Source organism: Schistocerca gregaria, chromosome X (assembly GCF_023897955.1).
Source record: "Schistocerca gregaria isolate iqSchGreg1 chromosome X, iqSchGreg1.2, whole genome shotgun sequence".
NCBI lineage: Eukaryota > Metazoa > Arthropoda > Insecta > Orthoptera > Acrididae > Schistocerca > Schistocerca gregaria.
This window is the reverse complement of record NC_064931.1, coordinates 809,101,154-809,230,822: the sequence shown is the minus strand read 5'-3', so window position 1 is coordinate 809,230,822 and position 129,669 is coordinate 809,101,154. Positions and strand designations below refer to the sequence as shown.

General features: G+C 41.0%; 1 protein-coding gene across 2 annotated transcripts; it reads left to right on the top strand.

The window, feature by feature from the left end:
- Window positions 1-58,863: 58,863 nt before the first annotated feature.
- On the top strand, window positions 58,864-126,540 carry LOC126297691 (dihydropyrimidinase-like). Of its 2 annotated transcripts, none has more exons than XM_049988808.1 (12): window positions 58,864-58,957; window positions 59,038-59,111; window positions 73,671-73,781; window positions 73,859-73,986; window positions 77,797-77,976; window positions 84,214-84,327; window positions 102,641-102,873; window positions 105,630-105,855; window positions 106,013-106,123; window positions 123,858-124,010; window positions 124,303-124,471; window positions 125,597-126,540. In XM_049988808.1, exons 3-12 carry the CDS (start codon window positions 73,709-73,711, stop codon window positions 125,677-125,679), a joined length of 1,470 nt encoding a protein of 489 aa, XP_049844765.1. In that variant the 5' UTR covers window positions 58,864-58,957; window positions 59,038-59,111; window positions 73,671-73,708; the 3' UTR covers window positions 125,680-126,540. The 2 variants fall into 2 exon arrangements, with proteins under 2 accessions (XP_049844765.1, XP_049844764.1); XM_049988807.1 differs by lacking the exon at window positions 102,641-102,873 and adding an exon at window positions 93,666-93,913.
- The last annotated feature ends 3,129 nt before the right edge of the window (window positions 126,541-129,669 follow it).

Sequence of the window (129,669 nt, the reverse complement as noted above, 5' to 3'; positions counted from 1 at the left end):
ACACTAGATCGCGTGTTCACGGATCCCACACCGGTGAGCAGTATTCAAGCAGTGGGCGAACAAGTGTTGTGTAACCTACTTCCTTTGTTTTCGGATTGCATTTCCTTAGGAGTCTTCCAATGAATCTGTCTGGCATCTGCTTCACCGACGATTAATTTTTTATGGTCATTCCATTTTAAATCGCTCCCAATGCGTACTCCTAGATAATTTATCGAATTAACTGCTTCCAGTTGCTGACTTGCTATACTTTAGCTAAATAATAAAGGATATTTCTTCCTGTGTATTCGCAGCACATTACACTTGTCTACACTGAGATTGTTGCCATTCCCTGCACCATGCGTCAACTCGTTGCAGATCCTCCTGCATTTCAGTACAATTTTCTATTGTTACAACCTCTCGATGTACTACAGCATCATCCGCAAAAAGCCTCAGTGAACATCCGATGTTATCCACGAGGTCATCTATATATATTGTGAACAGCAGCGGTCCCATGTCACTCCTCTACGGCACACCTGAAATTACTCTTACTTCTGAAGACTTCTCTCCATTGAGAATATGCTGCCGTTGTCTAGGAACTCTTCAATCCAATCACACAATTGGTCTGATAGTCCATATGGTCTTTGTTCATTAAACGACTGTGGGGTACCGTATCAAACGCCTTGCGCAGACTACCTGTGACTGTGATGTCTTCTATCCAACCGTAAACTGTCTTTCTCCTTACACCTAGAGACTATTATTGAGATATGCTCAGTTAGAAAAGTGGCGTTTGTGTTGGAGGAAAGAGAATAGCATATATATAATTTGCTGATGAGACATTACTAGCAGGATCTGAAAGTAGCCCAAACAAAATGTTAAACGATATGATTCAGCCTTGTGGAGAATATCGTATGAAGATCAATAAGAGAGAACCGAAGTGCATAGTGATTGGGAAAGGAGGTAAAATATTAATATAGGGCAAATTAAAACTAGCAAAGTGACAACTTTCGAGTACCTTGGAAGCATAATAGCGGAATAACTTAAGTACCACCATGAGATCAAAGCCCGAACTGCTCTGGCTTTCCCGTCTGAACTGCCGGGTTAGAGTTGGAATGGAGCCGTAGACATACGCTGTAACTTGTCGGCGCCGAAGGACGTCGCATGATTAGTTAGAGAGAATTAGCTAGTTTCTTTTTGAGTGCAGTTTGTCTTAACCGTGAAACTGTTGCCCGCACAGGTCGTAATGGAACTAAAGTGATGCTAGTGTGTGGCCCAAAAATAAACGGTGCAGCATTTACTAGGGCCATAGGATAAGAAATGGTGGAAATGAGTCACAGCTACACTAACACATCGTATATTTGTTAATTTTCGCATAATTATAATAAATTTACAACCTGTGCTCAATCCAACGAATTCTCTTAAAATTTACATGCAGTTCAAAAAACGAGCAAATTAATGAAGCTAGATAATCATAATTATTCTGTGCAGGAATCCAGAAGTAAGCAGACTCAATGTTGCTCAAATAACCAAACATGACACTTATTCAGGAACTAAACATATCTCCAGGAATTAAAATTTGCTTAAATTATTTAAGGGGCACAAGAATGCGAGATATACTCTCAGCAAAACCACTAAACTGGTAACAAGGAGTTGTACAGAGCTCTTTATACTTCACTTAACTCGCAAATAGCCATTCGAAATCGCTTGGTATGGCACCAACTAGTGAACATAGAATAGAAATAAAATTTGGACCGGTTCCTCCCCTTTTGCCTAATTTGCTTAGGTTCGAGGCTCTGTGTCGGTATGTGCAGTATATATATATCATCAACCTTAGAGTTCTTTCATATGACAATACAATATCTCATAGTGTACGTGTAACAGTCCAGTGGTAAAAACAAGCACTAGCAAGTTACACTACTGACGAACGCGCCCTGCACAAGCGTTTTATGAACTGTGTGCACGAAAGTGTTCCTCCAGCTCACGTAGAACATTAAATATACTAACAGTTTCGTGAGCTATAACAGTACTCCATAAGAATGGAAACCCAAGAAATGGCGACAAACCATCAGTAAACAGTACCTGAAGGAACTGGTGTCCGACATAGTGACGACACTCAATTTCCGTGCGTCCGGCTTATTCACATTCCATAAGTGCACACTGCGTTCGTGCCAAGCATACACACTATTACTCAGTGCGTTATACCAAGGTCCCTTCCGCTTAGGCACAGCCAAGTAAACACAAGAGTTTAACCGTGTCGGCTGTTCCTTCGCCGGCCGTGGTGGCAGAGCAGTTCTAGGCGCCACAGCCTGGAACCGCGCGACCGCTACGGTCGCAGGTTCGAATCCTGCCTGAGGCATGGATGTTTGTGATGTCCTTAGGTTAGTTACGTTTATGTAGTTCTAAGTTCTAGGGGACTGATAAACTTAGAAGTTAAGTCCCATAGTGCTCAGAGCCATTTGAACCGTTCCTTCAGTCGACGAAAACTTCCTGCTTACTCGCCCTACTCATTCTAATTTGGCGTCGTTGTCTCCCCATTTCCTCACTGCGGTCGCGTGAATAACCCTTCCCTCTGTCAGACAGTTCAAAGCTGCGTCGATGGGGAGCATGGCAAACCTAGAAAAACAGTTCGGGTGTTGCCAACCTAGGCCATAGTACCAAAAACGGCACTACGTTATAGTTAAAGAATTCATCTACATCTGTCATACGCCGCAAGCCACCTGATGGTGTGTGGCGGAGCGTACTTCCCGTACCACTAATTGGGACCTCCAACCCTGCTCCGCTCGCGAATAGCGTGTGGGAAGAAAGATTGTCTGTAAGCCGCTGTATTAGTATATTTCTCGAATTTTCTCCTCGTGCTCATTACGCGAGACATACGTAGGGGGAAGTGATATGTTGTACGACTCTTCCCGGAAAGTGCGCCCCGAAATTTCCATAGTAAATCTCTCCGTGATACACATCGCCTCTCTTGTAACGCCTGACAATGGAGTTCGTTGATCATCTCCGTGACGCTCTCGTGACGGCTGAACGAACCCGCGAAGAAACGCGCCGCTCTTCGTTGGATCTCTCTCTCTCTCTCTCTCTCTCTCTCTCTCTCTCTCTCTCTCACACACACACACACACACACACACACACACACACACACACACACACACACACACACACACACATTCCAACCTGGTAGGAATCCCAGATAGATGAATAGTACTAAAGAATCAGTCCTCCAAGAACCTTACAATCCACTTCCTTCGTGAATGAGTTAAATTTCCGTAAGATTCTTCCTATGAATCTGAGTCCGGCATCTGCTTTTCCCACGATTTGTTTAATGGGATCATACCACTTATGGTCGCTTTGGATACTACTAGATACTTTACGGTAGGTACTGTTTCAGCTGTTTGTCGGCAATAGTGTAGCTGTACAGTAGTGAATTTCTTTTCCTATGTATGCGTAATATGTTGCATTTATTTATGTTCAGTGTCAACTGCCTGAGCCTGCATCATTCATAAATTCTCTGGAGATCTCTCTGCAAATCGTTACTATCTTCTGCCGTTGCTACTTTGTTACAGACAACCACACCTTCTGCGAACGGCCTTGAAGAGCATCCGACGTTTTCTACCAGCTCATTTATATGTATTGTAAACATTAACGGTTCCGTAATTGGCCGTGAAGCGGCGTTTGCTTGGCATGACAACCAAGGGAAACCTCCAGTACCGTCTTAATATTTACTTTGGGGAAATATACTAACTCATGGAAATAAACAATCATAATCCTCGCCTAGAAGCAGGGAAAAGGTCGTTCACACATACGAATTTACCATATTATAGTCTACATGAATTGCTACGGAAAGGCTAGAGACAAGAATCTTCCTATCTCTGTCTTGGAATTCGAAGCTGTATCAGTGCCTTCAAGTATGAATTAAAGATGCAGCGGCCTTTTCTGGAGAATGTAGTTGTGTTGTAGGTGTTTCACAATTCATGTTACACACTACTAAAAGTTGTAGAGGGGACTTAGTAGAGCAAGTTTTATGTAATCCATCACCCGAAACGTCATCCAACAACGCTAGAGAGCGACAAAATTACAGGCGTCTGCGCCTGTAAATGTATGTATGTATGTATGTATGTATGTACAGGGTGATTCCGTGATATCAGCTTTCAAGGGGATAAATGTATCAATTTGAGATGAGGGGACCCTGGTCCGGAAACGAACGAGACGAAAGTTACAAGCGAAAACCATTCTGATACCTCTGACTGCGGAATACATGTACTGGTCCTGTTGATGCTAAGAATGTAGGGGTATGCATCTTTTAGAGGTTGTGGTGTGGCCTAAGACAAGAAAAGAGTCCGGCACACATGGGCTCTTAAGTCCGTACCTGAGAAACTGTGAGCATTTATTCATCTTTGCTGGTTTGAAATACATCGCCTCTGTTGAACAAGTGCTGATATCTATTAAGCTATGCATTTTAGAGTCCATGTTTGCTGTACTTTCTTTCTTAGTTTGGTCCATACTGTTGCCTCTGAAAGTTGCATGCCCTACATTCTTAGCTGTAAGAGTGCCGGTAGGTAAACATATTCAATTGTCAGAGGTATTCAAATGATTTTCGCTTGTAACTTGAGACTCCTTAGTTTCCGAACGACAGACCATTACCTCAAATTTATACATTTATCCGTCTTCATCATCCTTGAAAGTTTGTACTATCATCACAGAATCACCATGTGTATACCTACATTTACAGACGCCGGCCCCTGTAACTTTGACGCTCTCTAACGTTGTTGGATAACATTTCTGGAGATGGATTTTGTAAAACGTGATCTACTAAATCCCCTCTAAGACCTGTAGAAGTGCGTAACATGAATTATGAAATACACTGTACGTGACTCGTATGGTAGTTACTTTCACGACACCATTTCGATACACCATATTTGGTTCAGAAGCACGGATTGGTTTCACATGATTTCCTTATCAATTAATGGGGATACCTATTTGCAAAGCGCTAATTTGGATACAGAGTCAAGAGTGAGATCTTGGACAAATTCTGTAAAGAGAAGAACGTCCCCAGAGGAGTGTTTTAATAATAATACTTCCTGTTTGGAGTAGCCATAAACAGGATGTAGTCATAAGTTATGTGCAATACTCCATGTTAGAGACACCAATTTTCTGTTAATCCTGTAACCTCTTAAAATCTCGTAAACTGCACTGGCACTAAAAAGGCCAGAGAAACTGGCGAATATAACAGGTTTTATCTTTTTTTAACCATTAGCATCCTGTTCTTGAAATACCGAAGTTCCAGCAATTTTTTGTCAGTGAGTGTGTGAGGTCCTTGGGCTTCCTAGAGGTACTCGATGGTAAACTGATATAGCTGTTTCACTTGAAAACCCTGACAATAAGACGTCTCAGATATTTTAAATATCTGACCAGAAAGAACTACAGGCCAGATAAACCTTGCCTGTTGCAATTTTACGGGAGCTTCGGTCCCGCTTCGTTTCCGTATTAATTACATGCGTGTCAGTACCTTACTATCCTAGACTCGTTGAATCTTAAGGGAGTCAAGCTAGCTATTATAACTTACAGAACAAGCTCTGTAGAAGCTGGGAAATCTTCAGCCATGGTGCAAAGCACCGAAAAGCTCACAACTGAACCCTTAGTCACAGGCTTTAGCTACTAGCGCTTGTACCGGCATGGATCGCATGTAAAAAGTTTCCCCACGAGCTACGCTCCAGCTTGGAGTTAGAGTAAAATAGTGTCAGACACACTAACGCTGGCAGACACGAATGACTTGACTTCATATTGGGACAGATTTTCATCTTTCTTAGTGGTAAATTACAGGTTCAGCTTTTCATTTAATGGAGTATGAAAGTATAGTATTCCAGACCAGTTTTAATTTAATGATATATTTTAAGTGAAACCAACAATTTTGAGATAATGTACACTGCGGGATGCAAACAGAGGGACATGTGTTCAAGATTCGTGTATTTAATGGATACACACACTTAGATATACACAGGAAAAATATATTCAGTGTGCAAAAGAGATTGGTTACCAAACACTCGTACGATCCGTAGTAGAATATTCCTCGAGAGTGTGGAACATATCTCAGATAGGACTAACAGGGAGGATATTACAGGTATACGGAGGAGGACAGCACGAATTGGTCACACTTTTGAATGATTCGTGGAAGAGCGTCTCTGAAAACAAATGACAATGTTCACAAGCCTATTAAATGTAAATCAAACCAAACAGCCCGGATAAGCGAATCAGTGGTTGAGTAATAAAGAATGAATAAAACGAAAATTGTGAAGAAATCCCACCCTTACTTCGGACATTGGCAAATGAACACTTTGTTATGATGGTGACAAACTGTAAGGACAAGTGTAATGAGCTGCGAATACATAGAAAGATAGATCCCTTATCATTTAGCTACAAAATAGCAGGTCAGCAACTGGAAGCAGTTAATTCCATAAATTATCTGGGAGTACGCATTAGGAGTGATTTAAAATGGAATGATCATATAAAGTTGATCGTCGGTAAAGCAGATGCCAGACTGAGATTCATTGGAAGAATCCTAAGGAAATGCAATCCGACAACAAAGGAAGTAGGTTACAGTACGCTTGTTCGCCCAATGCTTGAATACTGCTCAGCATTGTGGGATCCACACCAGGTAGGGTTGATAGAAGAGATAGAGAAGATCCAACGGAGAGCAGCGCGCTTCGTTACAGGATCATTTAGTAATTGCGAAAGCGTTACGGAGATGATAGATAAACTCCAGTGGAAGACTCTGCAGGAGAGACGCTCAGTAGCTCGGTACGGGCTTTTGTTAAAGTTTCGAGAACATACCTTCACCGAAGAGTCAAGCAGTATATTGCTCCCTCCTACGTATGTCTCGCGAAGAGACCATGAGGATAAAATCAGAGAGATTAGAGCCCGCACAGAAGCATACCGACAATCCTTCTTTCCACGAACAATACGAGATTGGAATAGAAGGGAGAACCGATAGAGGTACTCAGGGTACCTTCCGCCACACACCGTCAGGTGGCTTGCGGAGTATGGATGTAGATGCAAGGGCCTCAATCATTCCGTTCCTAGGTATGACGAGGCAGACACTGAAAGCATTTCGCTTCACGAAGTGCGGTTCTAGTTTTCCAGTGACAAAGTCGATTTTTAACATAGTATTCTTCAGTGCATAGAAAATCCGTACTGTTCGTTTGGTTAAAAGTACGAGACGTAAGAGCTCTACTGCTATTGCATGCCTCAGTTGAGACTTCGTTTGGCAGCATTTTCGAATTAACAGCAGTAATACAAAGTAGGGAAGGTATCCATCATACCCAACGAAATGAAATGACTAACTTGCTACCTGAATGTCCTTACACTCATACAGCTTATGACTTAATTTATAGCCATATTATGAAGAAGGTTCTTCATTTGACTTTCTTCTCACCTCTCTCTTTCACATCAATAGGATAAATTGCGCAATAAAGCTGTGAAATATAATGCAGCGTTGACTCTAGCTCCGCCAAGAGTGAAAACTCCGAATGGCAATTGGTAAACGACTGTATGTCCTTTATAGACATACTTGAACCGTGCCTTTTAAACAGTAACACACAGTTCCCAAGTATTTGTAGATAAAGAGCGCAGTAAACAATAGGAAAGTCCCAATAACTGTGCGAACGTAACGGTCAGGAATGGCCACAAACGAAGTTCTGCTTTCTCTTGTCGTATGAGTCTTGACATAACTCTTCCAGAATATCCCGCGTTGTTTAGTAGGTTGTTGTCCACTGTGCCATGACAAAACGAACCAACGTTTTGGCGACTATTGCAGGCGACCTTAATCAGGATATATGATATTGGTGGACCGATATCACTTGAGCACTAATCTAACTTACACTGACGAGCCGAAACTTCATGGCCACATGCTTAGCGTGTTGGTACACCTTTAGAACGCATTACAGCAGCGATTCTTCGTGGCAAAGATTAGAGAAATGCTTCGTAGTTTTCCGGAGGCATGTGGCACTGGACGTATACGCACAGGTCCTGCAATACCTGTAAATTACGGGCCGGAGGTTTGTATGCTCGGACCTGGCGCCCGATACCGTCCTATCAGAGTCAAAGTAGCCGAATTTGGTGACCAGGCCATCAACACGAGGTGACTACCGTGCTCCTCGACCACTGTATCACCACTCTGTCCTTGTGACATGGTCAGTTATCTTGCTGGAAGATGCCTTCGCCATTGGGAAGGCATCTTGCATGAAGGGATGCTGGTTATCCGCAATAATGTACACGTAGTCCACAGCTGTCCTCTTGGCTTTGATTACTGCCGCAGGTCCCATGGAAGCCCAGTTGAATGTGCTCATAGCATAATGCCCACGCAGGCCTACGTCCGTGGCACGGTTCGTGTTTCGAGCAGCGGTTCACCTGTGGTGAGGCTTGTCCGGACACGACCAGCGACAAGGTTTAACAACGAACGTGATTCAGGCGATAGGTTTCCATTGATCCACGGTCCAGCCTAGCTGATTCCATGCCCGCTGCAGTCGTAATTGACCATGTCGTTGGGTGAACATGGCAACACGTAAGGGTCGTCTGCTGTGGGGCCCCATGTTCAACAATTGGCGCTGAATGCTGTGCTCTGAAACTCTCTTACTTGCTCCGGCAGTGTACCCAGTCGTCGGATCTGTCGCCGATCTTCGCCTATCCTGCTTTACACAAGGGGCAAGCTTCGCGCCTCAGAGTTCCGTGATGAAGCGTGGACGTCATACACGTTATGTGCGTACTCGTGGTTTCATAACCTTTCAACCGTTTTTCATAGTTCGTTCACGATAGTAACACGCAAACATCCGACCCTCTTCACTGTGCTCGTTCCCAGGTGTCGGGCCATAACAATCTACCGTTTGTGAAAGTCGCTTAGGGCAGTTAATTTCCTAGTTTGGTGCCCGTATCGCCGCAAGAATGATACCCAATTCGTCTCTGATCCACTTATGCAGGCTGTTCGGAAAATATCGTTACGAACTTGTAGGACGTGTACAGGGGAGTGAGTACATAATGGAAACGCATGTCCAGAAAAGTACCGTTGTGCTACAGTCTTTCGAAAACATGTTTACTGGGTAGGTTAGCAACAGGGTAGTGACGGTGGTGGGTGCTCATGACGGATCGACTGATAGAATGTGACGTCTGTCCTACCTTTCTGATCTGTTTCGAGCCTCAGTCAAGTGTCTGTGAGTGTTTGAGCAAAATGGAGTACACGTTTGCAGAATACACCGAGATAATCCTACCTCAGCAGGCGTGACTGGTTATGCAAGGAGACGCCGCACACCCGAACTGGAATTTTGTGTAAACTGATTGCTTCCTTTCTGTTTATTTGGTTATTAGTGAGTGGAATTCTAAAACAAGTGATGTACTGTGTCACGACTAATATGTTTGCAAAATCGGTCGCATTACTAACATGTTTTTCACTTTCCTGCTCGCTCCAACCACGCAATGGTTAGCACGCTGAACTCACATTCGAGAGAGAATGACATTTCAAACCCAAGTCCGGCCATTCTGAATCAGGTTTCAGTGACTTCCCTAAATCGCTTCAGGCAAATGCCAGGATGCTTCCTTCGAAAGGATAGGGCCGACTAATTTCCCCTACCTTACCTTATCCAATGAGACCGATGACCTCGCTGTTTGGTCCCCTCCTCCTAGGTGCTTCAGTCTGGAACAGCGCGACTGCTACGGTCGCAGGTTCGAATCCTGCCTCGGGCATGGATGTATGTGATGTCCATCGGTTAGTTAGGTTTAAGTAGTTCTAATTTCTATGGGACTGATGACCACAGATGTTAAGTCCCATAGTGCTCAGTCATTTGAACCATTTGGGTCCTTGAATCTTATGTTTTCAGCACTAAATGTTGTTGAAGCCTGGTGCGGTAGTAAGCTTCGTGTCATTTCGCCTTGTAGCACCGTTCACATCTTACAAGGGAACCTCCCCATCTTACCCCCCTCAGGTTTAGTTATAAGTTCGCACAGTGGATAGGCCTTGAAAAACTGAACACAGATCAATCGAGAAAACAGGAAGAAGTTGCGTGGAAGTATGAAAAAAATAAGCAAAATATACAAACTGAGTAGTCCATGCAGAAGATAAGCAACATCAACGATAATATGAGCTCAGGAGCGCCGTGGTCAGGTGGTTAGCGTGAGCTGCTGCGGAATGAGAGGTCCTTGGTTCAACTCTTCCCTCCAGTGAAAAGTTTAATTTTTTATTTTCAGATAATTGTCTGTCCGTCCGTCCAATGCGATCACTTTCTTTGGGTGTGATTATCACATCCACAAGAAAACCTAAATCGGGCAAGGTAGTAGAATCTTGTTACCCATTCGCCAAGTGTAAAAGTTAGGTGGGTCGCCAACATATTCCTGTCATGTGACGCACATGCCGTCACCAGTGTGGTATAGAATATATCAGACGCGTTTTCCTGTGAAGGAATCGGTTGGCCTATGACATTGCGATCAAATGTTTTCGGTTCTCATTGGAGAGGCATGTCCTTTCGTCTACTAATCGCACGGTTTTGCGGCGCTGTCGCAAAACACAGACAATAAACTAATTACAGTGAACAGGGACGTCAATGAACGAGCGGACAGATAACTGTCTGAAAATAAAAAAATTAAACTTTTCACCCGAGGGAACACTTGAACCAAGGACCTCCGGTTCCCCAGCTGCTCACGCTAACCACGGGACCACGGCGCACCTGTACTTATTTTAACCTTGATGTTCCTTCCGCATGGACTACTCAGTTCGTATTATATTTTGCTTATTTTTTCCTTACTTCCACACAACTTTATCCTGTTTTCTCGATTGATCTGTGTTCAGTTTTTCAAGGCCTATCCACTGTGCGAACTTACAACTAAATCTGAGGGGGGTGCGATGGGGAGGTTCCCTTTTGTGTGTTTTGTTTGTGTGTTTTGTGTGTGTGTTTTGTTTGTGTGTGTGTGTGTGTGTGTGAGAGAGAGAGAGAGAGAGAGAGAGAGAGAGAGAGAGAGAGAGAGAGAGAGAGAGAGCGCTAGCTGTGTATATCGATGATGGTAACGGTCTTTTACATTAAGTGGCTATTGATGACACATGCCATCAATCAAGCCATTAATCTTCGAATGTTAAACCGATTTCAAGGATGGCTTAAGAAAAAGGAGGAAGGAAAATTAATACCTTAAAATAGAGTTGCATGTTGCTCCATACAGTGACATCATGGAAGCCGAAATGACATAACTGATTAATCATCTCAGTTTGAACTTTGTCTTGTTGACAACAATGTTGCCGATCTGTCGCGATGCAAAAAGCCTTCCGGGAATTAGTGTCAGGAGACACCGGAAAGTTAGAAGAGCTACTTAAATCACGTTACCCGCACCTGCTTTTGAAACACTGTCTTGTTTATTTATTATTTATTTAATCATTTATTGTTCCGTGGGGCCGAACGTGTGATCAAATGTTTCCGCGTAGAATGTTGTTCTCCACAAAGGGTACAAAATTGACGCAAATTGAATGTTCATAGTGTACAAAATAAACAAGGCCTTAACTGTTGTGTGGTTAGTACAACTTACCAGTTTCAAGCGTGTTCCAGATTATTTTATATGCTCTACGTAGGCCATGCGATAATCAGAAACCGGTGGAATATTTGTGCTACCGTAACAACGTTTCTCCCAAGCTCATTCACTCTGTTTTTACAGTTTCAGTGAGTCATGCTTGACATATTTGCCGCATTCATTTCCCCATTCACTCAGACAACAAAGCAAATGGAAAATAATATCGCGCAGTAAATCAAATAGTAGCGGCAGCCCAAAATTGAAATAATGTAATGTTTTTGTATTTCTATCAAAAATGTCGTTTACTTCGTTAGTTAAGGATCAGGCGTTTAGTGAAGGTTCTTCACTGATTTATGCACAAATTGTGTTAACATGTCAGGAAGTTACTTCTCAAAGAAATCCAGTAATTCTTAGCCTTGAGTAAACTTATGTACTGCAAAAGTTACTTTATCGTAATAAGCTGATATCCGTACCGTTGTTCACAATCATCCTTACAAAATGCTGTACAAAATTTCACAACAATTAAATTATTAGAATTATCTGTAATAATTGATCGAAATGCATTCACGGCTTGAAGGGCAGCCTGACACACGCGTGAACATAAGTTACCATCAAGAGTGCGAAATGGTTCCCTGGGCTCCATGACTCACTGCGTGTAGCAAGAAAGCCTCTGTATGATTCCCTACGGACGATGTACACTGAAGAGCCAAAGAAACTGGTACACCTGCCTAATACCGTGTAGGGCCCTGCGCACATGCAGAAGTGCCGCAACACGACGTGGCATGGACTAGACTAATGTCTCAACTAGTGCTGGAGGGAACTGACACCATGAATCTTGCAGGGCTGTCCATAAATCCGTAAGAGTACGAGGGGTTGAGATCACTTCTGAACAGCTCGTTGCAAGACGTCCCAGATATGCACAGTAATGTTTTTTCTGGGTAGTTTGGTGGCCAGCGGAAGTTTTCAAACTCAGAATAATGTTTATGGAGCCACTCTGTAGCAATTCTGAACGTATGGGGTGTCGAATTTCCTGCTGAAATTGCCAAAGTCCGTCTGAATGCACAATGGACGTGAATGAATGCAGCTGATCAGACAGGATACTTATGTACGTGTCAACTGCCAGAGACGTATCTCGACGTTTCAGGTGTCCGATATCACTCCAACTGCACACGCCCCACACCATTACAGAGCCTCCACCAGCTTGAACAGTCTCCTGCTGACATGCAGGGTCCATGGATTCATGAAGTTGTCTCAGTAACCGTACAGGTCCATCCGTTAGATACAATTTGAAACGAGACTCGTCCGACCGTGCAACATGTTTCCAGTCATCAACAGTCCAGTGTCTGTGTTGACGGGCCCAACTGAGTCTTACAGCTTTGTGTCGTGCAGTCAAACGGTTCAAATGGCTCTAAGCACTATGGGACTAATCGGAGGTCATCAGTACCCTAGACTTACAACTACTTAAACGTGACTAATCTAAGGACATCACACACATCCATGCCCTAGGCAGGATTCGAACCTGCGAACGTAGCAGTAGCGCGGTTCCACTCAGAAGCTTGTAAAACCGCTGGGCCACAGCGGCCGGCCTCGTGCAGTCATCAAGGGTACGCGAGTGGGCCTTCGGCTCGGAAAGCCCATTTTTGAAGATGTTCCGTTGAATGGTTCGCACTCGGATACTTGATGGCCCAGCATTGAAATCTGCAAAAATTTGCGGAAGGGTTACAGTTCTGTCACGTTGAACGATTCTGTTCGGTCGTCGTTGGTCCTGTTCTTGCAGGATCTTTTTCCGGCCCCAGCTATGTCGGAGATTTGATTTACCAGATTCCAGATACGGTACACTCGTCAAATAGTCATACGGGAAAATCCCCACTTCATCGCTACCTCGGAGATGCCGTGTCCCATCGCTCGTTCGCGGACTGTAAGACCACGTTTAAGCTCATTTAAGTCTTGATAACCTGCCATTTGTAGCAACAGTAACCGATCTAACAACTGCGCCGGACACTTGGCTTATACAGGGTGTTACAAAAAGGTACGACCAAACTTTCAGGAAACATTCCTCACACACACACAAATAAAATTTATGTGGACATGTGTCCGGAAACTCTTACTTTCCATGTTAGAGCTCATTTTATTACTTCTCTTCAAATCACATTAATCATGGAATGGAAACACACAGCGACAGAACGTCCCAGCGTGACTTCAAACACTTCGTTACAGGAAATGTTCAAAATGTCCTCCGTTAGCGAGGATACATGCATCCACCCTCCGTCGCATGGAATCCCTGATGCGCTGATGCAGCCCTGGAGAATGGCGTATTGTATGACAGCCGTCCACAATACGAGCACGAATGGGATAGACAAGAGCTTTCAAATAAATATGAAAGTCAGGAGGGTTGAGGTCAGGAGAAAGTGGAGGCCACGGAATTGGTCCGCCTCTACCAATCCATCGGTCACCGAATCTGTTGTTGACAAATGTACGAACACTTCGACTGAAATGTGCGGGAGCTCCATCGTGCATGAACCACATGTTGTGTCGTACTTGTAAAGGCACATGTTCCAGCAGCACAGGTAGAGTATCCCGTATGAAATCATGAAAACATGCTCTATTGAGCGTAGGTGGAAGAACATGGGGCCCAATCAAGACATACCAACAATGCCTGCCCAAACGTTCACAAAAATCTGTGTTGATGACGTGATTGCACAATTGCGTGTGGATTCTCGTCAGCTCACACATGTTGATAGTGAAAATTTACAATTTGATCACGTTGGAATGAAGCCTCATCCGTAAAGAGAACATTTGCACTGAAATCAGGATTGACACATTGTTGGATGAACCATTCGCAGAAGTGTACCCATGGAGGCCAATCAGCTGCTGATAGTGCTTGCACACGCTGTACACGGTACGGAAACAACTGGTTATCCCGTAGCACTCGCCATACAGTGACGTGGTCAACGTTACCTTGTGCAGCAGCAACTTCTCTGACGCTGACATTAGGGTTATCGTGAACTGCACGAACAATTCCCTCGTCCATTGCAGGTGTCCTCGTCGTTCTAGGTCTTCCCCAGTCGCGAGTCATAGGCTGGAATGTTCCGTGCTCCCTAAGACGCCTATCAATCGCTTCGAACGTCTTCCTGTCGGGACACCTTCGTTCTGGAAATATGTCTCGATACAAACGTACCGCGCCACGGCTATTGCCCCGTGCTAATCCATACATCAAATGGGCATCTGCCAACTCTGCATTTGTAAAAATTGCACTGACTGCAAACACCACGTTCGTGATGAACACTAACCTGTTGATGCTACGTACTGATGTGATTGATGCTAGTACTGTAGAGCAATGAGTCGCATGTCAACACAAGCACCGAAGTCAACATTACCTTCCTTGAATTGGGCCAACTGGCGGGGAATCGAGGAAGTACAGTACATACTGACGAAACTAAAATGAGTTCTAACATGGAAATTAAGCGTTCCCGGACACATGTCCACATAACATATTTTATTTCTTTGTGTGTGAGGAATGTTTCCTGAAAGTTTGGCCGTAAATTTTTGTAACACCCTGTGTAGGCCTTGCCGAAAGCAGTAACGTATCGGCCTGTTTACACATCGCTATATTTGAAAACGCATGCCCATAGGAATTTCTTTGGCGCTTCGGTGTATATTGCTACGCGTTTACGCTCTTGAGACAGAGTTTTGCATCCAAACCGGAAGCAAGCCGGGTGACATCAAACAAGAGCTGGGCACCAGTGACGGCGAAGAGGCAAAGGGGGAAAGCACGCGTGTGGGAGAGTAGGGGAAGAGGAAGTTAGTGGGAGTGGCTGGTGTGTGTTGAGACGGGTCGTCGGCCGCGCGCATGCGCATTAGGTGGCCTGCCCTTTTGCACTCACCCCCGGAAGTCCACATCCGTCGACTTAAAAGGCGGACAGCACAGCACAGCGCACGCATCACCCACCGTGACAGACATCGGACGCCCACAGCGGAAGCATACATCCAACCTTGTTTTGCTCATCCTTGGCGCGATTGAGTACATACTTGGATTAACAAATGCCGCTCCAGTACGATTTGTGTTTTGGAGAAATAGAGGTTCAACGTCTCACGAGCCTGTTGAGAATCACGAGAACGCCAGCCGTAAAACAGCGGCGTCAAGCGCCCCTGGACGGTCATTAATATTGTGGCTATGTTGCTCAATAATATTGTGCAATGCTACTGTTGTCCGGAGTGTCAGACAATAAAGACGTTGCTGCTGTGATGATTGCTCTACTTCGGTTCAAACGGAAAAAAAGTGGATGAAAAATTGGTTAAGGGGTGTAAAATAACTCACGGAATATGTTGAGAGAATTGAGGCTGAATAAAAAAAGAATATCGTATCTTTGTATAAACAGATATTGAGTGGTTAATAATCAATTCTATGGGATATAGCAAGTTTTTTGTGTCACTTTTACAATTCGGTTCTTTTGGCATGACCTGTTTCGAAACTAATCAATTCATTGCGATATCGGCCTTTGCCGCAATTGGTAAACGGTCCATTTTAACACGGGTGATGTATCACTAAGCAAATACCGTCCGCACTGGTGAAATGAAATGTTAAGTGATTCCATGTGCTTATACGTTTGTGACTATTAGAGCGCCATCTGTCACAAAGCGAAAAAAGTGGTCCAACTAAAACATTCATATTTCTTTACATAATACACAAATATGTAATAAAAAATAGGGCTTCCTATTTAAAAAAAACGCAGTTAATATCCGTTTGACCTATGGCCGCGCCATGTAGCGGGCTGTTTAAATTTGATTCGCTGAATAATGTAACATTGGAGACAGTTGCAAAGTTTTGCCTAGACGCTTTAAGACAGCTGCAAATTCCATGAGACCGATTAATCGGTTTTTGTGGAAACAATACTAATATTAACTTCGGAAGGCGTCATCGACGCGGCCTGCGGAATGGGTTTCAGCAAATTGAAACAAAAACTAGGAGAAAATGTAGAAGGAATTGGATGCCCTGCTCATATTCTCCACAACACTAAACAAGCGCTGCTGAAGTCTTAACTGTTTACATTGAAATAACCGTAATGAAAATTATTTTTCGATAAACACGATAAAGACAGAGAAACTGAAAGTTCTGCTTGCACGTTGTCAATCATCACTCTTCTATGTCACTCAAAAAGAAGATAGCTGCTCGCTAATGCCCGCAGTTCAGTGAATTCTTAACCACCTACAATAATTTAAGATTTTCAGTAGCGCGATCAGGAAATTTATTTCTTGTTCCTGCAGTCTGACTTGACTCTGAATAAAATGTAAAAATCGAGGAGAAGAATAGTCTCGATAATTGAAATAAACCATTAAGATGTCTAGATGAAGAGAAGACTGCCAATTTTATTGACATTCAAACCAAGATGAATCTGAACAAATTACAGAATAACAAAAACCAAGAAATAATTTGATTTCGAAATTTGGGGAAGAGACAGTGGTTTTCTATACCGTAGCATTTGATTACTTACTGAAATTAGCTATTTCTTTTAATAAATCTCAGGTATTTGGTTTGATGACGCTACTTGAAACCCCAGATTGGGTGATGACTGAAAACACTATTATATACCTGGCAAAAAATGTTGTGAAGACTTCAGGCAATAATTGTTTTTAGGAATATATGTATCTGAAGAGGTTTTTAGAAACTATGCGTGACTCGGAAGAATGGAAGTCTGAAACACTCTGTGGAAGAAAGATTGATTTACTTTAAGGAAACCGAAAAATCCTGAACGCAAATGCCAACTGCTAAATTTATGCGACTATTTGTTTTCTATTGCTGTACACAACGCCACTGTGGAGAGAGTATTTTAACTGGTGTCGTTCCGGCGGGCTGGATTATGGTTTACCAACTACTTCTGCCGCAATAAGATTCATTTAATTGTGTTCTAAATAAAAATTATAGTAAATAATTTTTAATATAATTTCGGTATCCGCATCTAAGAGTGTACGGACGAAGTCCCAGCAAGATATGGCAACCGTAGGCATGTGGCCCGGTCATTGTGAGATTTGCTGCTGGCAGCAGCGGCTGTGTGACCTGCTGGCGCATTTGACTGCTATGTGGCCTCTGGAGGCAGCTCTGTGCGATCCCTCTGCACACCCAGGCTGGTAATTAGATTTGGGTCGCTTCCACAGTGTGGTAGCTGACGCAGCAACAGCAGTCGCTACAGAGTGTGGTGTCCCTTGCCGCTCTAAACCGCGGACTGAGCGGCACCGCCAGGCCGCATTATTTTAATACGCACATGAATGTATCGATTAATAAATGTTCACTTCTGGTCTGGCCAGGCATTTACGCTAACGCTGCTGCTAGATAGCTGAGGCTTACTTAAGAGCAAGATTTCGTATATAGATTACACTAATGTTTTTACTTAGTTTCTTTGCTAATATCTCTGTACAGTCCTTCAGTATAGTCTCCCTGCTTCTCTATAACTGAATACAAACGTCTCGGAAGCTTTATTATCCATCCAGGACACTATTATGAGTGAGTGGCCCAGCCTGGAAAAACGGAGATCGGGTTTTGTACGTTTTTCTGCGTAGGTTTTGGATGAAGTTACGATAATAAACTGTTGTGACATTTGCTCCATATGGTGCTCTTTCGTGATGATCCCTCGGTGATCGCAAGCAAAAATCATTGGCTTTAGCTTATTGGACTGTGATTTCAACTCCGATTCCAATCCACATTTCATCAGTAACGACAGTTAGACACATGATTCATTGACCTCTACCGTCGAATCGTTGTTTCAGAAAGGTTGCAATGTCCAGGCGTTTCTGCTTGCCATCAGCAGTCAGTGTGGGACCCATCTTGCAGAAATTTCTCTCTTCATTGAATCATTTGTCAGTATACGGAAAACTGATTTTAGGGAAATTCTCGTGGCTTCAGAGTTCCTTACAAGTCAGACTGCCTTCTTCTTCTTCTTCTTCTTCTTCTTCTTCTTCTTCGAGAACATCTGCCACAAGTTTCACACTTCGTTTATATATTGGGTTTGGCCTTCCTGGTTTGTATTATCGTCTATGCTACACTCTATATTGTCTTGTGCTTTTGATTCGGTGAATGTGTACTCCACTACTGGCCATTCAAAAGTCCCGCCCGCAGTTTGGCAGAAAAATGGCCGCCGTATCGTGCGGTTGGCCACTCTCTCCCTATACAGGCTCTCTAATGCCAGTGCGACTTCAGCGCCATTGCACATAAAATATTTCGTATGAGGCGTTGAACAGCTGTTGCCTAACCTTAAGTTTCATGCTTTTGTGCAGAGTCTGCAGACCAATTTTATTAGGCCACTCTGTGAATGTACTTTCCTAATGCTTGCAGGTTACGTATGTAATTGCCTCACATAGTTGCAAATTTCAGTGAATTAACTGCCTTAAAAATGACACTCGTCGTTCACGGCTGCCGCCATGCGAGTGCACCACATCGTAGGCGTAAAACACTAAAGTACAGAATCATATAGACCGCGTTTTGCACATGGTATTTAAACACAAGATTTTTAGGTCTACAAGAAATATGCTCATGTGTGAAGTACACTAAACATGTAATACAATCAGTACGAAAGCTATTAGCACAACTTGGGACCTTATGTAGGGATGAATTTGTGCAAAAAACCTTAGAACTACTTAAACCTAACGAACCTAAGGACATCACACACATCCATGCGCCCCCCCCCCCCCCTCCTCCCAGGGGGACCCACAACTCTTTTGTGGATACGTGCGTAGCGAGCACGGGACCCGGAGCTAATGTGGCCTTCCTTCCTTTCCGGGCTGCATACCTTTCCTTTCTGCATCCTTCCCCATACCCCATCTTCGCCCCCCCCCACTCATCTCCGCCTCTTCCTTCCCTTCCTCCCCCTCTCGGAGTATGTTTTGTGCCTATATCCGGAGACGGACGCTCGAAACTGTAACAAATTCTTTGCTTTCTCCGCTTGCAAGTCTTCGTCCTTCCTTCGTCCTTCTCTCTTCTCTTTGCCCTTTTCTCCACTGCGGCGTTTGAGACCTCTTCTTTACTTTTCCTTTCCCTTTCTAGTTTTTCCTCCCTGTGCGTGTTTGAAGGCCGACCTACACATTTCCATGCGTAGCAGGTGACGGGGTAACGCGTAATTCGCCGCCCCGGGTAGACAGGTAGGACACCCCTGGTAACGGCCAGGCCCAGGGAGGGGTGATTACACGAGCTGATACCTTCCGAAAGTGCCGATTGGTCCCTCCGTCCGTTTGTCGGGAGGTGTGAACAATCACCTAAGGCGGGAGTGCCCTCAGAGAGGCCCCCCACAAGGAAGGAGCGCGCCATCGGAGACGCCGGTAATCATGGGGGATACTTTCGCAATGGTTTCCTCATCTTCTACTCTGTCAGCTCACAAGTGTAAGTTCAATGAGTCTCGGCCACAGACAGTCCTTCCATCGTTGCCAAAGTTCCTTGTTGTTTCTCGGTCTGACGAAGGTCACGACTTCTCCACAGTCAACCCTTTCATTATTCAGAAAGGTGTCGACGCAATTGCAGGCTGGAAAGTCCTGTTCCAGATTACGAAATGGCACCTTGTTTTTAGAAACAGTCAGTGCCCTCCAGGCACAAAAATTGTTGCGTTCTTCACTGCTACACACCTTCCCTGTCCGGGTGGAACCGCACCGTACTTCAAATTCATCACGTGGGGTCGTTTATACACGCTCCCTCGACGGATTGTCCGACGAGGAAATTCAACACTACCTCTCTGACCAGGGCGTAACGGCTGTTCATAGTCATGAAAAGGGTTGACACGAACATTATTCCAACCCGTTCTGTCTTCTTGACATTTGACAAAGTTCAACTCCCATCGAAAATCAAAGCAGGCTATGAGAATTTCCGTTCGTCCTTACATCCCAAACCCTACGTGTTGCTATTGGTGTCAGCGATTCAATCACATCAGCCAGTCCTGTTCCAATCTGGCCAAATGTGTTACGTGTGGCAAGGATGCCCATGAGGGTGCTTGTCCACCTCCATCCCCTCGTGGCATCAACTGTATGGGTGGCCACGCTGCTTCCTCTCGAGACTGCCCCATTTTTAAAGACGAAAAGCTCATTCAGGAAATCAGAGTTAAGGAAAAGGTGTCGACCTTTGCTGCTCGAAAACTATTCGCCAGTCGACAGCCCACCGTGCCTCAGACTGGAAAATACAGCACTATCCTCGCCTCTCCTCGGCCAACAAAGGAGGCGGCCACGCAGACTTGTGAACTCACCGTTAGTGCCACGGTCGCCAGATCGGCCAGCGCAAAGATCGCCCGTTCAACCTCCCCACTTTTGCCTGCCCACTCTATGGCTCACCCTTCATCGGGTTCTGCTAAATCTCGAGCCCAAAAGTCAGACACCAAGACTTCGAAAAAAGAGCATACTCGTGAAGATTTTTTACGTATCCCAACTTCACAACCATCGGTTCCTCCTTCATCTAAACATTGTTTCCAAGAAGGCTAGTAAGAAACCCAGTTCACCTCCTTCTCCGCCAAGGCGTGTCTCATCTACAGCACCACCTGGCGGTAATCGCCCTCAGCCATCTTCTGTGTCGCCGAGGCGCACTGCTGGCGGCCCATCTCTGGTGGCAGGAGCTGCTCCTGAACAACCTATGGATCAGGATCTTCTGCCTTCGGCTGAATGCCATTCCATTCTGTCGGTAGCAAGCTCTGAGCAGTCGTTGAGTTGACGGCAACCTTGGTCACATTCCTCCATTTTCTGTTCACCTTACGTCCATTATCCACTGGAATATCCGCGGCCTTCGAGCCAATCGGGATGAATTGTCGATCCTCTTACGATCCTACTCGCCGGTCATCTTCTGTCTTTAGGAAACAAAGCTGTGTCACCATGACCGCTTTGTTCTCCCCCATTTTCAGTCTGTCCGATTTGATCTCCCCTCTGTTGAACACACTCCAGCACATGGACTCACGATTCTTCTCCCTGATTCTCTCCATTATCACCCAATCCCCTTAAACACTTCCTTCCAAGCTGTCTCTGTCCGTCTTTCCCTTTCTGGATATACCTTTTCTCTTTGTACTGTATACATTCCATCGTCCACACCAATGGCGCGAGCTGATTTCCATCTTCTTGGTCAGCTTACACCCCCTTATTTGCTGGTTGGGGACTTCAATGCCCACCACCTGCTTTGGGGATCTCCAAATCCTTGTCCACGTGGCTCACTATTGTTAGACGTCTTCCGCGAAGCGGATCTAGTTTGCCTCAACACTGGGGACCCTACATTTCTGTCTGCCTCCACGACAAATTTCTCTTTTAGACCTTTCGGTCGGTACTGTTCCGCTAGCTCAGCGCTTCGAATGGTTCGCCCTTGATGATACACACTCAAGTGACCACTTTCCATGTGTCCTTAGACTGCAGCCTCAACTGCCATATATGCGCCCGCGACGCTGGAAGTTTGCCCAAGCCGATTCGACACTTTTCGTCTCTAGCTACATTCGATGACCGTCACTTCACTAGCGACGACGCTGAGGTCACACATATTGCAGACGTTATTCTTACAGCTGCGGAACGTTCAATACCACACACCTCCCCATTGCCCCGGCGCCCCCAAGTTCCTTGGTGGAACGAGGCGTGCCGTGACGCAATACGTGAGCGGCGACGTGCTCTTCGCGTTTTCCGCCACCATCCTACTTTGGCCAACTGTATCCGCTATAAGCAGTTCCGAGCGCGATGCCGTCGCGTCATCCGTGATAGCAAGAAGGCAAGCTGGAAATTCTTTACTAGCTCATTTAACACCTACACTCCCTCCTCGGAAGTTTGGAGTCGGATTCGACGGTTATCAGGCGCGCCTAGTTTCTCCCCGGTCTCTGGGCTCACTGTCGCGCATGATACATTAGTGGACCCCGTCCGCAATTTCTAACTCATTGGGTCAACACTTTGCTGAGATTTTGAGCTCTTCAAATTACCCGCCTCTCCCGAAGAAACGTGCAACGGAAGTGCAACCTCTTGCTTTCTCCTCTCAGAATAGCGAAAGCTATAATACTGTTTTCTCCGTGCGGGAACTCCAACATGCACTCTCTTCTTCTCGCTCCTCCGCCCCATGACCGGATGGTATCCACATCAAAATGTTGCTGCATTTATCAACCCATAGTCTGCGATACCTCCTTCGCCTTTATAATCGAATTTGGACCGACAGTACTTTTCCCAGACGATGGCGGGAAGCTATCGTCGTTCCTGTTCCGAAACCTGGAAAGGACAAACATCTCCCCTCTAGCTATCGCCCCATTTCTCTCACGAGTAGTGTATGTAAGGTTTTGAGCGTATGGTGAATTGCTGTTTAGCTTGGTGGCTGGAGTCCCGCAGTCTTTCAGCAGCTGCCCAATGCGGTTTCCGAAAGCATCGTTCTGCAGTTGACCATCTTGTTGCTCTCTCCACTTATATCATGAACAATTTTCTCCGGAAACGCCAAACAGTAACAATATTTTGGATCTGGAAAGAGCATACGATACCTGTTGGAGGACAGGCATCCTCCGCACACTGTTCTCTTGGGGCTTTCGAGGTTGGCTGCCCCTTTTTCTTCACGAATTTATGGCAGAGCGCACATTTAGAGTGCGGGTGAACACCACTCTCTCCCGTACTTTCTCCCAAGAAAACGGGGTACCCCAGGGCTCCGTGCTGAGTGTTGTACTGTTTGCCATTGCCATAAATCCGATTATGGATTGTCTCCTTCCTGATGTCTCGGGCTCCCTCTTTGTTGACGATTTTGCGATCTACTACAGCTCTCAACGGACCAGCCTTCTTGAACGACGTCTTCAAGGATGTCTCGATCGCCTCCACTCTTGGAGCATCGAAACCGGCTTCCTTTTTTCTCCAAGTAAGACCGTTTGTGTTAATTTTTGGCGACGTAAGGAGTTTCTTCCGCCCTCCTTACATCTAGGACCTGTCAACCTTCCGTTTTCGGACGTCGCTAAATTCTTGGGTCTTATGTTTGACAGAAAACTGTGTTGGTCCTCCCACGTTTCCTATCTTTCGGCTCGTTGTTTGCGATCCCTCAACACCCTCCGTGCCCTGAATGGCACCTCCTGGGGAGCGGACCGAGTGGTCCTTCTCCGCCTCTATCGCGCCTTAGTGCGCTCGACATTGGACTATGGAAGCATAGTTTACTCCTCTGCTCGGCCGTCTATTCTTCGGCGTCTCGACTCTATCCACCACCGTGGATTACGTTTAGTGTCTGGAGCTTTTTACACCAGCCCTGTGGAAAGCCTTTATACTGAGACTGCTGAACCTCCGCTGTCCAATCGGCGAGCAGTCCTGCTGAGTCGATATGCTAGCCATCTGTCTTCCATGCCTGCAAATCCGGCCCATGACATTTTTTTCGACGCCTCCTTGGATGTAGGGTATGCAGGCCGCCCTTCCTCCCTAGTACCACCGGGAGTTAGCTTCCGTCAACTGCTCCAATCTATTTCCTTCCGCTTTCCTAAAACCTTCTTGACAACTTGGGGTACAGCACCGCCTTGGCTCCGTCCCCGGATCTGCGTGCTCCGTGACCTTTGTCAATTTCCCAAGGATAGTACCCCTTCACTTGTTTATCGTCGGGCATTTGCTACTCTATGTGCACAAATGAAGGAAGCCACATTTATTTACACTGATGGCCCGAAAACATCGTTAGGTGTAGGGAGTGCTTATATTGTTGGCGACACCCCAAATCGATTTCGGCTTCCCGACCAGTGCTCGGTTTATACTGCGGAGCTTTACGCTGTTCTCCAAGCTGTCCAATACATCCGCCGCCATCAGAGGATACAGTATGTTATCTGTTCAGATTCTCTCAGCTCTCTCCTCAGTATTCAAGCTCTGTACCCTGTCCACCCTCTGGTCCGCCGGATTCAGGACTGCCTGCGCTTGCTATATTTTGGGGGGCGTCTCTGTGGCGTTCTTCTGGCTCCCAGGACACGTTGGTATCTGTGAAAATGAGGCGGCAGATATAGCGGCCAAGGCTGCAGTCTCTCTTCTTCGGCCAGCTATTCGATCGATTCCCTTCGCCGATCTACGGAGCGTTTTATGTCGTCGTGTTGTTCTTTTATGGCACGCACGTTGGTCGACACTTCCCCATAATAAATTGCGGGACGCGAAAGCTCTTCCCTGTGCTTGGACCTCTTCCTCCCGAACGCGTCGTCGGGAGGAGGTAATTTTAACTAGACTCCGGATAGGGCACTGTCTTTTTAGCCATCGACATCTTTTAAGCGGCGATCCTCCCCCACTCTGTCCCCACTGCTCTCAGCTGTGGACGTTAAGACACCTTTTGAGTGCCCCTATTTTACCTCGTTACGCGCCCGTCTACAGCTGTCGCCAGATACATCGTCCATTTTAGCAGATGACACGCGCTCGGCCGATCGCGTTCTCGAGTTTTAGTGCCAGTGAGATGACGTCAGTCATTTGAAGCTCTTTTTGGGGACAACCAACCCCTTTCTGTAGTGGATTTTTAAGCTTTCCTTCTGCTTTTAGTTTCTCCAATTTTTTGAGTTTCGTTCCCATTGCTGCTGCTTTCCATTTTCGTTTTTTACCGTTTCATAAGTCACAGATCGGGCGCTAATGACCAGAGCAGTTTTGCGCCCTAAAACCAAAACAAAACAAAAAATCCATGCCCGAGGCAGGATTCGAACCTGCGACCGCAGCGGTCGCGCGGTTTCAGTCTGTAGCACCTAGAACCGCTCGGCCACTACGGCTGGCTAATATGGTTAATGGAGGAAATGTAGCATAGCGGTTAAAACTGTAGGAGATGAAGGATTGAATATGGAAAGCAGGCTCAACAAGAAATCGCCATAATTTTCGACGTAATTCGTGCATGGAGTTCGTGTAAATGCAATACTTATCTTACACTTATCTTACCGGAACCATAAATCTCACACTGTTTGCCAACGTATGTGGGGGGAAACTCAAATCTTTCAGGAAAGTAGTTTGCATGCATTTCTCGAGTAAAGATGAAATTGAAAACTTTTAAGAATTTAGTGCGTATCAGTCGAGTCAGGTGGCTAAGTGTTTGCCTATCTTTCTGATGAACATTGATAAGTTCATAGCTCCCCCAGTGTTATACGACAGTTCCAAATGTTTTGAGTTCAATTGCCGGAAGGTTTTCTGACTCTGTATTATTTTATTTTCAGGAATGCCACGTAGATTGCATCTCTGGCGATGATTTGCGAAAATTAGCTAATAAGCAGTCGTTCAGTTCCCATACTAAACTGTATCTCCCCCTCCCCCCCCCCTTTTTCACTCTCCCCCCCCCCCCCACTCAAACCTCGTTCTACTCCAACAAAGGAGTGATCTGCCAAGCCACGTACTTCACTTCATATCTCGTAATGTACTGCGGCGTTCAGATCAACCTTGGAGTTGACTGCTTTGCTTTAAGACGGAAATCTGTATTTTCACTTCATCAAAGATGGTGCAGAAAAGATCCATGATGTTCTTGCAAGAAAGTGGCGGAGTAACTTATTTAAGTCAATCCATCCATTTCAGTGTAGGCTCTCATGATGACCTTACGCAGCATTTACGTTGCACCGTCAAAAGCTAGACATTCAGTACATGGTGACGGAAAGTCGCTGAGCGAGGTGGTAATCGAGTTAGGACGTCAAAGTCGTGAGGAGAGTTCAATTCCAGACCGCGCTAGGCGAGTAAACCGGCAGTGGTGTGGCGCGGGATTCGTGGGGGGTACAGAATACCCCCCCCCCCCCGTAGTTTTTAATATATTTTGAATATTTTAGCATTGAAATTAGTGGTTTAATCAATCGTAAGTTATTACTATGAGTTAAGTTGTTCTATGTTATTAATGCACAGTGACAACAATGAAGTAGAATTTTATTTATTAATTATTAGTCACATAGCAGTTACAAATATTAATGCAGTACCGGTGTTTTGTGCCAATAGCTATTTTTTTAATAACCGAAGTTACAATCAATGTTTTATACGTGACAGCACCACGATACGCACATCATGCAAAAAACGTTTTCATGATTCATCATCCATTTTATCCTTACTGACACAGTTCCTTTTTTTCCATTTAGTCGTGTCATCTTTTCCAAAATAATAAATTTCGCTGACCTCATCTTAATCTGTTTCATCTCCTTCCTACTCTGATGTGTCGTGATCACTGACAGTAACAGTTTCTTCTTCATCTCCACCTTTACAATCAACTGGTCCCTCATAAAGTACATAATCAATCAATGCTCGCACTTGATCCCCGTCAGGCTCATAAGGATCCATCTATAACAATATTTGCTCTTTGTTCTTAATTATACGATCAAATATATCTTAGGCAAAATACGTAAAAAAATTTAATGAAATAGCTACCTTCACTCTTTCGTCTTGCCGGACGAGAGTGGTGTGTTGGGTTTCACCAACCACAGCAAGCTGAAACTTGATTCAACAGCACCCAACGAAGTTACAAAAACACACTTGCGCCACTCCATCTCGCAGCGGCTACCTGGAACTACAAGTTAGTGTGCCATCTAGCGATTAATTATGGAAATTCGTCATAAGGGATGGTACACCACACACCACTGCCGGATTAAAGGATGACCACTTCAACGAGGCTGCGGTATAACGCTATTCCTAAAGTTGCAAGCTTCTGACGACGTTGCTGTCAAAAGGTTGGAAAAAAACTCGAACCAGTATTTAAATTTTCGTTATAGCACAGCCACTCGGGATATTGTAATGGATGAGGTGGCGCAGCGGTAAGGAACTTGACTAATATCCAAGATGACAGCGGTTCAGATCCCCGGCTGTCCCACTAGAGTTTTAGTTCCTCTGAATTACTTACAGCAAATACAGGAATGGTTCCTTTAAAGAAGATGTGGCCGATTTCCTTTCTTGTCCTTCCCCATTCCAATCTTGTGCTCCGTCTCTAATGACCCTATTTTTCCTTCTTTCTATAAACTTTGCGACTGTCCCATTGAAGAGGTCGCTCCCGATTTCCTTCCTAATCTCTGATTTCTAGCGTGTGCTCCGTCTCTTATCGTACTTTCCAGCCCGGAAAATATTTAAAACAGCCAACACTATAAAGATGAAGTGGTTAAAATGGAAGATGCTGTGGAGTGTTGGACATTGCCCAGATATCTCACCTGAAACCTCTAACATCTACTTAAGAATGTGTCACGACGTTAATACGTGTTGAAACTTTGAAGGCAGCTGCTTTTCGCCTCGTCGCTGACGTCAGCTGTGAGAGCTGTTAGCCGTCTACTCACGCTTATCGTATTACATGTAATGGATAGCTCACTACATCATGTTTGCTGCCGTTTATCTTGACGAGTTTCTCTATCTGCTGTGAACTCTCTTCTTTCCGATAGTATCAGTTATTGAGGTCTATACGAAACGACTCCTTTAAGTAATCGATCCTGGTTTTAATGTCCCGAAAATTTCCTAGTTAATTTAGCGAATGTGTGATCGTGATGATAATCGACTGCTGTAGCCTTGAGAGCCACGCGCGTTCGAGGCATCTCGGTGTTAGAAAACGTAGATTCTCAGCGGGAATGTTTCTTGCTGGTTTGTTTGTAAATATCAGATTTCTGGCAGCACTAGGAGCCTGGCATCGTTTTAAAGAAATATCCGCGGCCCTTCGGATCTTACGTCTTGTGCCAAAGGGAAACTGAAGAAACATCTCATTCAGTTAGTACATTGTACAGGTCCAAAGGAGACCTGCTGGTTTTATCGATGTACTCCACAGCTTTTTGAGATACAGCGACAAAAGCTTCTGCTGCCCCAGTGTTTCGTATTCTATATTAAGTGCAATTTACTTAATAGTTATATCACAAAGTCTTAAAATTTTGGCTCAGTTTTCACCGGCCCAAATCTGGAGACTGGTTGTTGGTTATATGAACCGATCTGTGTCCATGAGTGCAGAATTTCGGCAAACGATCACGTAGCCATGATGGAGCACAATGTCTACAGACCCCGTAGCTGCCCCGCGCGTCGTGTGCAACGAGTAACGTTCAAAACGGTTCAAATGGCTCTCAGCCCCATGGGACTTGACTTCTGAGGTCATCAGTCCCCTAGAACTTAGAATTACTTAAACCTAACCAACCTAAGGACATCATACATATCCATGCCCGAGGCAGGATTCGAACCTGCGACCGTAGAGGTCGCGCGGTTCCAGACTGTAGCGCCTAGAACCGCTCGGCCACTGCGGCCGGCAACAAGTAACGTATCCGTTGGCGCTCCGCCTGCAACAGAAATATGTTCAGTGTTGCTGCGTGGTACATCGCTTAGGCTTTTGGTTAATTTAATGCCTGTTACTAGGCGTAGATATGTAGGGGGGGTGAAGAATATTCGTTATTTCTGCCCTGAAAGCCTGTTCTTGAAGATTACTACGCGCGCCATATGTGCGGCATCTTTGCTAGTGTCTTTAAGTTAAGAGTTTTCAACATTGGTGTTGCTCTCGCTCGCCAAGCAAGCTAATCACTATTCGCACCACAATTTTATATATGTTGTTTATAGGGATTACAAACATTGGGGCAGTACTCAAATAAGGGCTGTAAGGTTGTTTTGTACGCAATAGCTTCTGTACAGAAACTACAGATTCCCAGTATCCTACCAGTACCACTTGGTTTGCCTACAACTTAGCTTAGGTGGTCTTTCCTCTTCATATTTATACCTGACTGTTGTCAAACATAGTTGTGGCTTCCTTGCATCATAAATGATGGTGTGGGATCCAAAAGGATACTTCCTGTTTTAGCCACGAAAAATAATTTACTTTAATGATAAATATTAATTGATAAACTTCATATTTGCAGATACTATAACACAAAAATCAGTTCAACACACAAAACTCAAGATAAATCATCCAAAAGGAAAAAAAAAAAATTGTGTAACCCAGTGTAATAGTGAAGTGCAACATAAAAATTGAAACTAGTTTATTGTATTAGAAATGACATGAAATGGTAATAGATTGCTGTAAGATGGATATACAGTGTGTGAAAAATTAGCAGCATGTAAGAAACCTCACATATACAATTTTCCACAAATGTTCAGTATTCATCAAAGTTGTTCTCTCCACACTTCTTACACTGGACGACTGTAGCGGGTAAAGTAGTGGTTGATCTATTTCTCTCTGGCATGGGGACACACAGCTGTTTCATATTCACTATTGTAAAAAAAGGATCGTTTTTCATCTTAGAGATAATTTGCATCGCTACCTTCATCTTCTTCTAATGTTTCCTCAGATAGCCCGTAAAATTTGGATAAAGCACTGAGGTACGTGAATGAGAGCTCACAGCCCTTGTATAATTGAAAATAGAAGAAAACGTTAAGCCAAAAAATAAAATCATATTTAGTTGATAAATAAATTTTGACCTTATAGAAAACACACTGTTGTGGGTTCAGTAACACCACCACCCAAACCTTACAGCTATGCACTAAACCGGACAGCTTGACGGTGCTTGTCATTTTTCTGCTGGTCGATTGTCAACTACTAACAAGGTATGTGGATGTGCCAACAGTAGACTGACCAACGGAGGACATGACTCAAAGCATAATTCGTTCCAGAATCTTACTCATAGTGCGAAACACTCGTTAAGCGAAACAATTTATCCCAAATAAGTTACTTTGAAATACGATAATGCATTCCATGCGGAAAAAAACGGAAAGTTTTAGCTTATTAATGCCATTTATCCAAAGTAAATTGCACATACATTTTATGTACGATATTATTCAGGTACATAACTAATTCTTTTTTACTAGGAATCTATCTATTGTCATTTGCTTCTGCCGACGCTTCAACTGTTGGCGAAAATGCGACACATAATGATCGTCAAATAAATTTGTAGCGCGCATAGCCAGTGCTTCATTGGAGTGATGTACGATGCAACCGATTCACATGCTTTCAGCATTTCTATTATTGCGGCAGAAGATTTCTGGTTTGCTGTTACCGCCTCCTCCGCCTGTGAAACACACTGCAACTCTATAAGCTCTTCGGCGGCCATTTCTTGGCTGTGATCTTCCTCAAGCTCATAGATATCATTGTTATCCATCCACTTCTAGTCCCATGCTCCTGGCAAAACACACAATCTTGTTGACTGCAGTCTCCACAGGTACTGACTCAAATGTCTGTTACATTCTACAACGTACTGTGGGTAAAACCAAAGAAATGCGCGAAGAGTGCTTTAGCTTAGAGCTTCTTAAAGTTAGAAATAATCTGTTGGTCCATTGGCTGGAGCAATGGAGTAGTGTTCGGAGGTAGAAATTGGATCTTAAGGAGCTGAAATTCTTCAAGGTGGTGGTCTTGCAGGCCTGGAGAAAGGGCTGGAGCGTTATTCATAACAAGCATGGCATGGAGTGACAAATTCATCTTCAGCAAATATTTTTCACCGGAGGACCAAACCATTCATAGATCCAGTCTCAAAGACCACGCGTCACGCAAGCCTTGTTGTTGGACCACCTCATCACATTTAACCTGCTCTTCTGGACCTTACACTTCTTGAAGGCTCGTGGAGTTCCTGAACAGTAATCAAGCAGCAGTTAATTTTCAAATCGCCGCTTGCATTGGCACAGAATAGCAGTGTGTGACGGTCTTTCATTGACTTGTGACCGGGCAATGCATTCTCCTCTGCTGTTATAAAGATATCTTCGTCATCGTTTTCCAGAACAAACCCGTCTCGTCACAATTAAAATCCTGTTGCGACAGACAACCCTGTGAATCTACGAATATCTTGAAGTTTCTGAAGTTGTCAGAGCTGGTTGCTTCATCGTGTCTCACAGCGCTGTGGATACGTGTTCCTCTCTCAAACTTCTCTAAATATCCACGACTTTCCTTAAACACTGCTTCGGCCGCTGATGATCCTGTCGTCTTCTTAACGAGATCGGTGGAAATCATTGTCACATTCCCTTCTCAACAAATGATCTCGTTAATAGTATCGTCTTGCAATTGCTTTTCATTTATCCATATAAGCAGCAACCTTTAGACACCGTTGTTTACTCTGTCACTCTCTTTGAAGCATTTATCTCTTTAATGTTGTATTTGTTCGTAAGGATAGTGCAAATAGTTGATGCAGACCGATTTATGTGCGTGCTAAATCAGCAATGCCCACACCACGTTCGCGTTTTTCAATGATTTTACGTTACATATCTAAGGTCATTTTCTTTCTCTTATGGTCGTCTTCCTGCGGCTTTATCTTCGCGGACATTTGTGTCAGAATTTGCTTACGAAAAAACACTGTGTGGACATTGGAGAAATGTCGTCACAAGCTGCACTTTAACGTAGTAGCTGAAAGCGCCAAACCCAGACTGCAGTACGAAATAAAGACACTGTTATGCCTGTGCCGACAATGAAAGGTGCTCATATTGTTGAAAGTTTCCCCTGCCCGCGCAAACAGCTAGTGACATTACACTAAATCTTCGTCACTCATTGTGGGAAACATCGCTTGATAAGCTACTTTTTTTTACAATATTTGTTTTGCGTTATGGGAGGTGCTCACTAAGCGAGATTCCACTGTATACGCGTAAGTAAATCTTGCTCTGTGAAATATACTATCGGAACGAACTACAACTGAATATAAAAAATAAAATACTGCAGGATACTGGAGGACGGGATTTCTTCCTTACAGGATGTGTGTTGAGGCTCATGGGAGGAGGCGGTGTTTCTTTGTACAGGCTGGGCCCATCTGTCGGAGAGTTTTTTGTGCGCCTTGGGAAGCGTGGGGCGTGCTTTCTGCGGAGTGCGGGTTCTCAGCAGGCTGCCAGTTGGTCTTCTCGCGCTCCCACCTGGCCTCCTCACAATACACTAAAGTCCTTTTAATTATGCTTGGTTCTTTTCTGGGAGCAGAAGTTGGAATACTTGGGGCCGGTACGGATTTTCTCCGCCCTAGCGATATAGCATTTGTAATAGGCTTTCTGAATGCTGTGGTGGTAGCAGTGTGCTCGCTAGGAAGCGGCGGGGCGCGTTCACGGCTAAACTCTGTCCCCTCCCCCCAGCAGCACATGTGCTCTTTCTTGTCCCATTCGACTTCTTGTGCCGAGTGAGTCTTATGCAGCGCCCCCGGCTTATTATTACTGAACGGAGTCTGGCTTGTCACTAGCAGTCCTATTTGTTTACATGTCAGCGCCAAACTGCGTACTTTGCGAGAGCTGTCTGCTGTGCAGTCTTTCGGTAAAATTGAGATCATGTGTTATAACTATGTGTTATTATAATAACCAGAAGTACAGTAACAGAATTAAGGAACTAGCTGTCGCAATACAGTTTATTAATGACAACCCAAGATTCATTGCGGATATCCTTGACAAGAAAAATTTGGAGTAGGTATTAAAATTAATGGAGACGAAGTAAAAACTTTGAGGTTCGCCGATGACATTGTAATTCTGTCAGAGACGGCAAAGGACTTGGAAGAGCAGTTGAACGGAATGGACAGTGTCTTGAAAGGAGGATATAAGATGAACATTAACAAAAGCAAAACGAGGATAATAGAATGTAGTCAAATTAAATCGTGTGATGCTGAGGAAATTAGATTAGGAAATGAGACACTTAAAGTAGTAAAGGAGTTTTGCTATTTAGGAAGTAAAATAACTGATGATGGTCGAAGTAGAGAGGATATAAAATGTAGACTGGCAATGGCAAGGAAAGCGTTTCTGAAGAAGAGAAATTTGTTAACATCGAATACAGATTTATGTATCAGGAAGTCGTTTCTGAAAGTATTTGTTTGGAGTGTAGCCATGTATGGAAGTGAAACATGGACGATTACTAGTTTGGACAAGAAGAGAATAGAAGCTTTCGAAATGTGGTGCTACAGAAGAATACTGAAGATAAGGTGGATAGATCACGTAACTAATGAGGAGGTATTGAATAGGATTGGGGAGAAGAGAAGTTTGTGGCACAACTTGACTAGAAGAAGGGATCGGTTGGTAGGACATGTTTTGAGGCATCAAGGGATCACAAATTTAGCATTGGAGGGCAGCGTGGAGGGTAAAAATCGTAGAGGGAGACCGAGAGATGAGTACACTAAGCAGATTCAGAAGGATGTAGGTTGCAGTAGGTACTGGGAGATGAAGAAGCTTGCACAGGATAGAGTAGCATGGAGAGCTGCATCAAACCAGTCTCAGGACTGAAGGAAAAAAAAATCCTTGACGAAGGTCGTACTGTATACAGGAGTGGACAAAAATATGGAATCATCGAGAGAAATGTATGCTTGAACATAAAGGCAGATGATGCTAGCCAACTCCGCAGGTTGCACTGTTGTATTGCACCTGTGCAGTGTTCTCAATACGCTGGAAGTGTCTGTAGCTGTGTGTGCATTATGTCGGATCTTAGTGAAAGCGAATGTGGGCAAATTGTTGGTGCCCGTGGTGGGTGCATCCGTAACCAAAGTAGTTAAAGTGTTCTGTGTTTCCGAAGGAACTGATCGAAGATTCATACTGCACACTGGAAAAGCGAAAAAATATAATCTGCTAAGTCACAACGGGGACGAAGTGTGTGTTGAGTGACCGTGATAGACACTCGGTGAAGAAGATAGTGACGTAAAGTAAGACGACGACAGCTGGAAAAGCCACAGCGGAACTGAATGTAGTACTCGCAAAACCTGTCAGCAACAAAACACGGAGAGAGAGCTTCAGAAGCAGGAAACTGCCGGGTGAACTGAAGTTGCAAAACGATTCATCAATGATGCAAATGCCTATAATAGTAAATCGTGGTACCGAAGTCATAAAACCTGGGCTACAGAGCAATGCGAGAAAGTCATTTGGTCTGATGACACGTGTTTGTTTCACACCGTTCCCAGCTTCTACCGAGTTCACTCCTGGCGTATGCCGTGATGAAATAGTGAAGGCAGCAGATGATCAAATAGGTAAAAAGACAAGGCCTAGTAGAAACTCTTGGATAATGCAACATATACTGAATTTAATTCAGGAAAGGAGAAAATATAAAAACGTAGCAAATGAAGCAGGCGAAAGGTAAAAGCCAAATGAATAAGATTAACAGGAAGTGGAAAATGGCTAAGCAGGAGTGGTAGAGGACACATGTAAGGATTTGGAAAAATATATCACTAGGCACCAGGGGAAAGATAGATAACACCTACAGGAAATTTAAAGAGGCCTTTGGGGAAAAGAGGCAGCTGTATGAATATAAAGATCTCAGGTGGAAAACTAGTCCTAAGCAAAGAAGGGAAAGCTGAAAGGTGGAAGGAGTATATAGATGGTCTATATAAGGGAAATAAAATTGAAGGCAATATCACAGCAAGGGAAGTGAACGTAGACGAAGATGAGATGGAAAATATTATGGTGCGAGATTAATTTGACAGAGCTCCGAAAGATCTAAGTCGAAACAAGGCCCCGGGAGTAGACGATATTCGGCCTTAGGAGAGCCAGGCATTCCAAAACTCGCCCATCTCGTGAGCAAGCGAAATACCCTCAGATTTCAAGAAGAATGTAGTAATTCCAGTTCCAAAGAAAGCAGCTGCTGACAGGTGTGAAAATTACCGAACTATCCCTTTAATAAGTCATGGTTGCAAAATGCTAACACGAATTCTTTACAGAAGAATGGAAAAACCGGCAGAAGCTGGCCTTCAGGAGGATAACTTTGGATTTCGGAGAAATGTAGGAAAACGCGAGGCAATACTGACCTTACGACTTATCTTAGAAGACATGTAAAGGAAAGGCAAACCTACGTTTATAGAATTTACAGAAAGCTTTTGACAGTGTTGACTGGAATACTCTCTTTGAAAGCCTGAAGGTAGCAGGGGAAAATACAAGGAGCGAAAGGCTATTTAGCCGGCCGGTGTGGCCGTGCGGTTCTAGGCGCTTCAGTCTGGAACCGCGTGACCGCTGCGGTCGCAGGTTCGAATCCTGCCTCTGTCATGGATGTGTGTCATGTCCTTAGGTTAGTTAGTTTTAAGTAGTTCTAAGTTCTAGGGGACTGATGACCACAGATGTTAAGTCCCATAGTGCTCAGAGCCATTTGAAAGCCTATTTACTACATGTACTGTAACCAGACGGCAGTTATATAAGTCGAGGGGCATGGAACGAAGGTGTAGTTGAGGGAGGGAGAGAGAGAGAGAGAGAGAGAGAGAGAGAGAGCTGTAGCTCATCCCAGTTACTCAATCTTTACATTGAGCTAGCAGTAAAGGAAACAAAAGAAAAATTTGGAGTAGGAGTTAAAGTTCAGGGAAAAGAAATTCGAGACAGCAGAGGACTTGGAAGAGCTACTGAACGGAATGGACAGTGTCTTGAAAGATAGATATAAAATGAACATAAACAAAAGCAAAACAAGGATAATGGAATGTAGTCGAATAAGATCAGGTGATGTTAAGCGAATTAGGAGACGAGACACTATTTGGGCATCAAAATAACTTACGATGGCTGAAGTAGCGGAGATAAAATGTAGACTGGCAATTGCAAGAAAAGCATTTCTAAAGAAGAAAAATTTGAGGATCGATATAGACTTAAGTGTTTCGAAGTCGTTTCTGAAAATGTTAGGAGTGTAGCCCTGTGGATGTGAAACATGGATGATGAACAGTTTAGACAAAAAAGAGGACAGAAGCTTTCGAAATGAAGTGCTACAGAGGACTATTAAAGATTAGGATGTGTAGCTCCCGTAACTAATGTGGAGCTACTGATTAGAATTCAGAGAAATTTGTCACAACATGACCAAAAGAAGGCATCGGTTGATAGGACCCATTCTGAGACGTCAAGGGATCAGCAGTTTAGTATCAGTGGGAAGCGAGACCAAGAGATGAATACAGTCAGCAGATTCAGAAGCATGTAAGTTGCAGTAGTTATTCACGGATGAAGCTCGCACAGTATAGACTAGCATGGAGAGCTGCATCCAACCAGCCTTCGGACTGAAAACAACAGTAAGAACAGTAACAGTCTCGAACCTAACAATGCAGACTGCTCGCTGCCAAGAGTGAAACGTAGCGGTGTTTCAGTGATGATTTGGGCAGTCATATTGTGGTATTCGTTGGACCCGTGGGTATTCTGGAAGGTTGCATTACCGCCTAGGATTATGTGGCAATTTTGGTCGATCAGGTCCATCCCATGATAGTGTTTGTTCCCCAAAGGCGATGCTGCGTTCCAGGACGACAGGACCCGTATTCACAAAGTCCGCAACTCCAGGAATGGTGTTTTGGCACGAGGTTGTATTGTCGCAACTCCCCTCGCACACCAGTCACCAGATCTCCATATCATCGAGTCTTTGTGGGGTACTTCGGAGAGAAGGATGCGGGTCGCTATCCACTTCCACCGTTACCTGAACTTGCAAGAAAATGGCATGAGACTCCTTTGAAAACCGTACAGGACCTGGAAGCTTTTTGAATCACGTCGGGTTACCTACATCGTATTAAGCGTAGTAATGTGTTGTATTTTGGTGTTTCCATATTTTCGTTCACCTACTATCCCCAAACATCTCAAAACATCAACAGTTATTTGCTTGAGAATATATATATGTATAAATACGAACACGTCGTTTTCTTCGAAAGTGCCAAATAACATCGAAAGCCATTTTTCATGTCCAGTGATCTTATTTTTGCAGTGTTGACACATTTTATTTATCTATTTACATTAATACTTATATGCAGTGCGGTTTTTTTCTTTCTCCGTGGGTTATAAAATATCTCTTGACAATGATATTTGGTCACATTCGTGTCACAACACTGCTAGTAAAACTGTGAAGTTCTTGTGCAACTTTTGCAGTGTTTCAAGAAAACAAAGCAAACAATGAAATAGACTAAGAGGAAAACAAATTTCTGTATCGCGAGTGACCCTCTCGCGAATAGATTAACTAACGATGTTGGCAGACGAAGCGTCCCCTGCGTCTGTGCGTGTGCAGTCAGCATTGTTAATAAATATTATGACGTAACTACTGTTTCCCCAGCTGAAGACGCGCCTCAAGAGGTTCGAAAACTAGTTTATGGGAACAAAAAAATATTTCAGAAGTGACTGGTCGCAGTTATCTGTAATTATGTTCATCACAGTCACGTGTTATAGAGTATCCACAATGAATTAACTTTATGTACTTTAACTATTCTTGAAATACATGTTTGGCCGCCGAATTTTAGTTTCTATGATCCGAGTACGCTCCACGTACTCCTGAACGCCATACCGCATTGGAGTCTTGAAATTTTTCGGGCGACATAGTGCCCTTTGCAGATAGTCTGTATGAACTAGAATAATGATAGAACAACTCGACGCGCTATGAAGTAATTGCTAACATATTGGGCAAATTAGGAACAATGGCTCGAGAGGAACACTCACCAGATGCACAAGACAGAGACCAGTGAAAGATGTTGGAAGAAGACTTAGCCCAGAAATGGAACACTTGAGAGGAGTTCCACTTTGGCGATTTACGACAAAGGAAGGTTGAGAGAGGAAAGTTGAGGTTCTTCAACAAAGTTATTTCATGTGCAGTTGGGAAAAAAATGATTTTTTTTTAGAGAAACACATTTTATTTGCGTTAGATGGGAAAGATAGATAAATTTTGACGTATTTATTTGGCAGTATCGATCTTCTGGCATCAACCGCACATTTTGTGTGTCTGGCCAATTGGTAAACTACTACACCTACTTCCTCTTCTAGTGCAAAAGGCTCTTGCATAAGCAGTGGCCGACGATTAAACATTTGGTAATTCTGGGGCATTCCAGGCGTCCACTTACTTGGAGTGCAATAATGTTCCACTTGTGATCACTTACCACTTTTTTCATAGCAGTTGTCTCCACTGTATTGAAATACAGTAATGTTCCACCAGTGTTCACATCGCACCATATTCCACAACGTGATCGATCTAGAAAGTTGTAATGAGTTTAACTCGCCCATGAACTGATGTGGATAAGACATTTCAGCTTAATACGTTCTTTTACAGACCCCGACCTCCTATTAAGGAAATCACGCTCACTCTATATCAAAAATGACGAAGGTACTGATAAACAGAGTTCACCGCGCTGCCGATAATGAAGCAGCCGATTTACAGACACCATTCTTTCGGAAAACCAGTGTTTGGCATGAATCGATTCTGCTAGAACAATCAAACATGTAAATACGACAGCGAAAATTGTTTTTGAAAAAGTTCAGTTTCGTCTTCCGCCTATTGCGTCGCATTCCGCCGGGGACTCAAGCACCATAACCCCCCTGCCTTTTCTCCTGGCTGAACTGGAATAAGCTTGCTTCTTGTTATGTAACTACACGCATAAACTGTAATTTGCGAAGAGTGCATGCCACAGGTTACAATGCGTATCATAATGGCTGTTGGAGCGTGGGAAGAATGGTTGCACATATTATATTGTAAGATTGGTAATTCATATGATCCGATCTTTCCGATGATTGCGAAAGCAGTGTACATGGGAACTATGAGAGCTTCCCCACAAAAAAAAACCGGGATTGCGAAATTTTCTCAGTTGATATTCCGGAGAGAATAGTCTACTAATTCAAATTTCTGAACTCGTCTGTGTAACAAAACTAAGACCATTAGTGCAATGTAGGAGCACCGTTCCGTTAGATATAGGGAGGTCGTTTGATAAATTATGTATTTTGTTGTTGAACTCCTGTATTTTAGGTATCCTGCCTTTCACATATTTTGCCCACGACAGAAGCTTACTTTTCATTTCATGTCGCCGAAATCAGATATTTCCATAGTACCAGCCAACCTTCAGCCTTACTAAAATGTCCTTAAGCGTAAATACTACGCGTAACGGTGTTGTTAACTTCATTTACGAATAAACGACATGGGTTGTCACGTAATTACTGTTCGGTAAGCAAACTGAAAAAAATACTATGTCGGAAATGTTTGGTTCTTGATGTTTTTTCTGTATCACTTTTCCCTGACTCTGAAGTTCTTCAAATGGTTGTCCAGTTGGATATTTGTGTCGGTAATAGTTGTTTGAAAGTGCTCTGGTTACCATATTTGTTTCCTTACGCTCTCGAGCACTTCAGTGTGTGAATATTTAATGTCGGCACATGTGAAAGTTAATATTGGTGCAGTAAATGTAACAGAACAAATGAAATAATTGGGTATTGTAGTTCCATGGTCTGCTGAGAGGAATTAGGCGTACACGAGGTAAACAGTGCAAGTGCGTAAACAGCATTGCACAGGCTGTAAGGCAGGTTAACTCGATTACATAGGATTACGGCAGAAGCTTTTATGAGAGTTGCTTTATCTTCGGAGAGCAAATGCCGAATTAAGCGGGGGAGCCGTGTTCGTGCCAGACATACATGCGATTGTTTCGTCGTGGCAGCAGGGCCGTTTCTACCATTAGCCTAGACTAGGCTGCCCGCAGCTCGTGGTCGTGCGCTAGCGTTCTTGCTTCCCACGCCCGGGTTCCCGGGTTCGATCCCCGGCGGGGTCAGGGATTTTCTCTGCCTCGTGATGGCTGGGTGTTGTGTGATGTAGTTAGGTTTAAGTAGTTCTAAGTTCTAGGGGACTGATGACCATAGTTGTTAAGTCCCATAGTGCTCAGAGCCATTTGAACCAAGACTAGGCTTCACAACTTTGGTGACGGTAAAGGGCGGAAAAATTAATTAAAAATCTAACAGAGAAAACATTGAGCAAATGAGGATAAAATATGAATAAGAGGGAAAATGAAAGCACCGAGTTGTCTTCAAAAACGTACGGAACAATTACTTAATAAGCCTGTACTTTGACGAAAGTACACACATTCCTTCTACCTACCCCAACAGTAAAGCAACGGGTACTGAGTATAAAACGGAAACACACATGACCTTGATTCATCTACATCGAGCGCTGGAGCACGGCTCGTGCGCTGGCTGCGATCATGTTCCGACTTGATACCATACCTCCCTCAGTTCCTCTTTGTGTTTTTGTTTCTGATCGTATGTCCTGTCAGTTGAATTGAGGACTGTCCCCAGAAAATGAGGACGTTTGTCACCTTCGTTTAATGATTAAAAATATAGTAGGAGATTAGCATTGTTGTGACTTTGTATGTAGGTGGAGGGGAGGGGGGATAAACCGATTGTAGTAAAAAAGAGGGGGTGTCATTTCATTTTTCATGTCTCGCTTAGTGCGGCAAAACACCTAGCAACGGCCCTGCGTAGCAGCATATAAGCATTAATTACTTTGCACTTAATTAAATTATACTGCACTTAATTAAATTATGTAACACTTTTATTACTTCCCACTTTATTTATGTAGCTGTTCGTGGTGCTTCAGTTCCCCACCGTACCACAAAATTCGAGCCTGTGTTAACTGATCGGCTACTTGTATTGTGAACTCCAGTATTTGTCTTGTTACGAATGTTCGGTTTCTTAACTTTATTAAACGTGTTTTCGGTGGAAACTGTATTTTCTATTTCATTGTTACTAGAGAACCATTCCATGCGAAGGGCTGTAGTGTACTCACCTAGGCACAAAAGGACAACGCACACCTGCGGGTACTTGGAATGGTCGACACGTACACTTACAAAATGTTATCAGGAAGAATATAAATTCAGTCGCGTTCACCTTAAGGAGTTTCTTCCTATCTGAAAAATTGTTATCGCCCCGTTCATGAATAGATACAAGCTTACAGGGAGAGTTTTTACCCGCAATACCGTTGCAGAAGTTTTACAGTTCGCCATATATTTTTTACGAATGTCACCGAAATTTCTGAATTCTTGGCTAATGGCACGTGCCTTTTTTACAATCGTATTGACCAACTAGAGTCACGTTAACAACTTCAGTTCCTCTTCTTCCTTTGTTGTTGTTTCCTATTTTTTCCAGTATTCCCTCATTTTCTCCCCATGAAGTCTCTTCCTTTCTTCTATCCATGTTGTTCCCGATTTTTTACTTCTGCTTTGAAAGCCTTCCAAATTTAGTATTTTGTTTTTAAAACGGTTTCTTTCTGCTATTTCTGACTCTTTCTTGTTTCTTTCTTTCAAGAGCTTTTCTTACTTCTGTAATCCATGCTATTATTATTATTGTTATTATTATTGTTATTATTGTTGTTATTGTTGTTGTTATTGTTGTTGTTATTGTTGTTATTGTTATTGTTGTTATTGTTATTATTGTTGTTATTATTGTTATTATTATTGTTATTGTTGTTGTTATTATTATTATTGTTATTATATAGGTTCAGTTCCCTCCCCCTCCCCGTCTCCTCCAGCCGGCCTGTGTGGCCGAGCGGTTCTAGGCGCTACAGTCTGGAACCGCGCGACCGCTACGGTCGCAGGTTCGAATCCTGCCTCGGGCATGGATGTGTGTGATGTCCTTAGGTTAGTTAGGTTTAAGTAGTTCTAAGTCTAGGGGTCTGATGACCTCAGATGTTAAGTCACATAGTTCTCAGAGCCATTTGAACCCCCCCCCCCCTCCCTCCCCCCTCGTCCGACGTTCCCAGCCGGCATAATTTACGCGAGTTCGCAAAAGAAATTATTCATGTTATTGCCAGAACGCTGTTTTCAGTACAGCACGGACGATTACTATCTCCACGTTCTGCTACAGTAGCAGGACCACAATGTCGAACAAAAACACTCTTGACCATGCAGTTGTTCAGAGTTTGTGTTGTTCCGTTCACTCTATTCATCTGAATTAGCTGTGCGTATCAGAGGAAAATACTCACTGAGTATTGGTTTACCTATGGAGAATAAATATAAATAAAAAAAATCTGCAATACACAGTACAATCCGTATCCATCTCAACACACAAGTGGTCAGTCTGCCTAAGTTTACTATGGCCCTTTATGCATCTAAAGACACTGTACGTCACGTTCGAAAATCTCGTATTCTACAATGGCAGCATGGTTAAAAAGAACAGTTGGTAACATAACCGGCGCTCCTGGATTCCCATAATGTAGCTGCGAACACGGGGCCGTTACGAGCTTCAAAACCAAACTATGATTACTGCTATGCTCCGTCTGTGCCGAGACATTAAATTTATGGTTTTAAATGATCTCAATTAGAGTACATGATTTGGCATTTCAGTGTGGTTAGTTCCTTCATAGATTTCCAAACGAAGATCTTGTAATTGTTACCTGGTAGTGATTGATGATGAAGAAAATTACGTTAGCATTTGTTGCCAGGTGCGGACGGGTCTGACAAAGCGTCTCCTAACAAGGTCCCCTTTAAGAAGGCAACCCCTCTTCTGTCGACCGCACGCTCCGGCCGTATGTTATGACGTGGTCCCCATTAAGAAGACGCATCCGCCAGCACCCCCACTGCGGCCGCAGTAGTCTGCGTTGATGCGGGTCTGATATTAGCCTGCGCCGGGGGCCAAAAATGCCGGCCTGACGCAGCAGTTCGGCTGCGCTGAGCCTCCCCAGCTCCTGTCGAGTGCCTAAAAAGGTCCCAGGATTTGTTTACTTCACGTCAGCGTGCTTCACAGATGGGAGTTGTCTTTCTTGCAGACAATCGTGGCACGCGTTTTAAAACTCGGGGTACATGACCTCGACGAGCAGCACAGAGCGCACACACACACGACACGTCGTGCAAGTAAATCGTTATAAGACTAGACGTCGGGGGTGCAAGTGGAGGCAGGAATTAGCAACAGAGGGTGGCTTCATTTGTATTGTATGTAACACTGACAATGGTGCGTGAGGGTATCTGCAACTGTGGTAGCCGTAATTATGTCTACCATGGTTGCAGGAGCAGTGTCCCCATAAACAGAGATTTCTCTAGAAATGTTGATAAATCTGCGCTGGAGATTAGATTGCTAATACGAATTTCTAAACTTGTTTGTGACACTGTCGTTGAAATAAACCCACAACCAACTGTGCAGGCCTTATCCTGTTACTGTTGTGGGTGAATACCACAATTTCCCGCTTACTTTATTACTTATTCCGGAAGCGTTTGACAACCGCTATGTTGGAAGAACTGCTAATCATTTTTCATTAACCTGTCCAATGAAGAAGCCGTTCCCATGTTTTACCCACAACTGAACCTGTTATTTTTGCATTTCGTGTCGCCACACTTTATTAGTTGCGTTTTATAATTAAATGTTGCCTTAGTATAGTACCAACCAGCCGTGACCTGTGCTACAGTAAAATAGTATCCGTAAACGTAGATATTACGCACAACAATGCTGCCACCATAATTTACGGATATTTTAGTTATCCATTAAACAAACTAAAATACAGCTTAACGTTATTGATGTTTCTTTTAGTTATATTTCCGTGTCCTTTTTCTGTGGCTCTATAGTTTTTGGATTCTCGTCCAGTCGAATACAGAAATCTGATATAACTGTTTTGCAGGGCTCAGGTTACTACGTTTGACTTTCATTCTTCCACTCTTGATCGCTTCAGTATGTTAAAAGTTAACGTTGTTGAGCGCATAAGCGAAAACGGCACAGTAACTTTCACAGAACAAATGAAAGAAGCCTGGAGTTCGCTACTCTGAGAGACATTCAGTGGTATGAGGGGAAAACGTGAAAGAATAAATCCTTCATACTGGCTGTAAGACAGGTTAACTAGATTACCAGCGCTTACGGCAGAAGCTTTGCAAATGGCGAATGAAGTGGCAGGCAAAATTAGCGGTCCTAACACCAGCTGAACAATCTTATTCACTGACTGCTACAGAGACTGTTTATTAAGTGAGTTTGCTTCTTTCGATAAGGAACATTAAGCAGAAGATGAAGAGTAGAGGAGTTCGGATTTGCTTATCTGCTAAGATTCCCCAACTACTTTCGCTGCTGTCAAATACCTTGGACAATCTTGCTGCAGAAGAACTTAGAGAAACTTTTTATTTCTCCTTCCTGCACCTACATCTTCACGCTGCAAGCCACTGTGAAATGCATGGCTAAGAATATGTCCCATTGTACCACTTCTTAGTTTTTAATCCATTTCATCCACGGATGGAGTGCGAGAACAATGATTGTTTAAATGCCTCCGTGCGTGCTGTAATTAACCCAATATTGTCCGCACGATACCTAAGGGAGCCATACGTAGGAGGATGTACCGTTGTAGTGTATTCCTAGAGTCATCATTTAAAGCCGGTTCTTGAAACTTTGTAAGTAGGTTACTCTTGGAATAGTTTGTCTTCAAGTGCGTGCGAGTTCAGTTCTTCGTGACACTCTCCTGCGGGTTAAATCTGTGACCATTCATATTGCCCTTCTCTTTATATGTCCAATATCCCCTGTTGGTCGTATTTGGTATGGGTACCACACACTTGAGTAACATTCTAGGATGGGCCACACGAGTGATTTGTAAGCAATTTCCTTTGTAGTCTGTGCGCATTTCCCCAGTGTTCTACCAATAGACCGAAGTCTACCACCCTCTTTACCCACGACTGAGTCCATGTGCACATTCCACTACATATCACTACAAACTGTTACACATAGGTATTTGTATGAATTGATAGATTCCAACTGTAACTCACTGAGATTATAGTCATAGTATACTAAGTTTTTTCGTTCTTGAAATGTGCGATTTTCCATTTCTGAACAATTAAAGCAAGATGCAATCTTTGCACCACTTTGAAATCTTATGAAGATCTGACTGAATATTTATGCAGCGTGTTTAAGGGAGTACTACATTATAGATTACTACATCACCTGGAAAAATTGAGGTAATATTTTGCGCAAGGTCATTAATATAAAACATGAACAGCAAGGGCCCCTAGACACTTCCTATAGACACACTCGAAGGTACTTCCTCATCTTGCGATGATTGTCCATTCAAGATAACGCGCTGCGTCCTCCCAACCAAAAATATTTTATACATTAAACTGGGTGACAATTGCAGGAAGTAGGTAATCAAAAGGTACGAGTTGCTTAGTAGGGACGCATGGTGCTTTCCTCCTGCATAGTGCTACCATCTTATGACATACAGTCGTGAATGAGAGGAAACTCTCCTTAAATATTTTTTCAGGCATTCATTCAAATGGAGCAATGTGCCGTAGTACGGAGTTTTCTACTGCTGTAGAAAAGAGCCCACCGGTGGCTGTGATTACCAATTTCAGTAAAACGCGTGTTAGCTGAGTACAATTTTATTGGCAGAGCTAAACTATAAAAGGGATCGCCAGTAAAGTATTGCTTCCCTTTATTCCTCAAACACTCGGGAAAACACCTTTTTTCCTAAACCCTTTTATAGGTGAATGCTTTGAATCTCCATCCATAGAAAATCAATGTCCATTTACCTGACATTTTATTGTGGAAAGAAGTTGCTGTCACGAAGGGTAAGAAGAGGGCTATACAAAAGTCTTTCAGAAACTTTGAAGCCCAGTGCAGCCTGATAAGTCAAAACTCTCTACTGATGTATTTGGGCGTTTGATGAAACAGCCATCTCAGAGGTCCGAGTCACCATTGGCTGCCTCAGTGACTTGACCTTGAAGAAAGGTTGGTTGTTTTGCTTCACAAAGTCTGTTTTGAGAGAGTTGTGTACCACACATTTCATAATCACTCTTCGTACAGTGAAGGAAACAGGTGCCTTTCTCTTCTTGGCAAGCAGTCCCGACATGCGACAAGCACTCCCCACTAGTTTTGCGACCTGGTCGGAACATGGTGGTAATAAAGCCACTAGTATAGCGAAATACGTCCGCCAGTTTCGACTGTCTTAGGCATTCGCTCCATCACGATACACAAGTTTCTGCCTGAACGTCTGCGTACACTCGCAAAGAGCAAATCATCAAATGTGCTCCTAAATAATGGTGTGAATTAAAAGTGGCAGGTGCAGTCGCTTCCGTTAACAGGCGTATATTCTTTCCCCATTGTTGTCCCACAGAGCTATTGCTAGATATCGACTGTAAAACCAAAGTCATCTTATTGTTCTGGAAATCATTCCAGTTAAAGCCTTTGTGGAAGATCTCTTGCCAAAGCGAAGACAAACGGCGAGAAAGCGGAAGTGGGGGGGGGGAGGAAGTGCATCATGACGTCAGATGTTTACTTCCATATACAGAGCGTCTGACATCATCCTTATTATGTAATATTCGATCACCTCCATATAGTTACAAAAGTTAAAAAGATGGACGTTACAGGAAAACTTACAAATTAACACGTATTTGACAAGAATACAGGATTAGTTGTTAATGAACTTCAGCAATTTAATCTTGCACTTTGTAATATATATAATGTCCGCAAGATCAGGTACTCGTTTGATTGTTCTTGCTTTTTTACTGCTCAGGCTTCATTGAAAACAGCTCAGCCCCTTTCATTCAATCACTTATTTTGCATACGTGGTAATTTAGCTTATTGATGCAATAGATGCGCGAATATACACACAAACTGATTTAGCATTACATAGGAACCTCATTTATCCACGCTATAAGAATATATGAGTAATTGTGAGCAACACATTTCACAATGTAGGAGTTGCCGTTTATATAGTATCTCTGCAGAAAATATCTTTATTTGTGAAACGATGTGTTGTCTGTTGTTGTGACTATCCTTGATCTATTGTCTGAACAGTCAGCTTATTGTTGATGGCGTAAGAATACCGGTTGTGACCATACAATTACTTGCAGAGGAGCAAGAAATGTGTGTTTCCTGCTTTTGAGGGCGCCTCAAACCAAAAACGGAGCATGATATGTCACATCGAAAAGATTTCCTCACTTTCTTTGGTCTGTAATTACTTGTCCAACACTTTTAATGGCACGTAAATCTTACTGATTCTTCATGTATTTACGTGATCCGAAGGCTTTCGGTATAATCTGTTGCGTTTTCCTAGGCATTTTACTCGTCCCAAAAACTGTTTTACTCGATGTAAGTGTGAAGTTTTATTCCTTCATTTAGATTCTAGGCACTTTTCTGTTCAATTTTGGACAGCCAGCAAGGAGTAGCATAATATTTCAATTGCCGCGTGGGCCACGCCATCAGTAAATATCTGCCCACTTTATCACTTCCCTCCTTATCTTTCAGTGTTACCGACGTGAAGGTGTAGGTTTCACCTGTTGCCCAGATAAATACATTTGCGAAAAGTCTGCAACTTGATTGAAGGCGCGAATATAATCTGGATATATTATTATTGGTACGCAGTGTATTTGGAGTTTCCGGGGTATTTTTCACAATGTTTTCTCTAACTTAAATGAAACTGATGTGACGTATCTGTGAGCACGAGAAAAATTGGATTGTAATCGTAGTTACTGACTTCACTATCTATAACTGTCTTCACGCTACGAATAACAATGAAATGATTCTCTGTCTATTCTCAACAAACCAATTTACGGTTGGTTGAGGATACTTCTGGTACCACTACCTTCTATCACCATTCCCTTTTCCTTCGCGAATGGTGCGTAAGAAGAGTGAGTGGGTCAGCCTCAGTACAAGATCTACTTTCTGTGATTTTTCTCGTCGTTGACACGCGAGACGTATACGGGAGGAAGTAATGCGTTCCCCAGCTCTTCTTGGAACGTACGCTCTCTGAATTTTAACAGTAAACTTCTCCGTGATGCATAACGTCTCCATTGTAGCGCGTGTCACGCGTTCGTGGAGCATGTTCGTAACATTGATACACAAAGTGTACGCTTCTTCCCGTGCTGGGATGAAACACGAAAAGAATGACTGGTAATATGTCTCTTGTGCATTTCTTCTTCCACACCTTTTCCAGTTTCTCTACTAGGGCAACATTGTTATATGGTTTAAAAAGACATCATATCTACACCAGTGACTAAAACATTTACTTCATTTCACTATTGCAATTTCGGCTCTAATTGCAGATTTATGTGGCTTTATGTAAAGCTACAAAAATCTGCAATTGATAATGGCCTAAGGCCGAAATTGCAATCGTGAAATAAGGAAAACATTACAATCACTGGCGTAAATATGTCTTCTATAAAGTTCTACACGACAGTGACTCCATGTATAAAAAGTTATTTGTTATATGGGTTTTAGAAATATTAGCAACGGTTGGTGGCCCGATGTCCTTCCTAAAGCGCCCCCCCCCCCCCCCCCCCAAAAAAAAAATCACCTCTGATTCGCATAGCCAGTTATTTAGACAGCAGGCGCTAAATTTGTGACGTGTTATGCCCAGTGGCTGTTCCGTATCGTATAGGTATCCGTGACCTTATCACGTTGTCTTTCAACAGCATAACCCAAGACCGTATGTTGCCCGCGCTGAGGATACAGAGGATGGTAGACTGTTGCCCCGGCCAGCACATTCTTCAGATTTGTTAGCCACTGAAAACCATGTGGTCATAAGTTGCCAAGAGACTGGCATGCCACTGCGACTGGTGAGCTCTGGCATATAATTGAACCACCATCGAATAGCGTACCCATACCTCTCATCAATGGTCATATCGACTCAGTACCTAGTCAAGCTATAGCCATTGGTACTGCCATAGGTGGCTGTGTGTTCTAAATTTAGCACCCTGCGTAGACCCCAAAGCATTTATGAATTTCAGCATGTCCTGTTTCAACTTCCTGTATGCACACAACAGAATTTCGTTATTGGTACCCTTCTGTGTATTCAAATGTTATTCATCAACAGTATAAATGTTGAACTCTATCAAATCAACGTTATGATGGCAACAAACTATCATAACCAGCGTTAGGAATTCTGGAGACTTCACTCTCTCTCATGAAAGATGTTGTCGCGCTAGTGATTTTCAGGTGCTAAGACAAACGTGTTAATATGTTTTTGTAAACACACTTCGATATTTTTCCGTTCGTTTGTTTCAACATTGATTTTGTTCAAATGGTTCAAATGGCTCTGAGCCATTGGGACTTAACATCTATGGTCAGCAGTCCCCTAGAACCTAGAACTACTTAAACCTAACTAACCTAAGGACATCACACAACACCCAGCCATCACGAGGCAGAGAAAATCCCTGACCCCGCCGGGTATCGAACCCGGGAAGCCGGGCGTGGGAAGCGAGAACGCTACCGCACGACCACGAGATGAGGGCTTGATTTTGTGGCAGTGAGCGATATACCGCAGAATCTGCCTCGTGTTCCAGAAAAAGTGGCCGACCGGTGTGGCCGTGCGGTTCTAGGGGCTTCAGTCTCAAACCGCTTGACCGCTACGGTCGCAGGTTCGAATCCTGCCTCGGGCATAGATGTGTGTGATGTCCTTAGGTTCGTTAGGTTTAAGTAGTTCGAAGTTCTAGGGTACTGATGACCACAGATGTTAAGTCCCATAGTGCTCAGAGCCATTTGAACCAGAACAAGTTTCAAATACTCGTCAGGTGACCACGATTTAGGTTTGCCGGTTTGCGTGAATCAGAAAATGTCGGGATGGTTCCTTAAAGGAGGTTCGACAGTGGGCTTCGTATCCTCCCCAATCCGAGTTTGTACTGACATCGACGTTGGCGAGAAGTTAAATTCTAACCTTCCTTCCTGCGCTTGCTTACCGTGATCCTAGCATCGACTGATGTTGCAACGGTCACCGTGTAAACTGTTAAACACGTGTGCGGACACTCGTAAATTTCCTTCCAATGTGTTTCATTTGCCTTCATATGGTCGTAATAATGCTGTAGTCGCCCTAGTTTTAATAAGTTTCTGATTTATCGGCGCATCAGGATGCTGGAGAATTAACCGTGACGTCTGGCGGCAGATGTGATAATTAAGTGAAATTCCATGAAATGCAATGAATCAAACTTTCATTGATACCCGTGTTTCCTCCTGTTTCTCCCGAAAAGCACTTCCAGAAGCCGTCTCGGGATTTGTGGAAGTAGCACCAGTGTCGAAACTAGTTCAATGTTGCTATTAATTGAAACAATGGTCTAGGGGTAGAGTTTTTTACTATTAATTGAAATATCCTGGGTTCGAACCTAGCTTGAACAAAATTCAGCAGTGGCCGACGAAAGCCCTTGACATGCAGTGGCCGTGTCAAAGAGGTTAGAGGAGCGGACAAGCGCTGTAGGACAACATCTTGCCCATGGGGTGGGAAACTGCCCCTAAAAGGCGGAACAATGAGCAGTTATGAACGGCATGAGGATGCAAAAGGCAATAATACACACAATGTGTACCCACAGGTCATGTGACATGTTTTTCAAAAAGTGTCATGATGATCTTTCCATTGGCAAACAATTTCGGATTAGGCCTCCATTCGGATCTCAAGGAAGGGATTTCCATATGGAGGTAACTATGAGAAAATGATTAAATAACCGGCGAAAGGGTAACATCCAAATCGGAGCGTGGAATGGCGGAAGTTTTAATATGGTAGGGAAACTAGAAAATCTTAAAAGGGAACCTGAGGCTTAGCCTAGTTATAGTCGGAATCAGGAAAGGTAGATTTAAAGAAGGTAAGGATTTATAGTCAGGCGAATATAGGGTAACACCAACAGCAGCGGAAAATGGTATAACGGCAGTAGGATTTGTTATGAATAGGGAAGCAGGACATAGTGGTTACTGCGAACAGTTCATTGATTAGGCTTGTTCTCATCAGAATCGACAGCAAACCAACGCGAACAGCAATAGTTTAAGTGTACGTGCCGAGGTCATAAGCAGATGAGATCCAGAAAGTATGAGGACATTGAATGGGCAATTCAGTATGTAAAATGAGATGGTAATCTATTAATGATGGGGGATTAGAGTTACGGGAGAATGTGGACTTCGCAGTAGGAAAGAGAAGAGACAAAGTGAGTTCTGGAATAAATTTCTGCTAGTAGTAGCGAATACACTGTTCAAAATCACAAGAGGAAGAGGTTTCCTTGGAAAAGACCTGGAGGTACAACAAGATTCCAGTTGAATTAAATCATGGTCAGAAAAATTCCGAAATCAGGTATTGGGTTCTAACGCGTAGCCAGGAGCAGTAACAGACTCGGACCCCAGGTTAGTGATGAAGAGTAGGCTGATGTGTAAGAGACTCATCAGGGAGAATCAGTGTGCAAAGAAGTGGGATACTGAACTGCTGAGGAATGATGAGATGCTTCTGAAGTTCTCTGAGGGCATAAATACTGTTATAATGAAAACAGTAGGCAGTTCAGTTAAGGAGGAATGGACATCTCTAAAAAGGGCACTCACAAAAGTTGGATAGACAAAAATAGGTACAAGGAAGATAACTACGAAGAAACATTGGCTTAGAGAGGAAATAATCAAGTTGATCAACGACAGAAGTAAAAAAAAAAAGTTTCAGGTATATCGAAATGTCACTTAGTACTGAAACAAACAGGCAGTGCAAGAAAGCCAAGACGAAATGGCTGCAGGAAAAAGTGAAGAAATAGACAAAGAAATAGTCGACGGAAGGAATGATACAGTATACAGAAAAAAACAGCAAACTTAGTTGAAATTGAAAGCATTAAGAGAGAATGGGAATTACACTGTTAACCTAAGCGGCCAGTCGGAAAGAGTACATTGAAGGTCTCTACGAGGAAAGTCTAATGACCTTACTGAGAAAGAAATGGGAGACGATATAGAGGACATAAAGACCCAGTATTAGAGTCAGAGTTTAATAGAATTTTGGAAGACTTTCGATCAACGAAGACAGAAGTGATCGATAACATTCCTCCGGAATTTCTAAAATCATTTGCGTAAGTGACACCGGAGAGGCAGTTGGGACACTGCGATTGATAATGGGAATCAAGACTTACGAAACAGTGTAAAATGGTGCAAGATGTTCGAATTTCTGAGAAAATAGGTTTATGCTGTAGGGAATGGAGGGTAATATACATTGTGTACAAGAACCAAGAGGTAACAATAATAATGGAAGACCAAGAACGAAGTGCTCGGATTAAAAAACCGGTGTAAGACAGGGATGTGGTCTTTCGTCCCTACTATTCAGTCTATACATCTAAGGAGGATTGACGGAAATTCAAGAAAGGTTCAAGAGCAGAATTAAAATTCATGATGTAAGGATATCAGTGATAGGTAGGCTGTTGGCATTGCTATTCTTAGTGGAAAAGGAGAATTACAGGACTTGTTGAATGGAATGAAGAGTCCAATGAGAACATAATATGGGTTGAGAATATACCGAAGAAAGACGAAAGTAATAAGGAGCAGCAGAAATGTGATTACCGATGAACTTAACATCAAAATTGGGGACCACGAACCAGAGGAAGTTAAGGAATTCTGCTACCTTGGAAGCAAAATAACACACGGCGGACGATGCAAAGGACTACATAAAGCAGATTAGCACAAGCTGATAGGGCATCCCTGGGCAGTCAAAGGAAGAAATTCCTGAGAATGTACGTTTGGAGCACAGTATTTTATGGTAGTAAATAAGTGCCTGTGAGAGATGTACTATGGAAGGACGTTAAAAAATTAGGTGGTCTGATAAGGAGATTCTGCACACCATCTGTGAAGAAAGAAGCGAGAGTATGGAAGACACGTACAAGAAGGGATAGGATGACAAGAGGTGTGTTCAGAAAATAAGGCGGGTCGGAGTGGCCGTGCGTTTCTAGGCGCTACAGTCTGAGACCGCGACGGTCGCAGGTTCGAATCCTGCCTCAAGCATAGATGTGTGTGATGTCCTTAGGTTAGTTAGGTTTAAGTAGTTCTAAGTTCTAGGTGACTGATGACCACAGAAGTTGAGTCCCATAGTGCTCAGAGCCAGAAAATAGGAATAGCTAGCGTTTCCACCCGTCCAGTTTACGGCGGGATTGCCCCGAAATTTAAAGTACTGTCGAAGATCTCAGCTAAAAGTACTGGGAACGCTCTTTTACCCCACCCTGCGCCGAATTACGGATCACGCTAAGAGGAAAAAAAATGCGTGAATTTCGTCCCCCAATCAGTACATGTGATTCAAAATAAACATTTGCCTACTAGAGATTATCGGCTAGTTATGTTGTCAGAGCATTTCACGCCAAGCTTGGGAATTTTAGAATTAACCAGGATCAGCGCTCGGAAAAGTTTCATCTTTCCTTTAATGATGACAGTTTGTCAAGTCTGTCTGGTCTGAAGACGAAAGTTAAAAGATGTGTGGCTTTCAAAAAAAAAGGTTAGAAAACAATTTTTTCTGATGGTGGCTCATAGAAAGGACTCGTTCCGCCACATATTCGAAAACCTGAAAGATGGAAAGCTGTTGTGACACACAACACTTTCTGGCACAACAGCAGTGCCGAAAAAATAAAAAAAATTAAACGTCCTTTGTGAACAAACATACGTCTAAAGAAGATGCCGTTATAGTGCTGAAATGGCCTCTGTTTATCACAGTGGAACAGTCATAGCTACACGCCACTGGACTGCCCAATGAAATTGCATCATTCCTTGCTTCCACACAATAATACTGCATCAAAAACGGCTACCGTGGAAAATATTCTTGGCCCATACAGTCAAGATTGTCATAAGCGGGCTTCATAAAGCTTTTTTTGGGTCCTCAGATGTTTCAAACCAAGGAGATACAAAAATTTTCCTTATGCAGTTCAGTACTTTTACGCTAACCACGGGAAACGTCAGAGACTGCTATATATTTTATGAAGACTCCAAAGAAACCCACAGATATTTGCCATGCTATAGGGATCATTATTGAATCTAATGTCTTTCATCTGAATCGAGTAACTTAAATGAACTGTGGCAAAAACAATTTGGTTTTTGCCTTACTGAATTTGCAGCTGCCTTGTCATAAATTATACTGTAAAATACGGTTTTAAAACATTCCGTTATGGTTAGTTCTCAATATCTGCAGTGAATTTGGTTCTTCTATTTCAAACATTGTCGCTGAGAGATTTTTTCGAGTTTATGGAAATATAATGACGTGTCCGTACAAGATGGCTCTCGTTACTACCTGCAGTTGACAGAATTGTATATTGCAGGCCTGCCATCAATTAATTTTATTTCAAAGGTCGAGGAAGATTGTGCGAGGTTGTTTTGGCAGTTTGTGACAGTTTGTGATGCTGGAGAAACGAAACATTTGTTTCCTGGGTTTTACCTACGTTTCCTGCAGTGTATTTTGCCCGTCTGAATCTGCCGGTAGAAAACTGGAAAAAGCTTAGTTACTTCTGTTGAGTCGGACAGGATGAGGGACTTTACAGCAATATAGAGAGTAGAAACAAGATAAATTCTTAGGGAATGAAGTTCATGAAATACTGGAAGAAACACGAGGACCACAAAGGTTGAATTTGGAAAGTGATGCACAGCTTTCTTGCCACGTAGCGTTGACTATTTGCCCAAAACTATTCTGAGAAAAATATGTTCAGGCTGCTTAAAATGTTTTCGCTTAAAAAAAATGCTCGTTTGCAACGGCAGTGTATTTTAAAAGTTACAAATTTAATCTCAGCCGGGATGAAAATCAGCTATACAATGAATTTTATAATTTTTCAGAATCGATATACTGGACCTGATAAAACGGAAGCAGAGGAACAAAATTGACATCCTCTATTTCCAATTATTTAGGTTTATATAGTACATATATTCAGTTCTGCCAGTAAATTATGTATATATATATATATATATTTTATATATATTATATATATATATATATATATAAAGAATCCTACGTATGACGAAGAACCAGTGGTCAGAATAAAGAAATCGGATGTACATGGTCTTAGTGACAAAAGAATTACAAATAAAAGCGAATTTTTGTGACAATTTTGGAGAATTCTTCTCTTTCCGGAAAGAGAAAGCAGCAAAGAGCAACACAAAATATACATTCAAAAATAGAAAACAGTGGGCATTGTGTTAAGATTTTTAAGCCCATATTTTTTATCGGTTCTTTGAATTGAACTTATAATATTGCCATTTTAAAAAAAATCATTTGTTGTTTAAATAGCAGATCCATGTATTTTTTATTAACACACAGTTTAAGCTAAATTTTGATGTGTTTAGAAAATATAGATACAGAAACTTGATTATATTACTTATGATATCTATTAACCTTTTCTTCATTTCGTATGATTGAGAAGTTGTCCTGCCCAATGTTCCTTGAAAGGTGGCATCCGTAGTAGTAGCAGCCATGCTACCATAGGGTGCTGTAGAGGGTAAAAGCTGTTGGGGAAGACAGATGTCGGAAATTCGGAATACATCTAACAAATAATTGAAGACGTAGGGTGCTAGTACTTCTCCTGACATAAGAGAGAATTCAAGGTAGGCCGTATCGAATCAATCAGAATACCAATGACTCAGGAAAAAATATGTATCTCCGGGGAGAACCTTTTGGTTGCAGTTTTTCGGCAGTAATACGAGGAAACATGAATGTTTTTGAGTTAGGCTCAGAAGCTTAAAGTGAAGGAGATTCCTTCCGATAAACCTGCGACATGTATTAAATCCTGGTACGGCGTAAAAAAAATTCCTTTGTCACGACATTTTCGGCTCTGTGACTGTTTTCTATTTTAGTTGGAGATGCACGGTCATAGATAACATTCGCATTTTGCGTTACCCACCGGTAATATGATGATACATTGGAATAGGGCTGTGCCGAACAGTTATTCAGCAGCGTAGGTTCACAGAGTAAAGCTGGATTCTCAATCGAAAATTCAAAACTGTACCTCTACGGAGAGGAACTTCTAGTAACTAAAACAGAGGAGATACTTCAGTTTTCGTGACAGTTACATTCGGGCAAAGGAATTTCCGACAGTTCGAAATTTGTCATCGTGGCACGACATCCCAACGAATATGACGATCTCGTTGTTCACTTCTATTTTGCGGCGTTTGCTTCTGCTCTGCGATACTGACACGTTCTTTAGCTGTAGGCGTGGCTCGTTGAAAAATTGCAGTTCTCTGTTGGAAGGTACGGCACAGCATTATCCCACATAACTGACACATCTGATTGTATTCCACTTATTACGCAAGTTTTACATGTGGCTCATAAAATATATGAATCTAGTATTTGTTGTACCGGCAACGAAGAAAAAAAAAACTAACGTACTTAGTTGATCCATTTTTCTTGCACAGTGCACTGATTCTGAGGTTTCTGTCTGTAACGTTGCGTTCTGATTGTTTCATTTTTTATTTTCCGCCGTCCAGCCATTACATCGCCCATAGCTTTCTCATGAAGTGTTCTGCGCTAGTTCAAATCGCCTGCTAATGGAGACTGCTCGCATGAGTGTGCAGATGCTCTCTTTCCGCTAATGATGCCTGTTATTGGTTAGATTGGGCTGCAGTAACTCTGCCACATGGGGCACGTGTGGTGGGCAGACGCGAGTGGCAAAGCTTACTTTTATTTCTAAAACGCTTCCTTCCCGTTGCAGACTCAGGCCGGTACTTCAACTGGCCGGGTTGTGAACGTCGTGTGCTCTTCGTAATGAAGAAGGCTGCTATTGTGGCCACACTGAGAAAAATTATTCTTTCGTATTGAGAAAAGATAGATTGGCTTCATGCATTTTGAAGTACAGTAACATTATGATGAAGATTCATTCAAAGAACTCGACGGTATATTCTTTATACGTGTACAATTCGAATATTAGACGTGTTTCATGCAACTAAATTTAGATTTAGTGGCATTGCGTAACTCAAAATTTGGAGATAAATTGCACAGTGTTGACTGCCAACGCGCTAGCTGTTTGCAAGCACGTGGACCCGAAACATATTTGCCTTTGGAAAGATACTCGACAGAATGCAGTCATGGTGGTTCATCTATATTTTGTCCGCCTATTCAGCTGAGTGATCAGAGCGTCTGACTGCCATGCAGCGGACCTGGGTTCGATTCCCGTCCGAGTTAGAGCTGGGCCATCATCATCATCGACGACACGCAAGTCGCCCCCATGTGGCGTCAGCTGTAAAGACTTGCATCTCGGCGGCCATCTTTCTCAGGTGGGGACTCATGGCCATCACTGCCATGCGATCTTTTCATCTGTGCTTTCGATTTAAGCGAAAGGGAAGGAAATTTAAATGCCGTGTAGAACACATCCGGAGCACAAATAAGATAATGGCTGTAAACATTCTTCTAAAATCCAAGACATACACGGTATAGTTAAATGCTAGGAAACTAGATGTTCACTTCAGTAAGCAGAATGAGCAGCCAAGCTACCTCATACTGGCCCCAGTTCAATAATATCAAGAGGGCCATTAAATGTTTGTTGGGTGGAATATCCCATTGTTAGATTTGTCTCGAGCTTTATTTTTGCCTCGCCAAATCTTTCATGAATTCTTCTCCCTACCTATCTTCATGGTTGACTCTTCACATCAGGCACCTGTTGTCTCTAGTTTGAAACAATAGTGTCTAGGTGACATGAAAAGCTAACTCAACAATTTTTTAAAAATAAAACTACAGACATGTGACTGTATTGACAGGTTATTCTGTTGAACATAGTAAATTCGGCAGTGAGGCATTAGATAATGCTGCCTGCACATGTAATGACTGGTTTTGGTGATCCTTTTATGGCAAAGTTATTCAATGTATGTCAGACACGCTTGTTCTATTCCTGCCAGACACTCAGTGAATATGATCTCATCTGATCATGCTTGACGTTGTGGTGCTTTAAAATGGCCAAAGGCCAAAATCTGTTTGTTAAATAGAATAAACAGTCTGTATAGTCAAATGACGGAACTGTCATTTAAACAGTATTATGTGATGGTGGGTCCAAACTATGGAAACATTATCAACAAATCGTGTCCGCCCACAGTTTTTGTCGATTGCAGCCCATTCTTGCTTCCACCCGAGCCCATCATTCTTGTGGCAACACATTTGAATTTCTCAAACAAACAAAGTTCAAATGGCTCTGAGCACTATGGGACTTAACATCTGAGTTCATCAGTCCCCTAGAACTTAGAACTACGTAAACCTAACTAACCTTAGGACATCACACACATCCATGCCCGAGGCAGGATTCGAACCTGCGACCGTAGCAGTCGCGCGGTTCCAGACTGAAGCGTCTACAACCGCTCGGTCGCCGCTGCCGGCTTTAAATTTCGGAAGTGCTGATGCTTTTCTCATTTGTAGTCACTCAGTTTAAATTGCATTGAATTCCGTTTTTATCTTGTGCATTCACTGAACTCTTCAATCGAGTTGCCCAATAAAGTTGTTTAATTCAGACTTAAATTCTACCAAATTGCCTAAAAGACATTAAATGTGCTACGATGGGTTGTTGAATACATGTGTGCCCACACGTCTCCTTTCTGCATTAAAGTTAAGCGTCCTTTGTGTGTGTGTGTGTGTGTGTGTGTGTGTGTGTGTGTGTGTGTGTGTGTGAGCGCGCGCGCGCGACTTTAGTTCTGGGTTAAAATCTCGTCTCCAGGTAACATCAACTGCAACAATCCATTTCAGAAACTGTTCTCCTTTTGCTCCATAACGTTGAAGCAATTCCGCGTTTTTTAACAATAACCTGAGATGTAGTCTGTAGCAGTTGATGGCGTATTGAGTTGTCCTTAGTGCTTGGCCGACCTTCACGAAAACGTGCAGACAACCATGATACTGTGCTGCGATCCACTTACACATTCCTCCACACCCCTCTTAAACTGTTGTCAATTTCCGTTGGCTTCTTCCCACGGAGAGATTTGATTCTGATGCAGACACACTGGTCACTGCGTATAATCCGACCTGACTCTGTTTCAGCTTCCATTTTAAAACTGAATTGATCAGGACACAGCCACGCGAACCAGCAAACACACATACGACCGTCACGCCTGAAGTCACGCTCACAACTGACATGATTTTGAAATCGACACGCCACTGTAACATCGCGCATGCGAAATGTGCAGGACTTTAAAAATGACCCTCGTATTAAGAAGGACCATAAGTCACGGTCACATAACTAAAACTTTTTTCTCTTTTTTTGCAGAGTGCCCAGAACAGGTTACTTATCAAGCATGGAAAGATTGTCAACGTGGATTCTGTGGTGGATGGAGATGTGTACATTGAAGATGGAGTAATAAAGTGAGTTCTATCAAATATGAAGTGTAGTGTCTAAATGTGTCCAAAAATCTCCTCCTAATTTCAAAGTTTGTTTTCTACAGGCAAGTTGGCAGCAATCTGATCATACCTGGTGGTACAAGAATAATTGACGCTCGTGGAAAGTACGTGATACCTGGTAAGTGAAAAATCGCGTAGCCCTTCCTAAACAGATATTCAGACATTTTGATTTCGTGGATATGGCTACTTATTGATGAGTAATTGTGATTTTTTTTTCATTAATAATTTGGAGGCTCTGTTGGAAAATTAGTAGTGTCAGCTTTTTCACCGATTAGGTGAGATGCAGCATGAATACTATTGTGTGATTGGGTGGCTTAAGCCATAGCTATTTCGACTGCAGCATTTGTGGTTTGAAGCCTCATGTCTTAGATGGTGTCCACTGGCTATGGAGAGCGGAAATCAAAAATGCTGTACCCTCCTCGGGACTCCCAACTCATTTGTGAGTACGTGTGTGATGAGTACAGGGGTTACAGTACTTCTTTCCTTATGGTGCAGTTTTACAGTTTTACTCTCTGATAATCTTTCCTGGGGCTTTGTCTCTAGGATTCCCTACTGACAACCTAGTTTGCTCATAGAACATAGATCATGGCTATTCCCACTTCGTTCATTCTACACGACATATTTCAGTTACCTTACGCTCAGTCCCCACATCTAGGTTTGACTTCAAACTTATTATTATTATACAGAATATACAGGCCGTATGGTGAAAGTTGCCCAATACAAAGTATGGTAACCAGTTGAGGTGGGCGGTCGTCAAAAACCACTATGGTGGTAGTCCCAACAAGATGGAATTGCACTGTTGATGCATGAGCTGCCGCCTCTGTGCACATGGTGAGGAGTAGGTGCCTATCTATTTGGGGATTCCAGGCCAAGGAGGACTGGCCATCAAGCCAGGTGATCTTTGATCTGACTGGGTGGCACTCATAGGGGAGCCCATGTTCAGAGCAGGTGGCATCATTTCGGATATTTTGCGTCATGAAATGACCAAAATTATCAGCTGGTGAATGCGAAGCTCCAGCAGTCTCTTCAAAGCGACAGCAAGACAGTGTACCAGTTCAAGATTCAAGGAACTTTCCCTCTTTGGCCTTACCATAGGAGGAGAACAAAACCAAGTAACATTCAGACACCTACTCCACACATTTCCTTGTTTGCTAATGAATGGAGGGTCTTTCGCCTCTATTAAGCCAGTATTGTTTGTTTACAATACTGGAAACTCATTTGATGAACTCTCTTTACTTTGTAAATTACGAACTGGTGCCATGTTAATCTAAATTGCAAATTCTATCTAGTCCCTGGCGTTACTCTCGTTGGAGATATACCTATTACCATAACGGTTCATAAGAACTTCAACATGATACAGCAATTAATTTTTCACCAGATCCTAATGCTGCAAATGGATGAACTATGTGAAAATGTGGAGAGGCAAGGGATCCACTTCATACATTGTGTACGTTTGTTCTAGCTTTTGAGTGGGGATTCACTTAGAGACCACACCCCCCCCCCCCCCCACTCCCTTCCTCCTCAAGGAGATCACAGCTCACATTTCTTGTGCGAGTAAGTGATTGGCCACCACAGGCCCCCACCTCTCTTGCAGGAATCCTTCCCTTTCCGTGCTGCAAGTTTTATATCTCTACTATTCTTCCCCTCCTCCCCACCCCACACATACTGTCTTCCCATTTGATGGTCGTCTTACTGCCAGTTGTACTTGGATTTGGTTTGTGATGTTGGACACTCATTTTCTTCCCATCTGGCATACTATAGCTTTTCATTTTTAAGTGTATGGTCCCATTTCTTGGATTTCACCTACTATTTCTTTTCTGTCATGCAAGAAAGGTCACTCAGCATGGTGTATGTTCCCCCTTTGCATATTTCTCTGTTTGCATCCTTACTTTCTTGCAAAACTAGTATTCCCAAAACCCAGCACGTTAGCCATTCTGTTGTGTGTGGGGGAGTGGGGGAGGTGTCATCAAGTACATGCACAGCGGTAACCTCCTGGCTGTGCTGGGATCACACTGTTGTTGCCTGAGCTGGAAACTTCCTGCACATGCCAACGAGTATGTGCCCATTGTTGCTGGGGCATGGTGAACCCAGGCAATGCTTTACTGCACAGGTAACTGTTTTTGTGTGTGGGTGGCACCTACGGGGAGAGCCCCCATTTAGAGTGGGTGACACCATGGCAGAACACTCGCACATGAAGCATGTTACACTTTCTACCACTGGCAGCCGCATGGCCACATCAGTCTCACCTGAAGGCAAGACTTGTTAAACATGGAGGGATTTAGTCCCCCAAAATGTTTCTTTCCCTGGCTGTGCCATGGTACGAACATAGGAATAAAGAGACAAGAGGGATACTCCCTCCAATACACTTCTCTAGGATCAATGAGTATTCCTTTTAGATTAAAGAGCCACTTTTCTTTGCTGAATATTTTTAGGTCAGGCTCTGTTCTGATTAAAACAGGCTTCCCTTTTGCTCACCTGTGACAAGCTGGCAGATATTCCTGTTACCATAACTCCGCATAAGTCTCAGTATGGTACGGGATATCATCTTTGATTACTCTCTCCTTTTACAGATGGATGAGGAGTTGCGTGCCAGTTTGAATCTAAAGGATGTGCATTTTGTCCATCACTTCCAATGGGGACCAAAGGTCAATAGGGTTGATATTAGAGCCTTCATTTTGGCCTTTGAAGGTGACTCTTTGCCTGAAAAGGTTATGATTATGATCTATCAATGTGATCTGAAACCATATATTCCCCTTCCCATGTGGTGCTACAAATGCACAAGATTCATGCACATGTCTTCACACTGCAATGCTAGCCCCATCTGTAGGAATTGTGGACATCCATTGCACACGAACGCTCCCTGTGCCCCTCCCCCCCCCCCCCCCCCCATCTGTATCAACTGCAGGGATCACCATTCCCCCTGTTCACTGGACTGCGTCGTCTACCGAAGAGAAAAGAATATTCAAGTATACAAGACTCTTGATCAACTCGCGTATCAAGGGATCAAAAAGAAATACGATTGTCTATATCACAAACCTGTGACAATGACACACACTATGCCTATGACAACGTCATCCTCCCTAGTGACTGTACCATTGCCTTTCGTGTGTTCTATGTTGGGTCCTTGAGACTGCTTGACACAACCCACTCCCTTGGTGATTGAGAGCCCTCCTCCTATTACTTTCCTCACACCTTGTTTGGGGGCATAGACACACCGCCTGTCAGGGATGTCAGATGCCAACCACTGGTGGGAGAAACAGAACCCTCCTCCATCATTTCTTACCAGTAAGGGGTCCCTTTGGATGCTCGCTTCCCACGAATCTGCAGACCTGACCGGTGACAGAAGGTGCCACATGTTGTGGGTTGTAGGACTTCTCGTTACTTCTCTGTCTCAGAATCTGGGGCAGACAGACCCCTGCAAAAATCAAAATCGTATGAGATGGAGAACAAGATGGCCTTCAAGCAGGAGAATCTGATGGCCACATTCCGCCTGTCTCCAATGCGGTGGAAGTGGTGGCCCCTAACCCCACCACACAGCTTGTTGATTCATAACCAATGTGTGTTAATGCTCTATGCTTATAAGTGGTGGCAGCAGGTGGCCCTGAGGCATGACCTGCCTCCTTGGTCCCTTCATGCCCCCACAGAATACTGATAGTGTGGTACTCAAGTGGTTCGTGGGTTCCCCCCCACCTCCCAATCCCACCACAATCTGGTTGAGCTATGAAACTCCCAAGAAACTCAGTTCCCAGCTAAGTGGACCCCATACCTTCCGTGGCTGTCAAGCTATTTTAAGAATTGCGCAGACACGGAAAGAGTGTCATTTGGTGACTGCACATATGTTCTACACTTGTTTTACAATGAACATGTGCAACTCTCCATGACTTTGGAGGCTGTGGCTGTTCATGTGAAGATGTCTCTGTAATTTAATGCCTTAGTGTGCATCTCCCTTTTGATGATGAAGTGCTCCTCAATGTCGCGTCTACAATGTTTTTTCAGCTTTCCAGATCCTTTCTAATATTGAATGACTTAAATACCCACAACCCGTTGTCAATTGGAACTATGACAACTGGCTATGGTAAAGCTATCAAAACTTCGCTCGATCTTTGTCTCTTGAATGCCAGTGCACCCTCCCCCACCCCCCATACCCTTCAGTGGGGCATATGGAGCTTATTTGGCCATTGATCTTCCCATTTGCAACTCTTGTCTCATCTCCTGCTACCATTGGAGTATCGATGACAGCCTGTGTAACTGTGATCATTTTCCGATCATCTTGATCCTCCCTCAATGTCACTTGAGTGCTGTGTTTCCAGATTGGCTCACAAAAAAGCTGACGGGGATGCATTCACCTATGCCATTGCCATTAGCATGCTGCCACATGGAGATATTGATTATGCTGTCCAGAGTGCAATTGCAGCCATTCTATTGGCAGCTGACTTAAACATCCCAGTTCCTTGGGACCTTCCTGTTGGAAGATAGTCTCTTGGTGGACACTCAAAATCGCCATGGCCATTAGAAATTGCATACGAAGTCTCCAACACCATAAGTGACATTTACTCCTCCCTCATAGATGTCGGAAAATGTTAGATGCCATTATTAACACCAGTTCCTCATAAGTGTAGAAGACTAATTGGGCAATGGCTGCCCATCTCAGTAGCATTTACCTGGTTTCGGTACTGGGACAATCTCACTTTCTTGCTGCTGACATGGGAACTCACACTCGCTCCAGATAAGATTGCAAATGGCATGGACACGACATTGGCAATCTGCGGATAAGCATTTAGAGCATTTGGCTGTGGATGCAATATAGTCCTGCAACCATATCAGGGCAAAAGGATAGGGCACTAAGTAATTCTCACTCACTGGACAGAGGATTATCCAGGGGGTGTGCAGTGGAATGCATGTTAATTTGCTCCACCCACTGTTTCAGGGTACAAAATGCAGGCTGATAATTCTCAGCTGCAGAGGTTCGAACATAATGCAATGCAAAATGTTCAGCAACAGTGGCGGTCAGAGTGTACACCACCATTCAGGGCACTTACTTACCTTGACACAACTGCCTTAATCCAGGTAATCCCCTCCACACTTTCCTCCTCCTTTGTGATGTCAGTGTACACCATCCCCTTTGGAGAAGTACACTTCATCTGGTTGGGCCTTTCTCATTGACAAACTTCTTTCCTATCCTGACCTGCTTTTCCTCAATGACTGTACTCCTACCCACTTCAGTACCACCCATGTCACCTTCATGGCTGTCAACCTTACTCTCTTCTTACTATTTTATGGAATCACTAAAACAGTAGCTACACGATGCTTCTTGTGATAGTGACCACTTTCCGATAATCCTGTCATTGCCTTGTTGCTGCCCAATGGATCAGTTATGTTAGGTGCTTCGAAGAGTCAACTGGCAGTAGCATGCCTCTGCTGTCACTTTCACCACCTCTGTCAGATTGCATTGATGAGGTTGGAAGCCCTATGTATGTGTGCCACTTCTGAGCACTAGCCAATTGAGGATCTCTCGAAAATCCATTGTTAATTGCATGATTCGTTGTGATAAGAAAGTATAAGGGACAGGTTGAAGAAATCCCCTCGTCCTTTACCCACACTGCCGCACCAGATTAAATAATGAACCTTTCATTGACTGGAAATTGCTCTAGGCTCTTGACTAGTCACATGATATGGCTCCAGGTCCTGATTAGATTCATAATGAAATGATCCAGCATCTGAATGTTACTCAAATTTTCCATCTACTCTGGGACTTTGACCATATTTGGCTAGACAGTGTTCTCCATTCACAGTGGAAAGACAGTATCATCCTCTTAGTCCTTAGATGAAACAAAAACCCAATGTCTATCAACAGCTACCAACTGATTAGCCTCACCATGCCCTTCAAGCTGCATAAAAGTATGGTACTTGATTATTATGCTGGGTTCTCTAATTAGGGGGCCTTCTGTCCCCCCATCAGTGTGGCTTTTGGGAGGGATAATCCACAGCTGACCGTCTGGTTAGGTTTGGAACAACGATCCAACAGGTGTGTTCTAAACATCATCTCATTGCTGTCCATTTTGACCTACATAAGGCATACACCATCACTGGGCACCATCAAATTTTACTTACCATCCATGACTCCAGCTTTCAAGGCTCTTTATCAATTTTTATTGGTCAGTTTCATGTTGCTAGTTGTTTTGGGTAGTTGTTTCTCTAAATGTACCATGAGTCCTAGACAATGGCACATTGCTCTGTACCGAGGCTTCCCTTCCTCATTAGCATTAGTGGGCTAGTGTCCTTTGTTGGACTAACAGTCAATTCCACACGGTGTGTCAATGACTTTTGCATTTGGTGTAGCTTTCAATATCTTGCCTTGGCTGAATGCCTGATTCAAGGAACCATCCAAAGGGCCACCACTTGGACCCTTCCCCATGGCTTTTCTCTCCCGCAAAAACATGAATCGTGTCTTTCTGTTGTCATACCACAATCCATCCTTACCCAGAGCTGTTACTGTATACCCAGATCTTGGATGTTGTGCACAGTCCATATTTTTGGGACTCCTCTTTAATGAGAGGCTGATATTATTGCCCCATATTTGTCAACTAAAGACTAGCTGCATACATAAGTGTAATTCAATGCTTCCTCATGCACCCTTGTTATCTATATTTACTGGACGCTGGTCTCGTCCTATTGGCTCTAAGATTACCAGGTTAATGGTTCAGTGGCACATTTGGCTTTGCAATGTCTTGCCCCAATCCATCTTCACAGAGTATGAATGGCCTGCGGTACCTTCTGGACAAGCCACGTGGAATGAAAGTATCTTTTCATTAGTCCTAATGGTATCAACGCTTGCCCACTTATTATGCAATCATCATCATCATCATTATCATCTGAGAAATTTATAGTCGTGCAACTTACCAAATTCTTTTCGCATACAAGGGGCATTTATCCTATGACCACCATCCTCTACTGGGATTGCTAGTTATATGCACCTCGAGGCCCTTTGTTGACATCTCTTGTCTTAATGTGTTAAAATGTGCTCACCATGTTTTTCCGCAGAGTCACCCTTGGTTATATCAAAGAGTCTACTGCTGCATGGCACTCCTCCTTCCATTCCTCGTGGGAGTAACCTAGTCTTCTATGTCTCTGCATTTGTCATATTATATCAACCCAAACGTTATTTTTTTTTTTTTATGTAAGCAGCCCCACCCCCTCCATAGTTGTAGAGATATTTTTCCCTCAGATATGCCATCTTGAACTACCTTCGGAGTGGTTGTGGTTGTGGGCATCTCCTGCTACATGCTGACTCAGGGGTACCCTCAACCCTGCCTCTTTTCCCTGTTGCTTCTGTGAACTCTCCTTTTCTGTGTTTTAATTGCTTTTAGGAATGTGCCTCTTTCAGGAGTGGGACTCTGTTGACTAGTAGGTGCTATCTTCCTATTTAATACTTTGTCTGTAATGGATCAAGAGGAGAGGGGGGTGACTGTGGAAGGGCCTGATCCAATCACATGCAGAACACCGGAACATGCCCATGTAGGGCCTTAACTGTTTCTCTCATATTGCGTTGTTATTAATGGTCTAATTGATGTCCAATTATATTTTACTTTATTTTTCAGCACGGGCATCAGTATTATGTTCAGTGCTTCACTGTTATCATCCCTATATATTTTCCCAACCAAGCACACTCATAGCGGATGTCACTACCTCCAGATGAAAGAACTATTGAGCGAGAGACTGGTGATCTCGCTGCTCAGTCCTATACCCCTATAAACCAACCCAACACCCTTGGTTTAGTACCCAGACCACAAATTAGGACTGGTCTATTTCACAGACCTAAAGTTTCAATTGCCCCCATGACATTTTGATGTCCCTTCCTCTCACTTCTTCAGGGGTATGTGTGCTACCATCATTTACACTGATAGTTCTAAATCCATGGATAGGACAGGGTTTCCTTTTGTTGCCCACTGGTCAAGAACAAAATTTGTTGCCAGGAATCTGTAGCGATTTTACCTTGGAGCTGATTTCCATTAGGATTACATTTAATTAAACAGACCTGCCTCTATCATGTTTTAATTTGTAGTGACCCAATGAGAAGTCTCCAGGCTAATGATAAACGTTACTCTTGCCACCCTGTCATATCTGCTGTTTACAGTTTATTCTCTGATCTTACTCGTACTGCCCCTCCAGTTGTCTTTCTCTCTGTCACATGTCATGTTGGTATCCAAGGGAATGAACTGGCCAACTATCTGGCTACAGAAGCAACTAGTAGCCCAGCATTCACTTTAATAAATGCACCTGAGGTTTTCAGTTAATCATTTATCCCAGGGAAAAGCTGCACGGTCATCAACAGTAACTGTTCTTTCGAGAACAAGTTACTGTCTTCGTATATTCACTTTAATTATGTCAAGTGCAGCTTTGTAAATGCAAATAAGGCCTTCCGTCACTTAGAGATGGGGTATAATCTGGTGGCATAACTCAGGATTATCAAGGAGGCTACAGCTGTATATTGCCTCTCTTTCCACTCTTCCTGGAAGGAATCCAGCTTTCTGTGTCACCTTCACATCTGCCATACCAGATGAATCCAAAGTTTCACCTTACATAATGCAGTACCCCGCAATGTAGTTGAGAAGCCTTATAAAAAATAACTCGCACCTTGGTGGAATTCCCCATCCTTGGGGCTCTCCATGCTGTGGTGGTCTTCCAGATTGTTTGCCTCCAATATTGGCAGACAATGTACAGACAGTCGAGTGGGTGCTTTCTATTCTCCAAGAATGTTGTTTTAAGTCTCACATATAACATTTTAAACTATTTTTGGATCTGGTTTATCATTGGGACTTGAGTTTCTGTTTCTGGGATTTGCAACAACTTTTCAGTCAATAAACACATGGTCCCCTTTATTGGGTTTGACCAGCCACCAATTTTCAAAATTCTCCAGAAGTGCAGATCATGTAGGGAAGGTCGCCCAATGCAGTGTATGCTCCATCATTGTACCTTTCCACATTTGCACCATTCCCTTTTATAAGGTAATATAGCCAAAACCCAGCATGGTAGCCATTCCAGTATGAGAGAGGGTGGGGAGGGATAACATAAAGTACCTGCTTGGTGGTAGAGTCTGACTACACAGGGATCGAAATGGTGGTGTCTGGGCTGAAAACTCTCCATTTATATCAAGGAGTATGTGCCTATTGTGACGGGGCCACAAGGACTCCAAACAGTAGATTATTGGTCAGGTAGCTGTTGCTGAGACTGGATCGTGCCCATGGGAGAGCCCCCATTTGGAGTGAGTGGCACCATGGCAGATCAGCCACAAGTGAAGTGGATGAAGTTATCTTCCACTGGTGGCCATATAGCTCCAGCAGTCTCTATGAAAGTACAGTCCTCTTTTAATGCAGAGAGATATAACACTAAAATGTTCCCTTCCCTGGCTAAATCGCTTCAGGCAAATGCCAGGATGGTTCCTTTGAAGGGCACGGCCAGCTTCCTTCCCCATTCTTCCATAGCCCGATGGGACTGATGACCTCGCTGTTGGGTCCCCTCACTCAAATCAACCAACCAACCCTTCTCTGGCTACGCTGTAGGAGGAATGTAGGGCCAGGCAGCAAACAGAAAAATACTCCCTCCACCAGTATTTAGTTTCCACAAGGACTGATTAAGATTCCTTCTTGGCCACAAAGACTTTATTCTTTGTGGAAACTATAGAGGACAAATTTGGCGAAGTCTCAGGCATTTCTAAAATGAAGAATGGGTCAATTGTGATAAAAACATTATCCCCTGCCAAGTCACGGGCACTGCTTGCTTGTAACAAGCTGGGTGACATGCTGGTGATTGTCTCTCTCATAATAGTCTAAATATGGTTGAGAGCACCATTTTTCACTGAGAGCTGCTCTTGCAATCTGATGAGCTATGGGCCATTGTGGAGCAACAGGGTGTACACTTTGTCCATCATGTACATAGGGGGCCAAAGGACAAAGAGTTGTATACCAGTGCCTTCATCTTAGCCTTTGAGGGAGATCGATTGCCTGAAGAGGTAAAAGTGATGGTATACCAATGCAATGTAAAACCAATATTCACCCCCACCCCCTTTCCCCTTATGTGATGCTTCAAGTGCTTGATATCTGGGCACGTGTTGCTAGCTCCTTCTGTAGATACTGTGGATGAGCACTGTATGCAAACACTCCTTGTCTCTTACCCCATCTATGTCAACTGTGGAAGGCTCTATTCTCCCTACTCACCAGATTGCACTGTTTCCCAGAGAGAAAAAAGATACAAGAATACAATACTCTGGACAAATTAACTAATTTTCCAAGAGGCCAAGAACTTGTAAGAGCAGTTGCTCCCACCAATTTACGACGACGTCATATGCTGCAGCTGTGATGACATCGCCCCCTTTGGTGGTAGTACTCCCACCAGTTACTCCTACAGTGGGCCCTCAGGGCTGTTCATCTGTGCTAGCCCCTAGATGGTTGGGGGTTTCCCTCTTGCTGCTTCTCCCACACCAACTTTGGGGAACAATGGCTTCCAGCCACCAGGGACATTGGTCTCGACCTCCCAGCCAGAGATGAATCACCTTCCTCCATCTTCACTTGCCAGAAAGGTGTCCCTCAGGACACTTCCTTCCAAGGTTTCTTCTGTCTTCAACCAGACACCAGCCAGTGGCTGGAGGAGCCACAGGCTGCTGGTTGCAGGGCTTTGCAATCATCACTTTACCTGAAACTGATTCAGTGAAGCCCTTGTAATCATAAAAATCTTCTAAAGAGAGGAAAGACTAGAAAAAGTCCTCCATGGAGGAGGACATTCCAGTGCCCCCCCCCCTCTTCCCCCCCCCTTCCCCCCCCTTCCCCCCCCCTCTTCCCCCCCCCTTCCCCCCCCTTCCCCCCCCCCCCTTCCCACCACATGGTGCCTGTTCCACTTCTGTGGCCAAGTTTGAGATTCTGGCAGTCCCTGAGGCCCTGGTTCATGCCAAAAAATGGAACATGGAACCTATGTATATTGATGCCATAACCTCTCAACCAGTGGCAGCAGGACATAGCCTGCCTCCTTGATCCCTTTGTGGTCTCGCAGTACATTAAAAAAAATGTTCTCCAGTGAAATTGTAGAAGTTTTTTCCACTAACTGGTTGAGCTATGCTATCTTTTAAGCACTTCCCCTGACTTCTGCATTGCCTATCAGGAGACTTGGTTCCCAGCAATGTGGAGCTTGGCCCTTTGTGGATTGTGCTACCCGTGACAGGGTGTTGGACAGAGATTGCACATATGTTGTAGACACACTGTGTAGTGAACTTGTGCCTCTTAATACACCTTTGGAGGCTGTGGCTGTTCGCGTAAGGGTATGTCAGGATCTTATGGCTGCAATGTTTACCTCCATTCTGATAGTGACATGTCTCAGAACATATTGTTTGCATTGATTTCTCCGCTCCCACCACCTTTCCTAATCTGGAGTGATTTCAGTGCCCATAAGCCTTTGTGGGGTGGAACCAGGAATGCTAGTAGTGCTCGAGATGTTTAATCCTTAGTGGCACAACTTGACCTTTGCCTCTCAAATACCTGTACCCCAACACACATCATTGTGGTGCACAGAACTTTCTCGGCCATTGACCTTTCCATTTGCAGCTTTGTCTTCTCCCATCTGTTTACTGGAGGGTCCATGATGTCTGTGCTAGTGACCACTTTCTGATCTTCCTCTCCTTTCCTCAGCATCACTCCCCTGGACACCTGCCCAGATGGGCACTCAACAGTGCTATCTGGGATGCTTTCACCTCTGCTGTCAGCCTTTGCTTCCCATCTTGTGGAGATATCAGTGAGGCATTCCAGCAACTAATTCAAATGAATCAAAAGTAATTCTTTACTTTATTAAACTGTTCATTAGATTGTCAAATATTCTGGAATGTGTATGAAGGAAGGATCATGCAGAAAAAGTGACGGGAACAAACCAAATGTCTGAATGTGAAGGCTCATAAACCATAGAATATCTGTGGAGTAGGTCGCACAAAAATTATATAGCTTTGTAAAAGTAAGTCTTTTTGTTGTGTTAGATGCATGAAAGTATTATTAGTTACATCATTCAAACTAGACAGAGTACTGATGTTTTGTGTTAAAATATTGAAAAATAGTTGTCATTATTGTAGATATTTATAACTTAACTTTACACAGAAATTGTAGGGCATCACTCGTCCTATCAACCATATTTATAGATAAGCACTGAACTACTACCAGTGATTAAATTTAATGGTGTAACATCTACATCCATACTCCGCACTCCGCACGCCACCTTACAGTGTGTGGCGGAGGGTACCTTGTGTACCTCTATCGGTTTTCCCTTCTATTCCAGTCTAGTATTGTTTGTGAAAAGGAAGATTGTCGGCATGCCTCTGTCTGGGTTCTAATCTCTCTGATTTTCTCCTCATGGTCTCTTCACGAGATGTACATAGGGGGGAGCAATATACTGCTTGACTCCTCGGTGAAGGTATATTCTCGAAACTTAAACAAAAGCCTATACTGAGCCACTGACTCTCTCTCTTGCAAAGAGTTGTGTAAATGACAAACAGCTAATAGTGATCCACATACATGAATACAAGCATGTGCAATTTTAATTTGCTGTCTGTATTAAACAACAAAATTAAACTTTTTTTGATGAATTCTGTGCTGTTCCTCTCAGCACCCTATATATATACACTAGCTGTTACCCCCTCCACCGTTTCTCTCCTAGTGTCTTCGGTGCGGACAGTGCAGTAGCTATTGGAGGTGGTGGGGGAAGCAGCGCCTGGGTCTGAACTGGGGTCTGCAGTCCCCGTGCTGCCACCGTCAGGGGCGGTCCTCGATCTCTGGGACTGCATCTTTCTCTCCAGGCTGAGTGCAGGGTTCCAAGCCTGAAGCCTGAAGGCCGCAGTCTTTATTAATTAGATCGTCCTGTAGTCCGATTTCGATGACCTCTTTAGTAACGCAGTCCCAGAAGTACGAGGATTGACAGAGTATTTTTGTTTTTTCATAGTCCATAGTATGGCCAGTCTTTATACAATGGTCAGCCACAGCTGATTTAGTGGCCTGACATAATTCGGTGCGGTGCTTGTGTTTGCGGCACCTCTCTCCTACAGTGCGGACTGTCTCCCCAACTTACGATCAATGACGCAGAAATGTCAGTGCTCAAGAAAGGACTCAACTTCGCCCCGAGATCTCTATCGATTGTGGACATTATAAGCAGTGTGGAGCAGGCCACCTACACACTGCCAGCCAACGAAGCAGAAGAAATACATTGTGAAACATGCCGTGTGCTAACCAGGGCCACACCACTGAAACAGAACATCTCCAAGGAGGAGGGAGTGGCCATCCACGAGCTGCGCAGCGATCCTGAGTTGGTGGTCTTGCCTGCTGACAAAGGCAATTATACACTTCTGCACCTGCACCCAGAATATAAGAGAAAAATGTACAAACTTCCCAAAGACGCAGTGTACAGAAGGATGGAAGGAGACCCGAGAAGTCGCCTTCAAAGAAGAACCGTTGAACTTCTTCGCAATACCTTTGATCGAAAAACTGTCAAGAAACTTCTACCACGAGCGGCTGCACCATCACGACTGTATGGGCTACCAAAGGTCCACAAGGACGAGACACCTATACATCCAATAGTCAGCAACATAGGAGCAGCAACCTATGAACTGGCGTAGCACTTGACGGGTCTCCTTAGTCCACTCATGGGAAAATGCGAACACCACATCCGCAATTCCACCCACTTTGTGAACGTATACAAGAACTTCAGCTCCAGGATAGCGACTTGTAGTGAGCTTCAATGTAATGTCCCTCTTCACTAGGGTACCACTGAAAGACTCCATCAATCTGATAAGCAAGAAAGTCAACGACAACCGAACAAAGCTCTTTGAGCTCGTGCTCACCTCACGATTTCCATATTCCCGAGAGCCTTGGTGATTTTCTCACACCTCCCACAGTTGGCCAACATTCACCTGTGCTTCTAATAAGCACCCTAGGTTGCATCCGGATGTGGTCAGTCCTTAAGTTAAAAGGCTTTTCAGGGGTCTTGTCTGTTTGAGTTGAGATATTGGACTGTAGCAACATTTTAAATATCTTTGGCGTCAGCATCCTTGTAAGCTGATGAGATTTTTCAAATGCATCAGATGTTTGGCATTGTTTGTCAACCATGACAAATATGTCCACTCTCAATTGGTGGTTGCTGGTTCCCAGCCCTGATATATAGTTATGAATGCCACATTCTGTTAGGCATTATTATATTATATGGTGAAACACATGGAGAAATCAATGTGCTTTCACTCTAATCTTGACAGTCATTAATGTGAATAGAAAGCTGGGGGGTGGGGGGGTGGAGAAGATGGTATTTCTATGAGGTGTAATGTTGTGCACCAGTGTGTTACATAATATACATGCAGATTAAGATGTATAGGTAAATTTTAACAGGACTTTTCACATTTCTGTTTTATGAGACTTTGGTCACAAAATTATGCCGTGTCATTGTGTGTATTATATTTCATAAAAAGTACCAGTTCCTTAATGTAGATTTAGTTTATGTGCAACTCCATCTTGCAGGATAAGAAAATTTGATTTTCTGGCTGCTGTATAAGTCATAAGGACAAATGTAAATGCTGGGGTTATTGCAAATAAGTCTATACTTTTGTAGAGTTTTACAGGTAAATAAAGGAAATTAATGATATGTACTTCTTATTGCTTTACAGGAGGTATTGATCCGCACACTCATTTAGAAATTGAGTTTATGGGTGCAAAGTCTGTTGATGATTTCTACCGAGGGACAAAGGCTGCTATAGCTGGAGGAACTACTATGATCAGTAAGTGAATTGTCAGTTCATTATACACTGATGGAATTAAAGTTGTGAATTGTTTTAACACACAACTTTGTTCACAGTTGATTTTGCTCTACCCAAGAAAGGCCAGTCACTACTTGAAACATACCAGAAATACAGAGAATCAGCAGATGAAAAAGTCTGTTGTGACTATGGTCTACATGTTGGAGTCACCTGGTGGTCAGACAAGGTGTGTGTTTTTTGCATTTAGCACATTGTTGTATACTGTATAACTGTGGTATCTTTTGCATCATATCACCACCTATCCCAACACCTGTGATCCAGAATGCGCAGTATCTTTCATGAGATGATGATGTTGAACGTCCCATAATGGTGTTCTGCTACACAAATAACTTAGTAGGCTTTATTCTGTGGAGTTGTATATCTTCCTGTGAATAGCATCTCTTCTAACTGCTTTCCCCATTGTTCACGTATTTATCACTGTCCCAAATAATGGCATGTCCTGTATATACAGAAGCTATCATCTATTCTGTTGCTTCCATTACCATTTACTTGATCAAACAAGTGAGAAGTATGTGGAACAACATTTTATATAATGTCGTAGCATTCTACTTACAAGGGAACCTCTTCATCGCAGCCCCCTCGGATTTAGTTATAAGTTGGCACAGTGGATAGGCGTTGAAAAACTGAGCACAGGTCAATCGAGAAAACAGGAAGTAGTTGTGCGGAACTATGAAAAAAATAATCAAAATATACAAACTGAGTAGTCCATATGCAAGATAGGCAACATAAAGGAGAATGTGAACACACAAGCACCGTGGTTAGCGTGCGCAGCTGCGGAGCCAGAGGTCCTTGGTTCAAGTCTTCCCTCCAGTGAAAAAGTTTAATTTTTTATTTTCAATTTACGTGACAAACTCTTATGTTTTCATCACTCTTTTGGGAGTGATTACCACATCGACAAGAAGGTAGAAGAATCTTATTACCCATTCACCAAGTGTGCAAGTTAGGTGGGTCAACAACATATTCCTGTCATGTGACGCACATTCAGTCACCAGTGGCATATAGAATATATCGGATGTGTTTTCCTGTGGAGGAATTGGTTGACCTATGACCTTGCAATCAAATGTTTTTGGTTCCCTTTGGAGAGGCACGTCCTTTCGTCTACTAATCGCACGGTTTTTCAGTGCGGTCGCAAAACACACTAAACTTATTACACTGAACAGAGACGTCAATGAACGAACGGACAGATCACAACTTTGCCAAAATAAATAATGTAAACTTTTCACTCGAGGGAAGACTTGAGCCAGCGACCTCTCGTTCCACAGCTGCTCACACTAACCACGGGACCACGGCACTCCAGAAATCTCGCTATCCTTGCTGTTGCCTATCTAGCGCATGGACTATTTGGTTTGTATATTTTGCTTATTTTTTTCGTAGTTACAACTTCTTCCCGTTTTCTCGATTGATCTGTGTTCAGTTTTTCAAGGCCTATCCATTGTGCCAACTTATATCTAAATCTAAGGGGGGTGCGATGGGGAGGTTTCCTTGTTAGAAATTTCAACCAGTAAAAACAATAGTCGGTTGACAAATGTAGGAATATTGTCAAAAAGATCTCCCAAGGTAAACTGAGACATGAGGTGAATGAACTCACTGGTTAACCACTCGCATATACTGTTCCAGGAGTTGCGTAGTGGTTACATCACTGGAGTTGCATTCTGGAAGGGAAGAGTTCAAATTCCTTCCTATCCATCCAGATTTAGTTTTTCAATGGTTTCTGCAAGTTAAGATGAACAAAAGGATGATAACCTTGTAAAGAATAGATCAGATTTCCTACGCTAGTGTTCCTTCCTTCCTTCCTTCCTTCCTTTGTTTTGTCTGCATCTTTACCTCTCTAGAGAAGTTCTTCTACACTAAAGCAGCAAAGATCTTCAATGTTTAGTTTGTTTCAATTATCTCACTAACCTTAAAATAGGCTGGCCCTATGCTGTTGTCACTGTATCTACCCTTTCCCATTTTGTTCCTCCATTATTCATTTATTTATTCTTTCATCTATTAGCATTTTTATATATTTTACCATTGCTTATAATTTTGCCTAATCTTTTCTCCTCCAGTCTGCTCCATTACATTTTCCCTTTAATTGTACTTACCTTCATTTCACCTTATTTTCAGACATATTCTTATCTTGCTGTCTTTCCTTACTTTTTACATCCTTCTTGACTTCATATGCTTGTTGTTTCTTCTTTCTTTGCTAAGTATAATGGGAAAGAGTGCCTTTGCCTCCCATGTCGTCTTCATTTGCTATATCTTGTCCCACCAGGGAACACAATTTTGCATGCTCCTTAAAGCACAAATTTTTGCTCAACTTTATTATACTTAGAAAATTAAAGGAGTACTCTGCTGCACTGGTGCCTGTCGATCTTCGTTGATTTTTATCATCAGGTTTAGTGTCTCCAACATAGAAATGTACCTTTGTTGCAGTGTTTCCAATTTCCGACTTATAAACATTTTCTTAATGCACTTATCTGAGCTTAAGCCTCACCATTATAAGCTTCGCTAGTGCCTTCCTACCCTAGAGTACACTGTGTTGCAATTTGTTAAAGTTACTTTATTAAGTAGTCCTATTTGTGTCAAAAATCGCTATGTTATTTCCTCAAAGAAGTGCAATGTGCCTCTTGATATCTATCTTGTTAAAAGAACAGGTACGGGATCTGTTCAGAAAATTTCAGAAATTTGTCTACAAAATTTTTGTACCCTTACCTTTTACTTATTGTGCATGGTATCCTTCGAAATACTCTCCGCCACAATTTATACACTTCTCCCAATGCCATTTACACTTCTGGAAGCAGTCATGGTACATCTTTTGCTGGGTTTTGCAAAGTGCAGTCTGTGAATTTTTTTAATCTTGATTGTCATTGCAAATCTTCGTCCTTTCTACAGGGTTTCCAACTTTGGAAATAAAGAAAAGGTCTGGAGAGCATGGAGGATACTGTCAGGATTTCATCACATGATCCAACTGAAATGTTATGTTCTTATGTGATGTTGCAGAAAGTCAAATCTTTGATTGGTATGAACAGTTTCGTTGACATTCCTGGCACTAGCACCGTTGGTAGACGTCGAAGGGCGTTCTGAACAAGGACTCCATCCATTTGTTTCTAAACTGTGTTAACCATTCAGAACACCGAGTACAGCTTAAGCACTCATCATTGTAGACTGCCTGCATCATTTGGTGTGTCTGTAAAGGTTTTCTTGAGTTTTGTGCAAAATTTAATGCAGACGCATTGCTCCTCTGACTCTGCCACCTTGAACCTTGCAAACTGTGCAACACAATGTTCTACTCGAAACAGCACTGAACAGTAACTAACAGACATACAACAAGGAAATTCCCAACAGTTACACATCAAACACAGGGGTGTGCAAGGATGCAAACTGCATTTCGCTCCAAGGCACCATAGGCGCGAAATTATGAATTTTCCATAATTTTTTGAGCAGACGTCATATGCGTCACTGTGAATTAGTAAATATGCCAATAATGGATTGTAGCACTTTTTGAGGCACACAAAATGTAATTTCAGCTGGTTACTTGCAACTGAGCACATTCACTTATAATATTTACACAGTACTTAAAACTTTGTAACGTCTAAAGTGTGAGAAATCTGATAATAAATGTTGCTCGTAGCACGTCACTGGGAATAAATGTGTGTTAAGTAGCTGATACTAGTGGCACTCATCACCCTTTATGATCCTACATTACAACCTGTTATAGGACTTGTAGAACCAATGTGGTGTTCATTAACATATGATGGTTAAGATATAGAACACATGTATTTCATTCAAAAAGTCATGTGTTGATGTAATAGAAATACTGAATAATAGGCTTCTTGACACTACTGACTTTCTTAAAGTTCATCGCATTTCTGTAGCACATTACATGGCGGAAACTTAAGTCTCTAAATGACAGTAATATTTAACATTTATACTGATAAAATGCTGAATATACTGGGTTGTCAGTTGCATAAATGTGTGTGTTTATGTATTCCAGGTTCGAGAAGAAATGGAAATTCTTTGTAAACACCATGGAGTAAACTCCTTTAAAACATTTATGGCTTACAAAGATGTTTTCATGCTGGGTGATTCTGAATTATTTGAAGTATTTGAAAGGTGTAAAGAGCTTGGAGCAGTAGCATTGGTTCATGCTGAAAATGGTTCCATCATAGCTAAGGTAATTGCCTTACTGCCTAGATTGTATTTTACATGTACATTTCTGCTTGTTTTACTGTGGTAATGAAAACTTATGTATGTAACAGTGTCTGATGACACACAAAGTTTGATAAATGTTTCAATTTGTACAATGCTTATTAATGAACTGTATAGATGCTAGTGAATTTATGCTGACACGCAGGGCTTTCATAATGAAAAAATCACTGTATAATGTAGGAGAGAAAGTTGTGGCTTAACATTTTGATGTAATGACCTTACAAACTGAAGTGTGTGAACTTCATGTAATTAAAGTGTAGCTGCAGCATAGATTGTTTGTGAGTGAAACAAACTGATTATTTGAAACAATTTTCTATTATTATTTAGTTGATTACTTATCAAGTGGTTGCTTGTCCCTAAGACCATGTGCTGTGCCAACAATCAGTCTCCTCTGCATTCTGTCTGTTGCTGTTTCCTTCCAATTGACTACATTCTATGCTTCTGCACCTTTCTTTATGTTGTCTTCCATTTGCTTGTCGGCCTACCCAGGGGTCTTTGTGTTATAGTGTGATCAATGAATGAATGCTTGCTTAGGAAGTTGGGTCTCTGACATACAGATTAAGGACCTGCCCATTGGAGTCATTTGGTCTTTTGATACTGTAAAGTATTGGGCTGGTTCATGATCTCAAATGTCGTTATTCTTTCTTGTTCTGTAAGCATCTCTCTCTCTCTCTCACTGGGCCCTAGATTCTTCTCAATGCCTGTCTTTCAAATTTTAAAAGTGTTTGCAGCTTCCTTTTGCAGCTTCCTTTTGTAGCTTTCATATAGGGCAATGGGGTGTATAACAACATTTCAGATCTTCATTTTCACAGCATGTGCTGTGGCTTTATACTTGAACATATCTCTGAGAGCATATAGACATCTGGAACCAGTAGGAATTCTTTAATTTACATCAATGGGTTCTTGATTATAACAACAGTTGTACCAACTTCCCAGCTACTTGAGTTGATCAACAAACTTAAGTTAGTCTCCGTTAGCTGTGAAGCGCTCTTGTACATATTTAGTTCTGTCTGCTTGCATATGTTAACTTTTCTGTTTATTTGGCGAGTAGTCCTGCTTTACTTGCTGGTATGGTGACCATTTTATACGTCCCCCCAAGATCTTGTTCACACTCGGTCACTAATGCTATGTCATGTGCATAAGAAAAATCTGAAACCTACCACCCTCAATTTGTAGCCCATCACGCTCTCCAAGTTTGCTCTCACTTAAGACTTTCTCCAGCCTGAGGTTAAACAGTACAACTCCCTGTCTGAGTTGAGTTTTTATGGGGAAAAGTTGTGCATATGCTCGTCCAGTCACTACTATCACTCTCGATTCACTCATAAGTGCTCTAATCATTTGAGTGAGTTTACTTTGGATTTGGAACTCCTTCAATGTTTTATAGAGAATGTCTCAAATACTGTTGTATACGCTTTGAAAATCTATGAACAGTACCTGGATTTTTCCCTTTTTTCAAATATTTCTTAAGAACTTGGGTAAGAGTGAACACACTGTCAGTAGTTGAATGGTTTGAACAGAATCCAGTATGATCATCTCCAGGATATTGTCTGCAAATTGTTTTACCTTTTCTAACTTAATTATAGAAAGACTCTTGTACATCATGTTAAGTAAACTGATTGCTTGGCAGTTAGAGCAATCTATCTTGTTTCTTTTCATTTGTATTGGACAAATTACTGTTGTCTTGCAGCTGTCTGGCAGCCTCCAGTTGCATAAGCAAAGAAACTTTACCTAGGTTTCGGCTGTAATAATGCCGCCTCCTTCAGAAATGTAACAATATAAAATTAAATTAAACTAAAACATGCTAGATATTGGCCTTGTTAAACTTAAAATGTTAGTACTACAGTACATAGTCACTTCTACTAATGTCCTGCCGTTAGGTCACACCAATGGGCCATACAGGTGAGCCGTGGGAGCTGAGTCGTAACTGGGTGCTGTGGGCAGCAACGCAGCGATCTCAGCTGGTGGTGGTGTTCATTTTTGTGCAGAGTAATACAAACATAAAACCAGTAAATGTTAACTGAGATTATTATGGAAAATAGTTCATTACAATAGTTTGGACTATTAATGGCATTAAAACCTTAAGTCACTGAAGGTGCCGTTCCATAAAAGGCAAAAAACATATAAAAAATGTACTATACAAAAGTATGAATAAACATTAATCGATAACATTGTTAAAACAGCTAGAAATGTTACTGGTAAATAAACAATAATAACTGAAGTTACAGTTCTATGAGAGGCAAATGACATTAGGTAGTGTAAAGGAACCTTTCAATAAGAACAGGCCACAAGTTAAGATTAACAGTGGCTGAAATGTATGGAACTTAGCTAAGAATTAACACCTGTGAATGATAATAAGGACAATTGTCTCATACAGGTTAGTGGTTAGATATGTGGTCAACAATTAATGCATGGAAAAACCAGTAGGCTGTATGTCATAGCCAGCTGCTGATGACGTAGGTACTTTATAAAGTCTTCTACCTACGTTAGCCTACTGGTTTTTCCATGTATTAATTGCTGATCACCTACTGTGTATCTATCCACAACCCTGTATGAAACATCTGTTCTTATTATCATTTACAGGTGTTAATTCTTAGCCAAGTTCCACACATTTCAGCCACTGTTAACCTTAACTTAGGGCCTGTTCTTACTAAAAGGTTCCTTTACACTATGACATTTGCCTCTCATAGAACTGTAACTTCAGTTATTATGGTTTATTTGCCAGTGACATTTCTAGCTGTTGTAACAAATAATGTTATCAATTAATATTTATTCATACTTTTGTTCAGTACATTTTTATGTCTCTTGCCTTTTATGGAATAACTTCAGTGACTTATGGTTTTAATGTCATTAATAGTCCAAACTATTGTAGTAAACTATTTTCCATAATAATCTCAGTTAACATTTAATGGTTTTAAGTTTGTATTACTCTGCACGCGCATGTGCGTGACCACCAGCTGAGCTCGCTGCGTCACTGCCCGCAGTGCCCAGTTAAGACTCGGCACTTGTGGCCCACCTGTCTGGCCCATTGATGTGACCTAATGGCAAAACATTAGTCATAAGACTGTGTCAGTTCTACTATGTACTGTAGTACAAACATTTTAAGTTTGACAAGGTCAGTATCTTGCATGTTTCAATTTAATTTTATATTGTGACATTTCTGAAGAAGGCGACATTATTATATCTGAAACGTAGGTAAAGTTTCTTTGCTCGTGCAAGTGGAGGCTGAAATTTAATATAATTACATTTTACAGTTGCTGACTCTGTTGCACAATGCTAAAATATTCATGTTTGAAGAAATGTCAATAAATTGCCCTTATGTTTCCTTGGTAAGTGTTGACAGAAGTTCTGTACTGGAAGGATTTTTGATCCAGATGTGTTGATCAAAATTGTTGAGACTTTCATAGTTTCCTTTTGACAAATTTCTTGTTGACTTCTGTCTTTGTTCTTGTTGCTGATCTCTGTGTTCTGGATAGCACTTCAGAAAGTAATCATAGAGTTCATTTAAATGATGCACAAAAGCAGACTTAAATCTTCACTCACTTGGAAGTCATTGTCGTCTAAAACTGTGTGAAGAGAAGGGAAAACATAATGTATGTCTTTATCATATAACTTTTTCTTCTACAGCAGTAGTTTCTTCCTGAAGACATTGGTCTGACAGTTGCAAAATGTTGGTTTCATTACCTTGAAGGGATACATCCTGTTGAGTGAGTGTTTGTGCAAAGATGTGCCTAAGGTACACCAGTTACAAGACAGTCACTATCTACGACTTCTCAGAAGTCAAATGTTTCTGTGGTCAAGGAAAGAGTAAATTCATTACTGAGTTCATACACCCTTTTGAAGACATTCACACCAAAAAGCCAGCGGGAGTTATTGTAATGAATTAGGGAAATGTTGTCAGCTCCCATATCAGCATACATTTCTTAAAAAATCTCAATTTTCGTGTCTGACTTCACAGAAGTTTACTACTTCTTTCGCTGAGCTAAGGAGGCCATGAAGGACAGGTTTGGTATATCATTGTTCTCCAGGAGACCTTGTCTGGAATTGTTTGGGTTCCTGGTGCTAGTCTTTTTGATTTGACACCTATTTGGCAATTTGTGCATTAATGAAGATGAGATGAAATTTGTGCCATCAGCCTAACAGCCAGCCATACTATGACCTATGTCTGTACACACATGTGCACCACTTTCACAATTCATGTTGTCAGTCATATCAAATATTTGATGAACAATAGTGTGGTCTGACAAAAACACTTTGGCAGCTGTCCCATGTATCATGATAATACCCTATCTGGAACAACTGGTAAAATAAAGTCTACTGGTGTGATGTGAGGTTTACTGCTCTTTGCTACATGGTAAGCAACTTTACACGATGGAAGAACAGTTGTTTAGAAAGCTGTGTTTTGTCCTGTAATTTCTTTTAACTTGTTGGAAAAGTATTCTTGTGGTTTGTTTAGAAAACCACTATGATTTGACTCCAAATGTCATTTCATTTGATTAGGAAGCATGTTTTCGGTAGTTAGAACTATTAAACAAATACATACTGTGGTTGCTCTTATTTCCAAAGGAAGGAAGACAGACAGATAGGTAGATAGATAGATATGTTGGATTTAACATCCAGTCGACATCAAAGTCATTAGAAACAGAGCACAAGTTCGGATGATATCTAGGATGGGGAAGGAAATTGGCCGTGCTCTTTTAAAGGAACCTGGCATTTGCCTGGAGTGATTTAGGAAAATCACAAGAAACCAAAATCTAAATGGTTGGATGTAGGTTTGAACTGCTGTCCTCCCGAGAGTCCAGTGTTCTACCCACAGTGTCATCTCACTCGGTACTGTCATAGAAATTGTTTTCTTTAAATGTTTTCCTCCTAGAACCTAGTCCTGCCTTTGTTTTGTGCTGTTGCAGCTTTTCTTAATTTCTCTAAACTTGTCATGTGAAAGATGTTGAGTTTTCTTCAGCATAGCTCCTTTTCATTATCTTCATCCTGTCATTTTCTTTGTTTGCATTATAGGAAATATGTCTGATTTAAAATTCTTGTAGCAGCATCCATCTGAAGAGGCCCTCTCACAGTCAGTATTTATTGTACAATACTACTGTGTCAAAATATTGCATGAAAGCATGAGGTGAAGAACAGCACAATTTTATTGCACAATATATATGTCCAGGATGTGTTAGAGCTCTTCATTCGTAGTGATGTCAGCACTTGATGTAGACTCAAAATGTAATGCAGTTGCAATGCTGTATTCTGCAAAAAGGAAAGTGAGAGGAAATGGCAAGGGGTGAAAAAAGTGGCCTGGAAGGCATCTTGTAAGTGACCACAATAACATGCTAAGAGAACTTGCAGCATAGCTAAATGACTATCAGAATTTTTTAATGACGGACTGTATCTTTCATTGAATGGGTGGACTTTTACAGCTTTGTACACAGAAAAGATACTGTTCATATACTCATTGGATTTCACTTTCCACAATGCTGGAAGCGATCTGCAAACCTGAAAATAATAAGATACATTATTGTAGAGTATTGGTTGGTAGTGCTGTTACAGATTTCTGCAATAAATAATTCAAGCTTCTAAAACAGACACTGTCGCAGTATTCTTTCCATACACTTTTATCTAATGATTCTACAGCTAATTATTGAATAAGTATTAAATTTGTAGTCAAACTACCCTCCTGAATGCATTTCCACAGATAATTCCTTTCATCTGTCTTTCTTGATGTGTTCATATTTGTATGGTATCACTGTATCTGTTGCTTGCATGTACCAAAATCACAAAGTTTTGGCAAGAACTTCGGTGTATTGCACAATATCGTCTGTACACTGTACGATATATGGCACAATGTATTGAGAGAGTGTCAATATTTGTATAGCTCTGCAGTCCCCTTCAGTATATTGCACAAACTGTCAATACCATTCCCAGATGGTAAGTATTATTAAATGGTACTCAGTATTGTGCAATAAATGTTGACTGTGTGAGGACCTTGTAAAGCATTTTACACTAGATTCTTTACCCAGTCCTCAGTAGTTTTTTTTCCACAAGTATATTACGTGGAAAAAAATTAATTCCAACATGACGTGTTAAATGTTAATTTGTGAATAATTTTGAATATTATGAATGACTCCAGGTGTCTGTTAGTTGTAGTTTTGGGTTGTGATACATGGAGAGCTGAGGCTTGAGTAACAGGAAACCACAATTATTTCAGAAAGCACAACAATTGTTAGCTGCTGGCATTACTGGTCCTGAGGGGCACCAGCTGTCAAGGCCAGAACCAGTCGAAGCAGAAGCTGTTGGCAGAGCATGCGTCATTGCTAACCAGGTATTTTTATAGTATTTTAGGTCATAATGTAAATAATACATGGTCAAAATTTCAGACCAAGATGATATTTCAAATAGCAGCACAATGTTGTGTTTACTAGCTGTTATTGAGTTTGAATTTAGTAATGTGAAACAAATAATTTTGTGTAAATACAGTCAAAACTATCTCATAAGAGCATGTGTTTGTTGTTGCCTGATTTTCTGTGATTTTACTGTATACATAATGAACATTTTGTTGAAGATCTCTTTAGTATATTGAAAAAGAAAATCTTATTCTTGACTGAAGATAAAATCAGGCTTTTTGCAGATGATGCAGTCATCTGTGATGAAGTACTGTCTGAGAGAAGCTGCATAAATATTCAGCCAGATATTGATAAGATTTCAATGTGGTGCAGAGATTGGTAACTTGCTCTAAATGTTCAGAAATGTAAAATTTGCGCTTTACAAAGTGAAAAAAAATTAGTATCCTAGTAGGACTATAATATCAATAAGTCACTGTTGGAATCGGCCAACTCGTAAAAATACCTGGCGAAACACATTTTAGAGATACAAAATGGAATGATAACATAGGTTCTGTTGTGGGTAAAGCAGATGGTAGACTACAGTTTATTGGTAGAATACTAGGGGAGTGCAATCCGCCTACAAAAGCGATTGCTTACAAATCACTTGTGCAACCAGTTCTACAATGTGGCCCTAGTATGAGAGACCTGTAGCAGGTAGGACTAACAGGGGCATTGAACACATACAGAGAACAACAGCATGAATGGTCACAGGTTTGTTTAATCTGTAGGAGTGTCACAGAGATACTGAAGGAACTGAACTGGCAGACTCTTGAAGACAGATGTAAACTATCCCGGAAAAACTGTCAAAGTTTAAAGAAATGGCTGTAAATGATGTCACTAGGAATATACTAAAACTCCCTAAGCATCGCTCACATAGAGATTGAGAGGATAAGATTAGAATAATTACTGTACACACAAAGGCATTCAAAAAATCATTCTTCGCATGCTCCACACATGAATGGAATGTGAAGAAACCCTACTAATCGGTACAATTGGACGTACCCTCTGCTGTGCACGTCATGGTGGTTTGCAGAGTGTAGATGTAGATGTAGCAGATGGTAGAGACAAGGGCAGAACTGCTGCAGTTTATGCAAATATCTTTTCTCTCTGCAAAGTTAATTGTAATGTTAAAACTGTAGAAGTAAATGATCAATCACAAAGAATTTAGGAATGCAGAAACAAAATCTGACATCTGTGAGTGATCCCAAAGTGTGTCCACTCACTTAGAAGAAAACAACTGTGATAAAATCAAAATATTCCATTACACGAGTGACTTGTGTAAAGATAAATTGTGAAATTTAGCCAACATGAAAATATTATGCTATAAAACTTCAATTCTCTCAGGATGCTGTAGTACAATGCTGTGACTGCATCCTGTTTCTTTTTTTTTTTGTGTCTGGGATTTAAAGTGGAAGGCCGGTATTTCAAATAAAAGATAATTTGCAGTTGCCTCAGTAACCGAATGGTCACTGTGTTTGACTCTCTCTCGGAGAACCCAGATTTGATTCTTGGTACTTTCAAGTATTACTGCTTGGTGTTAGAAATGGAAGAGAGAGCATTCAGTATAATGAGGCCAATTTAGGACCTACTCGAAGATGTGGTGGTTGCACTTTGTGAAAGCCAACATTATTGGCTGGGAAACACTGATGACATGTATCTCTAAACATGTGTACACATTTTGACAATCCCCTTCGCCTATTGTATAATTATTGTTCACTGTTAGTTTTTGTTTTTATTTTCATCTCGTTCATGTCTAGCAAGTGTTTTTCAGTATATTGTTCCCTGTATTGCAAATAACTATGTATATCATTTCAGGTAATACAATAAAGGTAAGAGTATAAACACATTTACAGCATTCTAGAGTTAAGAGTTTATGTAATCAGCCACAGTCATTATTTTCTTTGTAAAATTTGGAATGTGTTGCTTTGGTAGACGACACTGTCATGTTTTACTTAATTAAAAAAAAAAGTGCATGTTAGTAGTATCTGTGTTTTGTCACAGGAAATGTCTGTTCCTTCTCAAGAAAAGTATGCTAGTGGAATATGAAAAATTGACTCATTGAAACAATGGTACCCACATAACATTGCATTCACATATAGCACAGGTTGATTGTTGTATCATCATCATCATCATCATCATCATCATCACAAGGTCATACATCTGTGGAGATATAGTGTTGGACAACTGTAGTTTTTTTTTTTATACCATTTTCTAGTTACAATGCAGTTCTGCAGTCGTGCATAAGAGACATGAACATAGAATTTTTGAGTTTAATCATGGATAATAATGTTAGATGCTAGTTTCACTTATTCCTTTTGTTTGTTTGCTTGTTTTTTGCCAGTAATGCAGACTGCATCAGATGCCATTTGCATCTACATACATATTTCCGAACCCACCATATGATTCATTGGCAGTGTGTACCATGTAACACTCCTAGTTCATTTCCTGTTCCTCTCACAAGTGGAGCGAGGAAAAAAGTCTATCTATACGCCTTCATATTATCTCTAATTTATACTATTTATCTTTGTGGTCCTTAGGTGATACATACAGGAGTGGGACAAAAATATGGACTCGCTTTGAGAAATATATGCGTGAACACAAATGCAGATGCTGACCAAGCCTGCTGGTTGTGCTGTTGTATTTGACCATGAATGGCACCTGTACAATGCCCTCAATGCGCTACAATTGTCAGTTGTGGTCAGAATAGTGTTCTTATGTAGTTGTGAGTGCAGTGTGTTGGAGCTATAAGTGAACTCTAATATGTGCAAATTCTTGGTACCTGCATGGTGGGTGCTTCATTTCATAACCAAGGTAGGCAAAGTACGTGGTGTTCCAAAAGTCACAGTATCGAAGATTTATACCACATGCTGGGAAAGTGGGAAAACATCATCCACAAACTTTCTGGCAGATTAAAACTGTGTGCTGGACCGAGACTCGAACTTGGGATCTTTGCCGCTCGCGAGCAAGTGCTCTACCAACTGAGCTACCCAAGCACGACTCACACCCCGTCCTCACAGATTCACTTTTGCCAGTACCTCGTCTCCTACTGTCCAAATTTTACGGAAGCTCTCCTGCGAACCTTGCAGAACTAGCGCTCCTGAAAGAAAGGATATTGTGGAGACATTTCTTAGCCACAGCCTGGGGATGTTTACAGAATGAGATTTTCACTCTGCAGCAGTGTGTGCACTGATATGGAACTTTCTGGGAGATTTAATCTGCATAAAGTTTCATATCAGCGCACACTGTGCTGCAGAGTGAAAATCTCATTCTGGATCATTCACTAAGTCATAACATGGACAAAAGTGTGTATAGAGTGGTCCAGATGGACGGTCAGTGAAGAGGATCATAATGACAAACAGTAGGACAACAGCTGTAAAAGTCACTGCAGAACTGAATGTTGCACTTGCAAACCCTGTCAGCACCAAAACTGGAAGCAAGCTTCATAAGCAAGGAATTGCAGGGCGAGCTGGAATTCTAAAATGCTCATCCATGATGCAAATGTCCATAACAGGGAAACTTTGTGGCACAGCCATAAAACTTGGACTGTGGAGGAATGGAAGAAAGCCATTTGGTCAGACGAGTCTTGTTACATTTTCCAATATCTTGCCAAGTTTACATCCTGAGGGGGGTTGGGGGGGGGGGCTTGGGTAATGATTTGGGCAGCCATAGTGTGATAGTCGGTAGGCCCAGGCCCCATGGTTATGTTGCAGGGTCACATTACTGCTAAGGATTATGTGACCATGTTGGCTAATCAGGTCCAGCCCATGCTACAATGTTCATTTACCAATGGTGATCCTGTGTTCAAAGACAACAGGGCCCATGTTCACACTGCTGGGAAGAATGTCATGAGATTCCCTTTAAAATCATGCAGGACCTGTATTTATCCATTCTGAGATCACTGGAAACTGTTGTGAATATTAGTGGTTTTCCTTCACCATATTAGGCATGATTATGTGTTGTGTTTTTGGTGTTTCCCTACTTTTGTCCACCCCCTCTGCATTTTGGCAGCATTAGAATCATTGTGCAGTTACCCACAAATGCCGATTCTCTAACTTTTCTCAATAGTATTTTCAATAAGAATGTTTTTTTCCCCTCTCCAGGGATTCTCATTTGAGTCTACAAAGCATCTCCATAATAGCCTCATGTTGATCAAATATATTGGTAACAAATATAGCAGCACACCTCTGAATTGCTGCGATGTTTACATTTAACCTGATTTGATGGGGGTCCCAAACACTAGAACAGTGCTCAAGAGTGGGTCACACTAGTGTTCTGTATGCAGTCTTTTTAATAGACAAGTTACAGTTCACTAAAATTCTCCCTATAAACTGCCATTGACCTTACATGCTTGTTCCATTTCATATCGCTTTCTAATGTTATGCTTGCACTTAGATATTTAATCGTTATAACTTTGTCTAGCAGCACACCAAATGAGTATTCCATTAAGTCATTCCGTATTCTCCTACAGTCACATTATGACAATACTTTCCTGTTCACTACAGCATTGTCAGAAGTTGCAGATTGTAGCTCAAGATACGTGTCTTATAATTTATTATGGAGAGAACAAGAGTGGTCCTAAAACACTGCCCTGGGTAACTCCTCATGATACCCCTGTCTCTGATCAACACTTGTCATCCAGGAGAACGTACTGTGTCCTAGTAATTAAGTCTTCAAGCCACTCATATGTCAGGGAATGTGTTCCGTATGCTCAGACCTTCATTAACAATTGGCAGTGGGGCACTGTATCAAATGCTTTCTTTGAATATGGAATCTGCTTGTTGCTCTTCATCGATGATTCACATGATATTGTGGAAGAAAAGGACAAAGTGAGCTTCAGATCAGTGATGCTTTCTATATATTTCTGACTTGTGGACAGAAGCTGTTTTTTGCTTCGAGCAAATTTATTGTACGTTAACTTAGAATATGCTCCAGAATTCTGCAGCAAACTCCATGGTATCCCACACAGGCTTAATGGGAGACAAGTCAGGTGATCATGCTGACCAGAGAAGTTGAGGAATATGTTGGGGAATGTGTTGGTAATCCTCGAATTGGGTACATGGACATTGTCCTCCTGAAAGAACATGTCTTGGTGTAGGAACAACAGGATGGGTTGAATTTTAACTACACTGTCCACTGCTCTCACAACAAGCTCCAGACAGTACAGGCCCTGGCCCTCCACATGATGAAACCTGGGGTTGGTGTTAAATGTCACTGCTTGATAAACTCCAGTAATGTCTTCTCTGCTGTTCAGTGCAACACTTGAAACAATCACTGGCACGAATGCAAAATGTGCTCTTATCAGTAAACACTGTACTATTCTGTTGATCTTTCAAGTTACTTATCACGGAATACTTGAGGTAGTATACACAATGATGAATTGTATGTACCATAAATTAAAATAATTACATTGAGCAACTGTTAAAGAACTTTCTCTACAGAAGTGTATGTGCAGTATAACTGACTTGTTTATTTCCTGTAGTGCAAAGAAAAATAGTTGGTCTGGCTTTGAACACACAAATGTATTTTGTATGTGCAGTAAGACTTTTTATTCTTTCTTTTGTAGGTACATGCTAAATGTATGAAAATGCAATTCTTGTCCTGTGTATTTTTCACTACATTTTATGATGTACCTTTTACCTTTGAAAGGAGACATAAATGGAATGAATGGAACAATTTATAGCTACAGCCTAACTGTGATTTGTTAGTTACATTGGTCAGATCAAATCAGGGTTTGATATGGACCTCCTATAATCACAAGATTCCACACCCTGTGTATCCTCCATTACTGTTTGATTGCTGTGACACATTTCTAAGTTATGTTTTTTACATTAAGCAGCTGAGCATATTGATATATTGGTGGGTAAATTTTAGAAAAGAATACTATTAATACTGTTTTTTAGTTGATTTGTTATGTGTGCAATGTATTGTAATGATCTCGAATGTGTCATTTTGACAAAACATGTTTGCACACAGTTTGTGTGTTTATATATTTATGTATGATTATATGATGTCTAATAAATTTAGTGTCAGTGACAATTAATAACTGAAAATAGTCATATCTGTAAAATGTCATGGTGTATGCATCCAAAGCAATTTTAAAGTGGAACAAGGATACAAAACTAGTTGTTGGGAAGGTAGATGCCAGATTGAGCTTTATAGTAAAGAATCATGAGCTGGTTTTTATCTCCAACCAAGTGCTTACTGCTCGCAATATATATGCACTGCTTTATTGTTAATAGTTGGTTGTTTTGTTATTTAAAAATTACGTAATTACCTGTAGAATCATTTGAGTGTATTTTTCGTATTTAAATGCATGCAGCATAATATTATGGGGACCGGCAAGTAATGTTGTTTCTTTACATTAAATTCAAACAAGTAAATTTTTAGCATGTCTTCGTTTTTAATCAGTGACATACTCTTTCTCATAATCACCCACCTTTTGCTAGCTAGTATGCAAGTTTTCATTGCTGGACCAATAAAAATAACTTGGTGTTTGAGCAAAAATCTGGAGACTTTTTGGGCATTGCACACATTTCAAATTATTTTGATTAAAATATTCTAACGACTGGAATAAATGGAAATCCTGTGACACAGTATTGGGTGAGTTTAGTGGGTGAGGCAATACCTCCCATTCCTATTCATTAATTTTTTTGTGGGTTTCATCGTGCACAGTGCAGTCTTGCATTATCATTTTGCAGACTAATGCCTTTCCATTTGACAATAGCTGGGCACTTTCCAATTAAAGATTGATTTACTCAATCCAGTTGTTCATAGTAAAGGTGTGCATTCACAGTTTCTGCAGGTATCAGCACTTCAACATTAATGACCCATGAGTATTCCACAAAACACACAAAAATGCCTCTTTGGAGTGCAAACTTGGCATAGCTGTACTCCATTGGTGATTTATTTGGAGAGAGCCACTGCCTTTTGTGTTATGGATTATCTTAAATGCTTCAGCTTTCATCTCCAGTGATCACTTGATCAAAAAATGCTTTTGTATTGTGCTGCTGAAGCAATAAATGGCATCTATTGGATCAGTTAGCTTATTTTGTCTGTACTAATCTGCTGTAAATGTTCTTGGGATGGTCATCCAAGGCCAGTTAAGTGTGTTTGACAGTTAAATTGTCTGGCACAGATTCACTTCCACCCTTAAAATGTAGTTGGCTAAATATGTTGGTCTTCCTGATTGACCGAGCAAGGTGGCGCAGTGGTTAGACACTGGACTTGCATTTGGGAGGACGACGGTTCAATCCCGTGTCCGGCCATCCTGATTTAGGTTTTCCATGATTTCCCTAAATTGATCCAGGCAAATGCCGGGATGGTTCCTTCCAAAGGGCATGGCCGACTTCCTTCCCTAATCCGATGAGACCGATGACCTTGTTGTTTGGTCTCCTTCCCCAAAACAAACAAACAACCAACCAATCTTCCTGATTGACATGAGTCAGAAACATGAAAAATACCCACTTTGAACTTAGAAAGCCAGCTTTGGCATTTACGAACAACTAACACACTTGAATAAATATCACAAATGTTTTTGATAGCAACTTTTGTGTTATTACCGTTGTGAACTTCAAAAAAACATATGATGCTGGACATGTACCTCTTGTCATATTTCACCAGAAATTGAAAAAAAAGGGAAAAAGATTTAATTATCTATGATTAAACAAATTGCTCTAATGGTAAAAAGTCTTCGATGTGGCTTTGATGTACACAATGAGCCGATAAATTACAAATAATTGTCTACATACACAGAAATGGCAAAACTTTCTGGTCCCCCTAATATAGCTTTTATATGTTGATGTATATCATTTCTCTTTATTGTTATTGCTTATTAGTAGATACGATGAATAAATGACTGACTGTGAGGAGTCAGAAACTACTCCCCAACATGCACAGGATAGGAAAATATAGAATGTTGTGTTGGTATTATCTCAGAACATATAGAACATGAAGTAGCATTAAATTAATCAGTTTTAAATTTATTAACTTTTGATCTGTGAGATCTGTGTTTCCATCGAATTCATGTGTTGCTAGAAGAGACCCGCAGCAATTTTTGGGCTGATAAAAATACTTCAGTACAGTTCAGCTTATCTTTCCTAATTAATATTGACACAAAACTAATACTCGCAGAAAGAATGTGATCAGGTTCCTCCTAGTCATCATCTAAAGTTATGTCTGTGTTGTAATTCCAGCAGTTGATTGACCCTACAGTCTTCCAGCCAGATGGCTGTAGTAATTAACTGAATGATTTTGAGGTGGATTTCCGTATTTCTAAATTTATGTATTTATTCATAATAATATGTATCTCAGCTATAAATGCTTGTTTTGTAAGTGCTGTACTTCTCTTCACTGAATACTATTTCTGTCCAGTTACTACTTGGTATAATAGGACCACAATTTCTAATAGTTCTGTTGGGGCCACTGCACGTGTATCAGTGTAAATGACACTCACTCTTCAGCTCTTGTGCATGTGCTGCAACAATAATATGACCAAAGTCACTTGCTCACAAATAGGGAAGAATATAACAATGGGATGCTTATTACATTAGTTTCTACTTTAAATCTGGAATTGGTGTCTTTCCACACTATTGTGGATTTATTTATTTATGTGTAGTTAAATTGCTTTAAAATCAATTTTGTTCTTGTATTACAAATATAGCATTTTGCATTTCTTTTAATCTCACTGAAGATAGAAGTTTCAGCCTTTAATCTGTGCATGTATAGTAAACATCTATTTAAAGAGATTATTCAGCATTTCGTGTATTACTTGGAATGACTAGACATACATCATATTTGATACTCGCAACTTAAAATTAGACATTTGAATCATCTTAACTGTTCCTTGTTGAACCACATTTAAACAGGCAGGCTCATACTGCCACATTCTGGGCTGTGACTTTTCTGATTTTCTCATGTGTTCATTTTAATGCATTTTCCCATCTACTCAAACCACACTCACTCCTGTGCAGACTGAGATTATCTGGATTAGTTGCCAGTACTCAATACTCATGCTTTGTCATTGTCCTTTTTGCCAAATTGTCTTTACAATAAATTATTTATTTTCCTCCCATTCCTGTCTTTGATTATACTCTAAGACAAGATGTGCACTAAGATTTTCCTTGGTTTCACAGTAGTATGTGGTTGCTTAAAAAGCACATTAGCCTAGAAGGCATGGTGGTTTATTATAAACTTTCAGTAGTAACATTCTGACTCCTCATACTGTAATATGGTCAAATTTAATTTTTATGTTATGCATGCGTCACACATTCCTTTGTAGGTGAATTGTCCCCTGTACGTAGTGCACGTAATGAGTAAGCCAGCAGCAGATGTGCTGGTGCAGGCACGCAATGTCTCTTCTGCTCCTGGGCAGAGCCCAGTATTTGGGGAGACACTGGTGGCTGCCCTTGCGTCTGATGGCAAGCAGTACCGTCACACGTGCTGGTATCATGCTGCTGCACATGTTGTTAGTCCTCCCCTTTCTCCTGATGCTGACACCAAGAACCATCTCCTTCATCTTCTGGCCGAGTAAGTATAGTGAAGAATGCAGGGCTTTATCTTCCAAAAGGCTCACTGTTGGTGATGGCCCTGTTTGTATGCATATTTAAGAGTAGTTGCATTCAGTAGACTTAAACCAAAGTGATACAATGATTTTTGTAGATGTACTATGAACAGTTTTCTAAGGCTGAAAATGTATATAATGTGGTGTGAAATTGTTTAGCACCATCTGTTAAATCTACTTTCTTAGGATGTGAGTATTGATGATGTGATGCACACCTTGCAACAGTGACGCACACACTGTAGAGAAAGCAGAACAGCCTTGTCAGTTTTTGAAAAATAGAATTAGTGTGGTACAGAAATGACACACTATCTCTACTTCTTCTCCCTTCTTCTGTTTTTTCGATGATAGTTCTTTTACTAACAGTTTTTCCTTATACTATTTCCAACTTGTTTCACTTTGCTCTCATTTCTGTACTTCAGGAGAGGTCTGGTTTCCGCAACTCTTTTGACAACATCACTCCTAAATTTCCCCCTCTCCCATTTGTTACTTCACTCAAAAAACTGTGCAATTTGTAAATATCTCTTTTAGTTAAATCCCTCTTGATCTTGTCGCTAATCCCTGTATTATTCTAAATAACTCCTTTCCGTATTCTATCTTGTTCTTCTGGTACAGCTTTCATCATAGAACACTGTATCCATATGTCAAATCCTTGTCACCAGCTATGCACACATACTAGCTATGCACACATACACAGAACAACACAGCTGGGAGTTCCCTCACTTGGTATCATGTGGCGCTCACTCGCCGAAAGTGGGCAACCAATAGTGTGACTGGGGCCACACTGCTAAGGAAACATACTCTACACAGCTTCATCACAGTTTAGCAGCGGTGATGCACCCAGCAAGCATTTGAATGCATTAAGAGTTTGACTTTCATGTTAGTGTCAATTTTCTGTTTTCTACGGAGAAAATATGTGCTGTACACCTGAGATTCACTAAGTGTTTCAACAGCGACTGATTGTGATCATTTATAACAAAAATTAAAGTGATAATTGAATAGTTAATGTTATTGACAGTCATTGTTTAACTGTGGATCTGTAAATTTGCGTGAAAGAATACCTGATGAAATAATGCTTTGCTTTGTCTGCTGCTAAAATAGCAGTGACATAGAGACATGTTTTGGACAGAAAAAATTAAAAAGATATATGTTGAGAAATGTGATAAGACTAAAATTGTGAGCAGTGTAATAAAGAGAAAAAGAAACTTCAGTTCAGGTATACCATAGGTTTATGTGAGTAAATTGAGCAAATGCACAAATAAGACTTGTTACAGTTGATAACATGAACTGCAATGAATGGAAAGAGAAGGAAGTGTAAAGTGTAGTGGTAAGCAAAGATATGCATTATTCCAATAAACGTCTGTCTGTATACTTATTCAGATAAGTAGGTCATTCAAACAAATTTAGTCACCAATAAATTATTTGTAATGTCAATAACAAATAACTTATAATGCCACTATTGTTTCTTTGTTTACTACTTGTACAAAATTCTGTAACTAATATTTGGTCCCTTGCCTTAGTGCAGTTTCTATTTGATATATAACTTATTATCAGTTTGTGCAGAAATGTGCCTTGATGACTTAATTTCCAGACTACAAAACTAAAGATTTGGCATTTGATCCCCAGTTGGTCCTACAATTTTCTGTTACTTATCACTTCTTTCACCTATACTAATGACAATAATGTGAAATCAACCTGCACTGTATTTTGGAGTACATGTTGAAATGTAGATCCCCGTTCATGGCTCTATAATTCAGTTAAGAGATGGGAGAAAGTAAAGGGCATACCACTGTACCTCATAAAGCAGTGAAGTGTTGAAACCAACCTTAGAGTTGAGCACAGCTTTACTTGATTCACAGAATAACAAATAAAACATAAAAATACTCGTAGGCAGAAGGCCTCAGCAGTTGCACTACAAACACGGTCCCATTAAACTGTACCTGCCAGTACTTCTCCCCCCTCCCCCTGCTAACATTTGCAAGTACTCTACGTAAGTAGCCAATGGTGAGACTGTAGGTGACAAAAAACTTTTACTCTTCAATGCCTTCCTTAGGTTGCTAACACTATCAGATATGCATGTCTTCTGGATATTATTATGCAGTTTGTTAGTGCTGTAATGCTATCTGCTGAGTGAACCCAGTAATAACTTAGTGATTGCAGATGATGACCATCTTCAGACTTTTAACCTAACGCCTCCTGAAATGTTTATGGAATCCAAAGGGTTTTAGGATTAACTCTGAGTAAGGTAGCCATTAGAATATGGAACACGTTGTTCAATCTGTCCTGCATCTATTCAGTTATATAGAGCTTTGAGATTCATAAATTCAGAAGAGACGCTGGGTTTGAGTACATAAGAGTTCATAATATTGCAGCACCCAGGCAATTTTTGTATTGTAAAAGTGTCAAGAGACGATTGGAAAATGTTTTTCGCCTTTCTGGACCAGTTGCAATTATTGCAGCAGTGTCTTGCCCATGAGTCCACCTGTATTGCTGTCCATGACCAAGGGAGGCTTACAGCAAACTACAAACACATAGTAGCCAAAGAAATGTCAAAGAAATCCAGTTGTGAGTTTCAAATGATACATGACATAAATAGATTTTATTTGGAATGTGATTTGACAAGTGAAGCTAATGTGGAATTGTAATGGAATTATTTGCTAAAAACTACAGTGGGACTGCAATTTATCACTGTTTGCTGAAGAAGATTGTGAGTTGCAATTTGTGTTTTGTTATCGTGAAATAAAGATGTATTTGGGGCATATAATGCTCCATATTGTCTTTGCACATGTAGAACGTATTTTCTTTAGTGTCACACTGGCAAATCTTCGAAAATCAAATTGTTTCTGATGAGATGTTTGGGAAAAAGAAAGATTTGCTCTGGAGACTGATGTACAAAGAACAAAAAGTACCTTCATTTGATAAATGACAAGGAATTGAGGAATAATGGTATTTGATTTAAAATTTATCTGTTATTCTTAACACTTTATATTCACAGATGACGAAGTAGTATTTTTATACATGTAAGTGAATAATGTTTTGAGTTATATTTGAGTCGCAGATAGGCACAACAAAAAGACTCACAATTATAACTTTCAGCCATTAAGGCCTTCATTAATACACACATATACTGCACTCACACGACTGCAGTCCCAGGTAACTTAAACCACGCTGTGTGCAGCAGCACCAGATCGTGATGGGAGTGGTGACTGGACGGCGGTAAGGAGGAAGCTGGGGCAGGGAGGGGAGGGATAGTATGGTGAGGATAGCAGACAGTGAAGTGCTGCAGGTTAAATAGTGGGCAGTGGGAGTAGGGGGAGGGAAGTAGCAGAAAAGGAGAGAAATAGATAAACTGGGTGTGGTGGAGGAATGACAGTTATGCAGTGATGGAATGGGGACAGGAAGAGGCTGGATGGGTGAGGACAGTAACTAACGAAGGCTGAGGCCAGGAGGGTTACGGGAATGTAGCATGTATTGCAGGGAAGGTTCCTAACTGCACAATTCAGAAAATCTGGTATTGGTGCGAATGGTTTATATGGCACAGGCTGTGAATCAGTCATTGAAATGAAGGATATCGTGTTTGGCAGTGTCTTCAGCAACAGGGTGGTCCGGCCCTCCATCTAACTAGCAGCACTTCACTGACAGTCAACCTCCACCATACTATCCCTACCCCTCCCTGCCCCAGCCTCCTCCTTACCCCTCCCCCCCCTCCCCAACTGCCCCCCCCCCCCCACACACACACACGTACTCACCACTCCCATCGTGCACTGGTGCTGCTGCACACAGTGTGGTTTCAGTTGCCTGGGTCTGCAGTTATGTGTGCGAGTTGTATTTGCATGAGTGTGCGTGCGTGTGTGTATTGACGAAGGCCTTAATGGCCAAAAGCTATAATTGTGAGAGTGTTTTTGTTGTGCCTGCCTGTGACCCAGCATCTTTGCTATATGATGAGTAGCAACTTTCCTTTTCATAATATTGTTACATTCAGTCCTGGACTTTCCATTGTTTGATATGAGTTATATATGTTATTCATCAGTAATGTATGTCTGTATTTGTTTTTCATCATTTGCGTAAATTTCACGTAACTCTGGGGGTAAGTGAAGTTGTTATAGTATGAACAAACTGCAGATTCCAAGCATATGTGTGAGTGAGTGCAGGTGCACGAAACCTGCGTGGCTGTGAACAAATGCATGTGCTGTTGTGCCAACCCAGTAGCTTGTGTATGTGACCTCGCGCTTCTGTCGTTAGCATTGGTAACCTTTGGAAACTTCCACCATTTGCAAAGCATATTACTGCTCTCACCTGGGCCGTGTGGATAGGTTGTGCTTGCAGGGCTCTATTCCATCAGCATTAAGCATGCTTACTGACTGAAAGAGTTTGTCTTTGCCCCCCGTATTCCCCTCTAGTGTTTTACATGAAGGCAACACTTTTACATTTGAGCTGTAATATTTATTATAACCTCCTCTTAGTCCCATCATAAACACAACTAGTTGCAGCTTCTGGAGCCATCTGCGTGTGTTTACATATTCTAATGTCAATACAAATTGTGAGTAAACAATTATCATCAGTACTTCAGTACATATAATGGAACAACATACACAACATAGCAAATGAAAATGGCCTATGGTCACTGTATATCATAATCAATGAATCATTCCCAAATGTAGCAAAAAATTGGAATACCAATTCATCATATATGATCGAATTTGGTAGTAACAATGCTATATGTTTTGCTATTAGTCATAAGTCGAAATGAAAAACAAAATAGTGGGGGGAGAGATTAAGGAGATTTTGAAAGAGACTTTTTCAGCAAATCTCAGTTTACCTTTATAACATACTTTAACAACCATAGAACTTATATTTGAAGTTTTTTTAATATTTATTATCATTTCATTGAAGTTTTTTATACCTGTTACCATTTCATAGGTATTTATTAAGAAATATTAAACTCAGTCTTTTTCAGGGGCATTTCATCCCCTTAACTGCTGTAAGGGCATCTAGGGAAAAGTCTTTCTTATTTTCCTCTACACTGCAATGTACTCAAAGCCGATCAAAATCAAAGTGTATGCCTTGTATAGGTTTACTTGTTACTGAATCACTACTGTAAACTTATGGGGGGAAATAGCTACAGGTGATAGCAATAGTTTCCAGATAGCCTGTACATTGAGATTCCTAATTGAGTGATGTAAGTTGGAAGAAGAGTGTTGTCCACAGTGACATATATTGGACCATGCAATCTGATGACATCATGGGATATGTGCCACATTTTCCACGTGGTAGTGACACATAATACAGCTATGTCCTCAATGTTGATTCAATACTGGGCCACGGAAACGAGTACAGACATGAACTCTGATGTTTTGCTGATGTGACTGATGCAGACACTTGGGTGCTATAGGCCAGACTGGTATCTTGCATGCCATTGCATCAAATTCCAATAGTCCAGAAATGGCAAACATTTCATATTACAATGGTCATGTAGTGTTAGAAAGAGACTTGGTTCAACCTATTCTGCAGGGCAGTTATTGTTAAACTTTTGCTACTTGAGCAAGTGTAGATGGGAAACTGTTTACTGTATTGGTATGCAATGTAATAGGAATTACGTTCAGACTGTGCACTGCTGGATTTTTATTGCTAGTGTCATGGCTTGTTAGGGACTGGCACTGGTATGGCAATCAATGTGAATTACATTTGCAGATGATCAACATGGGTCAGGACTTCACTTTTACAACTGTTGTCAAGACAGCTGAACATTTCGGAGTCCTGCATTGAAAGTGTTGCAAACAGTTTTGAAATGGCATCTCTAGTGTGGTTCCAGGCCGTTGTGGTTGCAGATTGTCATCACATCGAGCAACGTTTGTAACCTGGAATTTAAACGTGATACCCAATCAACAAATGTTACCTACTCATGGAAATGTAACTGTTTCTTTCAATGGTTTATTCATTATTCCTCTTCCAGATTTCCTTACAAATGTTTCTACAAAGTTTCATTTTCCTGCGATCACTCATTTTTCGTGGGCACCCTCTAAGATAATGAAAGTTTAATTATAACTATCCTATGCAGTGATGGCACACACAGGTGTCAAGTGCTACTGTGGTAACTAAAGTCTGGATGCCTGTTATGTTGCAGGGCAGAAAAAGCTTATGCCAAGTGTGGTCATTTAGAGTGCTATTGGATACAATGTGCAGTCATGCCTCCTTTATGTTAAGGACAAACAGACCAGCAACCACTGCACTGGGTCACTTCAGTGCCTTCAGGCAACTCCACATACTGTATTTTAGTAAGATTATGTCCATCAATGTGTGAGCTTCTTCAAAGAATGGTGGATATTGTTCCTTCCCTGATTTTAGTGTTCACCATACATGTTGCTACACATTGTAAGGTGGATTGCAGAATGTATTTGGGATATGACTGACCAGCAGTTCTTCAGCAACCATTGCTCATGCTTTATGGACTACAGACTAAACTGCTTGGTGGGTTGTTCACCAAGAAAGTACCCAGGTCACCTTTTATTACACACTGAAACATTTAAAGACTGATGCAGCATACAGTAGTTTCACACCATATGTGCCAGATTTTGTATACAATACTATAGTCTTAAAAATTGTGAATTGTCATGTACCTAATCTGTGTTACAGAACTAATTTCAATTACATGGTTCTTACCTGACTTGCAGTTTTCACAAATGTTTGTGTATATTCGTTAGTAGGTAGGGGTAGTGGCCATTGTTAAAATTTCTCCAAATGCTCATCCAGTCTACAACCTTTTCCATGCATAGAGCATTAATCTGCTTGAATATTCACTCATGTTCAGGGTGTGTGAACAACTTGAAATGATAAAACTTAAATTTTTTAACGTACTTGTTGGTCTGGTTAATGCAGCAATAAAACATTTTATATGCATTCTGAAAGTAACAAGCAGCTATATACAATTTCTCATTTACCATTGGGACTGTGACATCGTAGGTTACATTTGGTACTTGAATCTGACAGTTGGCTCAAAGTGGCAAGATACCTTGACTAGTGTCTTCTGGTCTTTCCTTCCTTTCAGTTTTGTGTTATATGTCTCGTCTGTTTTATTCTCACACTTGTGGCACTGTTTTATTAGGAACAAGGGGCCGATGACCCCGTAGTTTGGTCCCTTTACCCATCTTTTAAACACACCAGCCAACCAACCTTGACTCAAGTGATCATTACATATATAGTCCTCTGTAGTAGAATGAGCAACCTCACAAGACCACATGAAGTGCTGCCCTTATGTTATGCTGCTAACAGAAACCTGGTTAGTATCCTGATGTCATATGACATGGAATGTATGCCAGTCCTTTTGGGCATAAATCTGATATTCCTGTATTAAATTCCAAAATAATATGTTTGTGGGACTGAATTGCTCCAGAAAATTCTGGCAGCTCATCACTTGATACAATAGCGAAGTAGCCATGGTCCATAGCTGCATAGCTGTTATGTCCCTGACTAATGGCAATACCTTGAAAGTAGATAACGATAAATATTTGAAGTTCTACATAGAACAAAACTGAATTGTGTGTGTCTGACAAGAGATGGAATATCTCATTTATGATGTCCTGTTTAAATGCTGCAAGCTTATGTTTTTGTTGCATATAAACTAGTTGGCATGTATAGCTATGGCAGTGCCATTTCACCGCAATTGTCAACTGATATTGGTGTTGTCACTTTACCACCTTCCACCCTGCCTGATGGATATGTTCCTAGAGCTGGGTTGTGAATGATTTGCATGTTTCCCCAGAAGAAGGATCTGGAGTTCTAAAAACGTAAGATAATCAGAGATTATGTTAAGCTGTTGTAACAGAATATCTGTATTTTGTTTGTTCTCATTGTTTCAACCATTCTATCTTTTATTACTTTCTTGCTTTTGTTTTGTTTTTATTCAATTTTAAAATGCAAATTACATACTGCATAAATGCAGTTAGCATAAAATTAGTGAAATTTGTGTCTGAAATGGAATTTTGATTAAAATGAAACATGGGGTAGGTATTAAGTAGTATATTTCTCAAAAACGAAGTAGTCTTGCATAATAGAAGTAGTTAGTAATGATATTTATTGTGGCATAAACCCATCAACTATCTGCTGCACTTTTAATTTTTGCTGCATCACACTAGGGTTTTTCCTTTTGAGGGGTATTTCTGGACAGTAGCTTAATAGTAGGATATGCTTGTAGTCTTGCAGTAGTGTCCCAGTGCTTCTCTTTCATGTTTCGTTGAGCTAGGATGTCTCTTCTGTTAATTGCAAATAGTGTTTTTTGTAGCATTTGCGCCATAAAATGCTGACAGTGTCACAGTTGCATATCGTATCTTCATTTCACCAGTGCTGTTGCTCCCTCATTTCTTATTTCCGTTAGATTATTCTGTATTTTGTTGAGTCATTGAAAGGAGGTTTCTTGTGAAAGAGTTACTATCTTGTTTCAGAGTAAGAGATTTTTGATGTTATAACTTCTGTTTCTCTGCATTTCTAGGAGAAAGATTTATAATTAGTGCTACAGACCAGTAATAAAGTACTAATTCAACAGCAACAGCCAATCTGTATGCCAATATGTATTTCTTTGAATACATTAGCATTTTTCATTCATGAAATGGAATGCAGTTCAGTTGCACTGAATTGGGGCTTTCAGTTAGACGTCTTATGTGTATAGGTGTGCAGACAAATGAATTTATGTTGTGACACAGGTGAACTGCCCCCTGTACATCGTGCGTGTGACAAGCAAGTCTTCAGCTGCCATCGTAAGCTCTGTCCGCAAACAAGGGGTAGTCGTTTTTGGCGAGACACTCGCCTCTTCTGTGGGTACAGATGGCACCCGGCAGCTGGACAAAAGCTGGCTGCATGCTGCAGCATATGTTACCAGTCCTCCGCTTCGCCCAGACCCTACTACACCTGAGTACCTGCTCACCATGTTAGCCCAGTAAGTTCTGTTTTTCATTAACCTAGTCCCCCAATCCTTACCCTAGCCACTGCCCTGATTTAAATAGATTTGTTCTTTTTCTTGCCTTGTTTGTAGTCCAGTACAAGAGCACTTCTAATAAATGGGCATTACATTCACGGCAATAGTTTTGAAGCACTACTTATTTTCTTTTCATTTGCGTATGCCGTATAGCAGAAAGGCGCAGAGTAATATTTTCACATTTTTATTTTTCAATTAAATCAAATAGAGGAACGGACTTAAGTTTTCCTTAAAAGATGCTCAAGATGAAAAATTGTTGCACACACAACTTAAGTACATAATGTTAATTGATGGTGAGTCAGTATTGCTCACATCACTTGTTACAAAATCTTGCTCTTCTGTAACCCCCCTCTCCCCCAACCAAAAAAAGTGAAATATGTTAGTGTTGCAAATGTTGTTGCATTAAGCAGCCTGCTTCTACGACACCATTAGATTAAAATTGACTTTTGATTATTACTGTTAAAATGTACATAGATATGTCAGTTAATAATATGTGATATTGTTGAAACTTTGACAGAACATAATTTAAATTGAGAAGAAGAGTTCAAATTTAGCAGTGAGTAGAATGAGTGTGCATTCATCATTAAAATAGTTAACCATTTCGTTGACCTCAGCCCCAAGTTAATTCCTCATTGCCCCCTTCTTATCCTGGCTCCCAAACGCATTTCACATTGTAATTTTTGATATTGTTGAAAATATTTTCTCTGTGCTAGGATATGTGTTGTTCCTTAGATGACCAATTGCCCAAAATTTTTTTGTATATTGCTTGCTTTCCTAGGTACTACTAGTATTTATGAGCCTAGAGATAGTATCTAAAACAAGAGAAAAGAACATGTTGACCTCTGTAATGAGTTTTATTGATTCAGTGTGTCATGTCTTTCAAAACATGTTAGGTCTTTTACATGACCCCAAGTTCCTTCTAATTTCTGTTAATCTGCGATTTCAGTTAGCCAGTCTCTTCATCTTTTCTATGCTTCCAGTATTTGAAAAAGTTCCATTGCTTTTAATGATGGACCTTACCCACCTATGTCCAGGGCAGATAACACTAGGACATCACTTTCTGTCCAATTCTCCTTGTCACTCACTGCCAGCATAACTCCTGTTTTGATGGCTTTCTAAGATGGCACCTGTGCACTTATGATATATATGTGTGTGTGTTTCATATGCAGTGTGTATTTTATCAAGTCTTAGTTATTGAATTTTATTAAGTGCTGGTAATGTTAATAGTCCTGTCTTTTCAAAGTCATCAATGGTTGCTACATACCTTTTCCCAAACATATTGTCTTGAAGTAAAGCAAACATACAAGAGAAATCTGTCCTGAATCCCCTAGTATTCCAAAGGTTAAGCTGGTAGTTTGGCTATGTTCAGTATTACTGTTACAAGTGATGAAACATGAATGATGCTCTTAAATGCTTGTCAGTCACTCAAATAACACTTTATTGTGAGAAATTTTTTTAAAAAGTGCTTAATGATTCAGTGCTCTTCCTGTCTCTCATTTACTTGGCAGTATATCTGCTGACTTGCTAACTGTTCTGGTGTCCCATATAACCAAACTTGCTTCAGTACTCTGCTCTGGCTCCGAAACATAACAGCCAGAACCACTGTGTTTAAGTGTTTCCATACTGCTATTCCTTGTAGCAAGCCTTTAGCCAAAAGGAATAAGCTGGGTTGTGATAGCTGATAATGATCTTTAAATCAAACAGCTCTGGGCGTCACATTCATTACTGATCAAAAAGGAGTACTAGACAAAGGTCAGTACAAATTAGGCAAGTTCAATTGTCTTGCTGTTCCATATGGAACCACTGATAATGCATGTTAATTACCCTTGGATTGATAGCTGTGATGGTGATAGTAAGATGGTTTCTAGCCCGGACTCTAAAACAAATGATTACTCAGCCTCATGCGGGTGGGCATGCATCCCTTCATTCAACTGAATTTTTGAAGAGTTTGGTGATTATAAGACTTCAGTGAGTAAACTGAATAGTTCAACTTAATAAATATTTCAGTTTTCTATATGCTCAATATTATGTTCTCACTTACTAATGCTCAATGTTTAAAAGGACACTTCTATTATGCCTGCTAGGGCATCTTTTAGCTTGAAGACAAAAACATCTCACAGTATAGAAAATTTGAAATTTTCTTCCGAGATTAGTGAATGCAATGCAGAAAGGCTGTTTACTTCTTATATTAATGATTACTAATCCAGCACAACTCAAAACCTGGTGCTTTTGTGTTGTTTTTTGCATAAATTATTGTGAACACTTAAGGCAGTCATTAAAAATCAAATTCATAATATGAGCACAGTTTGTTGTGTAAATATGTAGAATATACTGTTAATGATATGTGGGCAAATGAAAGAACAAGAAAGTGCTAATGTAAAAAGCTTAATATTTTTTGACATTGTGTAAATAATTCACATCTTGTGCATGTGGACGTGACATGCCTTGCCTGTCCTTCATTCCCCTTCTCTCTCTCTCTCTCTCTCTCTCTCTCTCTCTTGTGTGTGTGTGTGTGTGTGTGTGTGTGTGTGTGTGTGTGTGTGTGTGTGTGTAAATAAATGTATTTGTAGTGATTGTGTTCTCTGTTCTAAAGATTTTTAGAAAATATTTGTCTGTTGTTTTTTGTGTGTTTTGTTTTCTCTCCTGGCATTGTTCATGTCAAAGATTCCCATCTTTTATGAGCTGAACACACTTATTAATAAATTTTGCTATTTTAGAGATGGACTTCAGCTTGTTGGCAGTGATAACTGTACATTTAGTCTGGACCAAAAAGCTATGGGTAAAGATGACTTCACCAAAATTCCAAATGGTGTAAATGGTGTTGAAGACAGGATGTCAGTAGTGTGGGAAAAGGGTGTCCACTCTGGAGTCATGGATGTAAAACGTTTTGTCGCTGTCACCAGCACAAATGCAGCAAAAATATTTAATATTTATCCTAGGAAGGTGAGATTCTTGGTCTGCTACAGAACATGTATCATAGAATAGGTACTGAATTGTAAAAATTTGTAACTTTAAATATCTCTCATAATTTTGCACATGAAACAAAAGTTCCAAACAGAAAATACTTCATCTTTAATTCTTCATTTAACATTTAATATAGGGTTGTATTGCCGTTGGTTCTGATGCTGACATTGTTGTTTGGGACCCAGTGAAGACAAGAGTTATTTCTGCTAAAACTCATAATCAGGCTGTTGATTTCAACATCTTTGAGGTAAGTATATATTGGGAAGATCTTTCGGAACCTAAATAATTAAATTTGTTGTAGATGTGATAGTACATACTGACGCTCATGCTAATGTGGTGATGAAGACAGTCTTTTAATTTATATCCATAAGTCGTCATAAAGCCTAACCTAAAGTGTTTGTATTTAAAGTTAAGCAAGTTGATGAAAGGCACAGAAAGAAGACCAAACTTTTTCAGCTTTCAGATGGATCTTGTTTAGAGCAACACAGCTCCTTAGCTTGCTTGACTGGGATGCAAAGTTGTCATGTGGAATGGATAAGGGGATAAAGTTGGTGGGGAGTGGAGTGGAGTGGAGAGGACGGGGGGGGGGGGGGGGGGGGCTCAGGCTCACATGTGGGAGGGAGAGGCAACATGAAAATACAAGATAGGAATTCTGTGGGGGCACTGTACCAGGTGAGTTTGTGCAGCACATACTGATGTGCAGTGATCGATTGGAATGGGAGACAGAATGAAAGGAAGACTGGGGAAGAGGGGTGTAGGTGCAGGATGAGAGAAGCTCGGATCTTGGAACATGGTGAAGGTGGATGTGGGGCAGATATTGAGGCCAATAGGATTATAAGAATGAAGCATGTATTGCAAGGATGACTACATCAATGTAGTTTAGAAAGCTGGTGTTGCCTGGAAGGATCCATCTGGGACAGCGTGTGAAGCAGTCATTGAAATTGAGCATGTTGTGCTCAGAAATGTGTTGTACTACTGGGTGGTATACTCTGTCTTTGGTCACAGTTTGGCAGTTGCTATTCATTAGAGTGGTCAGCTGGTTCATGTCATGCCTACATAAAATGCTATGCAGAAACAGCAACACAGCTGGTATATATTATCTGATCAAAAGTATCAAGACACCTATTAGTGAACTTAAATATGGGATGTTTTCAACCTTTGTCTTTGATAGCTTGAACTCTGCTGTTGTTGGGCACTGGGATCTGGACCAAAGTTGATGATTTAATTCATTCCAAATGTGTTCCATTGGATTCAGTTAAGGACTCTAGGCAGCCCAGTCCATTTGAGGAATGTTATTGTTCAAAAGCAATTGCCTCACAGGTGCCGCTGTATAGTCATGATGATGCAGTCAGTCAGTCTCTGAACTGTTCGTCTACTTTACTCAGTACACAATGCAGTAAAATGTTTTCATATACTGTCACACGTAGCATTTTTGTAAGTTGCAATAAGTGTATGACACAATAATTGTGAAAAGCACCCTCACACCATAACACCACTTTCTGTCTACTTCACTGCTGGCGTTATATATGATGGCAGGTAGTGTTCTTCAGGTATTCATAAAATCCAACTGCTTCCATCAGGTTGTCCTTTCAGTGAGGTTTTCAACTCTGGAAATGAAAAGTCTGCAGACGGCAGGTCTGGAGAGTGTGGGGGATGAGGCAGCACAGTGATTTTGTTTTTAGTCCAATAGTCATGTACCAACAGGGATGAGTGTGCAGGTGCATTATTATGATGCAAGAGCCATGAATTGTCTCACCTCATTTCTACATCTACATCTACATCCGTACTCCGCAAGCCACCTGACGGTGTGTGGCGGAGGGTACCCTGAGTACCTCTATCGGTTCTCCCTTCTATTCCAGTCTCGTATTGTACGTGGAAAGAAGGATTGTCGGTATGCTTCTGTGTGGGCTCTAATCTCTCTGATTTTATCCTCATGGTCTCTTCGCGAGATATACGTAGGAGGGAGCAATATACTGCTTGACTCTTCGGTGAAGGTATGTTCTCGAAACTTCAACAAAAGCCCGTACCGAGCTACTGAGCGTCTCTCCTGCAGAGTCTTCCACTAGAGTTTATCTATCATCTCCGTAACGCTTTCGCAATTACTAAATGATCCTGTAACGAAGCGCGCTGCTCTCCGTTGGATCTTCTCTATCTCTTTTATCAACCCTACCTGGTGCGGATCCCACACTGCTGAGCAGTATTCAAGCATTGGGCGAACAAGCGTACTGTAACCTACTTCCTTTGTTGTCGGATTGCATTTCCTTAGGATTCTTCCAATGAATCTGTCTGGCATCTGCTTTACCGACGATCAACTTTATATGATCATTCCATTTTAAATCACTCCTAATGCGTACTCCCAGATAATTTATGGAATTAACTGCTTCCAGTTGCTAACCTGCTATTTTGTAGCTAAATGATAAGGGACTTATCTTTCTATGTATTCGCATCACATTACACTTCGCTACATTGAGATTCAATTGCCATTCCGTGCACCATGCGTCAATTCGCTGCAGATCCTCCTGCATTTCAGTACAATTTTCCATTGTTGCAACCTCTCGATACACCACAGCATCATCTGCAAAAAGCCTCAGTGAACTTCCGATGTCATCCACCAGGTCATTTATGTATATTGTGAATAGCAACGGTCCTATGACACTCCCCTGCGGCACACCTGAAATCACTCTTACTTCGGAAGACTTCTCTCCATTGAGAATGACGTGCTGCGTTCTGTTATCTAGGAACTCCTCAATCCAATCACACAATTGATCTGATAGTCCGTATGCTCTTACTTTGTTCATTAAACGACTATGGGGAACTGTGTCAAACGCCTTGCGGAAGTCAAGAAACACGGCATCTACCTGTGAACCCGTGTCTAAGGCCCTCTGAGTCTCGTGGACGAATAGCGCGAGCTGGGTTTCACACGATCGTCTTTTTCGAAACCCATGCTGATTCCTACAGAGTAGATTTCTAGTCTCCAGAAAAGACATTATACTCGAACATAATACGTGTTCCAAAATTCTACAACTGATCGACGTTAGAGATATAGGTCTATAGTTCTGCACATCTGTTCGACGTCCCTTCTTGAGAACGGGGATGACCTGTGCCCTTTTCCAATCCTTTGGAACGCTTCGCTCTTCTAGAGACCTACGGTACACCGCTGCAAGAAGGGGGGCAAGTTCCTTCGCGTACTCTGTGTAAAATCGAACTGGTATCCCATCAGGACCAGCGGCCTTTCCTCTTTTGAGCGATTTTAATTGTTTCTCTATACCTCTGTCGTCTACTTCGATATCTACCATTTTGTCAACTGTGCGACAATCTAGAGAAGGAAGCACAGTGCAGTCTTCCTCTGTGAAACAGCTTTGGAAGAAGACATTTAGTAATTCGGCCTTTAGTCTGTCATCCTCTGTTTCAGTACCATTTTGGTCCCAGAGTGTCTGGACATTTTGTTTTGATCCACCTACCGCTTTGACATAGGACCAAAATTTCTTAGGATTTTCTGCCAAGTCAGTACATAGAACGTTACTTTCGAATTCATTGAAAGCCTCTCTCATAGCCCTCCTCACACTACATTTCGCTTCGCGTAATTTTTGTTTGTCTGCAAGGCTTTGGCTATGTTTATGTTTGCTGTGAAGTTCCCTTTGCTTCCGAAGCAGTTTTCTAACTCGGTTGTTGTACCACGGTGGCTCTTTTCCATCTCTTACGATCTTGCTTGGCACATACTCATCTAACGCATATTGTACCATGGTTTTGAACTTTATCCACTGATCCTCAACACTATCTGCACTTGAGACAAAACTTTTGTGTTGAGCCGTCAGGTACTCTGTAATCTGCTTTTTGTCACTTTTGCTAAACAGAAAAATCTTCCTACCTTTTTTAATATTTCTATTTACGGCTGAAATCATCGACGCAGTAACCGCTTTATGATCGCTGATTCCCTGTTCTGCATTAACTGATTCAAATAGTTCGGGTCTGTTTGTCACCAGAAGGTCTAATATATTATCGCCACGAGTCGGTTTTCTGTTTAACTGCTCAAGGTAGTTTTCAGATAAAGCACTTAAAAATATTTCACTGGATTCTTTGTCCCTGCCACCCGTTATGAACGTTTGAGTCTCCCAGTCTATATCCGGCAAATTAAAATCTCCACCCAGAACTATAACATGGTGGGGAAATCTACTCGAAATATTTTCCAAATTATTCTTCAGGTGCTGAGCCACAACAGCTGCTGAGCCCGGGGGCCTATAGAGACATCCAATTACCATGTCTGAGCCTGCTTTAAGCTGTTTCCTTGTCAAATTTTCTTGCAGGCATCACAACACATGCTGATAGTATCATTGAGTAACAGAGTGTCCCTGTGGCATGAATTCATGATGAACTAATCCTTCAAAGTCGAAGAAAACTATCCGCATGGCTTTGACATTTGGCCTGACCCAACAAGCATTGTTTGGTCTCGGAGAACCTTTCCTGACCCACTGTGAAGATTGAACCTTGATTTCAACATTATGACCATAGACCCACATTTCATCACCAGTTATGATTCTCTTAAGGAACATCTCATTCTCATGTGCATGATCCAAAAGCTCTTCAGATTGCGAGGTGGTCTCTCTGATCTTGACTCGTGAGCCGTGGAGCGAACTTGGTGGCAACACAATCCATTCCAAATGCAGCATCAGGATGCTGAAATATTACATTCTTCTGCAATCTATTAGCTGGTGAGTCATCAATTGGCATACACAATTTTGTTGACGTACCTGACACGAGTGTTGTCTGTAGTTATTGGAGGGCATCCTGAACAAGGGCCATCTTTTTTTAACTTCTGTCCGGCCATTTTTAACCGTGTGAGCCATTCGTAACACAGAGTACAGCTTAAGCCCTCGTCACTGTAGACTTCCTGCGTCATTTGGTGTGTGTGTGTGTGTGTGTGTGTGTGTGTGTGTGTGTGTGTCACACAAAATTGCAAGCAGACGCGTTGCTCTTCTACCATTACTGTGTCTAAATTCGCAATGTTCCACTCAACACAGCACTGAACAACAGACATACAACAATGAAATTTTCAGCTGTTATACATTAAACACAGGGGTGTTCAGGGATGCCAACTGCATTTCACTCCAGTGCACCATTGATGCAAAATTACTAATGTTTTAGAATTTTTTGAACAGACCTTGTACAGTTATTGTGCTTGCTGGACTGCTGGTAACACTTTGGAACTGATTTCATGCAGTTACTGTTCCTTCACCTTTCCAGTTCATAACCATCACTTGTGCAGCTTGAAGAGTAGTGAAATGTCACTGATGGATTTGTTACCCAGGTGACATCCAGTGATTAGTCCACACAAAATATAATTGTCAATTGGTATGGATCTCTAAATGGTGATTGATATTAATTTATTTTTTGAGAATTTTGAACAAATGATGAGAGAGATTTTAAAACTCAAAACTAATGTTGTGGTACGTGGTGATTTCAACTAGTTGTCTGGCTCAGATGATCCCAACTCAAAAAACATCTACAAACTTACTCAGATCATTAAATCTATTATTACAGCCAACATGTGGGAATACCTGTACGGAAAATATTAGATTTAATTTCTCAAGAGACCTGTACTCAGTTAGCATAGCAGATGAATGTTTAGCGGATTGTGATCCACTATTCCTCACATACCACTGTACACAGCCAGGTATTATGTGACTACAAATAATAAGTCAAGCATGATGTGGGTTAGAGGCCAGGAGGAGAAATATACTATTCACAGTCTGTCTTAGAAACACAAACTCCTACTTTCATCATGAATATGATGTAGATAAATCAACTGTTGAAACTCTCTTTAATAATTTCTTGAGGACATATATTGACTTATGGTACTCCTTGAAATTGTTAATCAGGCATTAATTGCGTTTGAAAATAAGAACACTGTCTCTCTTGAGCTATGTGACTTGAGTAAGGCTTTTACTGTACTCCCTATGACATCTTACTACCCAAACTACAGTATTAGGGAATAAATGATACGGCATTTCAAGCAATTAATTCTTATCTAAATAATAGTAGGCAAATTGTGTGAATTCGAGGTAAGCATTCTTCCCTGAAGAAAGTCACATCTGGTGTGCCTCAGGGCTGTGTCCTTGGACCGTTCTTCTTCGTTCTGGCAATTAATGATCTGCCACATTGTCTTGGGCTTCAGTTATCTGCTATGCAGATGACACAACTTCAATCTCTACAAATCGAGATAGGTTAAGGTAATGCCAGAAATCGGAGGAAACACACTCCTATACACTAAACTGGTTCACGTCTAATAAAATCCAGAGAAAACTCAATGCCTGCTGCTGGACAAGGTAAAGAAATAGAAGCAAAATCTGTAAAACTGCTTGGACTACACATTTATTACAAACTGGAAACCTCATATTAGTCCTGCATGCAGAAAGACATCAAGGGCCTAATATCTTGTATAGAAATTATCTGATACAGTGAGAAATGAGTATCTCAGGATAGCTTACTTCAGTTTTCAATCTTGCATATCCTATGGGCTGTTGTTATGGAGTCACTCATGTCATCATGTCATGTCAGTGATGTATTACTGATTTAAAAAAAAGTGCTAAGAATAATGTATAAGGTTGGTGCAAGAGAACACTGCTGCCCTTTATTCACTACGACAAAAATAATGACAGTGATGAGTCTTTAAATCTATGAAGCAGTAATATATACAATAAACATTGTTGCAGAGTTTGATCCCAGAGAGAACATACACTGTCAGGACACCAGAAATATGACGAATATTGACATTCCTAGACATAGGCTGACAAAAATGGACAACTCTCACAAAGTGAACTGTTCAACATTTTTTAATTAAAATTACTACATTCTGAAGTGAATACGTCTTTCAGTAATTTTAAAAGTGAGTTGGATAAAAGATTAATAAGCAATCCATTCTGCAGTTTAAGAGAATTTATGGATACTAATAGTGTAGAAATTGAGCTTCAGGATGAGGAATATAAGACTGTGCAGCAGATTACCAAAACATAAGTTATTTGTACATGCGATGTGAACAGTAATTAATACAGTAATTGCTTCTGTATGTGAATGTAAAGCTCATTCTGCTACATGTTGTCAACAACTAATAAAGAATCTGAACCTTAAACACAGAAAGTTACATTAGTGTGAAATGAAACTGTCAAAATCGAATAATAATAATAATAATTATTATTATTATTATTATTATTATTATTATCATCATCATCATCATCATCATCCCCGGGAATTATTATTATTATCATCATCATCCCCGGGAAAAGAATAGGCCTCCGGTATGTTCTGCCAGTCGTAAAAGGCGACGAAAAGAACAAACCACTAATAGGGCTAACCCCCCTTTTAGTGTGATTAGTTGGTTCAGGACACAACTAAAGAAGCCTCGGACAAGCGCCGTCATGGTCGGGGACGATGCTTGAACCCTATGCCCGCCCACAATGGTAACGACACTGCTAGCCAACTGGAAAATGATTTAAATCCAAATAGAGGTGTTCTGCAGGATATGCTTCCTGCAGCCATCCTACAAGGAAAACAAAGACAGAGGATGAGATGGTCTGATGAAGTTAATTGACACCTCATGTTCTGTTATTACCAGGCAACAAACCTAGGAACCAACACAACTGGATACAGATCACAAGTATACACAACATTTATTACCAGATACCCAGAATAAAAATTTTTAACAGAACAACGGCTAGCTGATCAGATCCGTGTAATAATAAAAAATAACAGGATACTTCAGCCAGAATTAGAAAACATCAAACAACAAGTACAACAAATACTGGAACAAAATAATGTGCAATCAGAAGAAAAAGAAAATACAGTAATGGACTCCCACATCCCAGAGCAAACAAACAAAGAACAACACGCATCAATTAAACAATCAGAGGAAAACGAAATCTTAAGACAGCCACCAGAACAAGCACAAATAGAACACAAAGTGACACACATGTTAGACATATATAGACTACAAAGACACAAATACAGACATTAGACCAGTCTTGCATGGACCACCAAATAACCCACAAGTTGAAACAACAACAACTACTATCAACACAGCCATACACAACAAAATAAATGAAAATACAACTATGGAAGTGTTACAACTACTGGTTTTATAGGAGCACTCACTACACTAAATATACACACTAGGCAGAGATCAGAACCAACCAACACACAGAAGACACCCACAAAACCAGCATGGCAACACAGGCTACAGATCAGAATAGAAAAACTGAGAAAAGACATCGGACAGCTAACACAGTTTATAAGAAATGAAATATCAGACAAAAAAACGAAAAAGGTTAGGTAAAATCTCACAACAAGAAGCGATAGAGCAATTAGATGAAAAGAAGCAGAAATTACAAGCATTGGCCAAACGACTTAGAAGATACAAAAAAGTGAAAATAGAAGGAAACAAAAGCAAACATTCAACACAAACCAAAGGAAATTTTATCAGACAATAGATAACACACACATTAAAATAGACAATCCACCAAACATAACAGACATGGAACATTTCTGGAGCAACATATGGTTAAACCCGGTACAACATAACAGGCATGCACGGTGAATTCAAGCAGAAGCAGACACATAAAAGATGATACCACAAATGCCTGAAGTGATAATTTTGCAACATGAAGTCACCAAAGCAATTAATTCTACTCACAATTGGAAAGCCCCTGGAAAAGATAAAATAGCAAATTTCTGGCTAAAGAAGTTCACCTCAACACATTCGCATCTAACTAAATTATTTAACATTCTGCATTCCCTGATACACTTACCCATGGAATAACTTACCTGAAACCTAAAGATCAAGCAGACACAGCAAACCCAGCTAAATACCGCCCCATAACAAGCCTACCAACAATATACAAAATATTAACTTCAGTCATTAAACAGAAATTAATGACACATACAACACAGAACAAAATTATAAATGAAGAACAAAAAGGCTGTTGCAAAGGAGCACGAGGATGTAAAGAACAACTGATAATAGATGCAGAGGTGACATACCAAGCTAAAACTAAAAAAAGGTCGCTGCACTACGTATACATGATTACCAAAAAGCTTTTGATGGTGTACCCCACTCATGGTTACTACAAATATTGGAAATATACAAAGTAGATTCTAAATTGATACAGTTCCTAAACATAGTAATGAAAAATTGGAAAACCACGCTTAATATCCAAACAAATTCAAATACTATCACATCACAGCCAATACAGGTTAAGTGTGGAATATACCAAGGAGACTCATTAAGTCCTTTCTGGTTCTGCTTTGCTCTGAACCCACTATCCAACATGCTAAATAATACAAATTATGGATACAATATTACTGGAACATACCAACAAAATCACACATTTGCTATACATGGAGGATCTAAAAAATTGGCAGCAACAAATCAGCAACTCAACCAATTACTAAAGATAACAGAAGTATTCAGCAATGATATATATATGGCTTTTGGAACAGACAAATGTAAGAAAAATTGCATAGTCAAGGGAAAACACACTAAACAAGATGATTACATATTGGATAACCACAGCGACTGCATAGAAGCGATGGAAAAAACAGATGCCTATAAATATCTAGGATACAGACAAAAAATAGGAATAGATAATACAAATATTAAAGAAGAACTAAACGAAAAATGTAGACAAAGACTAAAAGAAATACTGAAAACAGAATTGACAGCAAGAAACAAGATTAAAGCTATAAATACTTATGCTATACCAATATTGACCTACTCATTTGGAGTAGTGAAATGGAGTAACACAGACCTAGAAGCACTCAATACACTTACATGATCACAATGCCACAAATATAGAATACATCACATACATTCAGCAACAGAGAGATTCACATTAAGCAGAAAGGAAGGAGGAAGGGGATTTATCCACGTAAAAAATCTACATTATGAACAGGTAGACAATTTAAGAAAATTCTCTATAGAATGAGCAGAAACTAGCAAAATACACAAAGCAATCACTCATACAAATACATTGGCTACACCACTACAATTTCATAACCACCTCTACAACCCTCTAGATCACATAACGTCAACAGATACGAAGAAAGTAAATTGGGAAAAGAAAACACTACATGGAAAGCACCCGTATCATCTCACACACCCACACATAGTTCAAGACGCATCCAACACATGGCTAAGAAAAGGCAATATATACAGTGAGAGAGAAGGATTCATGATTGCAATACAGGATCAAACAATAAACACCAGATATTACAGCAAGCATATTATTAAAGATCCCAATACCGCAACAGATAAATGCAGACTTTGCAAACAACAAATAGAAACAGTAGATCACATCACAAGCAGATGTACAATACTACCAAATGCAGAATACCACAGAAGACATGACAATGTAGCAAAAATAATACATCAACAACTTGCCATGCAACATAAACTAATAAAAAAACCACGTTCCCACATACAAGTATGCACCACAAAATGTACTGGAGAATGATGAATACAAATTATACTGGAACAGAACCATTATAACAGATAAAACAACACCACATAACAAACCTGACATCATACTCACCAATAAAAAGAAGAAATTAACACAAATAATCGAAATATCCATACCCAATACAGCAAATGTACAGAAGAAAACAGGAGAAAAAATTGAAAAATACATCCAACTGGCTGAGGAAGTCAAGGACATGGGGCATCAGGATAAAGTTGACATTATACCAATTATACTATCAACTACAGGAGTCATACCACACAATATCCACCAGTGCATCAACACAATACAGCTACATCCAAACTTATATATACAACTACAGAAATCTGTAATTATTGATACTTGTTCAATTACCCAAAAGTTCCTAAATGCAATGTAACATATACCGTACAGTTAAAAGGAAGTCACACTTGATAAAGGTCCACGTCACTTTCCATTTTTAACCAGACATAACATCTGAGAAAGAAAAGAAATAATAATAATAATAATAATAATAATAATAATAATAATAATAATAATAATAGTGGAATATCAATTGATATTAAAATATTATGTCATGATTTCTGAACAAAACTTGAAAATAAATTTGAAAAAAATGTGAAAAACGTTTTGCAAAGTGATTTATGTAAAAGTAAGGAATAAAATAGATTAGAGAGACATTTGACATACCTTTTGAATTATACAGAAAGTTATCAACAGCAAATAAGGTGCACAGTCAACATAACCTACTCAACAAATATCATCCAGTACTCTTCGAAATTCTAAGTTAAACATTTAACTTTAAATTCTGGTTGGCATCTTGTTCGCTGTCCACAATTTTGAGCATCATTCAAAGGGGTGTAAAATGTTTCTTTAATCTGCATATTTCGTACTTTTAGACAAATCATTTTACAAAACATTTGATGATCTTTCTTTCCCCCTGTCATGTTCCATTTGTTTGTGATGAGAGTAACAATCACCATCTTTATGCCTTCCATGTGTGTTATATTGTCTCTTACCATATCTTCATGATCCTTACACAACCTATATGATGGAGGTAGCAGAGTAGTTAAACCTGCAATACTTTTTTTCCTAAATTAACACAGCATAGTTTTGTAATTGTCACCATTTTTTCAACTCTTCTCATATAAGTTACTAACGTACCTCTGTTAAGTTTTCACATGTGTTATACTGATCTGTAACTACACTAGCATCAAATATCTGAAATAAAGGAATTGATTTCTTCCGTAAGAATGACTTTGTAAGGACCCCCAACAGTGGAGCATTACTGGAGACTAGGTACCACTAAGTCTTCTATGAGTTTTCCTTAACAGGTGCAGTACACTGCATCAGAATCCCCTGAGAGACTGTCTTCTATTTGTGTTCCCTTTTACTGATATCAGCTGAAGGAGACTAGTTCTGGAACTCTGCTGCTGCTGTTTTGACTGCTAGTATTTTAACATTTGATTTAACTGGTCCAGTAATCAGTTAGTGGATGATGGATATTCATAAGTACGTCTCTGAGTTAAGCTTAAATTAAAGAGAGAGACCCATGTACAGTAAACTTGTACTCTGCCTCTGAATGGTTGCTAGATTAGATTAGATTAGATTAGATTAATACTTGTTCCATAGATCATGAATACGACACTTCGTAATGATGTGGAACGTGTCAGGTTAATAAAAGATGTCTGTACAAGAAATTACATTACACAAAATATTGCATGACACTAATGATTAAGTTTTTTTTTTTTTTTTTTTTTTTTTTTTTTTTTTTTTTTTTTTTTTTTTTTACTTTATATCTAAAAATTCAGCCAATGAGTAGAAGGAGTTGTCATCTAGAAATTCTTTTAATTTATTTTTAAATGTTAGTTGGCTATCTGTCAGGCTTTTGATGCTGTTTGGTAGGTGCCCAAAGACTTTTGTGGCAGCATAATTTACCCCTTTCTGTGCCAAAGTCAGATTTAACCCTGCATAGTGAAGATCATCCTTTCTCCTGGTGTTATAGGTATGCACACTGCTATTACTTTTGAATTGGGTTGGATTATTATCAACAAATTTCATAAGGGAATATATATACTGTGAGGTTACTGTGAGGATCCCTAGATCCTTAAATAGATGTCTGCAGGATGACCGTGGGTGGGCTCCAGCAATTATTCTGATTACACGTTTTTGTGCAATGAATACTTTTCTACTCAACGATGAATTACCCCAGAATATGATGCCATACGAAAGCAGTGAATGAAAGTAGGCATAGTAAGCTAATTTACTGAGATTCTTATCACCAAAATTTGCAATAACCCTAATAGCATACGTAGCTGAACTCAGACGTTTCAGCAGACCATCAATGTGTTGCTTCCAGTTTAACCTCTCATCAATGGACACACCTAAAAATTTTGAAAATTCTACCTTAGCTACAGACTTCTGTTCAAATTCTATATTTATTACTGGAGTTTTGCCATTTACTGTACGGAACTGTATATACTGTGTTTTATCAAAATTTAAAGAGAGTCCGTTTGCTGAGAACCACTTAATAATTTTGTGAAAAACATCATTTACAATTACATCACTTAGTTCTTGGTTTTTGGATGTTATTACTATACTTGTATCATCAGCAAAAAGAACTAACTTTGCATCTTCATCAATGTGGAATGGTAAGTCATTAATGTATATCAAGAACAGTAAAGGACCTAAGACCGAACCCTGTGGGACCCCGTGCTTGATAGCACCCCAGTTTGAGGAATCAGCTGTTTTAACATTACACGAACCACTTATTTCAACTTTCTGCATTCTTCCAGTTAAGTATGAATTAAACCATTTGTGCACTGCCCCACTCAAACCATAATGATTTAGCTTATCTAAAAGAATTCCATGATTTACACAATCAAAGGCCTTTGAGAGATCACAAAAAATACCAATGGGTGATGTCCGGTTATTCAGAGCATTTAATATTTGATCAGTGAAAGCATATATAGCATTTTCTGTTGAAAAGCCTTTCTGAAAACCAAACTGACATTTTGTTAGTACTTTATTTTTACAAATATGGGAGGCTACTCTTGAATACATTACTTTCTCAAAAATTTTTGATAGAGCTGTCAGAAGAGAGATTGGGCGGTAGTTGTTGACATCCGACATATCCCCCTTTTTATGCAATGGTTTTACAATGGCATATTTCAGTCTATCAGGGAAAACACCCTGCTCCAAAGAGCTATTACATACGTGGCTGAGAATTCTACTTATCTGTGGGGAACAAGCTTTAAGTACTTTGCTGGAAATGCCATCAATTCCGTAAGAGCTTTTACTTTTCAGTGAGTTTATTATTTTACTGATTTCAGAGGGAGAGGTTGGTGGAATTACAGCTGTTTCAAACTGTGCAGGTATGGCCTCTTCTATTAATAGCCTTGCCTCTTCTAGTGAAGATCTAGATCCTATTTTCTCCACAACATTTAAAAAATGATTATTCAAAATATTTTCAGTTTCTGATTGTTTGTTAGTGCACTTGTCATTCAATTTTATTGCACTAAAGTCTTCCTGTGCTCTTGGTTGCCCTGTTTCCCTTTCAATAATATTCCAAATTGCTTTAATTTTATTATCAGAGTTACTGATCTCAGACATGATACACATGCTTCTGGACTTTTTAATAACTTTTCTTAGTACCGCACAATAGTTTTTATAATATTGAACAATTTCGGGGTCAGTACTCCATCTTGCTGTTAGATACAGTTCTCTTTTGCGGTTGCAAGATATTCTTATTCCTTTAGTTAGCCAAGGTTTTTTATATGTTTTCTTGGAATTATGTTTAACTATTTTCTTGGGAAAACAATTTTCAAATACCCTTAAAAATGTATTGTGAAATAAGTTATATTTCAAGTTTGCATCGGGTTCCTTATACACTTCATCCCAGTCTAGCTGCTGTAGGCTTTCCCTAAAGTTTGCAATATTTATATTGTTAATTGAACGCACTGCTTTGAAAGTCTGATTTATTATACTGCATGGAGCTATGTCATGTACTGTAACAAGCTGTGCACTATGATCTGAAAGACCATTCTCAACAGGATAAGCATTTATGTCCTTAAACTTATCTTGGTCTATAAAAAAGTTATCTATCAATGTACTGCTGTTCTTTGTTATCCGAGTAGGAAAATCAATGACGGAGCTCAAATTGAAAGAACTGAGTAATACTAAAAGGTCATTCTTCCTATTACACTCTTTCAGGGAATCAACATTGAAATCCCCACAAATGATAATTTGCTTCCCCCTGTCTGACAGATAGCACAACAAAGCATCCAAGTTTTCCAGAAATAGCTGGAAATTCCCTGAGGGGGACCTATACACTGTTACAATTATGAAAGTGCCATCCTTTAGTTTAAGTTCAGTGGCACATGCTTCCATATGTTGCTCTACACAAAATTTTTTAGTTTCTAAATTTTTTGCACTGTGGAAGCTTTTGACATATATGGCAACTCCTCCTCTCATCATATTATCTCTACTTACATGTGCAGCTAATTTGTACCCATTGATGCTAACCTTTTGCATATCAGTGACAATGTGATGCTCAGACAGGCATAGTACATCTATTACATTCTCAGTTTCTATATCTTCTAAACAAAGCAGAAGCTCATCAATTTTATTGTTCAATCCCCCAATATTTTGATGAAATATACTAACATTTTTCATTTTACTTTTGCAACTATCTTGAACTTTTTTGACATCTTTAGTACTTGCATGGCTGAGTTTCCCACTGGACACTGATCTTACACTAAAAAAGAGTTTCCACCATGAGATGTAGTTCCTCCCCCCTTTAAATTTCCTGCTATCAGCCCAGCCAGTTTACCCTTCCCTTTCCTGTTGAGGTGTAGGCCATGTCTAGTATAGTCCCACCTACAGAGTGAATCAACACGAACCACACCAATGTGTGACCCCGCACCAGATCCAAGTAGCCGCTCCAACTCCAAATTAACTCTCCTGACAGAAGAGGTCAAATGAGGTCGGTCGTGGCGCTCCAGAACCGACACAAACCCAACACTGGTATGATTCGATGCCGATGCAATCTTTGCCAGGTCACACTCTATGCTGTACCCCGGATCTCTGTCAATACTGTTGCCCGGCCCACCCACAATAACCACGGTGTCTTCCTTAGTAAAACCTTTACATAGTGAACCTAAATCCTCTGTAACCTGCCCAAGTTCAGCACTAGGTTTGAAAAAACTTGTGACCTGGTAATCCAACCCTAATTCATCCTGCAGAAGTTGGCCCACACCCCTAGCATGCGAACTACCTAGCAACAAGACTTTCTTTCTCTTTGCAGACTTCCCTACATTCTTAATCAATTTGCTGCTGAAAGCTTGTTGAGCCCTGTGTACATCTACTTCTGTGAGAGGCTCATCAGTTTCTGACTGAGGCAACAGGTCAAACCTATTTTGTACATTAATAACAAAGCGGTCAGAAGAATTTCTTGGCCTGTTCCTCATGCCTGTTGCCACTTCCCACCCCTGTTTACCCTTCTCCCCCCTTAACCTGCCCAGTTCTCGCCTAGCCTCATCTAACTCAGCCTGAAGGGCAGCAATTTTCCCCTCCTGTTCCACAATCTTCCTATCTCTACTGCATAGCCTACAGAACCACTGATGAGTCTCGCTCATTTTCCCAATTCCCACGCCACTACAGTCGCCCCAATGAAAAAAGTTACTACATCCATCACACCAGACCCCGGAGCTAACGATCCTACGGCACGTCAGGCACTTTACACTCGTGGTACAAATCTATTTTAGTGACAGAAAGACAATTAAGTTACCGGAAAACAATGAAAATACGTGTACGAAAAATTAGGCCTACTCGCGACTATGTAAACAGTGGTTCAGAAGTTTTTTACTGGAAATTACTTAAGAGATGACGATACTCTACAGATATAAAGGGGCAGCAAACGTATTTAGCACACTAAACTATCAGTAAATGCACTTAAGATTGCGGTATGAAGTTTAATCTGAAAACTCAAAAGTTCGGCCTGGCCGCGATATGTAAACAAAATGAACTTTACGTGATTACTGTGAAAATACGCGAGTAAGACAAAAACCTTTAATGGTATGCTTGCAGAGCACTATAATTAACGTAATAAATTAGTTTCAAGTGTTAAAAAACAGTTTATTACTACTTAAATTACTTATCTTGTACAAGAGCTGTGACTCAGACGTCCGTGTAGCAGGCGCAGGGCTACCAATCATGTAAAGTGCATGTCTGAATGATCCAGTGGAACCTTAGAAGTCGCCATCTTATAGCACAGGTTAAAGGCAGCAGCAGAGTTCATCCCACTACTGAAAAATTTTGGTTCAGGCCATTAACTCACTCAACTCTAGCCTGCAAGACAGGTCAGTAGCATATTCTTAACTGTGCTGAGACCTCATGAGTGAGCCTAGCTTTTTCTCCAATTCCACTAATCCCCACAAAGAATAGGGAATTCCAGATTCCACTAGAGTTTTTAGTGTTCATTAACCCTGATCAGTGCAGATTACTTCTTTTGTACCATTTTGTTTTATGAATTATGGCTTGTTTTTGGTCACGTATGCCATCGTTACATTGAAAACTGCTGATCTTAATATGCAATGTATTGAGGAGTGTGAAGCTGACATTCAGACTTCATTTTGTCATATGTCTGGCAGACTGCTTCAAAGAATATGTAATACACTGCCTAGTTACTTCAATGCTTTCCTTTTTTTGGGGATTGTGAGAGAAGATCACGTTTAGAGACAACTAAAAATTTTATGTTGTTTCTTTAATGTAATAAAGGTATAGGCTATGGCTTTCATCTGTAAATATCATTTACTCGCCACAAGTTAATCATTTCTTGAAGGAAGTAATTTTCATATATGATGCTGTTTATTATTTGAAACACACTTATTTCTTGGGCCATTATCTGATGCCCCCTTACTCGTGGATGATTATAAAACATCACACAAAAATTACATTATATTTGTCGGTGTGTCATGATCCACACAGCAGAATAGAAAGGAGCATGTGTAATCACACGTCATATTCCTGTCAAAAGGCATAATATTGTCCTTTGTTTTTCTTTTCATGAGGTCAGCATGTTAGTGGTAGAGGGTGGCAGAGTTATCCCATGGCAGAATGTGAGAATATTTTTGAAAAGTTTACAGTCATAGCTGAGATGGAACATAATACCAGTTTGGTATTTAGCTAGTTGGATGTGGGAACCATCTAAAAACCATTTCCAGACTGTCTGGTACATGGGCCTCATTGCTGATCTGCTGGGTGGATTAAATTCAGGGGCAATGTGCCTTCTCTAATCCTGGAAGTGGGTGCTATCGTGCATGGCTAATCGACCAGGTCAAAGGGTGTAAAATTTTTAAAAAAGCCCAAAGGCTTACCACACTGATTGTCATTACACAGTAAATGAAAAACAGTTATTTTATTATCTACATTTGTATTACATTTAGTATTTTTGACCATGAAATCTCATTGTGTTTACTAAAATTACAATATTTTCAGGGAATGGAATGTCATGGTGTTCCAGAATACGTAATAGTTAATGGAAGAGTGTGTGTTGATGAAGGTGATTTGAAGGCTGTTCAAGGTTTTGGAAAATTTGTTCCAACACCAGTGTATTCGGAATATGTTTATGAAAAGGTTAAACATGCCGAAGTAAGTACAGTTAATATTGTGTGATTTTGTAGATGAATATATTCCTCTTTAGGTCTCTTGCATTTATTAAAACTATCATGTTAATGTGCCAGTCTGTAGATCCTAAAGCTATCCATTGTGTGCACATATCTTCTACATCAGGGATGGTATGACAGTACTTTCTTGGTCAATGAAAGGAATTTATCAGTGTTGACTGCACACTTTTCTTTGACGTAACATCAGATCTGAAACTGAGTGTAATAATTATGTGTAAAAATTTACAGAAAAGTCATTGACAACTAATGGTTTTCAGGAGGATGCAACTTTGAATGCAGTATCAGTACCTGCAGTTGTAACGAAAATGAATGAACTCAAATTAGATATCGCAGTTGAAAATGGTGGAATTCTTCTGGAGCCAAAACTGGCTGATGAAGCACCTGTGTCCCCAGCAGCTGAAGCATCACTCACGAGTTGCCCATCAAGTAAGGGACAACGTAATCTGCAAGATTCAACCTTCTCAATAAGTGGTAAGATTATAATTTACATATCTGTGCAGAGATTATACCGTAATTGCAAAATAATGCATTAGGAACTCAGTCTTCTTCTCCCAAAGGAAAGTATAAATTGTGTAAGATGTGAAAACTATAGAACAATTTAAAGGCGTCAATGTTTGGCGGTATAATTTTTCTTGCCACAGTAATCTTACCTTATCATGTCTAATTACTCACATCTTGGTGGTTTTTAACCTTAAAACTGCTGATATCATAATTCCAGTAACTCTTGTGGCTAACCATTAATAATACTGAAAAATTGTGATGTACTAAAAAATGTAGCTTCCTGAAGTTACGCTTTAGATTTTTTTGTTAAAATTCCATTCATTTACAGCTTCCTTTGTCTGCCATACTAATGTGCTACAAATAAAGCTCACATCAAAAAGCCAATCTCCACAGTTCTAACAGGTCTAGGCTCTCAAGACTGCTTATCTTTACTTACCTCCATGGCACCAAGAAGCAGACTCCTCACCACTACATCATTACTGTCATTGAGAGTGATGACCTTGCAACATAGATTCACAATAAAAGCAAGGGAAACTTTTGTTAAGAGAACTGATAAAAATATAAGTAATTACAGCACATTATAGTTACTGACTGAACTATCTGTTCTGTTATTGACAGTAATGTAACTTTACAATGCATTCAGCAATACTGCAAAAACAAATGTCAGCATCGGTAACTTACACAGGTGATACTGCAGCATACAGGGCAATCACTCCTGATATGTTGTAGTAGTAAATTTTGCACAAAAAGCCATGTTTCACAGTGGTTTGGAGTCTGTTAAGTGTGGCTAAAACAAAGCTACCTTATATCCAACTGAAGCATGCTAACTGATAAACTTGTGTGCTGAAGTGAACACTCTAATTGTGCCTTATAGTACAACCTCCAGATTGAGATGTAGTAGGAAAATAATGTTTGTAAGTTACTGAGCTCAGGACTTCATAAAAGAATCTAACTGCATGCTTACCATCCATAGCACTTGAATTTTTCATTTTTTTCCAATTCTCAATATTCGGTGACCAAAATAACCCACTGCCAATTCTCATGTTTCAGAGGAGCTCGATGACACTGCAAGGAAGTCCTGCATCAGAGTGAAGAACCCCCCTGGTGGACAGTCATCTGGTGGGTTTTGGTGAAGCAGTGCGATTCTGTGCACGTATTGGCAGCTGATATTTTGGTTATGCTGTGCAGCAGTGCCTGGCAGCTGGAGTGATAATTGTTCAGATACTTCATGTGTAAAATTGTATGCTGTTGCTTTTTAAAATTGGAATTGTAAGGAGACGTTCCAGCTATATCTAGCTTGAAGTAAGCCACAGAAGAAGAAAGTGTAAGTTGATTGTCGTGTGGGTACTTTTTCATAGTGGTGCTTTGAAGATAAGTTTAATACGGTTGGTTTTGTTGTAAACGTTGTTTGTTAACATTCTGCCCTCTGCATTGTACCAATTAAAAGCTCATTATTCTTATTGTTATGCAGTAATATTTTAATTATTCTCTTGTAATGCTTGTTTGCATCTGAAGCTGTTATAATTACAGAAGCTGGAAACATTGTTTCAGTACTCTTTAAGTGTAGCTTTCTTTAAATGATATTGAACAACTCTTCTACTCAGTATTCAGAAATACTTCGTCAGAGTGACAGAAGTCTTGGCTATGTATGTTGTATGGTTGCTGAAATGTATGGAGTTAACAGATTAACACTGCCTGTTTTTATGAGCACATTTTGGTATACAGTAATTGTTGTGCATTACAAGTTGTGTAGAAAAATACTTAGAAGTAAATTGCATATATGACTGTAATAGAATAAAAATTGTTTCTTAATGATTTGTATGCCATGTAAGCACAGTTTCTCGAGAAAAAATGTCTTCATGATGTTTGAATGTTAATCAAATGAATGTATGTGACGACTGTTGTTTCTTCATATTGATGGCACAGTGAACAGAACTTACTGTGGACATTTTAATTTATTTTGCTTTATCAATTAATAAATTTCTTTAACCTTATGTTGTTGAAATTCTTGAACCAAAATCAGTTTTTGAAGCTTTGATTGCCAACATGATTTAGATATATGTCCAGAAGAAAGTACAGTGTAACCTTATTAATCTGGACTAAGACGTGTGGACTATAGAAAATCATGATTATCCTGAAGTTCAGAAAAAACTTAGAATGAGATGCATTAATACCATAAACACAGGAATTATATTTATTTTGTAATAAAAATGCAAATTATCATTACTTTTCATAAATTTTGAACAGTGGCTGAAATAATTGGAAAGTTTTGTATGTCTTTTACGTGCAGCACAATTGTGCAGGCATTTCAACAGCGTAATTTCAGCTAAATAAACCATTATTTTGCCCAGTTTCTTTGTTGCCTCTGTCTGTTTCATAATGTTTTCAGGTTGATTGCCTACTTTCAACAGTTAATACATTATGACTACGGTCACTGTCTGCAGACAACAGTCGATGATGATTACGAGAAATCTACCAGTAGTCAGTGTCATCATTACTTTGCAGTCAGTCATTTATGCCACCAAATCCCATGCCCTAGCATCCTGAAAAGTTTGCAAATGCCTCTATGATCTCAGATGGACTGATGTTGTTCATGGACATTACCACCCTCTTTCTCTTTGATGCCATTTTACCCCCGCAACTAAATGTCAGTTAAGACGGGCAGTACACTATCGGTGACATTCTTTATCATGGGTATGCTGATACTGTTGTTGCCTATCACTCCCGATGAGATTCTCATTCTTGTTTTTCTTGTTCTATTTAGTGTTGTGTGTTTTGGGTGGAAAGTGTTGTGGTTGGTTAGGTATTGGACATTTTTGCGGGTAACAGCTATTTGCCACTTGTGGGTTGACTGGCACAGAGAAAAATTCATTCAGTTCGTCAGCTGGGACCTGAAAAGGAGTTTTTGATTTTGCAATTGTTCAGATGATGGCTAGCTGATATTTTAAAATTGTGAAATGAGTTTTTTATATATTTAGATGGTTTTACTGAACTGTGTGTCATTCAACAAAACATATATAAGGGAAGGAAAAACAACATAGAATAATTCCATTGTTAAGGCTGGCTAAAGTAGGATAAGGTTACCAGGTCACAAGTATGTGTAAAACCTAGTGCTTGTTTTGCCCAGGTAATTAGTGAAAGCTGAGGCACAGACTAGGGATCAAAGTGAGGAGAACCAGGTATTGGTAGTTGGGAAGCAGTCCTCAACCTGACCAAGAATGGAGAATGCAGTATTGGGGGTAACCTGGAGACAATTAGTGGAGCAACGTTACACCCAAATATTGGCTTTTTTGAGGTTCTGCAGTGGTACAATCAACCACGGGTGAAAAAAGCCATTTGGTGAGGTAACCAGGAGGTGACAGAGTTGCTACTGACTTTGGGTGGTACTCACATTTGTGTTGTCAGTTACTGCTGTTGGTAGATGCTGATCCATAAGGCATGACCTACACTTTAACAAGGAGGTGAAAGACAGATTAGTTGAACTAATAGCTCGAAATTTAAGGGGGTAAGCCTTTTTTAGATTAAATGTGTCATTCAGACTGCTTAAGAGCTGCAGTAATTGAAGGATTATGCACGAAAGAAATCGTATGAATAGCATTACCATTATGCATCAGAATGTTAGAGGATTAAACAACAAAGCTGATAAGCTGCTTATATGTTTGCATGATCTAGACACTGAAAAGGAAGCTTCTATGATATGTCTTTATGAGCACTACATAAATATGTGATTTTATATTTTAAACATTTAAGGATATAAATTAACAGTAAAGTATGTCTATTTAAGAAAGCAGATAAAAAATTGCTGTATGTCTTCCTAAGAGGCAAGCTCCATTCCTTCCAAACTTACCTTGTCAACCATACATGCCTTAAATTCAAAGAAATAGTGTTTGACAGCAATTGAGTGTTTTTACCAAGTAAATTAATAAGAGAGATGCAACAGATCCCAGTAACAAACAAGAGATCAAGACACTCTTGGAGAACGAATGAAAAAAAAAAGCACCTAGATTTTAAAAAAATCAAAATATCAAAGTTACAGGAGTTCAAAACTTAGCATGAACTTCAGTGTGAGATGCTTTTAATAGTTTCCACAATGAAATTCTGGTCCCTATAGTATACCAGTGACAAGACACAATATTTGCCTGAGTGACAGCTAAGGTGGTATTGCCGATGACGGGTGAGTTACTTCACAAAGTTTTCTAGCATTCCATCACCAAAGAAGATGCAGTAATTGTGCCAGAATTCAAATTGAGGACTGCTGATAATGTGAGTAATTTAGAACCAGTCACTGTATCCTTGGAATAGTGAAGCAACTTAAATCATGTATGAAAGGCAAGTCTTTCGGTCAAGATTTTGTATCAGGTAGGTTCCTTTCAGAATTTGTAGATCAAATAGTTCCATTTTTAGGAATAATATACAGCCACTAGCTTGATGAAAGATACATAGCTAAAGACTGTACACAGGTCACACTTACATACAAGAAAGGAAACAGAAGTAATTTGCTGAATTATAGACCTATATAATTGACAACAATTTGCAGTAGGATTTTATAACATATACTGTGTTCAAAAATTATGATATACAACAAAAGTGACCTAGTGACCCATGAACAGCACAGAAAATATTGTTCTTATGAAATACATCTAGCTCTTTATTCACAGAAAGTAATGAATGCTATCAACAGTGGCTCTCAAGTTGTTTCCATATTTCTAGAAGGTTTTTGACACCACTCCTGACAAGTGGCTTCTAATTAAATTGTTTGCCTATGGAGTATAATCTCAGTTATGTGACTGGATTTGTGATTTCCTGCCAGAAAGTTAGAGTAGCCATAGAGTGAAACAAGTGATACAGGCCCCTTGCTGTTACTAATCTACATTGCTGACAAAAAAAGTGAAGCACACAGAAGGGGAGGAGGAAACAAAATGGAAATTAATGGGCTGAGGTGGTATGTTATGATGTTGGAGTGATTACAAAATAGTCAAATTTACAAAGAACTTGGTAGTATGAGACCACTTATCGGTATAACTTTGCACCCTCTCCGGTTTGGGTGCCTGTACTGATTTGTCTGGGAAGGGTGCCACAAAGCTGTTGCATCTTCTCCTGAGGTAAGCTGGCCCACGTCTCTT

Bases quoted from the DNA above. Each gene is read 5' to 3' on its own strand.
- LOC126297691 (XM_049988807.1), top strand. From the start codon at position 73,709: ATGGGTGCAAAGTCTGTTGATGATTTCTACCGAGGGACAAAGGCTGCT. The intron at 73,987-77,796 runs GTGTGTGTTTTT...TATGTATTCCAG, and splicing joins TCACCTGGTGGTCAGACAAG to GTTCGAGAAGAAATGGAAAT. The intron at 77,977-84,213 runs GTAATTGCCTTA...CAATTATTTCAG, and splicing joins ATGGTTCCATCATAGCTAAG to AAAGCACAACAATTGTTAGC.